Source organism: Stylophora pistillata, chromosome 6 (genome assembly GCF_964205215.1).
Source record: "Stylophora pistillata chromosome 6, jaStyPist1.2, whole genome shotgun sequence".
Lineage (NCBI taxonomy): Eukaryota > Metazoa > Cnidaria > Anthozoa > Scleractinia > Pocilloporidae > Stylophora > Stylophora pistillata.
In genome coordinates this window covers 21,042,075-21,149,574 of record NC_142524.1, presented here as the reverse complement: position 1 = coordinate 21,149,574, position 107,500 = coordinate 21,042,075, and the positions used below count along the sequence as shown (strand labels likewise).

The 107,500-nt window shown below is 38.7% G+C and overlaps 7 protein-coding genes and 6 long non-coding RNA genes across 17 annotated transcripts; 5 read left to right on the top strand and 8 right to left on the bottom strand.

Moving 5' to 3' along the window:
- Window positions 1-3,860: 3,860 nt before the first annotated feature.
- On the bottom strand, window positions 3,861-5,555 carry LOC148728739 (uncharacterized). Its single transcript, XM_088762718.1, has 2 exons — window positions 5,066-5,555; window positions 3,861-4,529 (listed from the first exon to the last, which is right to left on the bottom strand). Exons 1-2 carry the CDS (start codon window positions 5,390-5,392, stop codon window positions 4,521-4,523), a joined length of 336 nt encoding a protein of 111 aa, XP_088618844.1. The 5' UTR covers window positions 5,393-5,555; the 3' UTR covers window positions 3,861-4,520.
- Window positions 5,556-7,581: 2,026 nt separating this feature from the next.
- LOC148728738 (uncharacterized) lies at window positions 7,582-12,159 on the top strand. 2 transcript variants are annotated; one of them, XR_016002305.1, is made up of 5 exons: window positions 7,582-8,086; window positions 8,302-8,353; window positions 8,547-8,590; window positions 9,192-9,366; window positions 9,779-12,159. It is a non-coding gene; the product is annotated as an uncharacterized LOC148728738 (long non-coding RNA). The 2 variants fall into 2 exon arrangements; XR_016002304.1 differs by having other exon boundaries at window positions 7,587-8,134.
- A 2,450-nt stretch (window positions 12,160-14,609) lies between these two features.
- LOC111346327 (uncharacterized) lies at window positions 14,610-18,447 on the bottom strand. Its single transcript, XR_016002310.1, has 3 exons — window positions 18,012-18,447; window positions 15,074-17,575; window positions 14,610-14,862 (listed from the first exon to the last, which is right to left on the bottom strand). It is a non-coding gene; the product is annotated as an uncharacterized LOC111346327 (long non-coding RNA).
- A 14,601-nt stretch (window positions 18,448-33,048) lies between these two features.
- On the top strand, window positions 33,049-35,588 carry LOC148728737 (uncharacterized). The gene is made up of 2 exons (XM_088762667.1): window positions 33,049-33,195; window positions 33,552-35,588. Exons 1-2 carry the CDS (start codon window positions 33,074-33,076, stop codon window positions 34,834-34,836), a joined length of 1,407 nt encoding a protein of 468 aa, XP_088618793.1. The 5' UTR covers window positions 33,049-33,073; the 3' UTR covers window positions 34,837-35,588.
- On the bottom strand, window positions 34,859-37,116 carry LOC148728736 (uncharacterized). Its single transcript, XM_088762668.1, has 2 exons — window positions 36,885-37,116; window positions 34,859-36,745 (listed from the first exon to the last, which is right to left on the bottom strand). The coding sequence occupies exons 1-2, from the start codon at window positions 37,056-37,058 to the stop codon at window positions 35,669-35,671; spliced, it is 1,251 nt and encodes a 416-aa protein (XP_088618794.1). The 5' UTR covers window positions 37,059-37,116; the 3' UTR covers window positions 34,859-35,668.
- A 4,469-nt stretch (window positions 37,117-41,585) lies between these two features.
- On the bottom strand, window positions 41,586-53,441 carry LOC148728734 (uncharacterized). 3 transcript variants are annotated; one of them, XM_088762713.1, is made up of 3 exons: window positions 53,262-53,441; window positions 42,117-42,306; window positions 41,586-41,808 (listed from the first exon to the last, which is right to left on the bottom strand). In XM_088762713.1, the coding sequence occupies exons 1-3, from the start codon at window positions 53,294-53,296 to the stop codon at window positions 41,656-41,658; spliced, it is 378 nt and encodes a 125-aa protein (XP_088618839.1). In that variant the 5' UTR covers window positions 53,297-53,441; the 3' UTR covers window positions 41,586-41,655. The 3 variants fall into 3 exon arrangements, with proteins under 3 accessions (XP_088618839.1, XP_088618840.1, XP_088618841.1); XM_088762714.1 differs by having other exon boundaries at window positions 42,117-42,394; window positions 53,262-53,438; XM_088762715.1 differs by having other exon boundaries at window positions 42,117-42,359; window positions 53,262-53,438.
- Window positions 44,635-50,540, top strand: LOC148728735 (uncharacterized). 2 transcript variants are annotated; one of them, XM_088762717.1, is made up of 5 exons: window positions 44,635-45,197; window positions 45,878-46,005; window positions 46,293-46,369; window positions 46,639-46,759; window positions 50,116-50,540. In XM_088762717.1, the coding sequence occupies exons 2-5, from the start codon at window positions 45,904-45,906 to the stop codon at window positions 50,164-50,166; spliced, it is 351 nt and encodes a 116-aa protein (XP_088618843.1). In that variant the 5' UTR covers window positions 44,635-45,197; window positions 45,878-45,903; the 3' UTR covers window positions 50,167-50,540. The 2 variants fall into 2 exon arrangements, with proteins under 2 accessions (XP_088618843.1, XP_088618842.1); XM_088762716.1 differs by having other exon boundaries at window positions 44,647-45,297.
- Window positions 53,442-53,597: 156 nt separating the features above from the next.
- Window positions 53,598-56,149, top strand: LOC111341088 (uncharacterized). The gene is made up of 3 exons (XR_002695818.2): window positions 53,598-53,875; window positions 54,120-54,165; window positions 55,770-56,149. It is a non-coding gene; the product is annotated as an uncharacterized LOC111341088 (long non-coding RNA).
- LOC148728733 (uncharacterized) lies at window positions 55,989-57,095 on the bottom strand. Its single transcript, XR_016002311.1, has 2 exons — window positions 56,728-57,095; window positions 55,989-56,586 (listed from the first exon to the last, which is right to left on the bottom strand). It is a non-coding gene; the product is annotated as an uncharacterized LOC148728733 (long non-coding RNA).
- A 1,481-nt stretch (window positions 57,096-58,576) lies between these two features.
- On the top strand, window positions 58,577-61,309 carry LOC148728732 (uncharacterized). Its single transcript, XM_088762666.1, has 2 exons — window positions 58,577-58,914; window positions 59,273-61,309. Exons 1-2 carry the CDS (start codon window positions 58,793-58,795, stop codon window positions 60,555-60,557), a joined length of 1,407 nt encoding a protein of 468 aa, XP_088618792.1. The 5' UTR covers window positions 58,577-58,792; the 3' UTR covers window positions 60,558-61,309.
- Window positions 60,580-62,794, bottom strand: LOC148728731 (uncharacterized). Its single transcript, XM_088762669.1, has 2 exons — window positions 62,606-62,794; window positions 60,580-62,466 (listed from the first exon to the last, which is right to left on the bottom strand). Exons 1-2 carry the CDS (start codon window positions 62,777-62,779, stop codon window positions 61,390-61,392), a joined length of 1,251 nt encoding a protein of 416 aa, XP_088618795.1. The 5' UTR covers window positions 62,780-62,794; the 3' UTR covers window positions 60,580-61,389.
- A 4,484-nt stretch (window positions 62,795-67,278) lies between these two features.
- On the bottom strand, window positions 67,279-68,049 carry LOC148728730 (uncharacterized). Its single transcript, XR_016002306.1, has 2 exons — window positions 67,811-68,049; window positions 67,279-67,500 (listed from the first exon to the last, which is right to left on the bottom strand). It is a non-coding gene; the product is annotated as an uncharacterized LOC148728730 (long non-coding RNA).
- A 26,496-nt stretch (window positions 68,050-94,545) lies between these two features.
- LOC148728729 (uncharacterized) lies at window positions 94,546-95,930 on the bottom strand. Its single transcript, XR_016002309.1, has 2 exons — window positions 95,076-95,930; window positions 94,546-94,768 (listed from the first exon to the last, which is right to left on the bottom strand). It is a non-coding gene; the product is annotated as an uncharacterized LOC148728729 (long non-coding RNA).
- Window positions 95,931-107,500: the final 11,570 nt, after the last annotated feature.

Genomic DNA, 107,500 nt, shown 5'->3' with positions numbered 1-107,500 from the left:
TTGAGGGTTATTTTGCCTAGCGTGAGCTATGGCCTCATTTTATTGCGTGCTTTTTGCAACTCCGATATTCTCAATTCTCTAGAAAAGCTGCATTGTAGAGCGGACAGAATTATTTTCAATCTACCGAAAGACATGGCGTCCTCTGATGTTCTGGAGCGTACATACAGAGTGGCTCACTATTCGTTTTTATTATAAACTAGCTGTTTTAAAATGCATACATAAGGCTTATAACGGAAGGCTGCCTAGCGCCTTAAGTAATTGCATTGCGAAGAGGTGTAATCTTTCATACTCAATTAGAGCAGGCGATTCATTAACGGTGCCACGTTTTAACACACGTTTTATGAAGGACTCTGTTGCATATAGAGGCTCTGTGCTTTGGAATACCCTGACTTCCAAATTTACTAATCTTGTTGATGCAAGCCATCATGAACTTGCCAAAAAACTCAAAACTTCAGAAATTTTTAAGGCCGTTAAATTCAACGTAGTATCAGAATCGACTGCAAGTTTTGAACTTGAAGATTTTGTATACATCTAAATGTAAATTAATTGTTTCAGTGTCGCATTTATGGCATTCAATACGCTTTAATTTGCTTTGATTCTATTTAATGTTTAGCCGGTATTTGATTTTAATTCAGTAGTATTTTTTCTACACGACCCCACAAGCTTTTAGCTTTCATACATATCGTTTATAAATAAAGATAAACAAAATCTTTATTGGGTTATCTCGCCTGCCCCTCGACAGTAAGCGTTTCTCCTGCATGGTGCTCTCTTCGCTCAGTGCGAGTTTTATCGTCTTTTGGAGGTCTAGGCTCTCCTGTTACAGTAATCCCTACTTCAGCGATTTCGAGTAACATCACTCGACGATTTGTTCTCTGATCCTCTCTTCGTCCAGAGCAGCGAAATCGCAGGACTTCGCCAGTTCCCAGAGCGCTGTGAGATATGCGTCGATCGACTCTTCTGGCTGTTGCGTGCGAGAACGGAACTCGTACCGTTCCGCAACCACGTTTCGCTTGGGGGCAAAATAGCCATTCAACGCGTCCTTGGTGACTGCAAGGGTAGTGTTCTCGCCCAAGAGTGCTGAATATCCGCTGAACAGTGGAGCCAAGGCAGTGCAGCATAGTGGGTCCACTCACTGTACAGGTCGGATGCCTCGATTTTAAAAGGCGGTGGCAGTGGCAAGGACAGCCGGTCCATTTCTTCTACGGCCTCGTTGCTGCTATGTTCTACAGGTTCTTCACCACTGTTTTCTAGGGTCTCGTCGTCGCTACGTTCCTCTGTAGCGTTCTCGACAGCGTAATCCTCGTCGCCAGTTTGTAGTGTCGTCGTTCAGACACAAAGAGACTGTTTCTCTTTCATTGCCAAAGGCTAACTGAACTTCACTAACAAACACGTTACACATATAGAAGTAGAAGAGTTTACTGACTTATAGTAATTTTACAGCATGCAAATATTTCCAGCACAGTAGGATTACTGCAAGTAGTACATTTACTGAATGAAGTACAAAGTGCTCACCTTAGAACCCTTACTAAGGCTGTTGTCAATTATTAGGATAGGTACATGCATAATCAATACACTACACCTAACGTGTCATCTGTCACACTTGGCAATCAAGTCTGATTTTAGGTACCGTTTCTTGATCTTGGACTCCATTGTCCTATTTTAAATACATCTACGCGATTTCAGATACCACTGTCACATTCTGAACACTATCGTCCATTATAGTTCACCACTAAATTTTCTCCGGTTCTTATTGGTTTTAATCGATCACGTGACGCGATAGTGTTCATTCGTGGACAGACGCCATCAGCCCATAGCGCCCGCCCGCGGAAAATACCCGGATGGATCGTACCCGTCCGCGGAAAATACCTGGATTGATAGTACTCATCCGTGAAAAGTTTTGAATAGTTTGACGGCCGCGAAGTTAGGCAGATCGGAAAAACAGTGACTTTTCAATTCTGACAGGTATAACGTATTATTTAGCCAATGTACGGTTGCGAGTTATTGACATTTGTGACAAGCTGTAGGCGCGGAAGAAAATTTAGTGGTGAACAATAAAAACAATAGAGTGTTTATGTCTCGGAACTATCGATCTGATAGTTGCCCCTTGGAAATTTGATGTTCTTAAAACTAGCATATTTGCCCTCCAAGCTTTTCTTCTCGGGCAAATATTTGTTTTATGAACATCAAATTTACGCGGGGCAACTATGAGCCGATAGTTTCTCGACAGAAACACTCTATTGTTTAAATGTTCATCGCCTCTAACCGGTGTTAGAAACTAAAGAACACTTTTGTTCGATTTCATACATTTTTATTCCCTTTTGGACTCTAATCTGCGATTTTAAGTTCCATTTTCATTGTATTGTCCATTTTCGGACACTAATGTCACATTTCGATCACTATTGTTCCCTAATTTTCTTCCAATTCAAGACAGGTCATTTATTTTCCTGATTAGCAGCTTATAGATTACATGATCGTTTAAGTTAAAAAGAAATATCCAACTTTAAAAATATCAATTAAAAAAAAAGAACGAAAATGGACTAAGAGAAAAGGAAAACTTCGTGCTTTCAACACGTAATTTTTTAAGTACAGATTTTCTGAAGTAAGAAATTTGGAAAAAAATCAAACTTTGCCATGGTGTAGTTACTAAGGTTAGAGCAAAGAATCGCCAACATCACCAAGCGGCTGTCTATGAATTAAGACTTACGGCTCAATCAACAATTTCAGTGACTCAATCGGCCATCACAATTTATATTTGTTTCAGTTAATTTCAAAACATTTTAATCGGTTTCTTTCAACTTGTTACTAAACAGTAAAAAATGAGCATGTTGGCGTCTACTTTTCCAGTTATCAGTGGTGAACGGTACCCTAATATTATGATAACTCGCCCAAACAGCAGCACATATATCCCTCGAATGGTTAAGTAAACTTTAAAAGTCGATTTATTTTTCAGAGAAGAATACTTGTCAGCAGTATTTATGATTTCAATACAATTGTGTCACACAAAAAGGCAATGGAAATTTCCATGTAATACTCATTCACGTATACTTAACATTATCAATCATTGTTAAACAAAATTGAACGGGTACATGGAAATTTCCATGTAATACCCATTTGCGCGTAAAAAAAATAATTTTAAACACTTTTGGCCATTAAACAGGTCCATGGAATTTTCCATGTACATGTAATACTTACTCGCGTATACAAAACAGTATCAAACATTCTTAATCAAAACAGGTACATAGAAATTTCCATGTAATACTCATTTACGTATACAAACAGTATCAACCATTCAGAACCAATTTAAACAGGTACAAGGAAATTTTCATGCAATACTTATACGATTTCATTGTGCCGGATAGTGCCTCACCAAAATGATCTATGGAAATTTCCATGAAATATTTATCCTCGTATACAAACAGTATCAAACAGTCCTGACCAAAGCGGTACTGGTACGTGGAAATATCCATGTAATACCCTTTCACACGCAAAAAATAATAATAATTTCAAACTTTCTTGGCCCAAAATGGGTGTGTGGAATTTTATAGTGACATGTTTATAGTGTCCGAAATTCCTTTTCAAAACAAGTTTATGGAAATTTTCATGTAAAACAAGTTTATGGAAATTTTCATTCGAATATTCAAAATAGTATCTGTTTCATGTTTTGCTAAACAAATTCTCCACTCGTCGTTATCTTTGGACCCTGATCACGGCTTGCATGCTGAACGGCTCAGCGTGACAGCTTCTTTCCTAAAACCAGAAACAGGCTTCTCGTCCTTATATACGGATAATAAGTTCACGTTCACGTTCAGTTTGAGGCAGAAACTCACTAAAACACATAAAAATAAGGGATAAACAAGTTATTACTTTTTGCAGGTATTGGCATTGTTTACAGATGGTTTGACTGCCGGTTACTGCAAGTCAGCAATTTTGTCTCACTTCTTTTAGCAATTTAGTTACTGTATTATGGCATAGAAAATAAAGGAGTCAATGTCTGTAAAATGTGCAGCTTAAGTACATTTTATTTGTATAATTGTGTCTTACCTAGAGTATACGAGTCTCCAAACAATAATACAATCCCTCTTGGAGGCACGAAAAGCTTTATGATGTGCTGCATGAGGTCCACCTCATTCTCAGCCACAAACCAATTTGTGGCACTTTTCGATGTGTGCCAACAATAATGACACTGGCTCTTACGTTTACGTTTGTCGTCGTAAACGTCGTAATCGACAAGGTCTCAGCATCAAAAGAAAATGGTTCACTTGGTTGTACGGAAATAGTGTTTGACTCATTCTCACCTCACCGTTTTTTTGCCTTGATTTTCCTCGCAGCCACTGGTAGAGGAACTATTTGCAGGTCGTTTGTCAGAACTTGACGTGGGGAACAATTCTACTTCTAGTAATTTTCTGACTTGTTTTCCAAATCTTGAAATGTCAGAAAATTCTCGGTACAACAGTTTATTGAGGTCGTCGGTGGGATTTAAGAACAACTTGAAACGTCCGGGAGAAGACTTTTTCCGAGGTTTATTTTACCTAAGACACAATGAATGCCGTTTGAAATATCATAAAACCATTTTACCGTATCTTTTACGAATTACATTGGTGTGAAAAGTAAATTCGATTGAAAATGCGGCATCGCCGGCTCCGTCCAAACACGTTTAGCGGAAACGGAGACCAGAAGCGGAACTTTCTTGCGGCATTTTTGAAAAGTGTTACAGATTGATTGCTATTGTGCTCGCATTGCGAAATGCTTTAAATTTGTGTGGGAAATTTCATGTAAAAGGTAGTAAAAATTGAGAGTGAATGGTCAGAGTAAGCTAAACGCCGAAAGGAGGGAAATCCATTGCCATAGACAGGCCAAGTTTACTCAGTGCGGACCTTTTTGAAAGCCAAATCAAATGCAGCTAATCTAAGACACAAGAATATTTTTCCCTCCAAACTTATTTTTCTATTGCACGATAGGAAATGATCCTTATCTCGTACAAACTCAAAATGATCTTTCTTAGAGCAAATTCTCTTTTCTTTTGACTGAAGCTTAAATTTTTCAGAATTCTCGAAACGAAACGTACCTTGAGTTTCCTTCGATCTTCACTCGCAGGCTTCGTGTGAACAACAGACCCAGGATCAGTGCCATCCTGCGCTAGAATGGATGATTTATTGTAATGATGCAGTGTGCCGGCGCACCTCTCCGTTTTCTGTTTTCGCGAAGTACCACTTTCTGTCGGAATAGTGCCGCTTTTCCCTTTTTCCTTCTTTCGAGTAAGGTAGCGAGGACCCCCTACCACGTGTTGTTGCCATATCTTTTCACTAACTGAGTTTTTTGAGCCTGGCTTGTCAAATAGCTGACCTGCATGAACCCTAAAGAATGTGCGACCACCATTTTGAATTGAGATCATTTAAGCCGTATCGTTTGTTTATTGGTTAATATGCACACCCCATAAGAAATTCTTTTGTATGCCCGATGACGTAGGAGTTTTCAAATTTCCGACAGCCGCATCACGCTGTTGAGGAAACTTTTAGTTTTTTCAAACTGAAATAGGAATACATGAACGGCTATGGATATTATGGATTACTCTAGTTCGGTTGCAGAAGAGCCACTGTCACTCTCGATTCCTTCAAGTCTCGCCGAAGAACCTTTGGTAGAAACATCAGTTACTGAAGAAAGCTTTGAGAGCCGAGCTACGAGAATAGTAGAGTCAGTCGTGGAGGTATTTCAACGTCTCTTAGCAAGCACGCCTGCCAAACGGAAAAGGGATGCCTCGATCGACTACCGAATCGTTAGACTCTTCAAGAGCTGAAACACCACTCTCGCCTGAGCACACAGCTTCCAAAGAGTAAGAAGTAGAAACTTCTAGCGCTGCAGGTTGTGAGGACGATGACAATGTGGTCCTTTCTGAAAATGAAAGCCTCAGCGGTAACAAGGCGCAAAGCGGCAACCTTGAAGGTAAATTTCTAATCAGCTCTTCCCTAACCTCAAAAACAGAACGTTTTTCTTTCTGTTTGAGGATAATAATTCTCAATTCAGAAACACTGCAGTTGATATAGGGGGAAAAGTAGAGGAATTCTTTGATGTTCTCAAAGTAACAGATCTCGTTATGAATAACCGGAAAACTGTTTGTCAGCTTATACCGTCCGTACAATTCAATACCTATTCACGCAGCCAAGGAGCAATTAAGAGCTCCTCCAAGTGTTTCTCCTCCAGTGTTTAAAATGATGCTAAAATCGTGGACGTGGCTGAAAAAAAAAAAAAGGATATCAGTGTATTCCAAAAGTTAATTTTTCCGACTAATCCAAAGTGAAAAACGAGATAGGAACGAACTGACCTCAAAAACCCAACGCCGGAAACGCGCAAAAATGAGAGAACTAAAACTTCATTTTATCAAAGTTGAAGATCAGTCCAGGAGGTTTTGCCCCATTTTGAAAGAATTTGACAAGTTTCCGACTTTAGACGTAGAGGAAGACCGGGAATTCAATCGGGCTTTGGGCGGCGCATCCAAAGCAAGTAAAAAAGGCTTATTGTGAACATTGTGAAGAACACGTATTAGTGAGCTGGATTTGCACTGCAAAGTGGAGCGTCATAAATCCATAATACAGCAACGAGGATAGTGGAACAATCTTGACGCCCTAATCTATAAACTACCGTCTATTGGGAAATTAGAGGATCAATAAAAAAGGCAGTTTTCATTTCGATGTATTTTGATAAATTTTTTGTAAACAAGAATTGTAACAGAAGGGCCGAGTTTACGTAATTTTTGTTATTTAGTCATTTATTTTAAGCCTCTATTATGTACGGGCAAGGTGGAAGGAGTGCCTGACCTTATAATGTAAGATATTTCAAGTTCTGATTTGAAAATATCTGACAAAGACACATTGTCTGCAATTTAGAAAGTTTCATCATACTTCTTAGTTGTCATCTTAACCAAATTAAAAAAGGATAAGTTGATATTTCTAACCTAGTAAACAAAGAGAGACGTATCTGTCGTAGGAAAAGTTCGAAAAGTGAAAAAACCTGGAGGTTGCGATCGCGAGAAGTGTCATGCTGCTTCTTTGAAAGAAGGAAAGGCTCTAAAAAATCCAAAGCGATAATTGTGGTAATTAGATAGGAAGTATCACGAACTCCCGCAGTGACATATCGTAACGAATTCCTTAGGCCTAGTTTATACGTCGCGCTACGGTCGAATTTAATTCAGACGAATTCGTCGTTCCGTCGACGTAAATCGTGGCGTGGTTTTATGCGTCGAAATCAATTGGATTGAATTTATTTCTCTTCCCAAATGCAGTGCCTCTGGTCAGAGGTGTCATTTTGAAATAAATTGAAATACATCAAGAAAATGCATGCATTTCATTATACGCGACTCTCGGTGCGACGTTAAAACTGAAGACGCGTTATCGATAATTTATCCGTCTTACCAAAACGGATAAAACGTCAAGGACGAATTTAATTCACCAGACGAATTTAATTCGTTTTAGACGTCGCGCTATCGTCGAATTTAATTGCTTGTGCGACCTTGAATTAAATTCGACTGTAGCGCAACGTATAAACTATTAGTGTCGTTTATTGGAGAGACTGGGTTCGAAATAGCCATTACAGAGTGGACGTAAACACCAAAACAGCCAACAGCGTAACGACTTAAAAAAAAAAAAAAACAATCAATCGATATTATTTTGTTGCTGGCTATGCCATATAGAGCAGAAGAAGTGAGGAAGAGTAAACGTTTTGGTCGTTTTTTTGTAGAGAGAGGAAAAGGGGCTGCTTGGGTGATTTGTTTCCGCCGTTCGCTGTTTTGTTGTTTACGAGTTTCAGTCTTTTACTTCAAGATGAAGGCACGAAGGCGATTATTTAGCCTGGTTCTCTGACGATACAAGGCGCCCTCGTGATTTTGACGGATATTTGAGAAACTGGATTCAGACCGTCTGAGATTTAGGCTAATATCGACTCAAAGTTACGAAATATTCATCAATTCTGTGGGTTTCTGTATATTTAAGGCAACAAAATCTGGATGTGCTGAGAAATGCTTAGAAGCCGTGGATCTCGCAGAGATGTGCATGATACGTGGGAATCTTCTGGGCAATAACTCGCTGCAAACAAGGTAAATCGTACTTGATGGGCTATGGATGCACGCCAAACTAAATGAAAGGTACAGTACATCTTATGTTGTCCTTTAGTTGCACCAATAAGCTTCTTCTCGTATATAGTCTAAATCATAAATCAGACTAAATTAAATAAAACGAATTTGTAACCATTCCTTTTATAACGTGATTCATGAACAAAAAATTCCTTCAAATCTAACTTTTGTCTTTATAGGTAAAACTAAATTTGGACACACTCATGAAGCTGCTGACCAGATGTTTAACAAGTAAGAATCAGAGTTTCATTTTCATTGAATTCAGTTGAGAGGAAAACTCTCTTTGAGAATAGTTACATTGCAGAACCATCTTATTAATGCTGCCGATTTCAGTCAAAGTTTCACTGCTGGGATGCTTAATTGCCAGCTTCAAAATACTAAATGTTGTTGTTAATTGTTAGTCATATTAAATTGTGTCTTACAGGCTTTCTGAATTTTTGGTAAAGAAGGACACAAGAACCTCTATAGGTACTGTTAGGAGGAATGCAATCAGTAAAACTTCTACCTTAGAAAATGAGTAGTAGTAGTAGTAGTAGCAGTAGTAGTAGCAGTAGCAGTAGCAGTAGCAGTAGCAGTAGCAGTAGCAGTAGCAGTAGCAGTAGTAGTAGTAGTAGTAGAAGTAGTGGTAGTAGTAGTAGTAGTAGTAGTAGTAGTAGTGGTAGTAGTAGTAGTAGTAGCAGCCTCAGTAGCAGCAGTAGTAGCAGCAGCAGCAGTACTAATAGTGGTAGTAGTAGTAAAACTTTATTGAAATTGTCATTACATGAAGAGCCATCCTAAGCTAGGAAAAAATCCCTTACTAATTTGGGGACACTAAAAAAGAAAAAAGACTAGGAGCTATTTACAGAGGTATACATATTAGTTAGTTAACTAAGAGAAAATCTATAGTTAACTAATTACGGATTTGTATTAAAAAATATATATAAAATTCAAGAGGAGCAGAGTAGATTTGTATAATTATTGAGACAGTCGTGTAGTTATATTTTAAGCCTTCAATTGATTGATGTTTATCCTCTCCTGACAATATGGATGGATACAATATCTTAAAATGTTTTCTCTTGTTAATTGATAGAGCTTGTGACCTCCTTTGAGAGTTGTTACACCCCAACTCCAAAGGCTGCCGAGGTTGAGCATGTTTTTGCTGTGAAGGAGGGGATGTTGCCCATTTCACTGGGGGAGTGGCAAAAAGGAAAACTGGAAACCGGTAAACCCTCATCCACTGAGAACAGTGGTTAACTGTAGTGAAAGTAAGTGGAAATATCTGCTGTACAATGGAGACTAAATAGAAACAAAAAATCTCAACAATACTTTCCATTCACAATTATACTCTGTTCATGCACTGAAGATATCTGTTTTGCTCAGAAGGAGTGTGATGATCTTACGTTTTAATTCTTAGCATTATACAAGACCAATAATGATAATAATAATTGTAAATAACAATAATATTAGTAACAATGACAAGTACTATTAGAAAAATCACAAACTGATCTCTGTTACAGCTTGATGGTATACAGCTGTAAGTTACTTAAATTAGAAGTTTATTTATTGTTGAGGTCATTTCATTCTCTACTGTCTGGTTCATGTCCTTCAAATATTAAATTTCTGGAATAAGCGTTTTTGCTACAGTTTTTTAAGCTTGCTTTTCTTTATTTATGTCAGGCTGATGCAGAAATAAATGTTGATGTCCCCCCAGATTATGTTATTCCAGATACAGAGAAGCTTGAGCATCAACGGCTCAGGTCAGAATTTGGAAAGTAGATTGTCAAAATATAAGATTTTCAGTTATAATCGACTCACACTTGTGAATGGAAATTTCCATAGATCTTCCAGTAGAATGGTAAAATATAAGATTTTCAGTTATAATCAATTCACACTTGTGCATGGAAATTTCCATAGATCTCCCATTGACATGGCAAGATTTAAGATGTTCAGCTATGATCAATTCACACAATGTGCATGGAAATTTCCATGGATATTCCAGCAACATGGCTCAAATGAAAGAATTTTTCAGTCATGATCGATCCAAACAATGTGCATGGAAATTTCCATAGATCTTCTGTATGATAAAATGACGTATCTTAGATATTCAGTTGCAATCCACTCACACACGTGCATGAAAATTTTCATAGACCTTCTACTAACATGGTAAAATGTAAGATGTTCAGCTCTAATCGATCTAGGCATGTGCATGGAAATTTCCATAGACCTTCCATTAACATGGTAAATGTAAGATATTCAGCTATAAATAGATCTACACATGTGCATGGAAATTTACATAGACCTTCCATTAACATGGTACAATGTGAGATGTTCAGCTCTAATCGATCTACACATGTGCATGGAAATTTCCATAGACCTTCCATTAACATGGTATAATGTAAGATATTCAGCTGTAATCGATCTAGACGTGTGCATGGAAATTTCCATAGACCTTCCACTGACATGGTAAAATGTAACATGTTCAGCTCTAATCGATCTTGACATGTGCATGGAAATTTCCATAGACCTCCCAGTAACATGGTATAATGTAAGATATTCAGCTGTAATTGATCGAGACATGTGCATGGAAATTTTCATAGACCTTCCATTAAGATGGTATAATGTAAGGATGTTCAGCTCTCATCAATCTAGACATGTGCATGGGAATTTCCATAGACCTTCCATTAACACAGCAAAATTTAAGATGTACAGTTATAATTGATCCTGACATGGTGGAAATTTCCATAGACCTTCCATTAACATGGTATAATGTAAGATGTTCAGCTCTAATCAATCTACACATGTGCATGGAAATTTCCATAGACCTTCCATTAACACAGCAAAATTTAAGATGTACGGTTATAATTGATCCTGACATGGTGGAAATTTCCATAGACCTTCCATTAACATGGTGTAATGTAAGATGTTCAGCTCTAATCGATCTACACATGTGCATGGAAATTTCCATAGACCTTCCATTAACATGGTATAATGTAAGATATTCAGCTGTAATCGATCTAGACGTGTGCATGGAAATTTCCATAGACCTTCCACTGACATGGTAAAATGTAACATGTTCAGCTCTAATCGATCTTGACATGTGCATGGAAATTTCCATAGACCTCCCATTAACATGGTATAATGTAAGATATTCAGCTGTAATCGATCGAGATATGTGCATGGAAATTTTCATAGACCTTCCATTAAGATGGTATAGTGTAAGGATGTTCAGCTCTCATCAATCTAGACATGTGCATGGAAATTTCCATAGACCTTCCATTAACACAGCAAAATTTAAGATGTACGGTTATAATTGATCCTGACATGGTGGAGATTTCCGTAGACCTTCCATTAACATGGTATAATGTAAGATGTTCAGCTCTAATCAATCTACACATGTGCATGGAAATTTCCATAGACCTTCCATTAACACAGCAAAATTTAAGATGTACGGTTATAATTGATCCTGACATAGTGGAAATTTCCATAGACCTTCCATTAACATGGTGTAATGTAAGATGTTCAGCTCTAATCGATCTACACATGTGCATGGAAATTTCCATAGACCTTCCATTAAGATGGTACAATGTGAGATGTTCAGCTCTAATCGATCTACACATGTGCATGGAAATTTCCATAGACCTTCCATTAACATGGTATAATGTAAGATATTTATCTGTAATCGATCTAGACATGTGCATGGAAATTTCCATAGACCTTCGACTAACATGGTAAAATGTAACATGTTCAGCTCTAATCGATCTTGACATGTACATGGAAATTTTCATAGATCTTCTATGGACATGGTAAAATGTAAATGTTCATTAACGTTCTAATCGATCCAGAAATGTCCATGGAAATTTCCAAAGATTTACTTAAGTGACATGGTATAATGTAACATGATTTTTTTTAGTCCTTTTGGATTATCATCTGTATGGTAATGTCTGCATATACATTTGTAAAAAAGATTCTCAGAAAAATCGCTGTCAGATACGCCATATCCTATTTTGTATATTTAAAACACGGATGTATAAATTTCAGTAAATAGTTCTCAAAAGAAATTCTGTCTTTGTTGTAAAAGTTGTTGTAATCAATTCAACTGTGGAGTGGCTTTTATAGACTATTATATAAACTCTTTTTCCTTCAATGTAGTTGAGTGTCCTGGTTAGAATGATACATTGTAGAGCACATGTTACCCAACATATACTGAAATGGCAAGGAAGCATCTCTTTCATTGTGGTTTTTACCAAATTTTCTTTACTTCAGAAAATCTGCACTTAAAAAATTATGTGTTTTTCGTTCACTTTAGCCTTTTATTCCCGTGGAGAGGATGTTAGCGCTGGGCCAGTCATATGACATAAGGTAATATCATCTCCGGCTCTTGACCGAACAATCCTTCTAATGATGAAGGTATGGTATTCGTTTGAGCCACCTTTGACTGTTGAAGGTGAGATATGTATAAGTCACTCAATGAACATAAAGGAAAAATGATTTCTCTCTCAGAAAATCTTGGTGAAAATTCTCTTTTCTGTTGAAATGATAAACCAAACGAACAAGATATTTGGGTAGACATGGCTTTAGGGCTCTCCCTTAGAAATTCACCAAATGTTTTTCCTTCATGTCTAATCATTTTAATTTTCCATCAAATTAATGGAGGTGGTATCTTCGGCAAAATCTTCTCACGAGAAGAAAAGCACTTCTCTCCGTTCCATTACCGCGCTCCAATTTTACCATCTCTCTCAATCTATTTAACTCACACTAAGCAAACGGCATTCCATATTCTCATAGTATGCAAGCCAAGTGAACTTGGTAATTGCTCACCACAGAGTTTTTCTGTATCCCGGTAGTAGAGCAGCGGGGCGCGGAATCCGAAGGTGATTGATTCGACTCTTTACATAGAATCATGGTCTTTTCTTTGTTTCTTACTCGAGAGAACACGATTAACATTTCTCGCTTTGGTTGTCCTTTGCATGTTATCTTCCGTCTTCTTGATGCAGATACAATTGCATAACTACAAACCAGTTGTTTGCCGAAATAAATTGATAGCTCTTTTAAAAAACTTTCGGTATCACAAAGATAATCGTTATGTTCGCCGCGAGGGAGTGGGGTGATGACCACTTAATATAGGTCAACCGCTAACTACCGGTTCCACAGATTGGGGGTTTTTATAACAAACGATACACAACTGCCATAATTGACAACTTAAATATGCAGAAAAAATAATACTTACTTTGATTTTGGGAGAGAAACTTGGATTAAGAGTTATTTGACAGATTCTTCCTGGTTTTATTTGAGTGGTTCTGCTGGAAGTGACCGTTTGATCCAGGTGGAAAACTTACCAGGGGCGGATCCAGTAATTTTTGATTGGGGGGGTCCAAACTTTGGTTCAGAAAGGACTGTTGGACTCTTTTGAGGCAAAATTACTTCTCCTCCACACCCCCCCACACCCCCTCCCACCAGTCGCGGTTGCACGTTATAATTCCTTGGCCGCTTATCGTTTACTTGGCTTCATTAAAAAGATCAGCCAGTTAAAAAGTGATATACGATCCTGTCGATGTAAGAATTTCAATTTCAAAGTTGTAAACGTCAGATCTGTTATGAGGGGTCCGGTCTACCCGGATCCTCCCCATGGATCCGCCACTGCAAACAGGCCTTTGGGACAGAGAAAAGAGTGACCACTTAATAGAGGTGAAAACTACTTTGATCAAGGAAAGCAACTTCGGTACTTTGACAACCGACCGCTTGATACATAGTGACCCCTTAATACAGTGCCCTCTTATACAGGTTCGACTGTAATCAGTTTTAGTAAATCCATTTTGAAATCACTAGTAATCCAACCAATCTGATTGGCTCTCAGTAGTGCGACTATTTCACTAATCGTGCCATCCACTTATGACTTAATAAACTGCTGGGTTTTTTTTACCGGTAAACAGCTGGGTTGTAATTATGCAACTATAAAGGGAAGATAACAAGCGAAAGAATACCTAAAATGAGAAATGTTAATTGTGTTTTCTCGAGCAAGAGACAAAGAATAAAATTTTGAGTCCACAACCGCTCCGAAGCTTTGTCTACTGGGACACAAAAAATTCTGTGATGAGCTAAGCTAAGCAATTATCAGACATTATTATGTGACATGGCTATCTTCAATCTCAAATGTTTTATTTCAGGTGGGCTTTTCTACAACGGTGAACAAATCGTACCCGCACATTCTAAAGTCGTGAGTCGCTAAGGTGGTCAAATTCATCCTAAGAACCACACGCTTTAAGGATTGAAAACTGTTTCGCGTTCTCTAATCATATTTTTGATTCTTTCTCAGCGTATAAACTTGCGAATTCGAAGGGTTATTTCGAATCGATGGAATTACAGACCTGTGGTTATAAAAAAGCGGCGATTATTACAGAACAGAACAGAATATTTAAAGTTTATCTGCAATTCAAGACCAACACATAAACTACTTTTTTGCTGTCCTAGTACGATAACAAGGTCTAAGGTAAAATAAACCACAATAAGAATCGTTAAGGGCTCGTTTAATTTGGGTAAAACGACAATGAGGTTCAAGTTACAAAAACAATCGAGCTGTAGTTCATTTCACAGTTACATTGTTATGCACTATGTTTTTAATCAACGTCTCCTTTTATTTGTAACCCCAAGTCGCTAGTCATTTGGTTCTTGGTCTCTCCATCTCGCAGCATCTGTTCACAATCCAGCCGTCGCGCTGTTAGGCAGACCTGTCTTTCGCGCCTTTCTCTCAGTTTTTCCGCACACTACAAAGGAAGAAAAATGCACAACGTGCTACTGACTCAGAAATACATTCCATTGTCAAAGTTTAAACGATTTTTGAGTGCGTTTGGTTAATGCTTGACCCAATTTGACTGACTCCACTGCTTCGAGGAGAACGCGGCGAAGGGTTTCCTGGATCTAACTGAGCTGAATTTACCAGCCTGCATTGTGGCTGTACGTGTCCACGGTACTTACCCCATGACAATGGGATAATCCTATCCCCTTAGATCCTTGGATAAGGAACACAGAGAGCACGAACAGAATACCGAACATCACTCTTGATTTCATCGCTTTGCAGAGTTTCATTCAGATGATGGTGCCTGGCTAGGTCAGTTTGATGCCGCTGAAAAGTGCTTGGGCTAATATAGAGGAAATGTCATCGAGCATCTGTTTCTCTGTTTGTTAAGCAACGTTTCAAATTCACATCAATTCCCCTTGGAATAGGGAGAGAATAATGAGTTCTAAGTAATTAACTTTAAGCAAATACTGGTAAGTCATCTGTCAATTTTTTCTCTCCTAATTAGGCGCCTGTCTGGCTACTCGTCGGAAAAAGGTGACGGCGACAAATACATAACATAACTAAAACAATTTCATTGATCATAATTCAGTTCAGGTTGAACCAAATCATTTAAAAGGCTCTTAGATAAACGCTCCAGGTCTCTGATCCGGGTTTGTTTTTCCTTTTTCTTATCCAATTGTGTTCACTGCTTTCTAACCTAGAAGTCGACACGTGAACAAAGCACAGAACATGATAACACTTGTGTTTTAGGTTTCCCGACAAGAATGACTATGTTTTTCGTTTAGAGCGTTGCATCAGACCTTGCCATATGATAACACTGCTCTGAATATTCTACCCCCTCCCCTCTGCCGTGCATGGTCAAGTCCCATGGATCGACGTCACTTTCTTCAGTGATCAAGGATTTTTCTATTTCGACTTTTTTACTTATTTTATCTTTCATTATTTTCATATCTGTTTTTTCTTTTTCATTCATTTTTTTAAAGTCATTTAGATTTTGAAATAAAGGAATACCATAGATTGTTCAAAAGCCAACAAAATCACTCCACATCGAACGAATTTTTAGAATGCAACGTAATCATAAAGTATTCGGTTCTAACAAAATTTGGCGTCCGAATCTTTGATAAGCTTTCAAAGTTATTTGAAAGTTATTACTCGTTTTTTAATTACCACCTTACTTTGCTTAAGATATTTACCCGAAATAGGTTTAGATTCGTCAGTGTCAACGTTAAGGATCCTAACAATTCTTCATTGCTGTTTTGTAGTGCAACTTTTAAGGCATTTCCAAGACGTTTTAGAACCATGAATTAACAGGAAAGGTTAGATAATGGATTGCATCAATACTAACTAATAACATAAACTGTAACACCTGTTTCATTTTAAGTTTTTAGTTGAGCTTTTGCAGGGGCTTGGGCTGCCAAAAATAAAAACACACGGCTCCAAATATTGTTTGCATGTCATCTTCTTTGCTTTTCCAAGTAAAATGATGATAATGCACAATTAGGGTGACCAACACTTCGTCCAGCCGTTTGTAAATATGACTCTACTTAATCAACTTTGAGGCTTTAATGCAACCGTTTTATGTTTTCCTCTCCTATTGGGTTCATTTTTCTCTCAACTGAGACAAAATTTTAGATTCAGATACTGTAGGGTGATTTCAAAGTATTAGCCGATATAGTAGCAAATTTATGATAAAATTGCAGACTCATTTGTAGAACAGACGTGCTTACCCTTCATTTTTCATCTCTCTTTATCATTCGGGAAACAAAAATAATAAATTATCCTGCTTCGATGCCAAAACACTTTAAAAACCTAACTACGGTTTTTATGAGAAAAAAAATTAGATCTCTAATTAGAAATATACGCTGGGCCAGTGGAAACCAAGGTAACAGACGGACGAGAACATTTTTAAGAATAAAAACGGAGGCTAAAGATGATTTTTTTCATCTACAGCTTTTATGGTATAAAATAGAAAAACAAAGAGCGGGAAACATTTTCCCGAAAAAAAAAAACAGGACGCTGGGAATAAAGAAAATCATAGAGAAATTTTAATGTCAAATGCTGATTAAATACACATTCTTTGTACACACGTTTGGTTTGCTTTCACCTGAATTTAAATTACGCACTTTGCCAAACTGAGACCTTGGATAAAGTGACTCGGTCATTACCTTTCAGCGCAGAAATCGTGGTATATTTGCAAAGTATATTTGTCATGTGCATTTCTAGGTAACTGTTCTTTTCCTGATCTGACTTTAAGTGCGCATGCAGGTGATTACTGCCTTCAGAGCACACGAAATTGATCAGTATGTATGTGCTAGATAGAGCGTTGGTTTTGCGCTTCTTTGTAAAAAATGGTAATGAAGTGACCTTCCCATGTTATGCCGCACTAAATATAATTTTTTTTAGATTAGGAGCCAGAAATTTTGAAATACTTACGAAACAAGAAGAACATAGAGATGGTTCTCCCAAAATTGGTTTTAGAAAAGTTTCTTTTATGCTAAATAACTGGATGGAAATCAATTGAAAGAAACTCGTTTAACGTTTATTTGTTCCAATGTTCATTTACTCTTGCTTAGAAGTTACATACCCTTTTTTTCGAAATCTTCAAAGGATACCTCGACATCCTTTTTGTAGCTCCTATGTTGCTGGCCACTTTGTTTTATGTCTTCGTCTCGTAGGATCTGTTGACAAATCAAACCGTCGAGCAGTTGATTAGAAGCGCTTTTCGCTACTTTTCTTCAGCTTTCCGTGACTGTTTACAATGGACAAAAAACAATTCGCAAAGAGGTCTTTAGAACCATCTATGCGGAATAAATTAAGTCCTGTTATTACTGAGAAATGAAGAAGTCATGGTCAGTTCTTTCTATGTGCTTCATTTTCTGTTGCTTTGATAGGTGGGGAAAACCTTGACTTTAATTTTCGTAAATCTTATTGTGCACGCATAAAAACGGTTCGATAACACAAAATTGAACACGCGTACTTGTAATTATAAAATGGACATTATAATCTTGAACGAACGTTGTACGGTTTCGAAAACTAAATGAAACAAAGGAAATTACAACTATAAATACGCAAAAGGACTGGACAAACAAGAAACAAAATCAAAAAAAAACTTACGTTCGTGTCCTTATAATATAAACGATTCCCACTTCGACCGAGCACATGCTTTCTTTTATAACCCGCAACGCCTCTCGGGATCTAGCTGATGAGTGCAGTAACACTTACGGTTCCTTCCACCACAACAAGAAACAGAATGGGAATACCAGAATAGGAATACCACTTTTGTTTTCATCTCTTTGATCGCTTTGATGCGGCTCAACCAGATGATGATAACAGCTGCTTTATTCAGTCTACCGCAGAAGGAAAGTGCCCAGGGCTTTCGTTACAGTGAAGAGGATAAGACATCGCTCTAGCAACTATCACTTGCAAGTCTTCTCCCTTACCCTAGCTGAATATTCATGACAACTGCTTTTGAGTGTAGATAAAGAAAAAATATATCTAACAACATTGATGTTTCAATTCAGCCATTTTAAGTTATTCTAAAATTACTTCTTCTCCGAGTCGAGTTTTCTTTTCAGTTTCAATGATGATGAAACTTTTGATTCTGTTGATTAAAATTTTTATGACATGGATTCTTTTACAAATACCATGTCTTTTCTAAAGCATCTCGGCGCAATTTTAAGAAAGCGCTCTTAGTCTATCAAAATATTCCTTAAGTAAGGAAGCACTAGGCGTTGCTTAAGTTTAATTCATTTCTTCTATTCATACATCCCTGTAAAAGAAGGAATGAAATAGGATCTCTCTCTCAGCGCTGGTCGTTCGCGAGTAACTGATCAATTCCTGAACGTTCAACAAGAAAATGTCAAAGCATGCTTTTTGGTTGTTCCTTATCCGGGGTGTGCCCATCGAAGATATTTGAAGAGGAGCTAATGCTCGAATACACACGTCGCAACCATATTTTGAATTCAAATTTTCAAATCAAAGTTTTCAAATCTTAGGGGCGTTCTGATGATTCAAACATTAACCGCTGTCACTTATTGGTAAAGTTTATCCAAAAATCAGTACTTTGGGTACTTTTCTTTCTTTATTGCTCATATTAATTGAAGACCCAAACTAATTTTATACTGTATAAACCAAATTGATGAAATACATACCCTTTTTGAGTTCAAGCAGCTCACTACCGGCTCCAAATGATATACTTCACAGCCGACACTGATTTGGATCTGAATCTCTGATAACCTTCCAAAGATACGATGGCGTTAATAACACTCTCGTAGATACTTAAGATATCAATAACCGTTGTCTTAATAGCATTCTGCTAAGTTAAAGATCTTTTCCCGTATATGACGATTCGTAGCAAACTTTAATCTTAGAGTTTCTTCAGGTGTTTCATTGTGCGCATGAACGTTTTTGGGGACTGGATGACAATTGAAGCTGTTCAAGGAGTCAGTAATGAGACTCGGCCCTGACTATTGAAGGCAATGACATGTTCTGTGCAACAAGCAAAATGGTCATATTGACTCCGTTGATGTCTTTTACAATTTTTCCAGTTGTTTACAAATATTAATGTAGAGTATTTTATTAGCATTAAAGTTTTAATGTAGTCATTGTAGGTTTGGCACTTACGAGCAGATCCGTGCGAGAATCAAACAAAATCGCAAATCTTCGGCAAAGCTGAAAAAAATCAAATTCACTCGTCTTTTGCATATAGATAGCCTTTACTAAGTATATAAAAGCCATGCAGTTTTTCCTTGAAATATCTGTTAATTCCTGAGAAAAACGGTGGAAGCCATTTTCAACTTAGGCACAATTTGGCGATCCCAAACGCGTGCAAACAGGCTAGAAATTAATAATGATTCACTTGACTCGCTTGTCAAAACTGCCTCGCTAGAAAAAGCCGTCATAGTTCCAATTTGTTGTATAACTTACCATGGTCTAAACACCATGATGTCATAAACAATAGATTTATCTGAGTATTCAAGAGAAGTAAAGAAGTTATGGCTCTGCTGTGCTACGTAAAACGGTAGGGGAAAAATAACGATAATTTTAAGCATGTGCCTTTGATTAGAATTTCGTAAGATTAATAATGACAATACCCGAGTTAACGATCTTTCAAAATATGTAAAGTTTACTTTGGGGAAATGAATGTGGGATTTTTAAGAATTTGTTGAAAATCGTCGACCTTATACCTAAAATCACGCTATGTTGTGTATGCGTGACCATTAACAAAAACAAAATCGTTTTTGTTTCAGAAATCACGGCAACTCAAAAAGCGTAAAGAACAATGCAAATATACCGACCCCAACTTGGATATGATATTTTAGAATTTTCAAAGTGCTTCATTGTACCGTTTGGTTAATTTCACTCGTGAGGTTTATCATGAACAGAGAAGCCCGCCGCTGCAGCCACGAACAAAACCGGCTTAGTTTTCAACGAATTCTTCGTAGCTCACTTTTCACATTTATACTCTTTATACTGGTAATACAAATTTTTCTGAAAATTCTCAAGGAAACCATAAAAGGGCTGACAATAAAATCAACTAGTTCAAGCATGTGTTCCCATGCAGTTTACCGTGGACCGTTTTGAGACTATATGCAAATTACGTCTTGCTCGCAAAGCACCACAAAATTTGCATATCAGGCTGAGCAAGAGTTCGTGACAGTAATTGGTGGATAAGGTATTAACAGTGGCCAAGATTGGGTCTTTTAGCCATACGCCTCTTTTCTTTTGTCTTTGACGATTGCTGTTCCGAAGTTTTCAATCAAATCACTTCAAAACAGGAAAGAGGTCATGATGGTTTTTAATTGACAGAACTACCCTACGTAATTTGCATAGCGCGACATTATAATATGATAAATTTGCGAACATGGACAGGCGACTATACTCCCGAAAGAGTAAAGACCTCTACCATTTGTCCAAGAGCAGGAATACGCATAATATTGTCTTCCTTACTTTTAGAACTTTTCTTTAGTTCACGTGGGAAATAAAACACGCACTAATGAGGTTAATTTAATTACATAAATTTGAGGTGTTTCATTTTTCAAAAGTAAGTAGCAAGAAAGATAAATTCTTGGTAAAATAGTTTATTAGCGATCTAAAGAGAAATCTGCTACTCCAAAGCAAAGGGAGCCCACACAAGCGGCGTGTCTGGTCGTTTGTTCGAAATATAAGGAAATGTAGGCGAGAATATTGAGTCGTAATATATAGTACACTTATATTAAGGAATGTCTAAGGCTCAAATGGCGGCTGGGTGGAGAAAACGGCAAAACAGACTGAAACTCTGGACTCATATGAACAGCTAAGAATATAATATTTGATTTAAGGTTATTATATTTACTTTCAATTGCTATATGCTTCGGAGTCGTGTTAATTATGTCCATGTCTGGATGGTCACATGTACAAAACAGGATGGCGTGATTTTCTTGTCTTTCTTCGCGATTTTCAAAAACTTGTAAAAAATTCCAAATTCATTTCCCCAAACTAAACTTTACATATTCTGAAAGATCATCAGCTCTAGTATTATCATTTGTAATCTTACGAAATTCTGAGCAAAGGCACATGCTAAAAACTATCGTTTTTCGCCTAACACGGGAGAGCCATAAGCTTTTGACTTCTCTTAAATAGTGGAATTAATCCAATCTTTATGAAATCGCGGTGTTTAGACAATGACAAGTTGTACAACAACTTGGAACTGTGATGGCTTTCTCTAACACAGTTTCTTGATACGCGAGTCGAGTGAATCATGACCTACTTTAAACCTATTCGGTGTCGCCAAATCGATCCTAGGACTGAAAACAAAACGTTTTGGTTTTTTCGGAAGCAAATACTTTTTTTAAGGTGAAAACTGCACAGCATTTGTCTACTTTCTAAAGGCTACTTGTATGCGAAAGAACAGGGAGTTTTAGTTTTTTAACTTTGCCATGCAATGTTTGATTTTTGCAGGGATTTGCTCTTACATTTCTCCTCATTCAAAAGTAGAATCAGTTTGATTGCTATAGACAGAGAAAAGGACTGGCCTCTATCACAATAAGTTTATTATAAATCTCACGGAATCCTTCGAAGAACAGGTGTATAAAATGTGTCTCACTTAAATTTTTCACCTCTGCGAGCCATTTGTTTAACCTCCGGGCAACATTGTATATTTAGAATAATCAAGAATTAAAACAAAAAGGGTGTTGGCTTCCTAAAATAACTAGAGATTTGACAATTCTAGGAAGCCAAATAACGTTTCTTGTCGTTTATGGATTAATTAAAAGGTAGACGAAAAACAAACACACACCCTAGTACTAATAATTCGAAATTTAAAAATCGGTCCTATTTTATAGTAACTGTCAAAAAATGCGAAAAGGGAAAAGAATTTTTTTTCCAGATTTCAGCTGTACACACCGGCGTACATGCGCTTATGGAAACTACCTCCAGGTTATCCTTCTTTGATGTAAAAGTGGTTCTGAAAGACAAAGAGATTTCCGTAGAATCTCGATGAATTAAAATGATGTTTTTTTTTTAATTTTTTTCTTATTGATTTATTACACATTCCAACAATTAAGAAGCTCTTCTTCTGTAACAATACTAATCTAATCTAAGTATATATATATATATAGAAGTAGTGTGGCACACGAGGACGGACAACTTCGAGCGAAGGAAGACATATACTCAATAAAAAGTCTAAAATGTTTACTACTTCTCCTACCATTTATCGAGGTTTGACCTGTGAATCCTTTTGGATCCTTCTGGCGCGGCGTCACTGTTGGCTCGAGGCCTTTTATTTATTCTATATATATATATATATAGAATAAATGTTTGAAAAGAAAATTTGCCCTAAACAGGATTTGAACCCACGTCCCCCTGTTACTAGTCATGTGTAATGACCACTGCACTATTAGGACAACCATGCTGGCAACACGGCAATCAAAGATGTGATTTACGTGATCGGAGACGTGGTCTCCCGGAAAATTGAACTTTTCAAGGTGACCGGGTAGGGGGAGCTTATAACCCCAAATGAAACCCAACTAAGGATAGTGTAGTGGTCATTACACCTGACTAGTAACAGGGAGACGTGGGTTCAAATCCCGCTCAGGGCAAATTTTCTTTTCAAACATTTATTCTATTTAAGTATGATTACTTGGGGTGTACAGGGTCAGGGTTTCCCTCGCATACAGAATATATATATATATATATATAACTAACTGCAGACAGTACTGTTTCGGCCTTCTGGGCCTCATCAGTGCAGTGCTAATGCTAGGATGGAGGAGAACCAATATGGTCACCCCAAACGATCCAACCTTTGTGGTATCGTCTAAGCCATGCCAGAGTGCTCAAACTAGAGTACACTAGCGAGCATGCGCAATTGCAGAGCAATGACTCATCCTAGTTAGAGTGCTCAATTTGGACATGAAAGCAAAGCTTTGTATGCCAAAGAGCTATATCTAACTGCAGACAGTACTGTTTCGGCCTTCTGGGCCTCATCAGTGCAGTTTTTTTATGTTTAAGGTGGACGGCCGGGCCCCCGATGAAGGGCGTGTGCAATGCCCGCCGACCAACAGGACTAATCCCACCCATGGCTTGCGTGCAATGCCTTAGGGTTAGGGTCCACCAGAAACGAGGGTCACCAGACGCCAAACTCGCTGGGGAATCGAACCCCACCTCACAGAAACAGAAATTGGGTACACAGAACTAAAACGAACAAGGACAAACAGACCAGTGCAGTACACCAACAAAGGAGACCAGCACATGGACAACAAAACAAATACTCACGAAAGGCTACTGTGCAGTGCACCAACAAAGGAGACCCAGCACAAGCAGCGGACAGACACACTTACAAAGTAGACAGAACGAACGATACTAGCCCAGTGCAGTGCACCAACGAAGGAGACCCAGCCCATGGGTTACGAAACAGATACTAACAATTAGGCTACTGTGCAGTACACCAATGAAGGAGACCCAGCACAAGCAGCACAAAGACACGCTCACTCAAGCAAAAGATCACACGTCACTCAAGCAAAAGAAGAACGGGGCTACTGTGCAGTACACCAATAAAGGAGACCCAGCACGAGCCTAACCGAGACACACTCATTCGAGCAAAAAAGGAAACTAAATAACTACGGGGAGCAGGACTAAATGGAAAAGACAAGGGAGTCGTTTACCACTGAAGCTATGATGCCACGGGCGCCCCACTGACGATGGAAGACGCGACGACGCCTGTCAGACTTGCACCGCCTGAAGGAAATTGGTAAATAAAACTTCAGGCGGGCCTTGATAGAAGCAATCACCGCCACAGCGCCAGGACGAACGTTACGGAAACGGAAATCGTTCCTACTCCGCCAAATACAAAACTTAGAAACATTGAGCAGATAGACAAAGACACGCGGGACAGAAACCAGTTCACTAGAGTTGAAACCAAAGAGGACATGACGTAAAGAGATGGCAGGACACATAGGAGAGAAGGAAAACAGCAAGGACTGGACCCAGGCGAGAACACTCTGAGCAAGTGGACAGTAGAAGAACAAATGCTTGAGTGACTCGACCGTGGGTCCACAAAAACACGAGAGAGGAACAGATAAACCAAAAGAGGAGAGACGCCGGGCGGTGTACAGGACGCCGTGCGCAATCTTCCAATTTAGGTCGATGACACGACGGTCAAGATAAAAGAAGGATAGGGCACGCCACGTGGCAGGCCAGTCAAGGTTGGGATAGATGAATAGAAACTTAAGGACACAATAAGGCTGGACCATGTTCTCAGAGAGAAGATATAGGTAGCAAGACTTGGTAGACATAGTAAGAACGGGAGAACAAACAAGAGGGCATGAAGAGCCGTAGACTAAAGAGTTTTTTGACGTGGCGAAGGCCCCGTCGAGCTTACGCCAAGCCAAAACCAGAGCTTGATAGAAGGGCGGCAAGACCCTGAAGTCGAAACTAAAAGGACGAGAAAACACAACAAGAGGAGAGACACCAAACAAAGAGTTAAACCAAAAGGACATGAGAGCGACCCAACTGGATGGGGAGGAGACGAATCTCCTCACCCATTGACCAAGGAGGGCCCTCACCTTGGACTGAATATTAACCACAGAAAAACCACCAAAAAGGGGAGATTGAACCACGGCCGAACGGGAGACAAGCTCAACCTTGCCAGACCAGAAAAACGAGAAAACAAGACGGGAAAGCTTCGCCTCCACCCAGGCCGGCATGTGGATAAGAGAGGCCACATACCAAACCCGGGAGAGGGCGAGAGCGTTAATGACTAGGGCCTTGCCATGAAAAGAGAGAACACGAGAACGCCAAGACTTGAGAACACGGTCCACCGCATTAATGCGAGGACGCCAGTTGTCTTCATCAAGGTTACCGGGGCCGACAAACACCCCCAGCACCTTGAGCTTAGCAGGAGACCAGTCAAAAGGAACCGGGGGTCCGTACGACCCCGCCAACCACCCAACCAGAGACCCTTGGACTTAGAAAGGTTGATCTTAGATCCAGAAGCTAGTTCAAAAAGCTTGTAAGTCTCAAGGGCAGCCAGAATGCCAGAATCAGTGGTAAGGATTAAAGATGTATCGTCCGCGTACTGCGAGATGGGAGACAGTACGGGACACCCAGGGAGAGACAGACCCTTGATACGGGGGTCTGCACGGATACTACACGCAAGAACCTCAGACACAAGAACATATAGGAGGGGAGAAAGAGGGCACCCCTGCCGGACACCACGAGAAAGGCTAAAGAAAGGAGTCAGGAACCCATTCACATTGACCGCGCTTTGAACATGAGTATAGAACAAGTCGACCCACGCGACAAAGGAAGGGCCAAAGCCCATGGTGACAAGAGTGGACCGCATGAAGCCCCAATCCACACGGTCAAAAGCCTTCTCTTGATCGAGGGACAGGATGGCGACAGGGGTGCCAGAAGACTCAGTATAGCTGACAACGTCTCTAAGCAGAGCAACATTTTCTCCGATAAAACGGCCAGGGACTCCGCATGTTTGATCTCGGCTGACAACGAGGTGTATTACCCGGAGGAGACGCCCAGCTATGGCACGAGAAGCAAGTTTATAATCCACGTTTAGAAGAGATATGGGCCGCCAATTTTTGGGGTCAAGGCGGTCCCCCTTCTTGAAAGACAGAGTGATGATACCTCTGCGCTGAGAGAGGGAGAGAAAACCAGAGGAAGAGCATTCATTAAGAACAGAAACAAGATCAGAGCCAACCACGTCCCAGAAACGGAGATAGAATTCCATAGGCAGGCCGTCTAAACCAGGTGTCTTGTTACGAGCCATGCCCTTGAGAGCGACGAGGACCTCTGATGATGTAAGAGGGCCCTCACAACTGTTGGCCTGATCTTGAGAGAGAACAGAAGACAAATTTTCAAGAAGAGAAGATTGAACATGAGGGTCAGTAGGTGAGGCTGTATAAAGACTAGAATAGAAGGAACCAAGAGACGCACAGAGATCGGCAGAAGACGAGACGATAGAGCCATCAGGCTCTCTCAGCGCAGAGATATGACGGTCAGCGGAACGTTTTTTCTCGAGACGAAGAAAATACTGCGAGGAAGACTCACCCTCCTCAACCCATCGGACTCTCGCACGCACCTGAGCCCCCCTCGCAGCATGGGAATCAAGCCGGGCAAGCTCAGAACAAGCAGACCGCCAAGGGTCAATGCAGGAAGTAATTCCAGAATCAACTTTGGCCTGAAGATGCTGGACAAGACGTACCAGGGCATCTCTGGATGAAGATGTTGTGCGGGCTTTATTTGCACAAAAGCGGATAGTAAGCCCCTTGATTTTACTTTTCCCACGATCCCACCACTTAGCTAGAGAAGGAAAGCGGGGGATGGCAAGGCGCCAAGCAGACCATTCATCACGGACTAGTTGCCGATAGTCCGGATCGTCGAGGATGGAAGTATTCAGCTACCAGTAGCCTGGGCCAGGTGGAACGGCATCGGGAACAGACAGAGATAAACACAAACCGCGATGGTCCGAGAACGGACACACATACACGGAACAAGACGACACTGATGGGACCCACGCAAATGGGACCCCAAAAAGGTCAATACGCGACGCTAAACTGCCATACCACCTGGTCCAGGTGAACCCAGGAGTAGTGGGGTGGAGATAACGCCAGATGTCAATGACGCAGGACGCCTCAAAAAGATGGTTTAGTGTGGGAGAACTATCTCCAGACAAGGAGGCGGGGTCTGGGCCACGCCTATCTCGAGCCCTATCAAATACAGCATTGAAATCTCCAGCAAGGACCGTAGGGATGGAAGGGTCGATCCTTGAATGAAGGCCATCGAAAAACAGGTCTCGTGCAGGGTTGCAATTAGGAGCATAGACACAGACAACTCGGAAAATTTTATCATGAAACGAGAATTCACATTGTAAGAAACGACCATCAGCAGACCAAGACTTTAGAAGGGAGATAGAGGGACGATAGAGAACAACACACCCACAAGAGTGAATAGAACCCGGGGCTAGCACAGACAAGAAACCAGACGAGGAAAACCACGATGAACATTCAGTTAAGGAAACACAATGAGTCTCCTGAAGGCAGATAACATCCACCTTCACCGGGAGAGAGCGCAACCATTGCACGAGACCATCACGCTTCGACCGGTCCCTGATGCCATTGACATTCAAAGTAAGGAGAGACAAAGCCATGAGGAAGAGATGGATGACCCTCATGAAAGCCAGGGCTGGGGCTGGGGTTTCCCCTTCCTACTGGGAAGATTGGGGACAGCCCTCGTACGCTTAGAGACCGTACTCGCCAACTGAGTATGAGAAGGAACCATGACACGTTTCTTAGAGCGTTTCCTGGAGACAACTTCAAAACCGTCCGATGACATGCTCCTCGTGAGAGGAGAGGAGAATTCAGAAATATCAGGAGACTCTGAGCCCTGAACAGGGGTAGAGTCCTGAGAGGAGAATTCGGTGATATCATCATCGACATTAGTGACACTTTGGCCAACACTAGTATTAGTGGTACTTTGACCAGACTTAACTATTTTACTGGTACTTTGACCAAACTTAACTAATTTACTGGTACTTTGACCAGACTTAACTATTTCACCGGTACTTTGACCAGACTTAACTAAAGAACTGGTACTTTGACCAGACTTAACATTATCAATAAATAATTCACTGGAATTAACTAAAGTACTGGTACTTTGACCAGACCTAACATTATCAATAACTATAGGACTGGTACTTTGACCAGACATAACACTATCATTAACTAAAGGACCGGTACTTTGACCGGACTCACTATTATTAACTAAACTGGTGTTTTGACCAGCGATACTATTATTAGGAACACTATTTATTTCTGAGGCCTCAGATTGTTTAGGAACGTTATTTAGATTACTGATTTCATTATTACTGGCTTCGCCAGGAGCAGAGATAACCATTTCTTCAGACGGAAGATCAACAGATTCGTTGGGTGGACAAGGAACGTTACCCGGCAGATTTGCCACATCTCCAGAAGAAATGGGCGGGAAATCAGCGGCCGGGGGAACAACATAGGGCGTAGAGCCCCAGACATTTCCGGTACGGCGGGAAGGGCAGTTACGGGCGAGATGACCAGCTTCCCCACATTCCCTGCATTTTCCATTGAAGGGACAGTTAGCAGCTTTATGACCCATGGTTTTGCAGATAGAGCAGAATGGCTTGATACCACGATACCAAATGCGCACAGGGTAACCGTCAATGGTGATTTGTGCGGGGATAGGTTTCTCCATGGACATGGTCAGAATTCGTGATCCAGTAAGAAGATGTGGACGCCCCATGAAAGCCTGACGTTTGCAGAGGAAAACTTTGCCAAAGGTCTTGAAGTCCTCGCACAGGATCGCGTCATCCCCTTCAGCGGGGTAGTGATGGATATAGACGAGCGTGTGTGGACGATCGGAATTGGTGACACTACATTCCACACCATCGAGATTTATAAAACTGGACTCAACAAGACTCGCCATATCGTCAGGATCTTTGAAAGTGAGGCGAATAAGGCCTCCCGGAACGAACTGAACCGCAGATAGTCTATTAAGGTCGATTTCCTTTTCCAACATTTTAAGAACAGCTGGTCTAGGGTGGACCGTAACTGCCGCCGTAGCATGGACAACACAAGTTCTAGCACATATTAACATTTTGAAAAGGAATAGGAAGAGAGAAAAAAAACAAAAAGGAAAGAAAGGAGAGAAAAAGGACTACAACAATTGCCAAAAAAGGCAAAAAAGGCAAAAAACCCACCAAGTTCAGCAAAGCTGAAACCTGGATGGGTTCCCAACAAAGTTCGGCCCCACCAAAAAAAACCAAAAACGAGATGGGTGACCGAAAACAACAAGACAAAAAAGACTGGCGTTCCACTCCCGGCAGGTACTTAGCACAGTCGAATAAATTTGAAAAATGAGAGAATACTTACAAATCCTTTGCCCACGATGAGGTTTCGGACCAACACTTTACCTTGCAAAGATGAAATCCCGCGTCAGGTAAGTAGGGCGCACACTGTTTCGACCTATGTGGGCCTCATCAGTGCAGTGCTAATGCTAGGATGGAGGAGAACCAATATGGTCACCCCAAACGATCCAACCTTTGTGGTATCGTCTAAGCCATGCCAGAGTGCTCAAACTAGAGTACACTATATATATATATATATATATATATATATATATATATATATATCAATAAGCTCACTACATGAATTATAACTACTTTAATTTATCTATTTTAGACACCATGACACGTTTCGCTGTTATCTATTCTATTTTTATATTATTACGTCATGTTTACTATTATTATGACATGTTTACTGTTGATAGGAATTTTAAATTTGAATATTGCTCATGTAATTAGTATGCTCCTGACGAAGACCGACCCGGTCGAAACGTCGAGCTAATAAACCATAGTTGTTGCGTAGGAGGGCTTTGCTTCTGTGGCGGCATGAAGACACGAGTTCATTACGTTTGTTTAGTGTTGATAGTTCGGGCCGGCAGATGATTAGGAATTTTTCTCAGAGGCAGAGGTTACATCTTTTAGTTGAGCTGTTATACGGTGAGTGCGATGAGAGAATGCGCCAGGAAATAAAGTGATCGATGTTGTTGTCTTTGAGGGTCCAGATGTGCTTGCTGAGTTCGGTAGAGTTTCTGTGTTTAGCGTGGCGTAATGATGCGGTGTGGTTTCTGTATCTTGTTTTGAAGTCATTCTCTGTGAGTCCGATGTACGTTTCTGTCGTGTTGTTGTCTTTGCGTGTAACGGAGGCTTGGTAGATTACTGCTGGTTGCAACCATCAGTAATCTACCAAGCCTCCGTTACGATAGGAAGATCCCGTTCCTCTAAACTATTATAGCGTGACATCTCAAGTGTGGAGATGAGCATGAAGGTTGTCTTAGCAGGATTCAAAGCCAGATTACAGCTAGTGGAATAGTTCTTGAGAACTGTGATGGTTTTATTTATTTGGGCTGCTGAGGAGTCTAAGTCTCCGGGCTTCGAGTGGACATAGAAAGTCGTATCGTCAGCATATTGATAACAAACGCACTGTAATTCCTTCTGAAGATCAGCAACGTAGAGATTAAAAATTACTGGACCAAGAATGGAGCTCTGCGGGACTCCAAATTCAACTGTAGCCATGTCCGATTTTCTATCATCTATTTGCACCAACTGTCTTCGATCCGTAAGATAATCAACCATCCATAGTAAGAAATCCTTAGAGGAAGCAAGGTTATGCATCTTATTGAAGACAGACTTGAATTGGACGGTGTAGAATGCTTTGCAGTAATCTGCACAGACCATTAATGTCACCTCCCCTCTGCTAGACGCTCGTATCAGGGCATCTCGAATTCCTAATAGAAAACTAGTAGTGCAATGTCCCTTGCGGAACCCCGAGATGGTAGGACCAAGAAGAGCTTCCTCGTTTATGTATTCAACGAGCTGGCGGAGCACTAAGCGTTCAAACACTTTAAAGAGCGTTGGCAGGATAGACACGGGATTCGCGATTCTTTAAGTTTTGCATTCTTAAAGAACGCGATTCTTTAAGTTTTGCATTGCAAATCGTATCCAGAGAAGCAGCTACACAGTGCCGTTTAATGGGTAACACCTCTAACGAACATACCATTGTCCAAAATATGGATGAGTCAACACCTTGCGCCAACAAAGAACAAGGCTTCATTGTCAAATCAAAGAACAAAAGAAAGAAATCGAAAGGTAAAGGAGGTCCTAATAACACCCTGACAGGAAAAGAATTCGAACCCGAAAAACAACCAAAAGAGCGCACAACCCTGCTCATAGGAGATTCGATGATCTCAAGAATACCTGGAAAAGATCTGGGAAAAGCAGTTGGCCACAAGGTTATAGTTAAGCCTTTCTCGGGTGCTACGACAATGGCCATGAATCACTATCTCAAGCCAAATCTGGAATCTTCGCCCAATGAAGTGATTTTACACTTTGGGACTAATGATCTTAAAACCAGGGAACCAAAGGCTGTTGCGGAATCGATTGTGGATCTCGTGAGACAGATCGAGGGCACTTGCGATACTACAGTTACGCTGTCGGAGCTTGTATGCAGAAAAGATAAGCTGTACCAGGCAGTGAAAACAGCCAACAAGCATCTAAAGAAGTTCTGCCATCAAAATGGACGGAAATTAATCCATCATGAGAACATATCTCATAGTGGACTCAACAAAGGTGGACTGCACTTAAATTTTAAAGGTAATGAGCAGTTTTATAATAATTTTAAATCGCACCTAGAATGAGATAATGCCATCAATGCCGTGCGGGATCAATTAAGCAACCAAAAGGCCGAAAATTTTGTCTCAATATTGCCTCCTTTGCGCGGTTTTAGAATGGCATCACTCAATATTAATCAATTAACTACTCATATAGACGAATTAAGAATCATATTAGCAAACAATGATATCGATATTGTTTCCATAAATGAAACGAAACTGAACGAGAGTATTCGAGATCATGAAGTTCATATTCCGGGATACGAAATAGTTCGCCGCAAAAGACTAACAAAATGCGGCGGAGGGGTATGCTTCTATGTAAAAACTTCAATCAACTTTACAGTACGAAATGACCTACACATGGATACACAAGAAAATCTTTCCTTGGAAATCTATAAGCCAAATTCAAAATCTTTTGCGATTGTTACTTGGTACAGACCACCTGACTCTCCTATTGGCATTTTTTCTTCTTTTGAATCCCTAATTGGGAAGTTGGATAGTGAAAATGTAGAATTTTTTGTACTGGGAGACATGAACTGTGACATGATCACTACTCGATATGACAATAACACATCCAAATTAAAGAGTGTTGCTGATGTCTACGGACTCGAGCAGCTCATCTCTGAACCGACGAGGATAACATCCACCTCATCAATTCTAATTGATTTAATCTATACCAACTGCTCGGATAAGATTGCATGTTCGAGAGTTTGTCATATCGGAATAAGTGATCATAGCATGGTGTATGTATATAGAAAACTTGCCTTCCATGGGATGTCTAACGGACATAATTCTATTACATATAGAAATTTCCGAAATTTCGATCGCCAAAAGTTTCGTTATGATATTCTATCTCAATGTTGGGATAATGTATACGAGTCTTCCAACCCAAACGTGATGTGGCATCAATGGAAATGTACATTTCTGGCTATCGCTGACAAACATGCCCCACTGAAAACGATGCGCGTTCGTTCACGGAGTTCTCCGTGGATTACCTCTCAATTGAAAGACCTTATACATAATAGAGACATATTAAAAATCAAAGCTAGCAAGGCAAATGATCCTAACGATTGAGCATTATTTAAGAAAGAAAAAGATATAGTTAATAAGCAAATACGCTCAGCTAAGCAAGTTTATTACCAAAATAGTTTTAATAAGCACACCAGCGACTCCCGAAAGACCTGGCAGACTATAGACCACTTTTATAAATGGTTGCCGTATAGAGTCCTAAAGTGCTTACGTCACGTTTCCATAGCACCGGATATCTGTGGTCTAAACAAACCAATATGGCGTCCATAGCGTGACACATTGTCGTTGACCTCGAACACTTCAAGAGCTATAATAGCGCATTTTATCCTCCAATAATAGAAATAAGATAAAGAGAATCAAGATAACCTTTGGCCTTACTATTGAAGAGTATAATAAGCGGACAAAAGCACCTAGTGAGCAATAATTCGAGTCAAAACGCCACGGAGACGAAGTTTGCGATGGGCCAGTGTTTTCATCCAGATTGCAATCACACATCTGAAAGCCACTGCTGCCGATTCTTTTCGTTTTCAGACCAGAAAAAACATAAAACACTCTATGATAAGTGGATATCATTTGTAAGGTGAGTATTTTTCGAAAAATATATATTTCGATGCTGTACCATCGATTAGAAATAGCTGTTTTTTTTTATCTCAAACTGATTCACGATTAGCTGTTTCTCTTTCTTGTCTTATTTCTTTTCTCGCGGCTTTGCCTTTCCTTGTCTTCAGTCTTGATCTAAGATTATTTAGTTACTAAAAAACTATATGATAGTTGTGAGTATCAAAGCTTTTACACTAACTAGTATTAAGTAACAAGCTCAGAGAAATACTCGCTTCGCATTCACGTCTTAGACTACAAGGTTAAGCATGTGACCAACTAAACTTTGGGTTTTTTAAGCGCAAGTATAGTAACTGCTTCTGTCTTTTTCTGTTATAGGAGAGGAGATAGAAAGCCCAGCAAACATTCGCGACTTTGCAGTTGTCACTTTAAAGATGGGCGAAAAGAAAATATGCCAACCATCAGTGACAGAAACAGGCACAAGCTGTTTGATAGTTTGGACTTGCTGCCAGGTACAGGACCAACACCTCCCAGTACACCTACCCCCAAGAAAAAACGGAAAGTGTCTGCCGAGCCCACGAAATTACCAACTGTAGCATCTGTGCTTGAAGAGATTAAAGAGAACTCTGAACCATGTTCCACTGAATGCTCACAAGAGGAAAAGACAAGTTCCAAAGAAGCTCTGCTGTCAATAGAGCTTGATATGACTTCAACAGAACTTGCTAAACACAAGGAAGTGTCAAGTTACTATAGTGCACACTACTCTGCTAAGAGCTTGAGCCCTGAGGTGATACGGATGGAGACAGGTCTACCCACTAAGGATGTTTTTGATATTGTTGTGGGATATGTTTCAAGATTCAAGGGTGAAATAAACTATTATGCTGGATGGAAGGTTGAGGCGATCACACTTGAGGACCAGATATTTATCACTCTGATGAAACTGAAACAAAATTATACCAATCTACATTTAGCCCAGTTGTTTTCATGCAGTGTTACAACTGTTGCTAACATAGTACTAACTTTTGTCCATGTTCTGCATTCTCTCCTGTTCAAAGACATCATGACAACTGTGCCATCTAGAGAAAAGAACAAGATGTGTTTGCCATCTTCTTTCACTGAGTACAGCAGTTGCCGCATTGTGATTGATTGTACAGACATTGAAATTGCTGCACCTAAGCTCATGTCCCAGCAGAATGCTACATATTCCAGCTACAGGGGAATGAACTCTTTCAAAGTCATTATAGGGGTTGCCCCAAATGGAGTTATAACCTATGTTAGTGATCTTTTTCCTGGCTCAGTCAGTGCCAAGGTCATGGTTAAAGAGTCTGGGTTTTGTAAACATTTGAGTGCTGGTGATCTTGTTCTGGCAGACAAAGGTTTTCTCATCAGCGATGTAGTTCCAAGAGGTGTTTCAGTGAACATACCACCATTTCTCAACAATGGAAAGTTTACAGAGAGTGAGGCAAGGGCGACAAAATCAATAGCTCGATGTCGCATCCACGTAGAGCGTGCAAATGCAAGACTTAAGAGTTTTCACATCCTTGGCTTCATCCCAGCATTTTTGAGGTGCCATGCTGACAAGCTATGCCAACTGTGCTCAGCTCTTGTTAATTTGCAGTATCCATTGATCAAGGATGGCTGCGAAGACTTTGAATTTGACTGAATAGAACTTTTTTTCAACTAAATTATAGTACAATGAGTTTTTAATATTATTTTTGTATTACTAGAAGCCCTACTGTAACAGATCAAATGGTATTGACATAGCTTTGGTCAAAAATATGATGTGGTCAGTTTTACATTTTTCTGATATTCATCTCCTTTATGTTCATTAATACAAACTACTATGTGTTCTGTGAAAATAGATTATAATGAAAACCAGTGACATTCTTAAATTGTCATTTCAACTAAATCCAGGTCAGGGGCATGTGACCAGTATGGAATTCTTTCGTCCAGTAGTTCCAAGTGTGAAAGTCGTGCTGGCTTAAAGGTTTTACTTTTGTGTCTGTGAAGCTGGGAGCCTGAGTCCAGGTGTATAAAACTAAAGCCACACTTCAATTAGCTTAAGGGATGGTGAGAGGTAGTCAGAAAAAATAACCTGTGCTGCATGGATTTTGTTTTGGCTCTCTCCCCTTCCCTTTACATTGCTATGCAAGCCTACTTAAGTGTGGCATAAGTTTTATGTACCTGGGCCCTGTTGAGTAACCAGGATAAGTGTTACCAGCTACCAGTAGCCATTGGTTGCAAAAAAAAAATTGTTTAAGCTTGCTTTCAGGAAGAATGTAATTTATTATTAAGTTACTATGCTAAATGGAAAAATGTGGGTTCTTTATCTTGTGTCTCTATCTGAGTGTAGAATATGTAATGTTATATTAAGAAATTAATGTATGAAATTTAAAAAAATACCTTTTAACATTAGCTACTGCCTATTTACATTAGCTCCCACTCCCCCCCCCCCCCCCCCACTCTGATTATGTCCAGCATCTGTGCACCACTTTTCAAAGTTCTCCCTCGGTAATCTTTGGGAATAGTTGATGAAAGTAAAAATCACTCAAGATAGTAATATTGTGCTCCCAAGATTCATCTCGTTCAATCTTGATAACTACACTATCCTTTGTGGTCCATACAACAAAGTAGCAGAATTTGCGCTTTGTCAGGAACATCTGGCCTTGACACTGATGCCAGTAAACATGTGTGGTAGACAGCGTATAATTCCCTTCCTTCTCCTCCAAGTAAAAGTCTTTGTGCCCACAAGCTTCCTTGATTGTCGCATTTCGATGTGTGTTGGGGCACTTACACTCAATCACCGAGTCGTCTCCCACAAGTCCATCAGGGGAAGCACCCAGAACTCCCGACTCGTGTAGCCAAAGGCCGGTCTGTACAGGTGTAAAGTTTGTGATGTTGGTGAAGGATTTCAGGGCCTCAGTCTCATTGTCCTGTCCCCATGCAATTGCTTTAACTCCACTCAAGTTGTATTCCCCAAGTAGTCGCTTGATAAGAGACGGTGTAACTCTTTTTGCCTGGAGGACGGAGCCAAAATTACTGGCAGTCAGGCGGCCTCTACGAGCTTGGTGCCATGCAGGGCTGTTTCGCTGGCCAGCCGTGAGGGTGCTCACAACATTTATGGTTCTCTCCTCTACTTTGGCATTCTCAATCAAGTACTCTAATTGTTTTTCCTTCGTAGATGCCATAAGGAAACCTTCTGAGTAAATGATATCCTCAATCGTCTTGATCGGGAGAGGGGTAGCAGGTTGTGGTTCGGGACTCAAGATCCAGCAGGTCCCTGTAAATTTGCCATAGCGCTTTAGTTCGCTGTACAGCCACATCCGATCTTCTCGGCTAGGATCGCGCGCCAAAGGGCTGTAATCCTTCTTCTTCGGTGGCGCTGGAAACATCTGGCTTGCAGACTGTACGCTTTCTGCCTTTCGCTTTCGTTTCCATTGGCATTCCAGGTCCGTCCTGCTAAGGTTATGGATGCCATAAATAAATATGGCTGCCGCGTGACTGCACTTGAACTCGCCGCGAGGACACTCGCATTCTGTGTTTTTTATTTCAAGGTTTTCATCGAGATAAATCTGATAAAAAGATAATTCGAAACAGACACGTAAGTTGCAATATATATTCCGCAATATAAACATTAAATTGGAGGTGAAATCGGGGTTGGGAGTTCTTCGAATTGAACATACGTGTTGTGATCCCAAATTGGCAACTTACTGTGACTTTGTAGTCCTTATTTTTCATGCTTGCTTGGACTTCACCTTTGATGACTCCCCTGGAATAAATAAAGCTTTGGACATGGTCGGATTTGAAGTGGTTTTCTCCGCGATCAAGCGATTTCCGCTCTCCAGAAAAGAAAGAAACGAGTGAGCATATCGATAAAGACGCCATGTTTGAAGTAGGAGTTTAAACTGTTTAGACCAGAAAAAAATGCTGTCATGGCAACGTGACGTCACACTTTAGGACTCTATAAATATTCTTTTGCTTAAATTTAAATTAGCCCTACTGGCCTCGCTTGAGATAATGTATTCTTTTGAATTTTGTACTGGAGAACGAGGCCAGTAGGGCTAATTTAAATTTAAACAAAAGAATATTAATCCGGCAGCCATTTATGTAAGTGGTCTATAAACGAGCTAACTTCTCGAAAATCTGGGAAAACGCCAGCGTCGTCACTAAAAGTGAACGGATTAACGATAACTAATCCGTTGGAGCTATCAAACGAATTCAATAACCGCTTTGCTAATATTGGTCCAAAACTTGCCAGTGAGACAAATTGTGATAGTCGTAGCTATCAAAGATATCTTACCGCAACAGATAAACGGTTTAAGCTCCAACCCACCAATCCAACTAAAGTATTTTCACTTTAAATAAAGTAGACAAGTCAAAGGCAACGGGCCTTGACAAAATATCTGCTAGGTTTATCAGGGAATGTGCTGATCTTATTTGTGTGCCGAAATGTGATATTTTCAATCAATCTATTAGCCAAGGGTCGTTTCCAGACGACTGGAAATATGCAAGGATTACCCCTCTTTATAAACAGGGTGACCGCGGTGATGCTAACAATTACCGCCCAATATCGGTGATTCCAATAATGACGAAGGTGTTTGAAAGGATAGTTTATGAACAGTTATATGCCTATTTGGAAGAGCACGATATTCTATGTCAAAACCAATCAGGGTTTCGTGCTAATCTTTCAACTGTAACAACTTTGTTGGAAGCGACAGATTCTTGGGCATATAATATTGATAACGAGAAAATCAATGGAGTCATTTTTCTAGATTTGAAAAAAGCTTTTGACACTGTTGATCATCAGATCCTTCGATCGAAACTAAACTATTATGGTATACATGGAAAATCTTTCAGATGATTTCGGTCATATTTGGAAAACCGAACACAAAAATGCTCTGTGAACGGGTCGCTATCCAATAGCTACTCATTGACTTGCGGCGTCCCTTAAGGGACCATCTTCGGTCCATTATTGTTCTTATTATATATCAACGATCTTCCAAATTGCTTATCAAATTGTAAACCGAGAATGTATGCCGATGACACGCACCTCACATATGCGGGAAGCAATCTTGAGAACGTTCACTTTTGTCTAAATGAAGACCTACAAAACGTCTTCAACTGGCTACAAGCGAACAAACTCACGTTGAACATGACTAAAACCGAATTCATGCTAATAGGGTCGAGGTAGAGACTAATAATAATAATAATAATAATAATAATAACGAATTTTTATACAGGATTGAAAACCCATCAGTGTGTAACACTGTTGTCCTTGGGGTCCTGTCAAAATAATAAATAAATAAATAAAATAAAACTTAACAAGATATAATCATTGATCTTAAGGTCTGAATACTCTCACAGCTTCACCAACAATTAAAATGAACAATACTCAAGTGAGCCAGGTTACAGCTACAAAATCGCTTGGTGTAATAATAGACGATAGACTCGATTGGCATAGTCACATCGCAAAACTAACGAAAAAGATCGCCTCTGGTATCGGGGCTCTAAAGCGAATTAGGCACCTGACCCAGCATCAACCTTACATCTCATTTACCAAGCTTTCGTAAAACCTCACTTTGATTGCTGTCACATTGTTTGGGGTAGCTGTGGGAAAACGCTACGAGACAAACTGCAGAAATCTCAGAATAGTGCAGTTCGTGTGTTGACATTCTCTAACTATGATGCTGATGCAACTGAGCTACTCGAGTTTTTGGGGTGGAAAAATCTTGCACGCCAGCAGGAAATCCATAAAACCACCATGATGTTTAGATGTCTGCACGGGCTAGCTCCAAGGTATCAATATTCAAAGTTTACGTGGCGTGACCTGCTTATGACCTCAGGGACTCTGAAAATAAGCTTAATGTTCTACTACCGCGCACTAATTATTACAGAAAAAGCTTTAGCTAGAATGGCGCCACATTATGGAACAGTCTACCACGCGATATAAGGAACACAGAGTCTCTGTGGTTATTTAAACGTAAGATCAATAACATTCTTTAAGTCTAACGCACGGCATTCACGGAAAACAGCTTTAGTGTTATAGTATGTAGTTTTAATTTTAAATATCTTAGCATATGTGATATGTATTTTTATAGGCTGATGAATTGATCGTGTTCAAATAAAGATTAAATAATATAAAAAAAATAATAATAAGTGGAGTCTCCTGCGCGATAGAAAGGAACGCAGACAAGAGACTGTGCTCGTAGGGTATGTGTGATCGTCCTCTTCAGTACAGTCCTGAGAATAACTGTCGTCGGTAGCGGTGACTGAAGAATGTTTCGACAACGTGAGCGGATCGGAAGTCATAATCGGGGTCAAGTGAGGAGATGCTCACTCAAAGAAACTTATGAATTCCGATTTGAAAAATACTCGAATGATTACAACGTAAATAAAATTAGTTTTAAGTATCATTAAAGAAACCAAATGCATCGCGAGGTAACTTTTCGTATGTGCTTAAGAAGTAGAAACTTAAACAAAAGAGAAAGAATGAGTTTTAATGCTTCCCAACGAAAACGGTAGTTGCCGCCTGAATTTGTTTTACCTGAACTAAATTTTCTTCTTTTAGAGGCCTTTTTGTTTATACGTCGCCGAGTAGGCTATTTTAATTTCCACCTCGTGCTAAGCTGTTTTAATTTCCCAACCTCAAACACTTCCTGATAAGTCTTTCAATGCAATAAAACTTTCCTAGAAATCGACTGCTGAAAATTGCCGCGACTAGGGACGCCTTTTATAAAAAAAAACACCTTTCTTTTATCAAAGTGCTGGTCTTCAGCAAGTAAGGCTCGGTTATCAACGTTCAAGAAAAGATCAGAGCCCCCACTTTGTAGCTCAGCTTTCGGAGTGCACACTGGCAGATATTTATAGGGGTCTGCCATTTGGTTCTCCATGTGTAGACAAAATTCCAAATAACTTTAGTTTTGTTATCGCATCATAAAGATCCGGAGAAGAATCAATATCACCAATTCGTAAATTTCACAAGAAAATTCGTTGCAATAATGAATTTAAGATACTTTTGATTCCAAATCACTCATCTGTATTTAAAACGGCAAATAGCCATATACAGTCTTGTGAAAATCATATCCTACCAAAATATACCCGTTTCGAGACCAATACAGCTCGAGATCCCGTACCTTGAAGATGGAAGAGTGGTACACATGCCACCTAGGTCGCGTGGGAGAATAGGGACTTTAAGCAAACGTACCACAACGGCTACGGTAACTAGAACGTGGAAAAACAATAGATCTAATTGGCAGAACAATAGCCCAGCACATGCGTTTTAAAACTTTGTACATTTCTTAGCCGACCTTTCAAAACAACAACGTGAAATCACCAAAATTTGCGTCGTCTGCGAAGCAAAACCACGGCGGCAAATTATTTTAATTTACATTTGGAACTCAACGCTACTTTTATGCGTTATGTTGAGTTTGAGATCTGGCGCCCTATGAGACGGTAAACACATGCAGCCATTTTCGAAATTCTAACTAAAAGTAGAGACTCGTTTTTTAATCGACGTCTTCCGTGGCGTTGCCGTCCTGACTGCTTAAAGCCCCTAATATCCCTAAATGCAGCGAGGTCCTTCTTAGTCTTCAAGGACGATATCGAACTTCAACCCCAAAACTAGATCAATTCATAATAGGGAAGTTTTAAAGTGAGTTTGTTTGAAAATTTGCATCCCATTTGTTGCAACACGCCCACATTAAACTGTGATAATTACATGTATAAGCGAAACGTTGATAGGTCCATTATCCAACATTATCCCCCTTCCGAAGCACATTCTACATGCTAAGTCGTGGCTACAATTGGAAAAAACGGAGCGGTAATAAATGAAGAAAAAAATTAAGTAAGCTTTCTGAAAAATTTAGCTGGATATGATACAAGGCATATCACCATTGCGAATATTTTTAATTTTTTCTTTGATGTAGTGCTGTCACGCAGAACGACAATCATTTCCATCTCCAACAGCTATTAACTTAACTTGTTTATTCGCAAATAGTTTATAATGAACTCATTGTTTCTGAATCAGTCTTGCTAAGCAGCTGACTTGCTAAGGAGCTGATTTTTAATTTGGTATCATGATCCTTAAACAAAATAAGTTGTGCCTCTTACGTCTAATTCTCTTAAATAGAAAAAAAGAAAAAGAGAACACTTTCAACCACTCTTTTTGTAAACAGCTCATTTCGAATAAGGACGAGTTTCTAGATTAATTCAAGGAAAATCGTACCCGATCAAGACATATGCTCATTTTGAGACCGAAACAGCTCCGTAATCCGCAACCCTCGAGAGGGGAGGGTGGGGGACACACTTATCAAGGACATGTGGGGGAATGTCCTTTAATACAACAGGATCCCACCTATTATTCAAGAACCAATGTCGAGACTCAGCGTCAAAACCAGACTATTCCAGACTTGCGAAGTGTTCATTTACTTTATTGAATTAACGAAAGAAAACGCGTTTAAAAGGGTGCTTCCTTTCTGTTTACTCATTTTTCAAACATTTCCCCAACAACATCTTCCTCACGCAGTCCTCTTTGGTGTGTATCTTCGTCCCGCATGATCTGTTCACAATTCAATTGTCGAGCAATCGAACAAACCCGTCTTGCGTGACCTTTCCTCCGCTTTCCTTTTGGACAGGGCTACAAAAGAAGAAAACATGTATGGGTATACCAAAAATCACAATTGCATTCATCAGTTTTAACCAATTTCAATTTTCTGTGGCTTCAAACGAACGCTTTCTTGTTTGTTTTGTCTTTCTTTTTTTGTTGTTGTTGTTGTTGTTTTGCTTTTTTTTGGTTTTTGTAGTTTTCTTCGTTTTCCAAGCAGCATTCGTCTGTAGCAAATGATTAGATGAGGTGAAACAATTTTAATTTGGTTTCGGTTTAGTCAAAACTGAGCTGAATTTGTCACTCAATATGGTGTAACTGCACATGCCCCTGTTACATACCGAGCCATGGGTGCAAGGTATTGATAGTCCTATCCCATCGGATCCTTGGACAAGAAGCAGGGATAACAGGAACAGAATGCTTAACATCACTCGTGCTTCCATGACTTTCCTGATGTTCCTGACTTTCACTGAATGATTCAGTTGACGGTGCCTGTCTGGATCACTTTGATGCAGTAGGAAAGTGCCTGGGCTTTTATAGAGTGAATTTCGTGAGAAATCTGTATCTCCCTCGTTCCAAAACGCCTACATATAGTCAGCTTTATGAGATCAATTTCTTCCTGACATGAAAATAGTGAAACAAAATTCGCGTATCAAATAATTAAAGCGAAAGCCGAAACAAATTTGATCTGCCCATTACCTCGATCCCTCGTCAAGAAGCATCTGGTCGCCTAAGGGTTGTTAGAATTGCACAAAACGTGCCGAGAATGAAAGAGACGATAAACGCAAAAACGTAACTTAAGTTTTTCCTAATAATCAGACTACTATTTTAACTTGACTAAGTTACCACTGATGCAAATAGATGCTTCACGAGTTTCCGGTCTGCATGTGTTTTTTCTTCGACTTTACTACCTGTGCCTGCAGCAGGTCAAGTTGAAACGTAAATTCATAAACTAATTTCCCCCAAAATAAAATATTTTATGTCTTCTACCGAATCTTTAGGGATTAATTTTTTATATTTTTCATTTTTATTTGGGATACCTAGGCGATGAGGAAAGGCAAGAAATACTAAGAGATCGATGAATCTTTTTATGGTGCCCTCACCATTGGTACAACTTACCGTTAAAAAATGAAAATTCCCTAAAAAATATTTGTATTAGACGTAAGTTTGAAAAAATAATGCGTGGCTAAAATTTATTCCAAAGCAGTCCGTAATCCATAGTCCACGAGGCTTTGAATCTTAGACCTTCGGATTCCAACCTCCGATGCTTAATCACGACAAACCATCTAAACTGCGCCAACTGTTATACTTCAATGTTATGGTGTTTCAGGAGTCTAGATGTTTAATAAACCTTTTATTATTACTTGTTTGTAATCGTCCTCATTCTAACTTCAATAAATATGATAAATCAACCAGTAACTACTGAGTCGTTTAACAAAGGTAATGGCTGAATGAAAATTTATTTAGTTAGAACTATTAATTTAGCCGTTCTCAGTCAACATTGACCTCTCCGACAAGTTAACTCTTCCTCCCGACGGAAGACAGGACTTGAGGAAATGCCCGTTTAGAAACAAATTCAGAATAAAATGTAGTAAACTCTACTAAATGTAGAAAAGTAATTAAAAGTCGCTCTTAAATTGTTTATCTTCAGCTGAAAACATCTGTTTAAACTTTTTCTAAAAGGGAGAGATCAATTTTCAGACTTAAATGTCAAAAATTAAAAAGGTTTTCAGTTTCTCAAAACCCTTATGCGCGTCGGTGGCTGGGTAGATACAGAAAGTTGGAAATAAATTGATAACGTTCTCAACGATAGGTTGATAACACAAGGAAAACCTCCGTAAGGAATTTTGATTGTAAGCGAGTTTTATCTATTTTTTGCTCTGACCGAGGGATGACACTCAAAATGACAACCTTAAAAAAATTGGGACACAGCTTTTAACCTAACTTATCTACTTGTTTTTCAAAATCACCTCATTTCTTGTAAATTAACTTACAGGTGTAGCTGAGCACCTGATGGAGAATCATATACTCAAACAGCTTAAGTGATAACTCTACCTCGAATAACAGGAACTGAGTAAAGTATTTTCATCTCCAGTATAACACCTCTAACGGAGATGGTCGAATTAAGACGAGCCAAAAGCAAAATGTTCTTGCAAACCAACAGCGTACACAAAAGCAAATAACTTTCGGTTACAAGAATATGTTCAGTTCATGGTTTTGTTTTTGCTCATTTTGTTACTGATTTCCATTGCATTTTATAAATACTAACGCACTTTGTGAAACCGACTCATATTCCGTTCCATTGCAAGTTGGCAAATGGACAATATTTGCGTGTCAAGTGTCAGGTACTCCCCTAAAAAATGGAATTTTCGAAGTCAAAAACAAAAAGTTCTTAAACAAAACTCGTAGAATAAAGCAAGAGGTAAATTATTGCATTTTTACCTAGCAAGGTATTGTTTTCCTGAATTTCGCCCCTTTTTATGTTTGGTTTTCAAGGTTAACTTTACATGAGTTTTCATTACTGAATTGAGCTTTGTCTACAAGAAGATCAGTGACTAAAATGGTAACTGGGCCCGCGAGGAGTCCTGGGTAAGTAGTTATAGAATGGAGGGAGAGGAAGTGGGCGAGGCTTCATGTCAGTAAGGAAAAAATTCAAAGAGAGGAAAGCATTTTTAAAATTTCAATATGCTCTTTCGAATAACTTCCTTTATTACATGAATTCTAACGAAATTTTTAATCATTTGATTCGTCCCCACTTATGCTAACTACATGAATCTCGAAAATCATTCGGAAAACCAGGTACTTAATTCAGTGCTAAATGCTGAGATTTTTCGAAATACATAGCAACCATCACGAGCCACAGGTAAACGGAAGTTCAAATATTCGAAAAGGCTGGTTGCTATGGAGTGACGTCATAAACCGGATAAGTTTCCATCATCGCCTTGACAGCCTTTTTCGATAATTGCTCGAAGTAATCTGAGTAGTTGCTTGAATTTGTACAATCTCTGTTCCTGCTGGGTACAATGAAGCCTTTTGTTTATTAGGGGCTGGATCGGCCTATTGACATTTGGAGATTGGATTTCATATTAATATGCGTAAGCAAAAGCGGGAATTTTTAGTTTCCCGCGGTCGAGTGCAGTTATGGATCCCTTGAAACTTCGAAGGGTTGAATTGCTTCATTCTCCTCCAGATGAGTCAAGGGAATGGTTTATCTTAAATTTCAAGAAATGTGGCATAAGAGTCAGCAAGTTTTTTGAAGTAGCCTGTTAGTGGCACATTTTCCAAGCGTTTTGTACGGTCCAGCTTTAAAAAATGGCGGAAGCTTGGATGACCGATATGTTCAGAACAACAAAGTGGCCATCGCCTCTCTATTTGGAGTTGTTTCTACCATCTTCCGGCAGAAATTCGAAGAAGGAGAAGTGGTGAGATATCTTTGGTTGATCGATAAAATAAATTCTTGATCCTGGATCAAGAAAAGCTTGGCAAACGTTACTTAGCATTTTCAAGCTAAGACGAACCGGGGTAAGTCATAACGTTTATATTTTTATTAAGATTGGAAAAAGTGAGTTTGCTCTCTTATGTTTTGTTGTGAATGCTGGTTTCACGGTGTATCAGAACTCATCTCTGCTTGGCAGGAAAATCACATAATTGGCTGAGTTTGATTTTACGCTGAGCCTCTAAGTCTTCTAGCTATGATCACTTTTTATGGCTACTTTACGAGAAATTTCGGGTTTGTTTCCTTGATAGGGTCTTGACAGGATTATAATTTATTTCATTTCTATTTTTCTACGATAAAAGATTTAAATCGCCAGAGGGATGCCATTGAGAAAACTGGAATAGTAGTTCATGGAAGATGCTTTAAAGTTAAATTTCCAGGTTATTTGTGTGTGCCAATCTTGACTCTTTATATTTTTTTTATCTTATTATTTTTTATTTTTGCAATGTTTTTATGTTACATGTCTAGCTACGTGATAGTAATTATTGAATCCATTTTATGCTTGGCAGTGTTAGAAAATATCTGGGAAAGTATAACATTTGAGATCTTTGGTGTAGCTATTTTAACTTCAACTTCTTGTTATCTTCTTGTCTTTTTTCATGACAGTTACTCTTGATTACAAAACACTGATAATGCTGCTCAAGCAAAGAGCTGGTGATGCCAAAAAATATATCAATGAACTTTTCAAGCAAGGATTGGACACAGAGTGCTGTGTATTTTGCAAAGTTATTAAGGTAGGTTATACCTGCAATGCTAAATGACATGCATCATAGTGGAATTATACAATAACACAAAACATATTCAGCCTACTGGTATTTGTTATGCAATTTATTTATAATCAATTAGTGAGAGCTTCCTTGGCTTTCTTGACTTTACAGAAAGGCAGACGAAAGGTGTCGATAAAAGTGAACATATTTTATCTGTGGTGAACAGTGATTATATATCTACCATTAGTAGTGAACATTATATGACTTTAGCTCAGTTAATTCATTATTGAGTGATACATGCAATTTATTTGTAGGAATGTGCCTCTCCTGATGTTCCTTTTGGGGAAGCCTTTGCTGAGTGTTTCCTAAAGAGCAAAGCAAATATTGGGGGGTAGGTACAACTCTGCATTTCTGCATTGACATGCATAAAAAGTTCCAGCTTGCAGTATGGTATTTCACTTTCTATTGGAATACATGTCTTTAAATCTCACTTGGGATACTTAGTTTGATGGACAGTAGGCATACTGCCGGCCGACAGTTGGCCGACAGACTTTTAGGGGAGCTGTTCTTCACTTTTACCCAGTTACCAGCAAAAATATGGTAAGCTTGGATTATAAAGGTGGAAACTTTATTCACTGTTTTTTTTTCTGTCTGTTTCAGATGGAAGGGGTTAAGAGATGACTTGCTCTTTCTCCTTGAAGAGGAGCCATGTGATGTTAATTTATGTGCTCTGCCTGCAGTGTATGACATTTTAATTTTTAAATTCTGTGCACCCATTGAAGTAAGGCATAGTCAACATTGTATCATTTAAAAAAATCTATTTTCTTGAAGTCTTATCCTGTAACAATATTATTTTGTTTAGTGTTTCCTGGTCACTTCTGAGATATATATTTATTTGTCATATTTCTAAGACTTATATGGCATTCGGCGTAATGCCTGAGAGCTTCTGGGATATAGCAAACTTTGTTTTTCATTCACTGTTAATAGAGGGAAATTATGTCTTTCCTTTCTGGTTCACCCAGGCTGAAGTCCTTCATTCAGAGTAATGCCTGAGCAATTCTGGGATATATAACATACCTAGCTTTTCATTCATGGTCAATATAGGGAAGTGTTGTCTATCCTTTCTGGTTCACACAGGCTGAAGTCCAGGCATTCAGAGTAATACCAGAGCACTTCTGGGATTTATAACATACTTAGCTTTTCATTCATGGTCAATATTGGGAAGTGTTGTCTATCCTTTCTGGTTCACCCAGGCTGAAGTCCTCGCATTCAGTGTAATGCCTGGGATATATAACATACATAGCTTTTCAGTCATGGTCAATATAGGGAAGTGTTGACTATCCTTTCTGGTTCACCCAGGCTGAAGTCCTGGCATTCAGTGTAATGCCTGTGCACTTCTGGGATATATAACATACTTAGCTTTTCATTCATGGTCAATATAGGGAAGTGTTGTCTATCCTTTCTGGTTGACCCAGGGTGAAGTCCTGGCATTCAGTGTAATGCCTGAGCACTTCTGGGATATACAACATACTTAGCTTTTCATTCATGGTCAATATAGGGAAGTGTTGTCTATCCTTTCTGGTTCACCCAGTCTGAAGTCCTGGCATTCAGTGTAATACCTGAGCGCTTCTGGGATATACAACATACTTAGCTTTTCATTCATTGTCAATATAGGGAAGTGTTGTCTATCCTTTCTGGTTCCCCCAGGCTGAAGTCCTGGCATTCAGAGTAATGCCTGAGCACTTCTGGGATATATAACATACTGAACTTTTTATTCATGATCAATATAGGGAAGTGTTGTCTATCCTTTCTGGTTTACCCAGGCTGAAGTCCTGGCATTCAGAAAAATGCCTGAGTGCTTCTGGGATATACAACATACTTAGCTTTTCATTCATGGTCAATATAGGGAAGTGTTGTGTATCCTTTCTGGTCCACCCAGGCTGAAGTCCTGGCATTCAGTGTAATGCCTGAGCGCTTCTGGGATATATAACTTACATAGCTTTTCATTCATGGTCAATATAGGGAAGTGTTGTGTATCCTTTCTGGTTCAGCGAGGCTGAAGTCCTGGCATTCAGTGTAATGCCTGAGCGCTTCTGGGATATATAACTTACATAGCTTTTCATTCATGGTCAATATAGGGAAGTGTTGTCTATCCTTTCTGGTTCACCCAGGCTGAAGTCCTGGCATTGACTGTAATGCCTGAGCACTTCTGGGATATATAACAAAGTTTCACATAGCTTTTCATTCCTGGTCAATATAGGGAAGTGTTGTCTATCCTTTCTGGTTCACCCAGGCTGAAGTCCTGCCATTCAGTGTAATGCCTGAGCACTTCTGGGATATACAACATACTGAGCTTTTTATTCATGGTCAATATAGGGAAGTGTTGTCTATCCTTTCTGGTTCACCCAGGCTGAAGTCCTGGCATTCAGAGTAATGCCTGAGTGCTTCTGGGATATACAACATACTTAGCTTTTCATTCATTGTCAATATAGGGAAGTGTTGTCTATCCTTTCTGGTCCACCCAGGCTGAAGTCCTGGCATTCAGTGTAATGCCTGAGCGCTTCTGGGATATATAACTTACATAGCTTTTCATTCATGGTCAATATAGGGAAGTGTTGTGTATCCTTTCTGGTCCACCCATATTGAAGTCCTGGCATTCAGTGTAATGCCTGAGCGCTTCTGGGATATATAACTTACATAGCTTTTCATTCATGGTCAATATAGGGAAGTGTTGTCTATCCTTTCTGGTTCACCCAGGCTGAAGTCCTGGCATTGACTGTAATGCCTGAGCACTTCTGGGATATATAACAAAGTTTCACATAGCTTTTCATTCCTGGTCAATATAGGGAAGTGTTGTCTATCCTTTCTGGTTCACCCAGGCTGAAGTCCTGGCATTCAGTGTAATGCCTGAGCACTTCTGGGATATACAACATACTGAGCTTTTTATTCATGGTCAATATAGGGAAGTGTTGTCTATCCTTTCTGGTTCACCCAGGCTGAAGTCCTGGCATTCAGAGTAATGCCTGAGCGCTTCTGGGATATATAACATACTTAGGTTTTCATTCATTGTCAATATAGGGAAGTGTTGTCTATCCTTTCTGGTCCACCCATATTGAAGTCCTGGCATTCAGTGTAATGCCTGAGTGCTTCTGGGATATACAACATACATAGCTTTTCATTCATGGTCAATATAGGGAAGTGTTGTGTATCCTTTCTGGTTCAGCGAGGCTGAAGTCCTGGCATTCAGTGTAATGCCTGAGCGCTTCTGGGATATATAACTTACATAGCTTTTCATTCATGGTCAATATAGGGAAGTGTTGTCTATCCTTTCTGGTTCACCCAGGCTGAAGTCCTGGCATTGACTGTAATGCCTGAGCACTTCTGGGATATATAACAAAGTTTCACATAGCTTTTCATTCATGGTCAATATAGGGAAGTGTTGTCTATCCTTTCTGGTTCACCCAGGCTGAAGTCCTGGCATTGACTGTAATGCCTGAGCACTTCTGGGATATATAACAAAGTTTCACATAGCTTTTCATTCATGGTCAATATAGGGAAGTGTTGTCTATCCTTTCTGGTTCACCCAGGCTGAAGTCCTGGCATTCAGTGTAATGCCTGAGCACTTCTGGGATATACAACATACTGAGCTTTTTATTCATGGTCAATATTGGGAAGTGTTGTCTATCCTTTCTGGTTCACCCAGGCTGAAGTCCTGGCATTCAGAGTAACGCCTGAGCGCTTCTGGGATATATAACATACTTAGCTTTTCATTCATTGTCAATATAGGGAAGTGTTGTCTATCCTTTCTGGTCCACCCATATTGAAGTCCTGGCATTCAGTGTAATGCCTGAGCGCTTCTGGGATATACAACATACTTAGCTTTTCATTCATGGTCAATATAGGGAAGTGTTGTCTATCCTTTCTGGTTCAGCCAGGCTGAAGTCCTGGCATTCAGTGTAATGCCTGAGCGCTTCTGGGATATACAACATACTTTAAGTTTTTTCATTCATGGTCAATACGGGGAAGTGTTGTTTATCTTTTCTGGTTCACCCAGGCTGAATGGAAGTTCTGCTATTCACAGTAATCCCTTAGTGCTTCTGGGATACCTAACATTCTTATTTTCTTTGACATTCACAGGTTAATCAAGGGAAGTGTTGTCTCTCGGCCTTACTGGTTCACCCAGGCTGAAGTCTTGGCATTCAGTTTAATGCCTGAGCGCCTCTGAGATATTTGACTTACTTAGCTTTTCATTCATGGTTAATATAGGGAAGTATTGTCTATCCTTTCTGGTTCACCCAGGCTGAAGTTCTGGCATTCAGAGTAATGCCTGAGGTTTTCTGGCATATATAATGTGAAGAAATTCTTGTCACGCAAACTTTTCTGTTATTTGAGCTCTTCACCTATATCTACAGCAGAGCGACAGGAATAAATAGTCGTTTGAGACAAAAATTTGGAAAACAGCTTCATTTACTGTTAAAAGTCGCCCTGCAAACCGCGACGGGAAGAGAACATCAAAACAAAAAATGCTGCCAAAAAAACTCAATAAATAACACAAGGCAAAACACTGCTGGTACATTTCGTTGCGAAGCTAGATCGTGAAACTCTGATGCGACGTTTTTGTAGGGCGTAAACACACGACGACGATTGATTTCCTGACAAACTGGGTAATATGAGATAATATAAAGTATGAAACAACACGAAGTAACGCGCACAGCCTCAAGTGATCGATATACCGTATTTCCTTGAATAAGTGCCCACCCCTTGGCCATTCAAACTTGTAACTCTGAATAAGCGCGACACCGAAACCCTTTCTTTTTCAGCTTTCATAACATTTTAAACTTTTACTACCCTAGATGAATATGTTGGGAGAGATTCTTGCTTTAAGAGTTATATTACGCCGATGTATTATCTTTCCTTTTTATATGGCTGGCTTCGCAAACGGTGCAAGATGCAGCGAATTCTGTGAGCTGATTGGCTATTAACCCTTGCTTATTTTTCGTTTTCTGCGGTGGCCAGCGTTGTAGCCATTTTGTCTTTGTGTAACCTGCAGGCAAGCTCTCGCTTGGCTCTTATCGCTTGGCTCAGGTTTGAGTTTTCCTGCTTGGTCAATAACGTATTACTGGATCTACCGCGCTCTATGTTAATTTCCAAACCACTCTAGCGCACAGCGCTTGACTCAGTATTTAAAGTTGGTTTTTCGGAAAAAGTCAACGTCCCACCCCTCTCAAGAAGCTTTTAGAATATAAAAATTCAAGGACTTTCTAAGGATTGGTTAAATTCATTGGGGGACTTGCCCTGAAATTAACAGACTTGCAAGACAGTACGAACCCTGTTAAAGTTCAAGGGAGTTTAAACTTGTTCGTAACGTGTCATTAAACGAAAGTTGGTCTTTGTCTGTTTAAAAGCTTTGTCAGCTTGTTCAACATCTATCTTGATTTGAAAACAATTATTATTACCCCCGGTCTCTGTTTATTCACGATTTTAATCATCGTTGCGGAGGAGGTAGCGCAAAGAGATTTTCAACACCAGTGCGTTAATCACATCGTACCTATAATGTCTGTAATCTCTCGCAACTATCTAGAGGATTCCGGCAGCAATATAGGTCATATGAAGGCCAGTGACAAAGAATCTTATGTGTACTGCATGAATATCGTTTAAAAAAACTGGAACAGTGTGTAAACTATAAATGCGACATAAAATATCAGTGAGAAAAAGCCGCCATGTATTGTGGACTCTGCGTTAAACAGCAAAAGAAATTATAGGTTGTAATACGCCGAGTTTATTCCCAATAACTGGTAACCGGATGCTCAAAAATTACAGCACCAAGCGTCAGCTGTCAAAGATTCCGAACACAGCGGAAAAAAAGTCGTCGGTTCTGGAATTTACTTTGTTTCCGATCCGAAAACAAAAATCTGGTAAAATTGATTAGAAAACAAAACACTCAGGCCGCCAGTTAAATGTCGTAGTAAATAAGCGTCGCAGCCTATGTCAGTATTAATGAAGTTAACTAAATCCGCAAGCATTGACTAAGAAATGTTTCTTCGACGTGACTGTAACTGCCGCAACACACTCCGGGCGAGCGCTTTGTCTTGTCACTATTTTTAAGCGCCGGCCATGTACACTTTTTTCGGATACGGCTTCTTTAATTACCTTTTCACGCCATAGGATGATGACATGATTGTGTAAAAGTTGACGCCTCTTTCAGATTAGGAGCGAAATACGATCAAAAATTTTACCCAAGCAACCCACTGGTATCCAGCAGAGAATGCGGGCTAAAAGTACGGATTCTCTGCTGGATACCTAGACTTTTTTTGGTTGCTAACGGCGTGAGGCTCGTTATGTTAGCGCACATGATCAAAGATGGCGGTCGTTTGTTGTTTACGGTTGCTACGTACGGTCTAGTGCTTTCTTTCCTCTTTGAAATTTTTCTCTTCTTCACGCACGATACAGTTCCCATGTTTTATCAAGAAAGATCTGACCTAGATTTGAATCGTATGACATATTCCCAAAGAAGAAGTCGATTTAAACTTCCTTCGTCTTTCGAGAACCGAGTGACGAGTGATTATAACGAAATTAAAGTCATTGTGAATTATATCACCTTCTTTGTCTTAATGATCACCCGGAAAAGACTATGCATTGTCCATTAAAGATTTTAAGTGTTGATATCTTTGTTGAAGTCAGCTGTTGCGGATTTCGGAAAGGTATGCTCGCCTTAGCCCGCTTCCAGGACAATGGCGGCCTCAGCCAAGAATAGAGTACTGAAACGAAACCGTCTAAACGTAGCTTGATATGGCAAATTGTTAACAAAAAGTGGACGAAGATTGTGCTCGAAGAAAATAATTTGCTTTAGAAAAGAATCATTCGCGAATGGCAAAGATAAAGAACGACATAAACCAACAATTTGTTTCGTCAACAAAGTTTGAAAAAAGTTCTTTTAATTAACTTTTTCAAAATGTTAGATGCGTCGCGGCTCATGCGCACCACGACACTGTTACCTTAATATCTAGTGTTTCTACTATGCTGGCAAAGTGTTAGCGCCGAAAGTCAGGTATGCACTTTATATTTAGACATCATTGACAGAAAGTGGGCAAGTATTTGATCCTCAATATAATTCATTTAATATTGTGGGCAAACAACACAATAGAAATTCACCTGATTTCAACATAGCTTACATTATATTAGTAACGATAAAATGAATCAGAAAGACCAAAAAATTGTCTTGCGAATCTAATAGCTTGTAACTAAGAAATGTATGAAGCCTTAAAGTACAAGATTGAACTTACCTACTGTCAGCTGGTATTATTACTGATAACAGCATAAAACTGAGCTTAGCAGGAGTGTTCACCTCCTTATATACCTAAGGGTTTTGATTTCCATCAACAAGGAACATTTTTTGCCGATGACCTTGGGCAAATATTTTCAATTAGCGAAACTCCGGGAGACTCATTTGTTCATTAAAAAAGATCCGGGATTCTTTCAGCAACTTTCGTGGGTGTTTTAGATAAACAGGAAAATTTTCTGGTACACTGACCTGACGCAAACAGTTGCCTCGGGGATTTTGCTGCTTCGGTTTCCGCATTCACTTGGAAAGACAGTAGCAAGAGGAAAAAAAGGTTTAAATAACGCTAGAATACAACTATTCGACCCCATGAAAGCAGCAAGATTCCTCTCTAACCCAGACTTTATCCAAATCATTAACAGGTCAAGAAGAAAAGAAAAAACTACATTTTTTCTTTGCCTGTTCATACATTACGCAAGCTGCATTGTTTTACCATTATTAGTTTAATAGATGATTATCGCTTTGTGATATGCACGGGTTGTTATCACGTCATTAAAAGAAATAGTTGCCTTCTTTAAACTGTGATGTTTAGGAAGAACTCTTTGAAGTCTTTGTCAGGTAAATTTTGCTTCTCTCAAGAAATTGTTGCGAGGGTTTCGCTCATCTAGTCAGCGATAGTTGTGAATTCGTGACACTCCGAAAGTCGAGACGGTTAAGACACTTCTAACGCATAAAAAAGGTTGTATACCTTACCCTAAAAAAAGATTTTTAAAGAAAAATAAACGAGTAATCTGTATCTAGACCCTCCCTTTAGTTATTTTTCGCATAGTGTATCGAACTTTTTGTTTTTTTTTTTTTTCAGCCGAGAATCTGCTCATTTGGATACAGAAGCGAGACATCAGATATCTGTACGTTTATGATTTTATGCTTCATTTCATTTCTACGAAGAAAAAAGTTGCACCGTCGTCTTGCACCTCTCTTTATACCCAGCATCAAACCATGAGCTAGCGCTTATTGGTATATACTAAAACAGTGGATAGCGTTGAAGGCGCGCTCTGATTAGCTCGTCAAACTCCGAATATCCTTTGCTATTTACCTCCGAGCAACTCGGGAAAAAAAATGGCGTCCCGGTTTGCATCCGTGACAAGCGAAGAAATCACTCAAATCAATTTTTGGTGGTGTATGTTATCCCACTGTTTTAGTATATACTAAAACAACTATTCACCTAGATGTGGGTGGTTAGCGGTGGATAGTTACCTTGCCGCTTCGCGGCTCGGTAAATATCCACCACTAACCCTTCGGTGAATAGTTGTTAACTACCCGAAATGACATTTCCACCTCTGATGAATTCTAAATTTCGTCGTTAATCCTAAGAAGTACATATCACCGGATTCTAGTCTTAAAGCGTATCTATGAATAAAGTGTATGTGTAAACATAAAAAAATCCGGTACGATGATAATCTTATCTAAGTATATGGAATATGTTTGCTGCCACTATCGAAGCACCAAACGCAATTAAATAGGATAACTGAGAAATAAGACGATGGGCTTTTCCAGGACAATTTGACAAGTTGACAAAACCCTTTTTTCTAATTCTGTGAGTAGAGTGAAAATTCTGATATTTTTTCTCCCATTGCTTGCTTGTTATTGCATTTTTACAGGGCTAACACGTCTTAAGTTGAAGCGGAAAAAGTTAAAATAGGCTGCAGTTAAAATAACCTATGACGAGGTTTCTTCCTTTAATGTTGCAAAGAACTACAGTAGTCATTAATCAGTGACATTTTCAGTACGAAAAAATAAAATAAAAGAAAAGAAATTTCTTTAATGTCAATTACTCCAAAAAAATGCTCTCTAGCCTAACTACTGACCTTGAGATACGCAAATGAAGGTAAAGGTCAATATCATGCACGAACGGTTACCAAATCGGATTATCAGAAATCGGAAAGTGCACGCAAACATGTACGCAAGATTACCTGGCACTACGCTGGAAAGTACATTAGATGCACATTCGGATTTACGAAAAGAATTGTTCTGCATCGCTGTAGTTATACAAACCAGTTTGCAGGGACGATTATCGCAACTTTAAACATGCTGATATCACAAAAACTGGGATGAATGGTTGCATTTCTTTGCTCACATACCTTAATTAACATTTCATCAATTTCATCAACACGGAACAATTTTATTGTGAGTCGTATAACCGCATGTTAATTGGGCATTATGCTTTCAAGTATCCGGACATCATGGTTAACCACTTTGTTTTGTTTCCATCAAAAGAGAACAGTTTGTTTAGAGTTCTGACGAGAGGGCTGCGACAATAATTTAGAAAGAAATGTACTATTTCTGTGCAGTATGGGAATTTGTGGGTTTTAAACTTTGCAAGCCTGAAAAGTTGTTGTAATCCGCATTAACAAGCATCCGCACTAAATAAGCCCACAAAACGAACATTGCAGTTTGAAAAATTAACTACCTTTTTTTGAATAAACCTTTTGTTTGTTTTGTTTTTTTGTAGGGGTCTAGAGGAAACCTTTTGTTTAATTTCCTTCCTCTGGTGGGCCTTGAAAGGGAAACTGAAGCTCTAAGTTTAATCGAACTGAGTCATAGCAATGACTGGAGGAGTCAGAGTGAGCCCTAGTTCAGCCATTAAATAAATCAGAATATCAAGGGCTCGTCCCTCTCTTATATTCTAGCGCTCGAACAGAAGATCGCGACAGTTAGGTGACAGCAGCAGTTTCATTGCGGAAAATCTTTATTTAAAAAGACTGACGCGCCGATTAACTCAGCTGAATGGTTAATTTTTTCCGCATTCGCAGCCGTTGCCTTTAGGGAGTTGGGAGAGAGTTTGAGAAAGCTTAATCAGTATCTCTTTATTAAACGCAACATTTTCAACGACATCTCCCAACTTTTGAGGTGCAGTTCCTAACGTGGACTCCCCCGCATACTCTCGTACCTCGTTCTCTATTTCCTTACCGAGCTCAAAGTCTACTTTCTTTCTTATTCTGTTTACACACGTCACTCTCTTTACATTAATTTCTGATCCTAGCAGTATATGCAGAGCGCGTGTCATATGTGAACCTTGCCGTGGCCAAACCCACTGACTCAGTGGTAGAGTTTTGAAGCACAGGTCTGATGTTCGATTTCTCACGCGGATTTAGAATTTTTCCTTTGTCTTACCCGCGTGAAGAGTCGAAATAACATCTCTCCAAAGTTAACAATAGTGTTCTCAAAAGAAATTGTTTCATAGTGTTACAATGGAAGCCAGCTGAGATGTCTTACAGCGTTATGTTAATTCCGCCTCTTGTTTTCTCTTCACTTTTTTCCTCCTGCCGCTAGACATAGATAATGAGAACAAAACAAATTTAATAGCGAAAAGAATGTCGTAGTCACATTCACAATAACTACTTGTGAAAATCAAGCCTAAAAGAGTAATTAACGTTTTCGTGGGATTAATTTCGTGGCCTTGTTTTTACCTTTGTCTAATCATCCTTGCCTTTCACCGCCTGTCAGCTTCTAGAACCTGACATAGGCTGAAGACCAACTTCAAGCGAAACTATAGCTATTCACTGCGCAAGTTCTTACGATACCTCTGAAAGACGAATACCTTAGAGGAAATATACGAAAATAAGATTTTCCAACTGCAAAATAAATGTTTTGGTGGGAGTCAATCACAGCATAAATTTAGAAATAAACAACGTATTCAAGCATATGATTTTACCACTGCAGACAAGTAGTATGCCACTAAGCTGATGATTTATGCTCTTTCAGAGATTTTAGACATTTTTGTTGCTTCGTCAGTGGGGGAGTAGAGCAAGATGGTTTTTAAAAAATATTAAATCCTCATATTTTGATTGTGTCAACTGAGGTGATAATGTTAATTGGCCACTATAAAGAGTTTCCAGCTGAAGTTTCGAAACTTTATCTCAGAAGTATTTTTAAATTTGTTTTGGTTCATTTACATTTCAAATATACCGCTTTTTGTATCGGTTCGCCGGCGTAATAACCCCTCGCGGGAGGTTGGGAAGACACTAGAAAAGTTTGTAAACCGCGAGCCGGAGTCAAGTGATTTCCAAACTTTTGGAATAAAAATCACGAGCCGGATGGCGAGTTATTTACAAGCTGTTTGGGTGTTGTACCAACATCCTAAGTGGGCTAATACGCCGGTAAACCGATAGAAAGTGCAGTATATTGCTTTTATAGGACAAAGGTAATATTCTGTGGGTTTAGCAATGCAATAGGCGATAATTTATATTACATTTGCAAGGCCTTATGCACAACAGAGCACGAAGAAGACTGATGATGATGATGATATATATATATATATATAAAGTGTGACTTGATTTTCGTAGAACAGTGCTCAATACATAGAAGTAGAGCGAAGTATATATTGTGGGAGGAAAAAGACAAGTAAACTACAAGTTCATCCCTACAAGCCTGTTTCGTGGTCGCCCACTCATCAGGGGATTTAATGAGAATAAACTTTACCATTGCTTATATACAATATAATTTGCATGATCTAATTAGTCTAATTTATGCAGCGCGAAATTGACAGTTTAGTTGTTGCGTAGGAGGGCTTTGCTTCTGTGGCGGCATGAAGACACGAGTTCATTACGTTTGTTTAGTGTTGATAGTTCGGGCCGGCAGATGATTAGGAATTTTTCTTTGAGGCAGAGGTTGCATCTTTTAGTTGAGCTGTTATACGGTGAGTGCGATGAGAGAATGCGCCAGGAAATAAAGTGATCGATGTTGTTGTCTTTGAGGGTCCAGATGTGCTTGCTGAGTTCGGTAGAGTTTCTGTGTTTAGCGTGGCGGAATGATGCGGTGTGGTTTCTGTATCTTGTTTTGAAGTCATTCTCTGTGAGTCCGATGTACGTTTCTGTCGTGTTGTTGTCTTTGCGTGTAACGGAGGCTTGGTAGATTACTGATGGTTGCAGGCAGTTTCCGTCGAGCGGGCATGTGTTCTTTTGTCGGCAGTTGCATGTCTTGTTGTTATCAATGGTAGTGGCGGTGGCGGTGGCGGCGGTGTCATCAGACTGTATACATGCTGTTAGGATGCGTTTGTTATGGTTGTCGATTATCTGTTTCGTGTTGTTCATGCAGCTGTAGCTGATTTTGATGGTGTTTCGGTGTTTATCACTAAACAAACGTAATGAACTCGTGTCTTCATGCCGCCACAGAAGCAAAGCCCTCCTACGCAACAACTAAACTGTCAATTTCGCGCTGCATAAATTAGACTAATTAGATCATGCAAATTATATTGTATATAAGCAATAGAGTCCTAAAGTGCTTACGTCACGTTTCCATAGCACCGGAATTCTGTGGTCCAAACAAACCAATATGGCGTCCCTAGCGTGACACATTGTCGTTGACCTCGAACACTTCAAGAGCTATAATAGCGCATTTTATCCTCCAATAATAGAAATAAGATAAAGAGAATCAAGATAACCTTTGGCCTTACTATTGAAGAGTATAATAAGCGGACAAAAGCACCTGGTGAGCAATAATTCGAGTCAAAACGCCACGGAGACGAAGTTTGCGATGGGCCAGTGTTTTCATCCAGATTGCAATCACACATCTGAAAGCCACTGCTGCCGATTCTTTTCGTTTCCAGACCAGAAAAAACATAAAACACTCTATGATAAGTGGATATCATTTGTAAGGTGAGTATTTTTCGAAAAATATATATTTCGATGCTGTACCATCGATTAGAAATAGCTGGTTTTTTTTTTATCTCAAACTGATTCACGATTAGCTGTTTCTCTTTCTTGTCTTATTTCTTTTCTCGCGGCTTTGCCTTTCCTTGTCTTCAGTCTTGATCTAAGATTATTTAGTTACTAAAAAACTATATGATAGTTGTGAGTATCAAAGCTTTTACACTAACTAGTATTAAGTAACAAGCTCAGAGAAATACTCGCTTCGCATTCACGTCTTAGACTACAAGGTTAAGCATGTGACCAACTAAACTTTGGGTTTTTTAAGCGCAAGTATAGTAACTGCTTCTGTCTTTTTCTGTTATAGGAGAGGAGATAGAAAGCCCAGCAAACATTCGCGACTTTGCAGTTGTCACTTTAAAGATGGGCGAAAAGAAAATATGCCAACCATCAGTGACAGAAACAGGCACAAGCTGTTTGATAGTTTGGACTTGCTGCCAGGTACAGGACCAACACCTCCCAGTACACCTACCCCCAAGAAAAAACGGAAAGTGTCTGCCGAGCCCACGAAATTACCAACTGTAGCATCTGTGCTTGAAGAGATTAAAGAGAACTCTGAACCATGTTCCACTGAATGCTCACAAGAGGAAAAGACAAGTTCCAAAGAAGCTCTGCTGTCAATAGAGCTTGATATGACTTCAACAGAACTTGCTAAACACAAGGAAGTGTCAAGTTACTATAGTGCACACTACTCTGCTAAGAGCTTGAGCCCTGAGGTGATACGGATGGAGACAGGTCTACCCACTAAGGATGTTTTTGATATTGTTGTGGGATATGTTTCAAGATTCAAGGGTGAAATAAACTATTATGCTGGATGGAAGGTTGAGGCGATCACACTTGAGGACCAGATATTTATCACTCTGATGAAACTGAAACAAAATTATACCAATCTACATTTAGCCCAGTTGTTTTCATGCAGTGTTGCAACTGTTGCTAACATAGTACTAACTTTTGTCCATGTTCTGCATTCTCTCCTGTTCAAAGACATCATGACAACTGTGCCATCTAGAGAAAAGAACAAGATGTGTTTGCCATCTTCTTTCACTGAGTACAGCAGTTGCCGCATTGTGATTGATTGTACAGACATTGAAATTGCTGCACCTAAGCTCATGTCCCAGCAGAATGCTACATATTCCAGCTACAGGGGAATGAACTCTTTCAAAGTCATTATAGGGGTTGCCCCAAATGGAGTTATAACCTATGTTAGTGATCTTTTTCCTGGCTCAGTCACTGACAAGGTCGTGGTTAAAGAGTCTGGGTTTTGTAAACATTTGAGTGCTGGTGATCTTGTTCTGGCAGACAAAGGTTTTCTCATCAGCGATGTAGTTCCAAGAGGTGTTTCAGTGAACATACCACCATTTCTCAACAATGGAAAGTTTACAGAGAGTGAGGCAAGGGCAACAAAATCAATAGCTCGATGTCGCATCCACGTAGAGCGTGCAAATGCAAGACTTAAGAGTTTTCGCATCCTTGGCTTCATCCCAGCATTTTTGAGGTGCCATGCTGACAAGCTATGCCAACTGTGCTCAGCTCTTGTTAATTTGCAGTATCCATTGATCAAGGATGGCTGCGAAGACTTTGAATTTGACTGAATAGAACTTTTTTTCAACTAAATTATAGTACAATGAGTTTTTAATATTATTTTTGTATTACTAGAAGCCCTACTGTAACAGATCAAATGGTATTGACATAGCTTTGGTCAAAAATATGATGTGGTCAGTTTTACATTTTTCTGATATTCATCTCCTTTATGTTCATTAATACAAACTACTATGTGTTCTGTGAAAATAGATTATAATGAAAACCAGTGACATTCTTAAATTGTCATTTCAACTAAATCCAGGTCAGGGGCATGTGACCAGTATGGAATTCTTTTGTCCAGTAGTTCCAAGTGTGAAAGTCGTGCTGGCTTAAAGGTTTTACTTTTGTGTCTGTGAAGCTGGGAGCCTGAGTCCAGGTGTATAAAACTAAAGCCACACTTCAATTAGCTTAAGGGATGGTGAGAGGTAGTCAGAAAAAATAACCTGTGCTGCATGGATTTTGTTTTGGCTCTCTCCCCTTCCCTTTGCATTGCTATGCAAGCCTACTTAAGTGTGGCATAAGTTTTATGTACCTGGGCCCTGTTGAGTAACCAGGATAAGTGTTACCAGCTACCAGTAGCCATTGGTTGCAAAAAAAAAATTGTTTAAGCTTGCTTTCAGGAAGAATGTAATTTATTATTAAGTTACTATGCTAAATGGAAAAATGTGGGTTCTTTATCTTGTGTCTCTATCTGAGTGTAGAATATGTAATGTTATATTAAGAAATTAATGTATGAAATTTAAAAAAATACCTTTTAACATTAGCTACTGCCTATTTACATTAGCTCCCACTCCCCCCCCCCCCCCCATACTCTGATTATGTCCAGCATCTGTGCACCACTTTTCAAAGTTCTCCCTCGGTAATCTTTGGGAATAGTTGATGAAAGTAAAAATCACTCAAGATAGTAATATTGTGCTCCCAAGATTCGTCTCGTTCAATCTTGATAACTACACTATCCTTTGTGGTCCATACAACAAAGTAGCAGAATTTGCGCTTTGTCAGGAACATCTGGCCTTGACACTGATGCCAGTAAACATGTGTGGTAGACAGCGTATAATTCCCTTCCTTCTCCTCCAAGTAAAAGTCTTTGTGCCCACAAGCTTCCTTGATTGTCGCATTTCGATGTGTGTAGGGGCACTTACACTCAATCACCGAGTCGTCTCCCACAAGTCCATCAGGGGAAGCACCCAGAACTCCCGACTCGTGTAGCCAAAGGCCGGTCTGTACAGGTGTAAAGTTTGTGATGTTGGTGAAGGATTTCAGGGCCTCAGTCTCATTGTCCTGTCCCCATGCAATTGCTTTAACTCCACTCAAGTTGTATTCCCCAAGTAGTCGCTTGATAAGAGACGGTGTAACTCTTTTTGCCTGGAGGACGGAGCCAAAATTACTGGCAGTCAGGCGGCCTCTACGAGCTTGGTGCCATGCAGGGCTGTTTCGCTGGCCAGCCGTGAGGGTGCTCACAACATTTATGGTTCTCTCCTCTACTTTGGCATTCTCAATCAAGTACTCTAATTGTTTTTCCTTCGTAGATGCCATAAGGAAACCTTCTGAGTAAATGATATCCTCAATCGTCTTGATCGGGAGAGGGGTAGCAGGTTGTGGTTCGGGACTCAAGATCCAGCAGGTCCCTGTAAATTTGCCATAGCGCTTTAGTTCGCTGTACAGCCACATCCGATCTTCTCGGCTAGGATCGCGCGCCAAAGGGCTGTAATCCTTCTTCTTCGGTGGCGCTGGAAACATCTGGCTTGCAGACTGTACGCTTTCTGCCTTTCGCTTTCGTTTCCATTGGCATTCCAGGTCCGTCCTGCTAAGGTTATGGATGCCATAAATAAATATGGCTGCCGCGTGACTGCACTTGAACTCGCCGCGAGGACACTCGCATTCTGTGTTTTTTATTTCAAGGTTTTCATCGAGATAAATCTGATAAAAAGATAATTCGAAACAGACACGTAAGTTGAAATATATATTCCGCAATATAAACATTAAATTGGAGGTGAAATCGGGGTTGGGAGTTCTTCGAATTGAACATACGTGTTGTGATCCCAAATTGGCAACTTACCGTGACTTTGTAGTCCTTATTTTTCATGCTTGCTTGGACTTCACCTTTGATGACTCCCCTGGAATAAATAAAGCTTTGGACATGGTCGGATTTGAAGTGGTTTTCTCCGCGATCAAGCGATTTCCGCTCTCCAGAAAAGAAAGAAACGAGTGAGCATATCGATAAAGACGCCATGTTTGAAGTATGAGTTTAAACTGTTTAGACCAGAAAAAAATGCTGTCATGGCAACGTGACGTCACACTTTAGGACTCTATGGTAAAGTTTATTCTCATTAAATCCCCTGATGAGTGGGCGACCACGAAACAGGCTTGTAGGGATGAACTTGTAGTTTACTTGTCTTTTTCCTCCCACAATATATATATATATATATATATATATTACATTTAATATACACTGACAACTGACAAAAAACATCTGTCGTTCCCTTGTAACCTCTTGATCGGACAAATATTGCGGAAGACACTAAATTCCGCTTTCCGTTAGTCAAATTCACGTCAGCGTTATGGCATTGACGTTTTGACGTAAATCGTGGTTCTTCCTCTAAGGATCTTCAAGGACATCCCTCAGGTTTGAAAGTGATTTGTTTTCTAAAAAAAAAACACCAGTCATTTTTTCCACGGAGAAAAAGACAGTTGCAAACCCACGAAGCCAACTTAACTACTCAAGCGGTCGCCGTCAAAACTCCTATTTCATAATAGCCATGCGGTTTTTGTTACTCCCTTTTCATTCGATGGCCGATTTGGTTTCGCAAGTGCGCCACTTACCTTGCTCGACCAAATGATTTATTCAGCTGTTTTCAAAGCGTGGTATTTACCGTAAAATGCTGATGAAAACAAAAATGCTTATACAAACATAGTTGAAGAGCTTTTCTTTCATTTTTAGTTTGCTTGTTGTTGTTTTAGTCGTCTTGCTTTTTTATGACGCTAAAATACATTTTTGACCAATTGAATTAGTTTACTAAATATCCAGGGGATCGGAACGGTCACCGAGAGGACTTAGACCATGCAAATGCGGCACAAATATGGCAGAAAATCAAGAGATGGATGGACCAAAGAATCAACGAACATGAAAGGAACGTTTGCCTCACCCCTAAAACTCACCAAGGGGTTTCAAAACATGGTGATGAAATAGGACGCTTGCCGGAAAGGAACCCAGTTTCGTGTAGTGACAAAGACATTCACTGTTAGGACAGTACAATTAAATAGTGAATCAATGTAGAAAGTATAGCAAATACAGCGGAATCAATCGCGAGCTTCCGAAGCAAGTATCCCCGGCAAAACTATTGAAGACATTAATTTTTAATTGCACAAACCAACGAAGCACGATGGTAAGAAGTTATAATTCTGCCTCATTCTGTTTGCTGTGAACGTCATTCTTCACCTCGCCATTGTCCAACACCCTCAAAACACTCTGCGTAGGTCAAGACGGATGCTGAGAGCACAAGAGAGTGCCACCGGGTCGGGTACTTTATGCCACCACAACAGTCATTACGTGATCGTCTTCATTGCGAGTGCTTGACCACCTTTCACACAGTTTTTGTAATCAAAAACAATCGTTTTCCGTTTCCTTTCGGTGTGGTCGTAAATTGAAGACTGATCTGAGAAAATAAAACTTAACAAGATATAATCATTGATCTTAAGGTCTGAATACTCTCACAGCTTCACCAACAATTAAAATGAACAATACTCAAGTGAGCCAGGTTACAGCTACAAAATCGCTTGGTGTAATAATAGACGATAGACTCGATTGGCATAGTCACATCGCAAAACTAACGAAAAAGATCGCCTCTGGTATCGGGGCTCTAAAGCGAATTAGGCACCTGACCCAGCATCAACCTTACATCTCATTTACCAAGCTTTCGTAAAACCTCACTTTGATTGCTGTCACATTGTTTGGGGTAGCTGTGGGAAAATGCTACGAGACAAACTGCAGAAATCTCAGAATAGTGCAGTTCGTGTGTTGACATTCTCTAACTATGATGCTGATGCAACTGAGCTACTCGAGTTTTTGGGGTGGAAAAATCTAGCACGCCAGCAGCAAATCCATAAAACCACCATGATGTTTAGATGTCTGCACGGGCTAGCTCCAAGGTATCAATATTCAAAGTTTACGTGGCGTGACCTGCTTATGACCTCAGGGACTCTGAAAATAAGCTTAATGTTCTACTACCGCGCACTAATTATTACAGAAAAAGCTTTAGCTACAATGGCGCCACATTATGGAACAGTCTACCACGCGATATAAGGAACACAGAGTCTCTGTGGTTATTTAAACGTAAGATCAATGACATTCTTTAAGTCTAACGCACGGCATTCACGGAAAACAGCTTTAGTGTTATAGTATGTAGTTTTAATTTTAAATATCTTAGCATATGTGATATGTATTTTTATAGGCTGATGAATTGATCGTGTTCAAATAAAGATTAAATAATATAAAAAAATAATAATAAGTGGAGTCTCCTGCGCGAGAGAAAGGAACGCAGACAAGAGACTGTGCTCGTAGGGTATGTGTGATCGTCCTCTTCAGTACAGTCCTGAGAATAACTGTCGTCGGTAGCGGTGACTGAAGAATGTTTCGACAACGTGAGCGGATCGGAAGTCATAATCGGGGTCAAGTGAGGAGATGCTCACTCAAAGAAACTTATGAATTCCGATTTGAAAAATACTCGAATGATTACAACGTAAATAAAATTAGTTTTAAGTATCATTAAAGAAACCAAATGCATCGCGAGGTAACTTTTCGTATGTGCTTAAGAAGTAGAAACTTAAACAAAAGAGAAAGAATGAGTTTTAATGCTTCCCAACGAAAACGGTAGTTGCCGCCTGAATTTGTTTTACCTGAACTAAATTTTCTTCTTTTAGAGGCCTTTTTGTTTATACGTCGCCGAGTAGGCTATTTTAATTTCCACCTCGTGCTAAGCTGTTTTAATTTCCCAACCTCAAACACTTCCTGATAAGTCTTTCAATGCAATAAAACTTTCCTAGAAATCGACTGCTGAAAATTGCCGCGACTAGGGACGCCTTTTATAAAAAAAAACACTTTTCTTTTATCAAAGTGCTGGTCTTCAGCAAGTAAGGCTCGGTTATCAACGTTCAAGAAAAGATCAGAGCCCCCACTCTGTAGCTCAGCTTTCGGAGTGCACACTGGCAGATATTTATAGGGGTCTGCCATTTGGTTCTCCATGTGTAGACAAAATTCCAAATAACTTTAGTTTTGTTATCGCATCATAAAGATCCGGAGAAGAATCAATATCACCAATTCGTAAATTTCACAAGAAAATTCGTTGCAATAATGAATTTAAGATACTTTTGATTCCAAATCACTCATCTGTATTTAAAACGGCAAATAGCCATATACAGTCTTGTGAAAATCATATCCTACCAAAATATACCCGTTTCGAGACCAATACAGCTCGAGATCCCGTACCTTGAAGATGGAAGAGTGGTACACATGCCACCTAGGTCGCGTGGGAGAATAGGGACTTTAAGCAAACGTACCACAACGGCTACGGTAACTAGAACGTGGAAAAACGATAGATCTAATTGGCAGAACAATAGCCCAGCACATGCGTTTTAAAACTTTGTACATTTCTTAGCCGACCTTTCAAAACAACAACGTGAAATCACCAAAATTTGCGTCGTCTGCGAAGCAAAACCACGGCGGCAAATTATTTTAATTTACATTTGGAACTCAACGCTACTTTTATGCGTTATGTTGAGTTTGAGATCTGGCGCCCTATGAGACGGTAAACACATGCAGCCATTTTCGAAATTCTAACTAAAAGTAGAGACTCGTTTTTTAATCGACGTCTTCCGTGGCGTTGCCGTCCTGACTGCTTAAAGCCCCTAATATCCCTAAATGCAGCGAGGTCCTTCTTAGTCTTCAAGGACGATATCGAACTTCAACCCCAAAACTAGATCGATTCATAATAGGGGAGTTTTAAAGTGAGTTTGTTTGAAAATTTGCATCCCATTTGTTGCAACACGCCCACATTAAACTGTGATAATTACATGTATAAGCGAAACGTTGATAGGTCCATTATCCAACATTATCCCCCTTCCGAAGCACATTCTATATGCTAAGTCGTGGCTACAATTGGAAAAAACGGAGCGGTAATAAATGAAGAAAAAAATTAAGTAAGCTTTCTGAAAAATTTAGCTGGATATGATACAAGGCATTGCGAATATTTTTAATTTTCTCTTTGATGTAGTGCTGTCACGCAGAACGACAATCATTTCCATCTCTAACAGCTATTAACTTAACTTGTTTATTCGCAAATAGTTTATAATGAACTCATTGTTTCTGAATCAGTCTTGCTAAGCAGCTGATTTTTAATTTGGTATCATGATCCTTAAACAAAATAAGTTTTCCCTTTACGTCTAATTCTCTTAAAAAAAAAAAAAAAAAAAAGAAAAAGAGAACACTTTCAAACAGCTCATTTCGAATAAGCACGAGTTTCTAGATTAATTCAAGGAAAATCGTACCCGATCAAGACATATGCTCATTTTGAGACCGAAACAGCTCCGTAATCCGCAACCCTCGAGAGGGGAGGGTGGGGGACATACTTATCAAGGACATGTGGGGGAATGTCCTTTAATACAACAGGATCCCACCTATTATTCAAGAACCAATGTCGAGACTCAGCGTCAAAACCAGACTATTCCAGACTTGCAAAGTGTTCATTTACTTTATTGAATTAACGAAAGAAAACGCGTTTAAAAGGGTGCTTCCTTTCTGTTTACTCATTTTTCAAACATTTCCCCAACAACATCTTCCTCACGCAGTCCTCTTTGGTGTGTATCTTCGTCCCGCATGATCTGTTCACAATTCAATTGTCGAGCAATCGAACAAACCCGTCTTGCGTGACCTTCCCTCCGCTTTCCTTTTGGACAGGGCTACAAAAGAAGAAAACATGTATGGGTATACCAAAAATCACAATTGCATTCATCAGTTTTAACCAATTTCAATTTTCTGTGGCTTCAAACGAACGCTTTCTTGTTTGTTTTGTCTTTCTTTTTTTGTTGTTGTTGTTGTTGTTTTGCTTTTTTTTTTTGGTTTTTGTAGTTTTCTTCGTTTTCCAAGCAGCATTCGTCTGTAGCAAATGATTAGATGAGGTTAAACAATTTTAATTTGGTTTCGGTTTAGTCAAACTGAGCTGAATTTGTCACTCAATATGGTGTAACTGTACATGCCCCTGTTACATACCGAGTTATTGGTGGGAGCTGTTGATACTCCTATCCCATCGGATCCTTGGACAAGAAGCAGGGATAACAGAAACAGAATGCTTAACATCACTCGTGCTTCCATGACTTTCCTGATGTTCCTGACTTTCACTGAATGATTCAGTTGATGGTGCCTGTCTGGATCACTTTGATGCAGTAGGAAAGTGCCTGGGCTTTTATAGAGTGAATTTCGTGAGAAATCTGCATCTCCCTCGTTCCAAAACGCCTACATATTGTCATCTGTATGAGATCAATTTCTTCCTGACATGAAAACAGTGAAACAAAATTCGCGTATCAAATAATTAAAGCGAAAGCCGCAAAAAATTTGATCTGCTCATTACCTCGATCCCTCGTCAATAAGCATCTGCTCGCCTAAGCGTTGTTAGAATTGCACAAAACGTGCCGAGAATGAAAGAGACGATAAACGCAAAAACGTAACTTAAGTTTTTCCTAATAATCAGACTACTATTTTAACTGGACTAAGTTACCACTCATGCAAATAGATGCTTCTCGAGTTTCCGGTCTGCATGTGTTTTTTCTTCGACTTTACTACCTGTGCCTGCAGCAGGTCAAGTTGAAACGTAAATTCATAAACTAATTTGCCTTAAATAAAATATTTTATGTCTTCTACCGAATCTTTAGGGATTAATTTTTGTATATTTTTCATTTTTATTTGGGATACCTAGGCGATGAGGAAAGGCAAGAAATACCAAGGGATCGATGAATCTTTTTATGGTGCCCTCACCATTGGTACAACTTACCGTTAAGAAAAGGAAAATTCCCTGAAAAATATTTGTATTAGACGTAAGTTTGAGGAAATAATGCGTGGCTAAAATTTATTCCAACGCAGTTCGTAATCCCTAATCCTCGAGGCTTTGACTCTTAGACCTTCGGATTCCAACCTCCGATGCTTAATCACGACAAACCATCTAAACTGCGCCAACTGTTATACTTCAATGTTATGGTGTTTCAGGAGTCTAGATGATTAATAAACCTTTTATTATTACTTGTTTGTAATCGTCCTCATTCTAACTTCAATAAATATGATAAATCAACCAGTAACTACTGAGTCGTTTAACAAAGGTAATGGCTGAATGAAAATTTATTTACTTAGAACTATTAATTTAGCCGTTCTCAGTCAACATTGACCTCTCCGACAAGTTAACTCTTCCTCCCGACGGAAGACAGGACTTGAGGAAATGCCCGTTTAGAAACAAATTCAGTATAAAATGTAGTAAATTCTACTAAATGTAGAAAACTAATTAAAGGTCGCTCTTAAATTGTTTATCTTCAGCTGAAAACATCTGTTTAAACTTTTTCTAAAAGGGAGAGATCAATTTTCAGACTTAAATGTCAAAAATTAAAAAGGTTTTCAGTTTCTCAAAACCCTTATGCGCGTCGGTGGCTGGGTAGATACAGAAAGTTGGAAATAAATTGATAACGTTCTCAACGATAGGTTGATAACACAAGGCAAACCTCCGTAAGGAATTTTGATTGTAAGCGAGTTTTATCTATTTTTTGCTCTGACCGAGGGATGACACTCAAAATGACAACCTTAAAAAAATTGGGACACAGCTTTTAACCTAACTTATCTACTTGTTTTTCAAAATCACCTCATTTCTTGTAAATTAACTTACAGGTGTAGCTCAGCACCTGATGGAGAATCATATACTCAAACAGCGTAAGTGATAACTCTACCTCGAATAACAGGAACTGAGTAAAGTATTTTCATCTCCAGTATAACACCTCTAATGGAGATGGTCGAATTAAGACGAGCCAAAAGCAAAATGTTCTTGCAAACCAACAGCGTACACAAAAGCAAATAACTTTCGGTTACAAGAATATGTTCAGTTCATGGTTTTCTTTTTGCTCATTTTGTTACTGATTTCCATTGCATTTTATAAATACTAACGCACTTTGTGAAACCGACTCATATTCCGTTCCATTGCAAGTTGGCAAATGGACAATATTTGCGTGTCAAGTGTCAGAAACTCCCCTAAAAAATGGAATTTTCGAAAACAAAAACAAAAAGTTCTTAAACAAAACTCGTAGAATAAAGCAAGAGGAAAATTATTGCATTTTTACCTAGCAAGGTATTGTTTTCTTGAATCTCTCCCCTTATTATGTCTCGTTTTCAAGGTTAACTTTACGTAAGTTTTCATTACTGAAATGAGCTGTATCTACAAGAAGATCAGTGACTAAAATGGCAACTGGGCCCGCGAGGAGTCCTGGGTAAGTAGTTATAGAATGGAGGGAGAGGAAATGGGGAGACTTCATGTCAGTAAGGAAAAAATTCAAAGAGAGGAAAGCATTTTTAAAATTTCAATATGCTCTTTCGAATAACTTCCTTTATTACATGAATTCTAACGAAATACTATATCACGTGTCGATGTTATTACCGCCCACGGAGAACATACATACGAACCCTTTTTTTTTTACGATGCCTTCCTAGTGACTGGGTGGATCAACATGGTTTTTGTACTTTTTACAAAAGGTTTTTCATATTTACATTCATCATGATGGTTGAACCTTTTTTTCATTAGGGACAGGTTGGTATGGCCAGCCTTATTAATAAGTACAAACCGAATTAGAAAACAACTTTCATTTAATAAATATAGTGTTTCTGCTTTTTTACAAATAGGCTTTTCATAATTTGCTTCATCAGAAAGGTTGAAAAAAGTTTGCGGTCTTTATCCCATCTCAGTTTTCAAACAGGTTTGGCTGGCCTTATTGAAAACTACTTATTGAAAAAAAGAAAATGAAAGGGAAGAGACTCGTAAAGCGTCCATTCACTGTATTGAATAAACAAAACTGACAAAGTGGAAGCAACTGCTACGGAGCTCAAATTACCTCGATAATGATATAGTCAGACATAAATAACACATTGAAAACAAAACAAAAAAACACTGTTTTCTTTCGGCTAGTTCACCTGCCTCGCCTCAAAAATACGAACTAACAGCTTAAGCAAATTAAGGTTTTGTATATGAGTATGTCAAAATCTGATGGCGCTCGCGTTTAGACAACAATGAACTCAAAATCGCTCGTTTCGATCACGCAAAGGGTAATCTCGGGAGCGAGCATATCATGATCAGCGTACGTTTTTAATTTAACTGAGCTACGAACTGTCTCCCCTTCGTGATTCAGATAAAAAAAATAACTGTGAACAGGAGAAAAAGGATACGAGATTAACTACAAGCAAAAGAAGCAAAGAAATTTGTGCTTAATTCTATCTGCTTTGTCTCACGAACATCAAAAAGCAAACCTCTTGGGTAAATTCAAGTTTCATAACATCAAAGTCTCATGCCGCTCGAGTTATACGTTTACCAGCTTAGTCTGCGCTTGTTCTTTGTTAGGAGGAGAAAACCTTTTATTTTTTTATTTTTTAATAAGCAAGTATTAAGAGGCTCGTCGAAGCCAAGCAGAAGAAACTTTGGTGAACAAGCATGATCCATGTATAAGTTCCAAAACTCAACCAGTGTTTTTCTTAAGGCATGCTTCCGACAATGTTCTGATTAGTTAGTCGAAAACGAACGTACTGAAGAAATAAAAATTCCCCAGGTTCAAACTTGGAAGTACGTTGATGACACGACGGTGGCAGAGATCGTCGCGCGTAACGCATTAGGTGACGTCCAAACCGCTGTTAAAGTGGTAGAGGCTTGGTCCAAAGCACAGAAGATGCAGCTTAATGCTGACAAATGCAAAGTTATGGTCATCGACTGCAAAAGGCAGAAACACCATTTCACTCCCGTCTTGGTAGATGGCAAAGAATTAGAGACGGTAGAGTCGGCTAGGATCCTAGGCGTGACTATTTCGTGTAACCTTAAGTGGAATAACCACGTCAATGATGTTATAAAAAGAGCAAACAAACGATTATACTTTTTAGTCCTCTTAAAGAGGGCCCACGTTCCAGCGGATGACATAACTAATTTCTATTCTACAACTATACGTCCTGTTCTGGAATACTGCGCACAAATATTCCATCACGCGTTACTTGCGTATCTTAGTGATGACATTGAAAGGGTCCAAAGACGCGCATTATCCATCATTTCACCTGAACTGTCATACCATGACTCCTTAGAAAGGCACAGTTTAGCTTCGCTCTATGACAGACGCATGAAATTATGTATGGATCTGTCTATGTCTGTCTCAAATCCATCTCACAATTTATATAACTTGCTGCCAGATAGGCATCTTTCAGCTTACAATACTAGACACCGGCGCGTTTTTAACATGCCGCGCTTTCGCACTGATCGTTTTAAATCTTCATTTATCCCGGCTGTGTGCGCGTGCTAACCTAGATTGTTAGCTATTCCACTGCTGTATATTAGTTATATTAGTAATTTTATTTAGGTCTTAGCATTTTTGTAACGTAATAGCGTAATATATTTAAATATAATATATTTAATAATAATAATAATAATAATATTTAATAACGTAATATATTTGTGTAACGTAATCGGTAGCCTTTCTGAGTGGTTCCTCTGGGCGGTCATTCTGGCAAATAATACACAGTGTGCTACAGGACAGTTTCCTTTTTCTCGATTTTGGAAGTAACGGTATGGCGAAGCCCTCAGAAAAGGAATCTTTATCAGCCATTCTATAATCTAATAACGAATTTTAAAGTAACGTGTCACATAAAAAAACATAAAGCCTTAAAAAGAAGATGGCAACCAAATATAAACATTTTGAAATATTGCAAGACATTGCGTTCTAAAAGGACATAAAAAAACAATGGTCGATTGTTGTTGTTGTTTTTTTGTTTTATAAAAGTATTAGTTTAAGTAAATAAGATAGAGCTATTCTATAAACGTACTTACAGCTATTCTATAAACGTACTTACTCACGTGCTCGGTCACCTGACCTTGCTTTGCAAACTTTGAGCATGACTGGGAAATTATTTGTTAAGAAGGAACGATATTATAGGTTTCCCTTGATAAACAATTGCAAATAACGCTGTAAAGAGAAGCTACCGAAATGAGCCTCGTTTTCATGTTGAGCCAGAAATGGAGGCAAAGTTACCATTTTTTATTGTTTCAGTTTGAATAAGCTAGAATTTGTGTCAAATTGTGTAATTCACTAAAAGTACGTGAAAAACATCAGTTTATCTGTGAATAACTAACACATTTATGGTAGTGAGGACGTTAAAATAGGTTAGTAAAAGCTCTAAAACATCATTTTTGACCTTGCAGCTGTGACGTGCTCGGTCACGTGACCTCAATTTGAGCAATCTGAACATGGCTAAGATTCGTTCTACAAGGGTGTAACGATATTTGTAGATTCAGGTCAAAATAAATGTTTAATTTACGCATTATCAGTGGTCTTGTATCTTAAGCTGGTTTCCATGAATTTAAACAGGTGGCCTATTAAAATAGCCGCTTAACACGTAACCTATACCACAATTCAACTCTACTAACTAGCTGACATTGATAAGCAGGTCTTGTTCAATCAAAATCCACTATCAAACCTTTTCTGACCCGATCATTGTACGAAACCCTTTTTTTAGGGTCCTGGCTTCCGGACTATATATAGTCTTATATAATCAATCATTGTGAAAAGCACGCAATTCAGCCTATGGCTGCAATGTATTTTATTTGGTAATAAACTATCTATCTTACGTATATGTGCACGATCCTTCGCAGTAAAGCACTATTTAAGCAATACTGAAAATCAGACCTGAAAAAAATTCAGGCCTGTACGGGATTCGAACCACTGACCTCTGCAATACTAGTGCAGCTGCACTAGTATCGCTGCACTAGTATCGCAGAGGTCAGTGGTTCGAATCCCGTACAGGCCTGAATTTTTTTCAGGTCTGATTTTCACTATTGCTTAAATAGTGCTTTACTGCGAAGGATCGTGCACATATACGTTTCATAACCGCAGTTCATATATATGTATTTCATATGTTTGTTGTTTAAACTATCTATCTATCTATCTATCTATCTATCTATCTATCTATCTAAAGATGAATGTCGGCTAGCCGAGAGAGCCGAGCGATGACTGGTTCTATCTTTCTTGTGGATTGGCTCACCCCCAGGCTCTACTTGCCACTCACGCTCACCATGTCATTTTAATGCAATCACCCAATTGCAACCCGGGGAGCCAAACTTGATCACCTTCTTCAAAGAGAATTAAAACATGCTATGTAACGTAAAAGGTGTGACAGAGTCAGACTCCAACTATCTCTAGAACAACACATTCTTGCTTGTGACATCCGTGAACTGCAAATGTAAGTGAAGGAGGAACAAAGAAAGGGAAAATGGTAGATTTTACATGAGGAGTTCAATCTTTGGCCCTTGTTACCACTGTTGTGTTGGAAAATGAAAACAAAGAAGTTGAAGTTAACAAAAAAAATGGCGGACAATTTGAATCATATTTCTCCCGAAGAAGAGCCAGAATGGCTGGCAAATATAGATTCAAGTTTTTTAGATGAATCGAACGAAGAAAAACACTAGACGATCAGGAAATTTCTTCATTTATTGAAGAAAAAAGAAACAGCAACGCGACAACGCGCCAATTCCGTTCCGCTTTACATACTTCTGTCACGCACTGTAAATAAATATCCGCAAAATTCGCCCGCACTGAAATGTAAACAATTTGGCGTGTTGGATAATAAGTAACCTTTTAGACGATTTGTTGTGTAGTATCGCTGAGTACTTTTACTCGTTATTTGTATAAATACGGCGCAACTCGGGAAAATACTCAGCGATACTACACGACAAAACGTCTATGTCCTATCGAAGTTGTCATGGCATTTCACCAAAGCAAATATATCCAAAACCTGGATAACGCAAAATCTCGACTCTGTAGTGAATGGCTACATCCGAAAATGGCTTGACATTCCGATATCTGGAACACTGAGCAATGTTTTCCTAGAAAGCAATAGATTTGGTCTTAATATTTGTCCTCCTTCTATCAAATTTACTCAGTGCCAGTCACTTCTCCGAAATTCATTAAAAAAGTCCCCAAATGATTCCTTGAAAGCTCACTGGAAATAGTCAAGCTGTCACACTAATATTCAATATGATGTGTACAAATCCACTAAGGAAGTTCTTAAGGATTTCCGTTCTAATCAAGAGGATAAATTGCAACACCACCTAACATCTCAAGGTTTCTTCTTCTCAAATGTTATCAAGTATTCATTGTCATCTGTTAAATCTATTTGGTCAGTGGCCCAGTCCCATCTACCGAAGAACATTTACGACTTTACCATCCGCTACATCAACAACTCTCTTCCTACACGTAAGAATTTGGTAAGATGGGGATTATCACAAAGTCCTGATTCTTCCTTTCGCCTTAATCCTGAGTCACTCCTTCGTGTTGTCGCTGGTTGTCAACATTGCCTTGATCGCTTTACTTGGGGACACGACTCAATCCTTAACTTCATTGCCAAGTCCCTTCAACCTGTAATTAATGTTAGCTCCTCGATCTATGCAGATGTTACTGGTTTTCTAAATCCCTCAATAATAACTGGTGAAAATTATCGCCCAGATCTTCTTTTCCTAACCCAGTCCAAGTGCCTATATGTTCTAGAATTAACAGTTGGTTTCGAATCTAACTTGTACAACAATGCAGTACGTAAGAAAGAAAAAAATATCGGAATTTGATTAACGAAATGAGTAGAACTTTCAGATGTGTGAAATTTGTAAGTCTCTCCATGAGCTCCCTTGGCGTTTTCTCAGATGAATGCTCTACGTTCTTAGGCATGATGAATGACATAAGCATTGCCAAAAAGCAGCAACTTTACATAATCAAGAAAATGATAAATATAGCTATTAGAGCAACATATTACGTCTTTTGTTGTAGAAATAGGAATTGGAACAACCCAGATTTGATACAATTTTGATTTTTGTATGTCTGTTGAATAAGCCAATCTCAAGCAGCATTTGTAAATTGCCTACACGTAGTGAGATTTACAACTGTACACTTAAAAACACAAATAAAGTTTCCATTATTATTATTGTAGAAATAGGAATTGGGACAACCCAGATTTGATGCAATTTTGATCTCTGTGCGTGTGTTGAATAAGCCAATCTCAAGCAGCATTTGTAAATTTCCTATACATAGTGAGATTTACAATTGTACATTTAAAAACAAATAAAGTTTCCAGTATTATTATTAAGCTATTGAATGAAATTTAATTGTAGCTTGCAATATGTGAAAAAATTCCACACTTGGGAATGATATTATATTTGTTCTTCACCCCTTGTAATTCCAATTTTTGACTTGTCCAGCCGTTGTGATGGCTTCTATTGCATTTAAATATGCGCTTAGCTGTTTTCAGTGTCGCTTCAGCTGATCAATAACATTCTTACAGTATATCCTGCTGTCCCTTTTTCCCGTGATGTGGCGTAAACGTGTAACGTTAATGAAAGAAAAGGTGATCATCAGCCATGTACATAAACACGGGGACAATTAGACAAATTAAGAGAGAGGAAATATTTGCTTTTCACCGTCACTGCATTTTTTAGTATCATTATTGTAGTGTAAGGTCGCTTTGTAAGCGGCCAAAGGCGCATGTGCAGGGAAAAATTAAAGATGGCTTTACCTTTCTCAGTTGTGCAACTAGTCTTGACTCTTTTTGGCCTCTAACCAACGCTTTTTTTTGTTTCTTTTGTCTTTGTTTAGTCTGTTTGTTTGTTTGTTTTGTTTAGTTTTCTTTTTTTTTTCGTTTTTGTTGTTTTTTTCGTTTTCTAGGCTGAGTTCGGCTATAGTGAATGATTCGATGAGGTATGTATCGCAGTCTTAATAAACTGAAATGTGTTCTTCACTTTCAAATCATTTCTTTTTCTATAAGCTCTTCCCGTCTGCGGTGAAACAATTTTAATTTAGTTTCCACTCAGTCAAACTGAGCTGAATTTATCACTCAATATTTGTAACTGCATATGCCCCTGTTACATACCGAGCCATGGGTGCAAGCTGTTGATAGTCCTAACCCATCGGATCCTTGGACAAGAAGCAGGAATAACAGGAACAGAATACTTAACATAACTCGTGCTTTCATGGCTTTCCTGACTTTCCTGAGATTCACTGGATGACTCAGTTGATAGTACCTGTCTGGATCACTCTGATACAATCGGAAACGGCCTGGGCTTTTATAGAGTGAATTTCGTGAGAGATCTGTATCTCCTTCGTTCCAAAACACATTTATGAGATCAATTTCTTTCTTAAAAAAACTGAAAAAAGCCAACAAAATCACTCCAAATCGAACGAATTTTTAGAATACAACAGAATCATAAAATATTCCGTTCTTACAAAATTTTACGTCCGAATTTCTTTTAAGCTTTCAAAGTTATTTTTATTGACAAATAGGTATACTAAAGATCTTATATTGATTACTTGTTTTTTAATTACCACCTTATCTTGCTTGAGATATTTACCCGAAATAGGTTTTCATTCGTGTCAACTTAAATGATCCTGACAATTCTTCATTGCTGTTTTGTAGTGCAACTAGTAAGGCATTTCCAAGACGTTTCATAACCATGAATTAACAAGAAAGGTTAGATAATGGATTGGATCAATACTAACTAATAACATCAACTGTATCACCTGTTTCATTCTAAGTTTTTAGTTGAGCTTTTGCAGGGGCTTGGGCTGCCAAAAATAAAAACACACGGCTCCAAATATTGTTTGCATGTCATCTTCTTTGCTTTTCCAAGTAAAATGATGATTATTCACAATTAGGGTGACCAACACTTCGTCCAGCTGTTTGTAAATATGACTCTACTTAATTAACTTTGAGGCTTTAATGCAACCGTTTTATGTTTTCCTCTCCTATTGGGTTCATTTTTCTCTCCACTGAGACAGAAATTTAGATTCAGATACTGTAGGGTGATTTGAAAGTATTAGCCGATATAGTAGCAAATTTATGATAAAACTGCAGACTCATTTGTAGAACAGACGTGCTTACCCTTCATTTTTCATCTCTCTTTATCATTCGGGAAACAAAAATAATAAATTATCCTGCTTCGATGCCAAAACACTTTAAAAACCTAACTACGGTTTTTATGAGAAAAAAAATTAGATCTCTAATTAGAAATATACGCTGGGCCAGTGGAAACCAAGGTAACAGACGGACGACAACATTTTTAAGAATAAAAACGGAGGCTAAAGATGATTTTTTTCATCTACAGCTTTTATGGTATAAAATAGAAAAACAAAGAGCGGGAAACATTTTCCCGAAAAAAAAAAACAGGACGCTGGGAATAAAGAAAATCATAGAGAAATTTTTATGTCAAATGCTGATTAAATACACATTCTTTGTACACACGTTTGGTTTGCTTTCACCTGAATTTAAATTACGCACTTTGCCAAACTGAGACCTTGGATAAAGTGACTCGGTCATTACCTTTCAGCGCAGAAATCGTGGGTATATTTGCAAAGTATATTTGTCATGAGCATTTCTAGGTAACTGTTCTTTTCCTGATCTGACTTTAAGTGCGCATGCAGGTGATTACTGCCTTCAGAGCACACGAAATTGATCAGTATGTATGTGCTAGATAGAGCGTTGGTTTTGCGCTTCTTTGTAAAAAATGGTAATGAAGTGACCTTCCCATGTTATGCCGCACTAAATATAATTTTTTTTTTTAGATTAGGAGCCAGAAATTTTGAAATACTTACGAAACAAGAAGAACAGAGAGATGGTTCTCCCAAAATTGGTTTTAGAAAAGTTGCTTTTATGCTAAATAACTGGATGGAAATCAATTGAAAGAAACTCGTTTAACGTTTATTTGTTCCAATGTTCATTTACTCTTGCTTAGAAGTTACATACCTTTTTTTCGAAATCTTCAAAGGATACCTCGACATCCTTTTTGTAGCTCCTATGTTGCTGGCCACTTTGTTTTATGTCTTCGTCTCGTAGGATCTGTTGACAAATCGAACCGTCGAGCAGTTGATTAGAAGCGCTTTTCGCTTCTTTTCTTCAGCTTTCCGTGACTGTTTACAATGGACGAAAAACAATTCGCAAAGAGGTCTTTAGAACCATCTATGCGGAATAAATTAAGTCCTGTTATTACTGAGAAATGAAGAAGTCATGGTCAGTTCTTTCTATGTGCTTCATTTTCTGTTGCTTTGATAGGTGGGGAAAACCTTGACTTTAATTTTCGTAAATCTTATTGTGCACGCATAAAAACGGTTCGATAACACAAAATTGAACACGCGTACTTGTAATTATAAAATGGACATTATAATCTTGAACGAACGTTGTACGGTTTCGAAAACTAAATGAAACAAAGGAAATTACAACTATAAATACGCAAAAGGACTGGACAAACAAGAAACAAAATCAAAAAAAAACTTACGTTCGTGTCCTTATAATATAAACGATTCCCACTTCGACCGAGCACATGCTTTCTTTTATAACCCGCAACGCCTCTCGGGATCTAGCTGATGAGTGCAGTAACACTTACGGTTCCTTCCACCACAACAAGAAACAGAATGGGAATACCAGAATAGGAATACCACTTTTGTTTTCATCTCTTTGATCGCTTTGATGCGGCTCAACCAGATGATGATAACAGCTGCTTTATTCAGTCTACCGCAGAAGGAAAGTGCCCAGGGCTTTCGTTACAGTGAAGAGGATAAGACATCGCTCTAGCAACTATCACTTGCAAGTCTTCTCCCTTACCCTAGCTGAATATTCATGACAACTGCTTTTGAGTGTAGATAAAGAAAAAATATATCTAACAACATTGATGTTTCAATTCAGCCATTTTAAGTTATTCTAAAATTACTTCTTCTCCGAGTCGAGTTTTCTTTTCAGTTTCAATGATGATGAAACTTTTGATTCTGTTGATTAAAATTTTTATGACATGGATTCTTTTACAAATACCATGTCTTTTCTAAAGCATCTCGGCGCAATTTTAAGAAAGCGCTCTTAGTCTATCAAAATATTCCTTAAGTAAGGAAGCACTAGGCGTTGCTTAAGTTTAATTCATTTCTTCTATTCATACATCCCTGTAAAAGAAGGAATGAAATAGGATCTCTCTCTCAGCGCTGGTCGTTCGCGAGTAACTGATCAATTCCTGAACGTTCAACAAGAAAATGTCAAAGCATGCTTTTTGGTTGTTCCTTATCCGGGGTGTGCCCATCGAAGATATTTGAAGAGGAGCTAATGCTCGAATACACACGTCGCAACCATATTTTGAATTCAAATTTTCAAATCAAAGTTTTCAAATCTTAGGGGCGTTCTGATGATTCAAACATTAACCGCTGTCACTTATTGGTAAAGTTTATCCAAAAATCAGTACTTTGGGTACTTTTCTTTCTTTATTGCTCATATTAATTGAAGACCCAAACTAATTTTATACTGTATAAACCAAATTGATAAAATACATACCCTTTTTGAGTTCAAGCAGCTCACTACCGGCTCCAAATGATATACTTCACAGCCGACACTGATTTGGATCTGAATCTCTGATAACCTTCCAAAGATACGATGGCGTTAATAACACTCTCGTAGATACTTAAGATATCAATAACCGTTGTCTTAATAGCATTCTGCTAAGTTAAAGATCTTTTCCCGTATATGACGATTCGTAGCAAACTTTAATCTTAGAGTTTCTTCAGGTGTTTCATTGTGCGCATTAACTTTTTTGGGGAATGGATGACAATTGAAGCTGTTCAAGGAGTCAGTAATGAGACTCGGCCCTGACTATTGAAGGCAATGACATGTTCTGTGCAACAAGCAAAATGGTCATATTGACTCCGTTGATGTCTTTTACAATTTTTCCAGTTGTTTACAAATATTAATGTAGAGTATTTTATTAGCATTAAAGTTTTAATGTAGTCATTGTAGGTTTGGCACTTACGAGCAGATCCGTGCAAGAATCAAACAAAATTGCAAATCTTCGGCAAAGCTGAAAAAAATCAAATTCACTCGTCTTTTGCATATAGATAGCCTTTAGTAAGTATATAAATTCCATGCAGTTTTTTCCTTGAAATCTCTGTTAACTCCTGAGAAAAACGATGAAAGCCATTTTCAACTTAGGCACAATTTGGCGATCCCAAACGCGCGCAAACAAGCTAGAAATTAGTCATGATTCACTTGACTCGCTTGTCAAAACTGCTTCGCTAGAAAAACCCGTCATAGTTCCAATTTGTTGTATAACTTACCATGGTCTAAACACCATGATTTCATAAACAATAGATTTATCTGAGTATTCAAGAGAAGTAAAGAAGTTATGGCTCTCCCGTGCTACTTAAAACGGTAGGCGAAAAATAACGATAATTTTAAGCATGTGCCTTTGATTAGAATTTCGTAAGATTAATAATGACAATACCCGAGTTAACGATCTTTCAAAATATGTAAACTTTACTTTGGGGAAATGAATGTGGGATTTTTAAGAATTTGTTGAAAATCGTCGACCTTATACCTAAAATCACGCTATGTTGTGTAGGCGTGACCATTAACAAAAACAAAATCGTTTTTGTTTCAGAAATCACGGCAACTCAAAAAGCGTAAAGAACAATGCAAATATACCGACCCCAACTTGGATATGATATTTTAGAATTTTCAAAGTGCTTCATTGTACCGTTTGGTTAATTTCACTCGCGAGGTTTATCATGAACAGAGAAGCCCGCCGCTGCAGCCACGAACAAAACCGGCTTAGTTTTCAACGAATTCTTCGTGGCTCACTTTTCACATTTGTACTCTTTATACTGGTAATACAAATTTTTCTGAAAATTCTCAAGGAAACCATAAAAGGGCTGACAATAAAATCAACTAGTTCAAGCATGTGTTCCCATGCAGTTTACCGTGGACCGTTTTGAGACTATATGCAAATTACGTCTTGCTCGCAAAGCACCACAAAATTTGCATATCAGGCCGAGCAAGAGTTCGTGACAGTAATTGGTGGATAAGGTATTCTCAGTGGCCAAGATTGGGTCTTTTAGCCATACGCCTCTTTTCTTTTGTCTTTGACGATTGCTGTTCCGAAGTTTTCAATCAAATCACTTCAAAACAGGAAAGAGGTCATGATGGTTTTTAATTGACAGAACTACCCTACGTAATTTGCATAGCGCGACATTATAATATGATAAATTTGCGAACATGGACAGGCGACTATACTCCCGAAAGAGCAAAAACCTCTACCATTTGTCCAAGAGCAGGAATACGCATAATATTGTCTTCCTTACTTTTACAATTTTTCTTTAGTTCACGTGGGAAATAAAACATGCACTAATGAGGTTAATTTAATTACATAAATTTGAGGTGTTTCACTTTTCAAAAGTAAGTTGCAAGAAAGATAAATTCTTGGTAAAATAGTTTATTAGCGATCTAAAGAGAAATCTGCTACTCCAAAGCAAAGGGAGCCCTCACAAGCGGCGTGTCTGGTCTTTTGTTCGAAATATAAGGAAATGTAGGCGAGAATATTGAGTCGTAATATATAGTACACTTATATCAAGGAATGTTTAAGGCTCAAATGGCGGCAGGATGGAGAAAACGGCAAAACAGACTGAAACTCTGGACTCATATGAACAGCTAAGAATATAATATTTGATTTAAGGTTATTATATTTACTTTCAATTGCTATATGCATCGGAGTCGTGTTAATTTTTATTATGTCCATGTCTGGATGGTCACATGTACACAACAGGATGGCGTGATTTTCTTGTCTTTCTTCGCGATTTTCAAAAACTTATAAAAAATTCCAAATTCATTTCCCCAAACTAAACTTTACATATTCTGAAAGATCATCAGCTCTAGTATTATCTTTTGTAATCTTACGAGATTCTGAGCAAAGGCACATGCTAAAAACTATCGTTTTTCGCCTAACACGGGAGAGCCATAAGCTTTTGACTTCTCTTAAATACTGGAATTAATCCAATCTTTATGAAATCGCGGTGTTTAGACAATGACAAGTTGTACAACAACTTGGAACTGTGATGGCTTTCTCTAACATAGTTTTCTTGATACGCGAATCGAGTGAATCATGACCTATTTTAAACCTGTTCGGTGTCGCCAAATCGATCTTAGGACTGAAAACGAAACGTTCTGGTTTTTTCGGAAGCGAATAATTTTTTTAAGGTGAAAACTGCACAGCAATTGTCTACTTTCTAAAGGCTACTTGTATGCAAAAGAAAAGCGAGTTTTAGTTTTTTAATTTTGCCATGCAATGTTTGATTTTTGCAGGGATTTGCTCTTACATTTCTCCTCATTCAAAAGCAGAATCAGTTTGATTTCTATAGGCAGAAAAAAGGACTGGCCTCTATCACAATAAGTTTATAATAAATCTCACGGAATCCTTCGAAGAACAGGTGTATAAAATGTGTCTCACTTTAATTTTTCACCTCTGCGAGCCATTTGTTTAACCTTCGGGCAACATTGTATATTTAGAATATTCAAGAATTAAAACTAAAAGGGTGTTGGCTCCCTAAAATAACTAGAGATTTGACAATTCTAGGAAGCCAAATGACGTTTCTTGTCGTTTATGGATTAATTAAAAAGTAGAGGAAAAACAAACACACACCCCAGTACTAATAATTCGAAATTTAAAAATCGGTCCTATTTTATAGTAACTGTCAAAAAATGCTATAGGGGAAAAGAATTTTTTTTTCCAGATTTCAGCTGTACACACCGGCGTACGTGCGCTTATGGAAACTACCTCCAGGTTATCCTTCTTCGATGTAAAAGTGGTTCTGAAAGACAACGAGATTTCCGTAGAATCTCGATGAATTGAAATGATAAGTTTTTTTAAAATTTTTTTCTTATTGATTTATTACATATTCCAACAATTGAGAAGCTCTTCTTCTGTACCAATAGTAATCTAATCTAAGTATATATATATATAGAAGTAGTGTGGCACACGAGGACGGACAACTTCGAGCGAAGGAAGACATGTACTCAATAAAAAGTCTAAAAAGTTTAAAAAGTTTTTAGACTTTTTATTGAGTATATGTCTTCCTTCGCTCGAAGTTGTCCGTCCTCGTGTGCCACACTACTTCTCCTACCATTTATCGAGGTTTGGACTGTGAATCCTTTTGGATCCTTCTGGCGCGGCGTAACTGTTGGCTCGAGGCCTTTTAACTTATTATATATATATATATATATATATATATAGGAAGTCTGCAAGTCGATTTTCGCGTGGAACAGTGCTCAATACGTTGAAGCAGAGCAGAATAAATATTATGAGAGGAAAAAAGGACGTAACTACATTTCCCGACAAGCCTGTTTCGTTAAACCCCTGAAGAGTGAAGCGATTCACGAAACAGGCTTGTCGGGAAATGTAGTTACGTCCTTTTTTCCTCTCATAATATTTATATATATATATATATATATATATATAACTAACTGCAGACAGTACTGTTTCGGCCTTCTGGGCCTCATCAGTGCAGTGCTAATGCTAGGATGGAGGAGAACCAATATGGTCACCCCAAACGATCCAACCAAGAAAATTTGCCCTGAGCAGGATTTGAACCCACGTTCCCCTGTTACTAGTCAGGTGTGATGACCACTGCACTATTAGGACAACCATGCTGGCAACACGGCAATCAAAGATGTGATTTACGTGATCGGAGACGTGGTCTCCCGGTATATTGAACTTTTCAAGGTGACCGGGTAGGGGAGGCCTATAACCCCAAATGAAACCCAACTAAGGATAGTGTAGTGGTCATTCCACCTGACTAGTAACAGGGGGACGTGGGTTCAAATTCCGCTCATGGCAAATTTTCACATTTATTCTATTTAAGTATGATTACTTGGGGTGTACAGGGTCAGGGTTTCCCTCGCATACAGAATATATATATATATATATATAACTAACTGCAGACAGTACCGTTTCGGCCTTCTGGGCCGAAATAGGAAGCGAAATAGGAAGCGAAATAGGAAGCGAAATAGGAAGCGAAATAGGCAACGTAGGATCCATGACAGTGCTCGACAATGAAGGAGCGATTACAGTAGCAAATGGACTACTCAAGTGACGCACATATGGATTTTAATACAGCCTGCTGCGTAGACCAACAAAAGACTAGATGGCGCAACCACCAAATGTCGTTCAACCACGAGAGACGGCGAAATGACACAGAGCTGAGCAAGTACCTGTGGAAACTAAAGGAGAAGAGGGAAGACTATTCGCTTTCATGGAAAATTATTGCTAGGGCTAGATCATATTCCAATGCCACAAAACGTTGCAATTTATGCCTCACTGAGAATCTTTTTATCTTTTCTTATCCACATGAAGCCTCTTTAAACAAGCGAAGTGAAATAATATCCAATTGTAGACATCAGCGAAAATATATTCTCAGGTATTCTTAACGCTATTAACGGTGCGCGCACGGTTTTCAAGATGTGAATTTTTTAAACAATGTCATGTGATCACGTTGCTGAGTTAGAGTTAACCGTCACGATGCCTCAGTGTGTATGGAGTTTAACTGATAAGTGCATCAACTTTTGTTGGTCTACGCAACAGGCTGTATTAAAATCCATATGTGCGTTACTTGAGTAGTCCATTTGCTACTATATATATATATAATCATATATTATGATTATATATATAATCATATATATAATATATATATCTATATATATATATATATATATATATATCTATATATATATATATATATATATATCTATATATATATATATCTATATATCTATATATTTCTATTCATGGTATAGAAATTATTGGTTTTATCGGCGGAAATGAGGAGGGTGTCTGGCTTCTTAATCTTGCTCTTAATGTCGCTATGTAGCTTACTTTGAAAACTGCATCTGGTGTATGTTGCGCGCGCATCTATACATTGTTTCGTCTTTTAAATTTTGGTGGATTGTAACCGTTATTTCTGGCAGTTGCCTGACGATTGCTTCGCAAGAGGCATGAAACTCAGAGTTGCAGTAAAAGTTCAAGTAACCTAATTCTTGAGGTATAATTATATATATATATATATATATATATATATATATATATATACATATGTAGTAACTAATTAAAAGTATAATAACAATAAAATTAATCAATATAACTTATCGTGAGATATTAAAATATTCAATACATATTATGTGGATTCAAGACCGATATTTAGCAAATAAATGTTTCTTAGCACTACGGAAAAAAACATTATGTTCTAAAATGTTTCCTGTTGCTATCGGGAGTCTATTGACCAACTTTGCCGCCGAGTGCTGGAAAGTTCATGATTCTCTAGGAGTAAAAATTACGGGTTTCTGTTGATGATCTTAAATCATAAGCAGTTACTTCATGGAGAGTCAGTCTCAGATACTCGGGAAAGCTATTATTGTCGTACGATGATTTATGAGCAACTTTAAAAATATCGAATTCAACGTTTTCTTTAACTGGTAACCAGTTTAACTTAATAATATCCTCGAGACCTGCAAATTCTCTTGTGACAAAGCTAGCACACGCATTCCGTAGACGTTAGAGACGCTTTTCTAGATAAACGGGCAAGGGATGAAATACCGTGCAAGCATAGTTTAGCTTTGAGAGAACTAGGCCTTCTGCGAGATGTTTTCTAACGTGGAATGGCGCTAGGTTTTTGAGCCAACGCAGAATGGAGAGAGTCCCACATGCCAAGCTTAACAGAGAATCCACATGAATAAAGGCTGATAGTTTCGAAAGAAACTGTTTGGGGCTGCGTCGGTGGGAGTAACGACGAAGGGCTAACGCTCGAAACGTCAGCTTTTGTAATCATTACGGTGGCCAATTTACCATTTCAACTTTGTTGGTATATCCAAATTATTAAGAGAATCCACACGTGTGTTCCATGAGAGATGTTGATCTATGTGGACACCCAATAGCTTGGTACAAGAATTCTCTTTAGCGCTGAGTCCCCGCAAACAATAGGAAGATCCCGTTCCTCTAAACTATGATAGCGTGACATCTCAGGTGTTGAGATGAGCATCCAGGTTGTCTTAGCTGGATTCAAAGCCAGATTACAGCTAGTGGAATAGTTCTTGAGACTTGTGATGGTTTTATTTATTTGGGCTGCTGAGGAGTCCAAGTCTCCGGGCTTCGAGTGGACATAGAAAGTCGTATCGTCAGCTTATTGATAACAAACGCACTGTAATTCCTTCTGAAGATCAGCAACGCAGAGATTAAAAATTACTGGACCGAGAATGGAGCTCTGCGGGACTCCAAATTCAACTGTAGCCATGTCCGATTTTCTATCATCTATTTGCACCAAATGTCTTCGATCCGGAAGATAATCAACCATCCATAGTAAGAAATCCTTAGAGGAAGCAAGGTTATGCATCTTAGTGAAGATAGACTTGAATTGGACGGTGTGGAATGCTTTGCTGTAATTTGCACAGACCATTAATATCACCTCCCCTCTGCTAGACGCTCGTATCAGGGCATCTCGAATTCCTAATAGAAAACTAGTAGTGGAATGTCCCTTGCGGAACCCCGAGATGGTAGGACCAAGAAGAGCTTCCTCGTTTATGTATTCAACGAGCTGGCGGAGCACTAAGCGTTCAAACACTTTAAAGAGCGTTGGCAGGATAGATACGGGACGGTGAACTGCATCACATCGAGGTTCACTAACCTTAGGAATCGGAGAAATTCTTGCAATCTTCCATAGTTTAGGAAAGCTCGATTTCACAATGCATCTGTTAATTATGTGCGTTATAGGGCCAGAGATATAATCCTTTGCCAGTTTCACAAACTTCACCGGTATCTGATCCATGCCAGTCGACGTGTCAGAACGAAGTTTACTTATTTCTTGATCCACATCTTGTCTCGTTGCACAACGAAATTTAAAAGAAGAGTGGAAAGGCAATGGCTTCTCTGAAAAGGAGTGTACAAGTTCTATTAGGTCTGATCTTTCGTCTGGTTTGGTGCCCACTGTTCTTTCATTAGTTTTAATAAAGAATTAGTTCAGTCTATCCGGATCTGCTTGAAGACGTTTGAGGCTGGGATGGAGAATACGATGAATAATTCTCCAGACTTCCTTAGGTCGTTTTGAAGAGAGCGCGTTGGTTACGAACGACCGTTTGGACTTATTAATTGTTGATTTAAGTTTGTTACGCACTTCTTTAAACGTATCCCAAGAATCATCAGTGTTCTTTTCATGAGCTTTACGTCGCAATTTATCACGCTCGGCCTGCAATTTGCGTATCTGATCGGAGTTCATCCATGTTGCAGGTGGGCGTGTGACCTTCATCCTCTTAAGGGGCGCAAGTCTCTCAATTCACTCACCAGAAACTGTGTTAAACCCTTGCACCATGTCATCTGGTGAGTCCAAGCCGTAGATAAAGGACAGAGGTAGACGAGCACAGTCCTTGACAAATTTATTTACATTCAGTTTCTTCTCCAATCTAGTTTCCATAGTTTAATTTCGTTATAACTAAAAACTACTTATCTGATTCAAAATATACCATACCGGTGGAAAAATAGAGGCCAAAATGTTAGACATTAGTCAAATAATACATCCCTTACATAATAAAATAGCAGGGTTGCAGCTAGAGGTTGCTTATGATCTACCCTGTGGGTAGAGTCCCGACAGACACAACTTCAACGCTACACTGACAGTGACATGATGGCGTGCGGACGTGTATCTGAAGGCTCCACGAATTCCGCCGAATTTGTTGCCACTGAATCTTCTTCATCTCCCTTAAACCAATATCTACATTGGGACGACAAACAAAGTCTATTCAAGTGGAAAGGGAGCCTAACACAACTTCAGGGATTTTCTTCGAAAGTCCTGAATTCGGAAGTTTCTGCAACTGCGACTCCCTCTGAAAGGTCTAGTTCTATGAAGTCGAAGACAATCACGTTGGTTTTATTTAACAGTACCGGTACCCTACAAGTCCAAGGTCCGGATGCAAAAGCAATGAAAGCCAAACTGAAGAAACTACTCCAGTTACCGGTTGATGACGACTCAGTTATTCTCGTGAATGAAGAAGAAGCTTCTACTCCGGCGTTTAACAAGAATGCCAAATCAGTGCAAGAGGAGTTGGACTGTCTAAAATCTGAAGTGCTGAACTTATGGGCTCATATAAAAGACAAACCTAATGACAAAGACCTGAGATCCGAAAATTCTCGACTTAGGTAGATAATTCTATCTTTGAAGGAAGAAAATAAAAAGTTAGTCCAAGAATGCGATTCTTAAAGTTTTGCATTGCAAATCTATCCAGAGAAGCAGCTACTCAGTGCCGTTCAATGGGTAACACCTCTAACGAACATACCATTGTCCAAAATATGGATGAGTCAACACCTTGCGCCAACAAAGAACAAGGCTTCCTTGTCAAATCAAAGAACAAAAGAAAGAAATCGAAAGGTAAAGGAGGTCCTAATAACACCCTGACAGGAAAAGAATTCGAACCCGAAAAACAACCAAAAGAGCGCACAACCCTGCTCATAGGAGATTCGATGATCTCAAGAATACCTGGAAAAGATCTGGGAAAAGCAGTTGGCCACAAGGTTATAGTTAAGCCTTTCTCGGGTGCTACGACAATGGCCATGAATCACTATCTCAAGCCAAATCTGGAATCTTCGCCCAATGAAGTGATTTTACACTTTGGGACTAATGATCTTAAAACCAGGGAACCAAAGGCTGTTGCGGAATCGATTGTGGATCTCGTGAGACAGATCGAGGGCACCTGCGATACTACAGTTACGCTGTCGGAGCTTGTATGCAGAAAAGATAAGGTGGACCAGGCAGTGAAAACAGCCAACAAGCATCTAAAGAAGTTCTGCCATCAAAATGGACGGAAATTAATCCATCATGAGAACATATCTCATAGTGGACTCAACAAAGGTGGACTGCACTTAAATTTTAAAGGTAATGAGCAGTTTTATAATCATTTTAAATCGCACCTAGAATGAGATAATGCCATCAATGCCGTGCGGGGTCAATTAAGCAACCAAAAGGCCGAAAAATGTCTCAATATTGCCTCCTTTGCGCGGTTTTTAGAATGGCATCACTCAATATTAATCAATTAACTACTCATATAGACGAATTAAGAATCATATTAGCAAACAATGATATCGATATTGTTTCCATAAATGAAACGAAACTGAACGAGAGTATTCGAGATCATGAAGTTCATATTCCGGGATACGAAATAGTTCGCCGCAATAGACTAACAAAATGCAGCGGAGGGGTATGCTTCTATGTAAAAACTTCAATCAACTTTACAGTACGAAATGACCTACACATGGATACACAAGAAAATCTTTGCTTGGAAATCCATAAGCCAAATTCAAAATCTTTTGTGATTGTTACTTGGTACAGACTACCTGACTCTCCTATTGGCATTTTTCCACCTTTTGAATCCCTAATTAGGAAATTGGGTAGTGAAAATGTAGAATTTTTTATACTGGGAGACATGAACTGTGACATGATCACTACTCGATATGACAATAACACATCCAAATTAAGGAGTATTGCTGATGTCTACGGACTTGAGCAGCTCATCTCTGAACCGACGAGGATAACACCCACCTCATCAACTCTAATTGATTTAATCTATACCAACCGCTCGGATAAGATTGCATGTTCGGGAGTTTGTCATATCGGAATAAGCGATCATAGCATGGTGTATGTATATAGAAAACTTGCCTTCCATGGGATGTCTAACGGACATAATTCTATTACATATAGAAATTTCCGAAATTTCGATCGCCAAAAGTTTCGTTATGCTATTCTATCTCAATGTTGGGATAATGTCTACGAGTCTTCCAACCCAAACGTGATGTGGCAGCAATGGAAATGTACATTTCTGGCCATCGCTGACAAACATGCCCCACTGAAAACGATGCGCGTTCGTTCACGGAGTTCTCCGTGGATTACCTCTCAATTGAAAGACCTTATACATAATAGAGACATATTAAAAATTTGTACCATACCGGTGGAAAAATAGAGGCCAAAATGTTAGACATTAGTCAAAGGCAACGGGCCTTCAAAAAATCTCCTCTAGGTTTATCAGGGAATGTGCTGATCTTATTTGCGTGCCGAAATGTGATATTTTCAATCAATCTATTAGCCAAGGGACGAATCCAGACGACTGGAAATATGCAAGGATTACCCCTCTTCATAAACAGGGTGACCGCGGTGATGCTAACAATTACCGCCCAATATCGGTGATTCCAATAATGACGAAGGTGTTTGAAAGGATAGTTTATGATCAGTTATATGCCTATTTGGAAGAGCACGATATTCTATGTCAAAACCAATCAGGGTTTCGTGCTATTATTTCAACTGTAACAGCTTTGTTGGAAGCGACAGATTCTTGGGCATATAATATTGATAACGAGAAAATCAATGGAGTCATTTTTCTAGATTTGAAAAAAGGTTTTGACACTATTGATCATCAGATCCTTCGATCGAAACTAAACTATTATGGTATACATGGAAAACCTTTCAGATGATTTCAGTCATATTTGGAAAACCGAACACAAAAATTCTCTGTGAACGGGTCGCTATCCAATAGCTACTCATTGACTTGCGGCGTCCCTTAAGGGACCATCTTCGGTCCATTATTGTTCTTATTATATATCAACGATCTTCCAAATTGCTTATCAAATTGTAAACCGAGGATGTATGCCGATGACACGCACCTCACATATGCGGGAAGCAATCTTGAGAACGTTCAGTTAAGTCTAAATGAAGACCTACAAAACGTCTTCAACTGGCTACAAGCGAACAAACTCACGTTGAACATGACTAAAACCGAATTCATGCTAATAGGGTCGAGGCAGAGAGTGAATACTCTCACAGCTTCACCAACAATTAGAATGAACAATACTCAAGTGAGCCAGGTTACAGCTACAAAATCGCTTGGAGTAATAATAGACGATAGACTCGATTGGCATAGTCACATCGCAAAACTAACGAAAAAGATCGCCTCTGGTATCGGGGCCCTAAAGCGAATTAGGCACCTAACCCAGCATCAACCTTATATCTCATTTACCAAGCTTTAGTAGAACCTCACTTTGATTGCTGTCACATTATTTGAGGTAGCTGTGGGAAAACGCTACGAGACAAACTGCAGAAATCTCAGAATAGTGCAGTTCGTGTGTTGACATTCTCTAACTATGATGCTGATGCAACTGAGCTACTCGAGTTTTTGGGGTGGAAAAATCTTGCACGCCAGCAGGAAATCCATAAAGCCACCATGATGTTTAGATGTCTGCACGGGCTAGCTCCAAGGTATCTATATTCAAAGTTTACGTGGCGTGACTCTGCTTATGACCTCAGGGACTCTGAAAATAGGCTTCATGTTCCACTACCGCGCACTAATTATTACAGAAAAAGCTTTAGCTACAATGGCGCCACATTATGGAACAGTCTACCACGCGATATAAGGAACACAGAGTCTCTGGGGTTATTCAAACGTAAGATCAATGACATTCTTTAAGTCTAATGCACGGCATTCACGGAAAACAGCTTTAGTGTTATAGTATGTAGTTTTAATTTTAAGTATCTTAGCATATGTGATATGTATTTTTATAGGCTGATGAATTGATCGTGTTCAAATAAAGATTAAATAAAATAAAAAAATAATAAGTAGAGTCTCCTGCGCGAGAGAAAGGAACGCAGACAAGAGACTGTGCTCGTAGGGTATGTGTGATCGTCCTCTTCAGTACAGTCCTGAGAATAACTGTCGTTGGTAGCGGTGACTGAAGAATGTTTCGACAACGTGAGCTGATCGGAAGTCATAATCGGGGTCAAGTGAGGAGATGCTCACTCAAAGAAACTTATGAATTCCGATTTGAAAAATACTCGAATGATTACAACGTAAATAAAATTAGTTTTAAGTATCATTAAAGAAACCAAATGCATCGCGAGGTAACTTTTCGTAGGTACTTAAGAAGTAGAAACTTAAACAAAAGAGAAAGAATGAGTTTTAAGGCTTCCCAACGAAAACGGTAGTTGCCGCCTGAATTTGTTTTACATGAACTAAATTTTCTTCTTTTAGAGGCCTTTTTGTTTATACGTCGCCGAGTAAGCTATTTTAATTTCCACCTCGTGCTAGGCACTCCCCAACCTCAAACACTTCCTGATAAGTCTTTCAATGCAATAAAACTTTCCTAGAAATCGACTGCTGAAAATTGCCGCCACTAGGGACGCCTTTTATAAAAAAAAAAAAACACCTTTCTTTTATCAAAGCGCTGGTCTTCAGCAAGTAAGGATCGATTATCAACGTTCAAGAAAAGATCAGAACCCCCACTTTGTAGCTCAGCTTTCGGAGTGCACCCCTGGCAGATATTTATAGGGGTCTGCCATTTGGTTCTCCATGTGTAGACAATATTCCAAATAACTTCAGTTTTATTATCACATCATAAAGATCCGGAGAAGAATCAATATCACCAATTCGTAAATTTCACAAGAAAATTCGTTGCAATAATGAATTTAAGATACTTTTAATTCCAAATCACTCATCTGTATTTAAAACGGCAAATAGCCATATACAGTCTTGTAAAAATCATATCCTACCAAAATATGCCCGTTTCGAGACCAATACAGCTCGAGATCCCGTACCTTGAAGATGGAAGAGTGGTACACATGCTACCTAGGTCGCGTGGGAGAATAGGGACTTTAAGCAAACGTACCACAACGGCTACGGTAACTAGAACGTGGAAAAACAATAGATCTAATTGGCAGAACAATAGCCCAGCACATGCGTTTTAAAACTTTGTACATTTCTTAGCCGTCCTTTCGAAACAACAACGTGAAATCACCAAAATTTGCGTCGTCTGCGAAGCGAAACCACGGCGGCAAATTATTTTAATTTACATTTGGAACTCAACGCTACTTTTATGCGTTATGTTGAGTTTGAGATCTTGCGCCCTATGAGACGGTAAACACATGCAGCCATTTTCGAAATTCTAACTAAAAGTAGAAACTCGTTTTTTAATCGACGTCTTCCGTGGCGTTGCCGTCCTGACTGCTTAAAGCCCCTAATATCCCTAAATGCAACGGGGTCCTTCTTAGTATTCAAGGACGATATCGAACTTCAACCCCAAAACTAGATCAATTCATAATAGGGAAGTTTTAAAGTGAGTTTGTTTGAAAATTTGCATCCCATTTGTTGCAACACGCCCACATTAAACTGTGATAATTACATGTATAAGCGAAACGTTGATAGGTCCATTATCCAACATTATCCCCCTTCCGAAGTACATTCTGTATGCTAAGTCGTGGCTACAATTGGAAAAAACGGAGCGGTAATAAATGAAGAAAAAAATGAAGTAAGCTTTCTGAAAAATTCAGCTGGATATGACACAAGGCATATCACTATTGCGAATATTTTTAATTTTTTCTTTGATGTAGTGCTGTCACGCAGAACGACAATCATTTCCATCTCCAACAGCTATTAACTTAACTTGTTTATTCGCAAATAGTTTATAATGAACTCATTGTTTCTGAATCAGTCTTGCTAAGCAGCTGACTTGCTAAGCAGCTGATTTTTAATTTGGTATCATGATCCTTAAGCAAAATAAGTTGTGCCTCTTACGTCTAATTCTCTTAAAAAAAAAAAAAAAGAAAAAGAGAACACTTTCAACCACTCTTTTTGTAAACAGCTCAGTTCGAATAAGGACGAGTTTCTAGATTAATTCGAGGAAAATCGTACCCGATCAAGACATATGCTCATTTTGAGACCGAAACAGCTCCGTAATCCGCAACCATCGAGAGGGGAGGGTGGGGGACATACTTATCAAGGACATGTGGGGGAATGTCCTTTAATACAATAGGATCCCACCTATTATTCAAGAACCAATGTCGAGACTCAGCGTCAAAACCAGACTATTCCAGACTTGCGAATTATTCATTTACTTTATTGAATTAACGAAAGAAAACGCGTTTAAAAGAGTGCTTCCTTTCTGTTTACTCATTTTTCAAACATTTCCCCAACAACATCTTCCTCACGCAGTCCTCTTTGGTGTGTATCTTCGTCCCGCATGATCTGTTCACAATTCAATTGTCGAGCAATCGAACAAACCCGTCTTGCGTGACCTTCCCTCCGCTTTCCTATTGGACAGGGCTACAAAAGAAGAAAACATGTATGGGTATACCAAAAATCACAATTGCATTCATCAGTTTTAACCAATTTCAATTTTCTGTGGCTTCAAACGAACGCTTTCTTGTTTGTTTTGTCTTTCTTTTTTTGTTGTTGTTGTTGTTGTTTTGCTTTTTTTTGGTTTTTGTAGTTTTCTTCGTTTTCCAAGCAGCATTCGTCTGTAGCAAATGATTAGATGAGGTGAAACAATTTTAATTTGGTTTAGGTTTAGTCAAACTGAGCTGAATTTGTCACTCAATATGGTGTAACTGCACATGCCCTTGTTACATACCGAACCATGGGTGCAAGGTGCTGATAGTCCTAACCCATCGGATCCTTGGACAAGAAGCAGGGATAACAGGAACAGAATGCTTAACATCACTCGTGCTTCCATGACTTTCCTGATGTTCCTGACTTTCACTGAATGATTCAGTTGACGGTGCCTGTCTGGATCACTTTGATGCAGTAGGAAAGTGCCTGGGCTTTTATAGAGTGAATTTCGTGAGAAATCTGCATCTCCCTCGTTCCAAAACGCCTACATATAGTCAGCTTTATGAGATCAATTTCTTCCTGACATGAAAACAGTGAAACAAAATTCGCGTATCAAATAATTAAAGCGAAAGCCGGAAAAAATTTGATCTGCCCATTACCTCGATCCCTCGTCAAGAAGCATCTGGTCGCCTAAGGGTTGTTAGAATTGCACAAAACGTGCCGAGAATGAAAGAGACGATAAACGCAAAAACGTAACTTAAGTTTTTCCTAATAATCAGACTACTATTTTAACTGGACTAAGTTACCACTGATGCAAATAGATGCTTCACGAGTTTCCGGTCTGCATGTGTTTTTTCTTCGACTTTACTACCTGTGCCTGCAGCAGATCAAGTTGAAACGTAAATTCATAAACTAATTTGCCCCAAAATAAAATATTTTATGTCTTCTACCGAATCTTTAGGGATTAATTTTTTATATTTTTCATTTTTATTTGGGATACCTAGGCGATGAGGAAAGGCAAGAAATACTAAGAGATCGATGAATCTTTTTATGGTGCCCTCACCATTGGTACAACTTACCGTTAAAAAATGAAAATTCCCTAAAAAATATTTGTATTAGACGTAAGTTTGAGGAAATAATGCGTGGCTAAAATTTATTCCAACGCAGTCCGTAATCCATAGTCCACGAGGTTTTGAATCTTAGACCTTCGGATTCCAACCTCCGATGCTTAATCACGACAAACCATCTAAACTGCGCCAACTGTTATACTTCAATGTTATGGTGTTTCAGGAGTCTAGATGTTTAATAAACCTTTTATTATTACTTGTTTGTAATCGTCCTCATTCTAACTAGAATAAATATGATAAATCAACCAGTAACTACTGAGTCGTTTAACAAAGGTAATGGCTGAATGAAAATTTATTTAGTTAGAACTATTAATTTAGCCGTTCTCAGTCAACATTGACCTCTCCGACAAGTTAACTCTTCCTCCCGACGGAAGACAGGACTTGAGGAAATGCCCGTTTAGAAACAAATTCAGAATAAAATGTAGTAAATTCTACTAAATGTAGAAAACTAATTAAAGGTCGCTCTTAACTTGTTTATCTTCAGCTGAAAACATCTGTTTAAACTTTTTCTAAAAGGGAGAGATCAATTTTCAGACTTAAATGTCAAAAATTAAAAAGGTTTTCAGTTTCTCAAAACCCTTATGCGCGTCGGTGGCTGGGTAGATACAGAAAGTTGGAAATAAATTGATAACGTTCTCAACGATAGGTTGATAACACAAGGCAAACCTCCGTAAGGAATTTTGATTGTAAGCGAGTTTTATCTATTTTTTGCTCTGACCGAGGGATGACACTCAAAATGACAACCTTAAAAAAATTGGGACACAGCTTTTAACCTAACTTATCTACTTGTTTTTCAAAATCACCTCATTTCTTGTAAATTAACTTACAGGTGTAGCTGAGCACCTGATGGAGAATCATATACTCAAACAGCGTAAGTGATAACTCTACCTCGAATAACAGGAACTGAGTAAAGTATTTTCATCTCTAGTATAACACCTCTAATGGAGATGGTCGAATTAAGACGAGCCAAAAGCAAAATGTTCTTGCAAACCAACAGCGTACTCAAAAGCAAATAACTTTCAATTACAAGAATATGTTCAGTTCATGGTTTTCTTTTTGCTCAATTTGTTATTGATTTCCATTGCATTTTATAAATACTAACGCACTTTGTGAAACCGACTCATATTCCGTTCCATTGCAAGTTGGCAAATGGACAATATTTGCGTGTCAAGTGTCAGAAACTCCCCTAAAAAATGGAATTTTAAAAAACAAAAACAAAAAGTTCTTAAAAAAAACTCGTAGAATAAAGCAAGAGGTAAATTATTGCATTTTTACCTAGCAAGGTATTGTTTTCTTGAATCTCTCCCCTTATTATGTCTCGTTTTCAAGGTTAACTTTACGTAAGTTTTCATTACTGAAATGAGCTGTATCTACAAGAAGATCATTGACTAAAATGGTAACTGGGCCCGCGAGGAGTCCTGGGTAAGTAGTTATAGAATGAAGGGAGAGGAAGTGGGCGAGGCTTCATGTCAGTAGGGAAAAAATTCAAAGAGAGGAAAGCATTTTTAAAATTTCAATATGCTCTTTCGAATAACTTCCTTTATTACATGAATTCTAACAAAATACTATATCACGTGTCGATGTTATTACCGCCCACGGAGAACATACATACGAACCCTTTTTTTTCACGATGCCTTCCCAGTGACTGGGTGGATCAACATGGTTTTTGTACTTTTTACAAAAGGTTTTTCATAATTTACATTCATCATGAAGGTTTAAACTTTTTTTCATTAGGGACAGGTGGGTATGGCCAGCCTTATTAATAAGTACAAACCGAATTAGAAAACAACTTTCATTTAATAAATATAGTGTTTCTGCTTTTTTACAAATAGGCTTTTCATAAGTTGCTTCATCAGAAAGGTTGAAAAAAGTTTGCGGTCCTTATCCCATCTCAGTTTTTAAACAGGTTTGGCTGGCCTTATTGAAAACTACTTATTGAAAAAAAGAAAATGAAAGGGAAGAGACTCGTAAAGCGTTCATTCACTGTATTGAATAAACAAAACTGACAAAGTGGAAGCAACTGCTACGGAGCTCAAATTACCTCGATAATGATATAGTCAGACATAAATAACACATTGAAAACAAAACAAAAAAAGAAACACTGTTTTCTTTCGGCTAGTTCACCTGCCTCGCCTCAAAAATACGAACTAACAGCTCAAGCAAATTAAGGTTTTGTATATGAGTGTGTCAAAATCTGATGGCGCTCGCGTTTAGACAACAATGAACTCAAAATCGCTCGTTTCGATCACGCAAAGGGTAATCTCGGGAGCGAGCATATCATGATCAGCGTACGTTTTTAATTTAACTGAGCTACGAACTGTCTCCCCTTCGTGATTCGGATAAAAAAAATAACTGTGAACGGGAGAAAAAGGATACGAGATTAACTACAAGCAAAAGAAGCAAAGAAATTTGTGCTTAATTCTAGCTGCTTTGTCTCACGAACATCAAAAAGCAAACCTCTTGGGTAAATTCAAGTTTCATAATATCAAAGTCTCATGCCGCTCGAGTTGTAAATTTCAATTAAGAGGCTCGTCGAAGCCAAGCAGAAGAAACTTTGGTGAACAAGCATGATCCATGTATAAGTTCCAAAACTCAACCAGTGTTTTTCTTAAGGCATGCTTCCGACAATGTTCTGATTAGTTAGTCGAAAACGAACGTACTGAAGAAATAAAAATTCCCCAGGTTCAAACTTGGAAGTACGTTGATGACACGACGGTGGCAGAGATCGTCGCGCGTAACGCATTAGGTGACGCCCAAACCGCTGTTAAAGTGGTAGAGGATTGGTCCAAAGCACAGAAGATGCAGCTTAATGCTAACAAATGCAAAGTTATGGTCATCGACTGCTAAAGGCAGAAAGACCATTTCATTCCCGTCTTGGTAGATGGCAAAGAATTAGAGACGGTAGAGTCGGCTAGGATCCTAGGCGTGACTATTTCGTGTAACCTTAAGTGGAATAACCACGTCAATGATGTTATAAAAAGAGCAAACAAACGATTATACTTTTTAGTCCTCTTAAAGAGGGCCCACGTTCCAGCGGATGACATAACTAATTTCTATTGTACAACTATACGTCCTGTTCTGGAATACTGCGCACAAATATTCCATCATGCGTTACTTGCGTATCTTAGTGATGACATTGAAAGGGTCCAAAGACGCGCATTATCCATCATTTCACCTGAACTGTCATACCATGACTCTTTAGAAAGGCACAGTTTAGCTTCGCTCTATGACAGACGCATGAAAGTATGTACGGATCTGTCTTTGTCTGTCTCAAATCCATCTCACAATATATACTAGACAATACTAGACACCGGCGCGTTTTTAACATGCCGCGCTTTCGCACTGATCGTTTTAAATCTTCATTTATCCCGGCTGTGTGCGCGTGCTAACCTAGATTGTTTGCTATTCCACTGCTGTATGTTAGTTATATTAGTAATTTTATTTAGGTCTTAGCATTTTTGTAACGTAATAGCGTAATATATTTAAATATAATATATTTAATAATAATAATAATATTTCATAACGTAATATATTTATGTAACGTAATTGATAGCCTTTCTGAGTGGTTCCTCTGGGCGGTCATTCTGGCAAATAATACACAGTGTGCTACGGGACAGTTTCCTTTTTCTCGATTTTGGAAGTAACGATATGGTGAAGCCCTCAGAAAAGGAATCTTTATCAGCCATTCTATAATCTAGTAACGAATTTTAAAGTAACGTGTCACATAAAAAACATAAAGCCATAAAAAAAATATGGCAACCAAATATAAACATTTTGAAATATTGCAAGACATTGCGTTCTAAAAGGACATAAAAAACAATGGTCGACTGTTGTTGTTGTTTTTTTTGTTTTATAAAAGTATTAGTTTAAGTAAATAAGATACAGCTATTCTATAAACGTACTTACAGCTATTCTATAAACGTACTTACTCACGTGCTCGGTCACCTGACCTTGCTTTGCAAACTTTGAGCATGACTGGGAAATTATTTGTTAAGAAGCAACGATATTATAGGTTTCCCTTGATAATCAATTGCAAATAACGCTGTAAACAGAAGCTACCGAAATGAGCCTCGTTTTCATGTTGACCCAGAAATGGAAGAAAAATTACCATTTTTTATTGTTTCAGTTTGAATAAGCTAGAATTTGTGTCAAATTGTGTAATGCACTAAAAGTACGTATAAAAACATCAGTTTATCTGTGAATAACTAACACATTTATGGTAGTGAGGACGTTAAAATAGGTTAGTAAAAGCTCTTAAACACCATTTTTGACCTTGCAGCTGTGACGTGCTCGGTCACGTGACCTCAATTTGAGCAATCTGAACATGGCTAAGATTCGTTCTACAAGGGTGTAACGATATTTGTAGATTCAGGTCAAAATAAACGTTTAATTTACGCATTATCAGTGGTCTTGTATCTTAAGCTGGTTTCCATGAATTTAAACAGGTGGCCTATTAAAATAGCCGCTTAACACGTAACCTATACCACAATTCAACTCTACTAACTAGCTGACATTGATAAGCAGGTCTTGTTCTATCAAAATCCACTATCAAACCTTTTCTGACCCGATCATTGTACGAAACCCTTTTTTTAGGGTCCTGGCTTCCGGACTATATATAGTCTTATATAATCAATGATTGTGAAAAGCACGCAATTCAGCCTATGGCTCCAATGTATTTTATTTGGTAATAAACTATCTATCTTACGTATATGTGCTCGATCCTTCGCAGGATCCGAGCCGAGCGATGACTGGTTCTATCTTTCTTGTGGATTGGCTCACCCCCAGGCTCTACTTGCCACTCACGCTCACGTCATTTTAATGCAATCACCCAATTGCAACCCGGGGAGCCAAACTCCATCACCTACTTCAAAGAGGATTAAAACATGCTATGTAACGTAAAAGGTATGACAGAGTCAGATCGACTCCAACTATCTCTAGAACAACACATTCTTGCTTGTGACATCCGTCACCTGCAAATGTAAGTGAAGGAGGAACAAAGAAATGGAAAATGGTAGATTTTACATGAGGAGTTCAATCTTTGGCCCTTGTTACCACTGTTGTGTTGGAAAATGAAAACAAAGAAGTTGAAGTTAACAAAAAAAATGGCGGACAATTTGAATCATATTTCTCACGAAGAAGAGCCAGAATGGCTGGCAAATATAGATTCAAGTTTTTTAGATGAATCGAACGAAGAAAAACACTAGACGATCAGGAAATTTCTTCATTTATTGAAGAAAAAAGAAACAGCAACGCGACAACGCGCCAATTCCGTTCCGCTTTACATACTTCTGTCACGCACTGTAAATAAATATCCGCAAAATTCGCCCGCACTGAAATGTAAACAATTTGGCGTGTTGGATAATAAGTAACCTTTTAGACGATTTGTTGTGTAGTATCGCTGAGTATTTTTACTCGTTATTTGTATAAATACGGCGCAACTCGGGAAAATACTCAGCGATACTACACGACAAAACGTCTATGTCCTATCGAAGTTGTCATGGCATTTCACCATAGCAAATATATCCAAAACCTGGATAATGCAAAATCTCGACTCTGTAGTGAATGGCTACATCCGAAAATGGCTTGACATTCCGATATCTGGAACACTGAGCAATGTTTTCCTAGAAAGCAATAGATTTGGTCTTAATATTTGTCCTCCTTCTATCAAATTTACTCAGTGCCAGTCACTTCTCCGAAATTCATTAAAAAAGTCCCCAAATGATTCCTTGAAAGCTCTCTGGAAATCGTCAAGCTGTCACACTAATATTCAATATGATGTGTACAAATCCACTAAGGAAGTTCTTATGGATTTCCGTTCTAATCAAGAGGATAAATTGGAACACCACCTAACATCTCAAGGTTTCTTCTTCTCAAATGTTATCAAGTATTCATTGTCATCTGTTAAATCTATTTGGTCAGTGGCCCAGTCCCATCTACCGAAGAACATTTACAACTTTACCATCCGCTACATCAACAACTCTCTTCCTACACGTAAGAATTTGGTAAGATGGGGATTATCACAAAGTCCTGAATCTTCCTTTCGCCTTAATCCTGAGTCACTCCTTCATGTTGTCGCTGGTTGTCAACATTGCCTTGATCGCTTTACCTGGGGACACGACTCAATCCTTAACTTCATTGCCAAGTCCCTTCAACCTGTAATTAATGTTAGCTCCTCGATCTATGCAGATGTTACTGGTTTTCTAAATCCCTCAATAATAACTGGTGAAAATTATCGCACAGATCTTCTTTTCCTAACCCAGTCCAAGTGCCTATATGTTCTAGAATTAACAGTTGGTTTCGAATCTAACTTGTACAACAATGCAGTACGTAAGAAAGAAAAAAATATCGGAATTTGATTAACGAAATGAGTAGAACTTTCAGATGTGTGAAATTTGTAAATCTCTCCATGAGCTCCCTTGGCGTTTTCTCAGATGAATGCTCTACGTTCTTAGGCATGATGAATGACATAGGCATTGCCAAAAAGCAGCAACTTTATATAATCAAGAAAATGATAAATATAGCTATTAGAGCAACATATTACGTCTTTTGTTGTAGAAATAGGAATTGGGACAACCCAGATTTGATACAATTTTGATTTTTGTATGTCTGTTGAATAAGCCAATCTCAAGCAGCATTTGTAAATTGCCTACACGTAGTGAGATTTACAACTGTACACTTAAAAACACAAATAAAGTTTCCATTATTATTATTGTAGAAATAGGAATTGAGACAACCCAGATTTGATGCAATTTTGATCTCTGTGCGTGTGTTGAATAAGCCAATCTCAAGCAGCATTTGTAAATTTCCTATACATAGTGAGATTTACAATTGTACATTTAAAAACAAATAAAGTTTCCAGTATTATTATTAAGCTATTGAATGAAATTTAATTGTAGCGTGCAATATGTGAAAAAATTCCACACTTGGGAATGATATTATATTTGTTCTTCACCCCTTGTAATTCCAATTTTTGACTTGTCCAGCCGTTATGATGGCTTCTATTGCATTTAAATATGCGCTTAGCTGTTTTCAGTGTCGCTTCAGCTGATCAATAACATTCTTACAGTATATCCTGCTGTCCCTTTTTCCCGTGATGTGGCGTAAACGTGTAACGTTAATGAAAGAAAAGGTGATCATCAGCCATGTACATAAACACGGGGACAATTAGACAAATTAAGAGAGAGGAAATATTTGCTTTTCACCGTCACTGCATTTTTTAGTATCATTATTGTAGTGTAAGGTCGCTTTGTAAGCGGCCAAAGGCGCATGTACAGGGAAAAATTAAAGATGGCTTTACCTTTCTCAGTTGTGTAACTAGTCTTGACTCTTTTTGGCCTCTAACCAACGCTTTTTTTGTTTCTTTTGTCTTTGTTTAGTCTGTTTGTTTGTTTGTTTTGTTTAGTTTTCTTTTTTTTTTCGTTTTTGTTGTTTTTTTCGTTTTCTAGGCTGAGTTCGGCTGTAGTGAATGATTCGATGAGGTATGTATCGCAGTCTTAATAAACTGAAATGTGTTCTTCACTTTTAAATAATTTCTTTTTCTATAAGCTCTTCCCGTCTGCGGTGAAACAATTTTTAGTTTCGAATCAGTCAAACTGAACTGAATTTATCACTCAATATTTGTAACTGCATATGCCCCTGTTACATACCGAGCCATGGGTGCAAGCTATTGATAGTCCTAACCCATCGGATCCTTGGACAAGAAGCAGGAATAACAGGAACAGAATACTTAACATAACTCGTGCTTTCATGGCTTTCCTGACTTTCCTGAGATTCACTGAATGACTCAGTTGATAGTACCTGTCTGGATCACTCTGATACAATCGGAAACGGCCTGGGCTTTTATAGAGTGAATTTCGTGAGAGATCTGTATCTCCTTCGTTCCAAAACGCCCAAAGATAGTCATAACATTTATGAGATCAATTTCTTTCTTAAAAAAACTGAAAAAAGCCAACAAAATCACTCCAAATCGAACGAATTTTTAGAATACAACAGAATCATAAAATATTCCGTTCTTACAAAATTTGACGTCCGAATTTCTTTTAAGCTTTCAAAGTTATTTTTATTGACCAATAGGTATACTAAAGATCTTATATTGATTACTTGTTTTTTAATTACCACCTTATCTTGCTTGAGATATTTACCCGAAATAGGTTTTCATTCGTGTCAACTTAAATGATCCTGACAATTCTTCATTGCTGTTTTGTAGTGCAACTTTTAAGGCATTTCCAAGACGTTTCATAACCATGAATTAACAAGAAAGGTTAGATAATGGATTGGATCAATACTAACTAATAACATCAACTGTATCACCTGTTTCATTCTAAGTTTTTATTTGAGCTTTTGCAGGGGCTTGGGCTGCCAAAAATAAAAACACACGGCTCCAAATATTGTTTGCATGTCATCTTCTTTGCTTTTCCAAGTAAAATGATGATTATTCACAATTAGGGTGACCAACACTTCGTCCAGCTGTTTGTAAATATGACTCTACTTAATTAACTTTGAGGCTTTAATGCAACCGTTTTATGTTTTCCTCTCCTATTGGGTTCATTTTTCTCTCCACTGAGACAGAAATTTAGATTCAGATACTGTAGGGTGATTTGAAAGTATTAGCCGATATAGTAGCAAATTTATGATAAAACTGCAGACTCATTTGTAGAACAGACGTGCTTACCCTTCATTTCTCATCTCTCTTTATCATTCGGGAAACAAGAATAATAAATTATCCTGCTTCGATGCCAAAACACTTTAAAAACCTAACTACGGTTTTTATGAGAAAAAAAAATAGATCTCTAATTAGAAATATACGCTGGACCAGTGCAAACCAAGGTAACAGACGGACGAAAACATTTTTAAGAATAAAAACGGAGGCTAAAGATGATTTTATTCATCTACAGCTTTTATGGTATAAAATAGATAAACAAAGAGGGGGAAACATTTTCCCGAAAAAAAAAACAGGACGCTGGGAATAAAGAAAATCATAGAGAAATTTTAATATCAAATGCTGATTAAATACACATTCTTTGTACACACGTTTGGTTTGCTTTCACCTGAGTTTAAATGACGCACTTTGCCAAACTGAGACCTTGGATAAAGTGACTCGGTCATTACCTTTCAGCGCAGAAATCGTGGGTATATTTGCAAAGTATATTTGTCATGAGCATTTCTAGGTAACTGTTCTTTTCCTCATCTGACTTTAAGTACAGGTGATTACTGCCTTCAGCGCTCACGAAATGTGTTTCAAGGGCGTCTTTCATTTTAGAAATTGATCAGTATGTATGTGCTAGATAGAGCGTTGGTTTTGCGCTTCTTTGTAAAAAATGGTAATAAAGTGACCCTCCCATGTTATGCCGCACTAAGTAGAATTTTTTTAGATTAGGAGCCAGAAATTTTGAAATACTTACGAAACAAGAAGAACAAAGAGATGGTTCTCCCAAAATTGGTTTTAGAAAAGTTGCTTTTATGCTAAATAACTGGATGGAAATCAATTGAAAGAAACTCGTTTAACGTTTATTTGTTCCAATGTTCATTTACTCTTGCTTAGAAGTTACATACCCTTTTTTTCGAAATCTTCAAGGGATTCCTCGACATCCTTTTTGTAGCTCCTATGTTGCTGGCCACTTTGTTTTATGTCTTCGTTTCGTAGGATCTGTTGACAAATCGAACCGTCAAGAAGTTGATTAGAAGCGCTTTTCGCTCCTTTTCTTCAGCTTTCCGTGACTGTTTACAATGGACGAAAAACAATTTGCAAAGAGGTCTTTAGAACAATCTATGCGGAATAAATTAAGTCCTGTTATTACTGAGAAATTAAGAAGTCATTTTCAGTTCTTTCTGTGTGCTTCATTTTCTGTTGCTTTGATAGGTGGGGAAAACCTTTACTTTAATTTTCGTAAATCTTATTGTGCACGCATAAAAACGGTTCGATAACACAAAATTGAACACGCGTACTTGTAATTATAAAATGGACTTTATAATCTTGAACGAACGTTGTACGGTTTCGAAAACTAAAAGAAACAAAGGAAATTACAACTATAAATACGCAAAAGGACTGGACAAACAAGAAACAAAATCAAAAAAAAACTTACGTTCGTGTCCTTATAATATAAACGATTTTCACTTCGATCGAGCACATGCTTTCTTTTATAACCCGCAACGCCTCTCGGGATCTAGCTAATAAGTGCATTAACACTTACGGTTCCTTCCACCACAACAAGAAACAGAATAGGAATACCAGAATAGGAATACCACTTTTGTTTTCATCTCTTTGATCGCTTTGATGCGGCTCAACCAGATGATGATAACAGCTGCTTAATTCAGTCTACCGCAGAAGGAAAGTGCCCAGGGCTTTCGTTACAGTGAAGAGGATAAGACATCGCTCTAGCAACTATCACTTGCAAGTCTTCTCCCTTACCCTAGCTGAATATTCATGACAACTGCTTTTGAGTGTAGATAAAGAAAAAATATATCTAACAACATTGATGTTTCAATTCAGCCGTTTTAAGTTATTCTAAAATTACTTCTTCTCCGAGTCGAGTTTTCTTTTCAGTTTCAATGATGATGAAACTTTTGATTCTGTTGATTAAAATTTTTATGACATGGATTATTTTACAAATACCATGTCTTTTCTGAAGCATCTCGGCGCAATTTTAAGAAAGCGCTCTTAGTCTATCAAAATATTCCTTAAGTAAGGAAGCACTAGCCGTTGCTTAAGTTTAATTCATTTCTTCTATTCATACATCCCTGTAAAAGAAGGAATGAAATAGGATCTCTCTCTCAGCGCTGGTCGTTCGCGAGTAACTTATCAATTCCTGAACGTTCAACAAGAAAATGTCAAAGCATGCTTTTTGGTTGTTCCTTATCCGGAGTGTGCCCATCGAAGATATTTGAAGAGGAGCTAATGCTCGAATACACACGTCGCAACCATATTTTGAATTCAAATTTTCAAATCAAAGTTGTCAAATCTTAGGGGCGTTCTGATGATTCAAATATTAACCGCTGTCACTTATTGGTAAAGTTTATCCAAAAATCTGTACTTTGGGTACTTTTCTTTCTTTATTGCTCATATCAATTGAAGACCCAAACTAATTTTATACTGTATAAACCAAATTGATAAAATACATACCCTTTTTGAGTTCAAGCAGCTCACTACCGGCTCCAAATGATATACTTCACAGCCGACACTGATTTGGATCTGAATCTCTGATAACCTTCCAAAGATACGATGGCGTTAATAACACTCTCGTAGATACTTAAGATATCAATAACCGTTGTCTTAATAGCATTCTGCTAAGTTAAAGATCTTTTCCCGTATATGACGATTCGTAGCAAACTTTAATCTAAGAGTTTCTTCAGGTGTTTCATTGTGCGCATGAACGTTTTTGGGGACTGGATGACAATTGAAGCTGTTCAAGGAGTCAGTAATGAGACTCAGCCCTGACTATTGAAGGCAATGACATGTTCTGTGCAACAAGCAAAATGGTCATATTGACTCCGTTGATGTCTTTTACAATTTTTCCAGTTGTTTACAAATATTAATGTAGAGTATTTTATTAGCATTAAAGTTTTAATGTAGTCATTGTAGGTTTGGCACTTACGAGCAGAT

Coding starts and splice junctions, on each gene's coding strand:
- LOC148728739 (XM_088762718.1), bottom strand. CDS start 5,392: ATGATCTCAATTCAAAATGGTGGTCGCACATTCTTTAGGGTTCATGCA.
- LOC148728737 (XM_088762667.1), top strand. CDS start 33,074: ATGGGCCAGTGTTTTCATCCAGATTGCAATCACACATCTGAAAGCCAC. Junction 33,196..33,551: donor AAGTGGATATCATTTGTAAG/GTGAGTATTTTT, acceptor TTTCTGTTATAG/GAGAGGAGATAGAAAGCCCA.
- LOC148728736 (XM_088762668.1), bottom strand. CDS start 37,058: ATGGCGTCTTTATCGATATGCTCACTCGTTTCTTTCTTTTCTGGAGAG. Junction 36,746..36,884: donor ATAAGGACTACAAAGTCACA/GTAAGTTGCCAA, acceptor TCTTTTTATCAG/ATTTATCTCGATGAAAACCT.
- LOC148728735 (XM_088762717.1), top strand. CDS start 45,904: ATGCTGCTCAAGCAAAGAGCTGGTGATGCCAAAAAATATATCAATGAA. Junction 46,006..46,292: donor TATTTTGCAAAGTTATTAAG/GTAGGTTATACC, acceptor ATTTATTTGTAG/GAATGTGCCTCTCCTGATGT. Junction 46,760..50,115: donor AATTCTGTGCACCCATTGAA/GTAAGGCATAGT, acceptor TGACATTCACAG/GTTAATCAAGGGAAGTGTTG.
- LOC148728734 (XM_088762713.1), bottom strand. CDS start 53,296: ATGCTGTTATCAGTAATAATACCAGCTGACAGTAG. Junction 42,307..53,261: donor ATAATACCAGCTGACAGTAG/GTAAGTTCAATC, acceptor ACTCTATAAAAG/CCCAGGCACTTTCCTACTGC. Junction 41,809..42,116: donor TACCTTGCACCCATGGCTCG/GTATGTAACAGG, acceptor CTTCTTTTGTAG/CCCTGTCCAAAAGGAAAGCG.
- LOC148728732 (XM_088762666.1), top strand. CDS start 58,793: ATGGGCCAGTGTTTTCATCCAGATTGCAATCACACATCTGAAAGCCAC. Junction 58,915..59,272: donor AAGTGGATATCATTTGTAAG/GTGAGTATTTTT, acceptor TTTCTGTTATAG/GAGAGGAGATAGAAAGCCCA.
- LOC148728731 (XM_088762669.1), bottom strand. CDS start 62,779: ATGGCGTCTTTATCGATATGCTCACTCGTTTCTTTCTTTTCTGGAGAG. Junction 62,467..62,605: donor ATAAGGACTACAAAGTCACG/GTAAGTTGCCAA, acceptor TCTTTTTATCAG/ATTTATCTCGATGAAAACCT.